This window comes from Odocoileus virginianus, chromosome 15 (genome assembly GCF_023699985.2).
Source record: "Odocoileus virginianus isolate 20LAN1187 ecotype Illinois chromosome 15, Ovbor_1.2, whole genome shotgun sequence".
Lineage (NCBI taxonomy): Eukaryota > Metazoa > Chordata > Mammalia > Artiodactyla > Cervidae > Odocoileus > Odocoileus virginianus.
Window position 1 is genome coordinate 18627779 of NC_069688.1, and position 144179 is coordinate 18771957.

The following is a 144179-nucleotide window of genomic DNA, read 5'->3' on the forward strand; positions in this document are numbered from 1 at the left end:
AATGATTGTGCCAGGTCTAAATGTATAGGGAAAGTCAGCTAATTGGATGGGCACACATGTTTCTGAATATCCTATAACAGCTACAAAAGGCAAAACTTCTAAAATCTCCTGCCAGCATCAATGCTAGAGGGTTCATTTATAGTGTATTTTAAAATCTTTGTTCTGTGATTTTTTGATGATGGATTAATATGACAGAAGTGTGCTGGTTAATGGAGCAGGTGCTTATTTTAGCCATTATACACAATTACCCAGACAGCCAGGGTCCAGAACTCAACAGCTCCTGACCTCTCAGCCCTAAGCTTCAGCCACAATTCTCCAAACAGAACCTAGAGCCACAGACACCTCCCCTGTGGCACCAAGGCCACTTCTCGTTATTCACGACTGCCCGGTGCTCTGGCCGTTGGGGCTGGCAGGCAGGACAGCCAACCTATAGTCTGCAGTAAAGCTGATGCCAGACAGGGATAATGACCCTCTTTATGCACTGTTCCCAGCTCCAGTCAATGACCCAGTAAACTGCACAGTCCTCCGTGTGTTCCAGGAACTCCTATGCTGGCTGAAAGCCACGTGGCCAGTTCACGTCGAGTTAACCCCAGACGCTAACTTTCTCCTGAGAGAATTTGTCACATTTCTTTCTCTGAATAATCTCTTTAATGTTCAAAAATCATTACTATTCTTCCTTGAATTCCCAATTCTACCACCATACCAACATTTCTAATTAAAGAATGACAATTCTGTTCCCAAATTTTATTAAACACACGTACCAACGCATGCAGAAGTATATGTATGCACATGTATATGTCTATATATGCATGTTTGCAGACATGTGTGTACGTGCATATATGTACACATATGTTCATGTTCTTATGCACATAATGTAACTTGTGGTCTGCACATGTGATGTGTGTATATGTGTGGGATCTTGTACACATTGTATTCTCAGTCTCATCTGAAACACATGATGCAGGAAACAGTTTGATTATTTTCATAATTCTCCCAAGGATGGGGCCTAGGAGAGAAACTGATTCATTCCATACAAAGAATGCTTTTCAGTCTTACTCCTAATCCTCCTTCCATACTGCAGTTGAGAAAGGAAAAGATACTACCTATCATAATTCATATTTCTTCAGTATATAAATGCACTTGACGTCTGTTTCTGAATATTCTTATACAGTTATCTAGATTTTGGTAAAAATAAAGTGTGAAATTTCTAAAAATTGCACTGAAGTTGTTTTTATTTCTTTAGCATTATAATTCAATATGAATATGAATACTCTAAATACTCTAAAGTATGAGATAAAATATTATGAAACAGAAAACAGACTCAGACATAGAGAACAGACTCTTGGTTGCCAAGGGGTGGGGTAGAGGAGGGATGGAATGGGAATTTGGGATTAGCAGACGTAAAATATTATATACAGAACAGATAAACAGATGAAAGATCCTACTGTATAGCACAGGAAATTATATTCAATATCCTGGGATAAACCATAATGGAAAAGAACATGAAAGAGAGCATACATATATGTATAACTGGATCACTTTGCTATATAGCAATCAACACAACATTGTAAGTCAATTATTCTTCAATTAAAAATCATAATAATAATAAAGTATGAGATTAAACATTTAATTCACAAGTTTTCCTGGAAATATTTTTATTGCCAACAAGAAACAAATCCATTAAAATGATTCACAGTTGAACGTGTTTTCCAATCACAAGTACAGATCTCTTGTCAAGGTTTATTCAAACATTATGCTTTCCATCAAAATACCTTTGTTATAATTTTAATGAATGGAATGTTTTCTGAGCAGTGTTCTGGTTAAGTGATTATGGATACTGTCATTTACATTAGTTTTGCTTTATTTTTCATAAAGGAGACATATTCAAAATTTCAGAGAGATTCTACTGAAATTCAGGACACAAAACAATACCTAACACCCTTTCACCAGACATTAGCGCAAACTTGAGGAGATGTGTATTTGTCTTTTATATTCTAGTGCTCAGTTGTGTCCAGCTCTTTATGACCCCATGGACTGTAGCCCGCCCGGCTCCTCTGTCCATGGGATTCCTCAAGGAAAAATACTGAAGTGGGTTGCCATTTCCTCCTCCAGGGGATCTTCCCAACCCAGGGATCAAACCCACATTTCCTGTGTCTCCTGCATTACAGGCAGATTCTTTACCTGCTGAGCCATCAGCTAAGCCCTCTATATCTTCATATTGCCTGTAGAGCCTGAATCCTACCAGCCCAGGAGCATCAGCTGAGCCAGAAGTGACTCTGAAGACACCTGACCCAGACACCTGCAGGCCCCTCGGGACGGCTCAGGGCCTCCAGCCCCTGTGACTGTGTTGGGGGCTGACCTCAGCAAGTGAGTCCTGGGCTCCCAGCCCAGAAGCAGGTACACATCTCTCTCAGAGGAGGAGAAAAGGCCTCGTGTGGTCAGGTGTCTTCCCCCAACTTGGCCACAATAGAAGTATTTATTTACCAAGTTTATTTCGGTAATACTGGCTTTGAATTCTGCATTTTCACATTACTACTACTAAGAGTATTGTTTTCAGTCTACTGAATAGAAATAACATTTTTCAAAACCATCAGGCACTAAAAAATAAAAAGATGATTGCCAGCATTGAAAATTTAAAAAAAAAATAGAAGAGGGTGATTAGAAGCCTATTTTATGTCACCATGTCATTCTAATACACTATGGCCTTTTCTCAAAGCAGATCCAGTATTGTTAAAATAAAATCCAACACAGGAATGTGACATAGCCAAGGGGGTCCTCAGCCTGAAAGTCCTTTTGAACATGAATCTGAATGAGTCAAGACAAAACAATTATTTATCCTGTAAGATGACCAGTGCCCATCATTACTGTGTGTCTGTTTCATTAACACAACTTTTTTTTTCAGTCACATCATGCAACTTGTGGGATCTTAAGTTTCCCAACCTGGGATGGAACCAGGCCCTCAGCAGTGACAGCGCACAGTCCTAACCACTAGACCACCAGGAATTCCCTAATATATCTTTTCATACATTTCAATGTATGACAAAAACCACTGCAATGCTGTAATTAGCCTCCAACTAATAATAATAAATGGAAAAAATAAATAAATAAAATAACCAACATTTTAAATGTTAAATAGTAAATAATTACCATGAGCTCCAATTAATTTAAAACCTAAAAATAATTCTTACAAAAGTTATTCCCTACATTCAAGATATATTCTGAAGTCCTAGAAGATACAAAATAATAAAGTATAGAGAAATCTGAACAATAACTGGCATACCCAAGAAGGTCTGACACAGTAGAAAGGATATTTAGTTTTGAATCAGAGTGACAAGCTCCTGCATATAACCCTCACCCTCACTGAGTTGTTCAGTATTTTTGTTTCCAGTGAGGCCAGCTGCTTCATCAGGAAACTTTGTTAGAATCCTTAAGATACTAAGGTCTCCCCTGGTGGCTCAGGCAGCAAAGAATCTGCCTGTAGTGCAGGAGATCCAGTTCAATCCCTGGGTTGGGAAGATCCCCTGAAGAAGCGAATAGCTATCCACTCCAGTATTCTTGCCTGGAGAATTCCATGGACAGAGGAGACTGGTGGGCTACCATTCATGGGGTTGCAAAGAATCAGATGCAACTGAGCGACTAATACTACTGTTACTTAAGTAGAAGACTCATCTACAGGGGGAGAAAAGTGACATCTGATTTTAAAATATTACTCCTATAAATTATGAAACACTATTGTGACTTCTAAATACCATCACCATCAAATATTTACGAAGACAAATACTAGTAAACAGATGAATCTTCAAGCTAATCCCAAGTAGGTCAAATCATGCTGACTCATCTGTCATTCCACAACCATCTATGTAGACTCCTGAAGATTCATCTCAACTGGAAACAAGTATAAAATATTAAATATATAATGATTTCTTTCTGATGGAGAAATATCAATTTTTCTTGCAAAACATTAGGGCACAGGTTATACACTATGGCCTGGAGGGAGAGCAGGAAGATGAGGGAAAATTTTTGACAAGACTATATAGCAGCACATGATCAGGGTTACTTACAGGTAAAACCAAACTGAGAAGTCAGAGAGAAGAAAGTATCAAGTTACAGTCACAATGGTAAAAGAGAAGGAAAAAAGAAAACCCACCATAGAAATGGTTTTGTGGCTCAAGTCCAATAATTGGCTGTCTTTAAAATATTTATTTAGATTGATTTTTTTTGTACACTTGGGGAAGCACTATCGTTTGGAATTCTATCACCCACTTATTAAAAAACTAGACATACCAAAGAGACTATCCAAGATTTAAAGGTTTTTTTTTTTTAATACGCCAATCTTTGACCCTTCCCCACATAATGAGAAAATTAGGATTTCACTGTTTCATGCCCAAATTCAGGTCTTCTACAGCCAAATTCTGTCATAAAGCAACACCTCTGGAGACCCAACAAAATATGCATTACTAAAACTCAGATTTTATCTTTTATGTTAAAAATGGGGTAGTTGTGCTCACTGCAGCGGCACATATACTAAAACTGGAATGATACAGAGCAGATTAGCATGGCCCCTGTACAAGGATGACACACAAATTCGTGAAGTGTTCTGTATTTTCAGCCAACAGGAATTTGCTGTATGGCTCAGGAAACTCAAACAGGGACTCTGTATCAACCCAGAGGGGTGGGATGGGGAGGGAGATGGGAGGGAGGGGATATATGTACACCTATGGCTGATTCATGTTGAAAAAAAAGTGGGGTACTTACCACCATCAAATGACCTGAATTAATGAGACAATAAGATGGATTTTGTCAAAGATAATAACCAAAACTAATGTACATATTACTTACTGAGCACCAGCCACTGTTCAGTTAGCCACCTACCTACCTATCTACATACCCACCTATATCTATCATCTACCACTCTTTCTGAACCAACATACGAACTTCTTATCCTCTCTGATATTCGGCTATAAAGCCACATTTCTGCTGTAATAAACACACCATTCCCCACCCGATCCATTTTCCTGAAACCTCATGTAGTAACAAGGGTTCTCCAGTGTGGCAACTGAGATTCTCAGGCTGGCAGACCTGCAGGCCTTCCTATATGTGTTCACGTGCATCCTCCATACACGTACTGCTTTGTGGAGAGAACTTTCTCGGGTAGACATGATGCTCTGTTCAGAACCTCCAAACACACTTTCAAACTTGCTCTTCTTGGTTTTTGCTTAAAAGCAAGTGTCAAAGGTGGATCCTGTTATACTGACAAACGTTCAGAATAGCAGATCCTGTAAAATGTAAATATAACTGCTTTCAAAAGTCTATCAAGTCGTCATTGTGAAACAAACAGTCAATTTGTATTTTAACAAATAGCCAATTTTAACAGTCACATCAGTGAACCTAGTAAAATGTAAATATACAAGGCAATCAATCTGCCATCATGAACCAAAAGGATTACTTTTGTTATCAAAGTTTTAAAGGGCAAACAACCCTGGAAAGACTTCAAGCTGTCATCATCTAGGTTATGTCCACACAGAGAGTCTTACACTTTCTGTTCACACTGTTCTGCCATCATGCAGTTGTTCTGCCACACTTATACTGAACATATATATTCCTACAGTAGAGATTAATAGAGGTTTCAGTTCAGTTCAGTTCAGTCGCTCAGTCCTGTCCAACTCTTTGCGACCCCATGAATCGCAGCACACCAGGCCTCCCTGTCCATCACAAACTCCCGGAGTTGACTCAAACTCATGCCCATCGAGTCGGTGATGCCACCCAGCCATCTCATCCTCTGTCGTCCCCTTCCCCTCCTGCCCCCAGTCCCTCCCAGCGTCAGGGTCTTTTCCAATGAGTCAACTCTTCGCATGAGGTGGGCAAAGTATTGGAGTTTCAGCTTCAGCATCAGTCCTTCCAATGAACACCCAGGACTGATCTCCTTCAGGATGGACTGGTTGGATCTCCCTGCAGTCCAACGGACTCTCAAGAGTCTTCTCCAACACCACAGTTTAAAAGCATCAATTTTTCGGCGCTCAGCTTTCTTCAAAGTCCAACTCTCACATCCATACATGACCACTGGAAAAACCATAGCCTTGACTAGATGGACCTTTGTTGGCAAAGTAATGTCTCTGCTTTTTAATATGCTATCTAGGTTGGTCATAACTTTCCTTCCAAGGAGTAAGCATCTTTTAATTTCATGGCTGCACTCACCATCTGCAGTGATTTTGGAGCCAAAAAAAATAAAGTCTGACACTATTTCCACTGTCTCCCCATCTATTTCCCATGAGGTGATGGGACCAGATGCCATGATCTTAGTTTTCTGAATGTTAAGCTTTAAGCCAACTTTTTCACTCTCCTCTTTCACTTTCATCAAGAGGCTATTTAGTTCCTCTTCACTTTCTGCCATAAGAGTAGTTTACAGGAGCACATTTAATTATAGCATTAACATCAAGAAAACACATATATATATATATATATACACACACACATACACATATATATACATATATATATATACATATATATAATTTCCAATTACATAAAGGATCTCAGAATGCCATCTGAATTGTTTATACTTAGATTTTATGTGTCTTTGCATGTGTGCTTGTGTGTATGTTGTTTAACTGCCCACTAACTTTTGAACTCCTTGAGGACAGAAAAGGATTATTCTCTGTACTTCCTCAACTTCATAAATTCCTCAGTTCCATCAAAACTTATCACTTGTTAATATTATCAACACCCAAACCACCCCTGCCTGTGTGTGTCATCCATATCCTATCAATGCAACACAGTTTAAATGAGATGAACCAGATTTGTAATTTTTCTCTGTATATTCATTTGGCTCTCTAGTTTCTCCTCTGTAACTGGTCTACACCTGGAATAAGCCAAACCATGTTTAAGGCCAATTCAGTTCAGTTCAGTCACTCAGTATTATGTATAAATGTGTGCAGTATTTTTATGACTATAATAAACCTATCAGTTCAGTTCAGTCTCTCAGTCGTGTCCAACTCTTTGCCACCCCATGAAGTGCAGCACGCCAGGCTTCCCTGTCCATCACCAACTCCCAGAGCTTGCTCAAACTCATGTCCATCGAGCCAGTGATGCCATTCAACCATCTCATCTTCTGTCAACCCCTTCTCCTCCTGCCTTCAATCTTTGCCAGCATCAGGGTCTTTTCAAATGAGTCAGTTCTTCACATCAGGTGGCCAAAGTATTGCAGCTTCAGCTTCAGCATCAGTATTTCCAATGAATATTCAGGAATGATTTCCTTCAGGATGGACTGGTTTGATCTCCTTGCTGTCCAAGGGACTCTCAAAAGCCTTCTCCAACACCATAGTTCAAAAGCATCAATTCTTTGGCCCTCAGCTTTCTTTATAGTCCAAGTCTTCACATCCATACATGACTACTGGAAAAAACCATAGCTTTGACTAGACGGACCTTTGTTGGCAAAGTAATGTCTCTTCTTTTTAATATTCTATCTAGGATGTCATAGTTTTTCTTCCATGAAGCAAGCATCTTTTAATTTCATGGCTGCAGTCACCATCTGCAGTGATTTTGGAGCCCAAGAAAATAAAGTCTGTCACTGTTTCCATTGTTTCCTCTCTATTTGCCATGAAATGATGGGACTGGATGCCATGATCTTAGTTTTTTGAATGTTGAGTTTTAAGCCAACTTTTTCACTGTTCTCTTCCACTTTCATCAAAAGACTCTTCAGTTCCTCTTTGCTTTCTGAGGCCAACTATTCACAGGCTAATTGTCAGCTCACACTGCAGTCCTTTGCTGGGGAAAACCTCTGACCCTGAAGAGTAGATTCTTCATAAATTTGTAATAATTAAGCTCAAGGGCATCCTTAATCTCATCTGCTAACCTTACTAGAATTTCCCAGTTTATTATTTTTCTGAGAAGCTTTGTCATGAGCTTTATTATCTGCTGTATCTAGAGCTTCTAACTGGCCCTGTTGCCCTTAGAGTTTTTCTAGCAGTCCTTACCTATATTTTCCTCTGAGTGGACTTAATAATCAACTTATCTCATTCCAGAAAAAAAAATCTGATGGTATTTTTATTGTGCTATAATAAATGCATCTAACTTTAAAAAAAGACCTTTATGATGTTGAATCCAGCCTACAGCCACACTAGCCTGAACACGCCTGATTTTGTCTTTATGATGTTAAGTCTTCCTCTTCAAGAATACATATTTATTTAAACAGATATATTTGATTTAACAATCACAACCAGTACATTTCCATTAAAAAAAGTAACCATGAATCATATCTATAATTGTAAGCTAAATATACATGCAGGGATTTTTACATTCTAAATTTCTTCATGGATTTGCTTATAAAGATTCTGGATAAATTTAAATATTAGCACGTAACCAAATGGATAACAAGTTAAATGGATACATTTCAGAATAGAGCCTCCAAAATGAAATTAAGATACTTGAAAAAATTGATAGATGAGTTTTAATAAGAAATCAACTGTTCCTAATTATTTGTAAATGATCATCCAATTTAGTGATAATTTTTAAAAATCTCCAGTTATCTCCATCACTAATTATATTCATGGTCAAGGAAAACACACTGAATTCTTTACCAGGGAAGCCCTATAAATAAATAAAGCATCGCTATGTTTGACTAAGTATTTCTAGAACATTATACCAAATTTTTTTTTTTTTTACTATTACTTCTCTTTGTTAATGGAGTAGGAAATGGCAACCCAATCCAATATTCTTGCCTGGAAAATTCCATGGACAGAGGAGCCTGGTGGGCTACAGTCCATGAGATTGTAAGAGTCAGACACAACTGAGTGACTTCGACTTCACTCTCTTTGTTAAATACCAATTTTTTGCGATTCCTTCAGAATTTTTCAATTCTAGCCATTGTATTATGCGTGTTTTTCTCTGTAATAGTGATTTTTTAAATATTCTGCTCATAAGGAACTCAAATGCTTCCATCACGAATAACTGACAGAAGACTAGAAAACACAGAAAAATAGTTACAAGCTATACACTATCTGTGAATGTAAAGGCTCGCTTCTATTTCTTCTATACCCTGATGAAAAGGTTCTTCATCATGAACCCAGATTGCTTTGTTTCCTGGAATCAGAGCCACTCTCCAGGATCAGCTCTCAGAAGACAGTGGGGTTCCTAGTCCCGACTTCCCCCTCCGACCTGCCCATTCTGGGAAGCCATTTTCTTCATCATCTTATGCTGGACAAGAATTGCATCTGTGCTTCTGGGTTAGAAATTTGATGTAAATGCTTTTGGCATTTGTTCTCACTGTTTTGATCAGTAATTCAAGCTTCATTTGGTAAAGACTGTAGTTTTATCAGTTCGATCAGACCTGATAAAATTGTGGATTTGATGAGAATAATTTCCTTGCTCATTTTCATTATTTTGATCAGTAGTAAAGAAGTCTAAACAATTTGCTATGTCCAGTTGTCTTGTTTTTATTGTTGTGATCAGTAATTAAACCTGAAAAATGTGTCATGAACTCTGCAGATTTTATATAGGTCATGAATGGCAGAAACCTGCTCTTTCATTATTATCAGCTTTTAAAAATTTAAGCAGACTGCTTCTAAAACACTACCTTTCTGCTGCCATTTTCCCTTTTTCTGAGTTCTATTTTTGTGTCTCCTTTTCCAACCCTATCTTGTCATGTACTGTTTCTCAATGGTGTAAAGAATTTTTAAAACATGATTGTATCCAAAGACTATTTGAATATATACACATAAGAATCCAAGTTAAATATACAAAACTGAACACATTATTTTTCATACATATTTTGATAATTTTTTTAAAAAAAATAATCTAAACTGAGCAAAATGACACAGTAGGAGATATCAGCCTTCATGCCCTGCAACGAAAAACAATTAGACAGCTATTCACAAATGAAAATAGCTTTAGGAGGGCTGAAGAGTCCAATTAAGAACCTACATTGTATATCCTTGCCTCCTTTGTCGAAGATAAGGTGACCATGGGTTCGTGGATTTATCTCTGGGCTTTCTATTCTGTTCCATTGATCTATATTTCTGTCTTTGTGCCAGTACCATACTGTCTTGATGAAGGCGAGGGTGGGATGTTTCAAGAGAACAGCATCGAAACATGTATATTATCTATGATGAAACAGATCACCAGCCCAGGTTGGGTGCATGAGACAAGTGCTCGGGCCTGGTGCACTGGGAAGACCCAGAGGGATCGGGTGGAGAGGGAGGTGGGAGGGGGGACCAGGATGGGGAATACATGTAAATCCATGGCTAATTCATTTCAATGTATGACAAAAACCACTGCAATGATGTAAAGTAATTAGCCTCCAATTAATAAAAATAAATGGAAAAAAAAAAACCTACAGTAACACGGTGGAACAACGAAGGAGAAAAACTGCGCAGAAAGGACCGATGGGTAGACCAGCTCAGCAAACACACTGGAGGCAGCGAGGATCAAAGAAGGCGGTCCAGCAACACCAGCCACGCGGCAGGCACCACTGTGGGCCTGTGGCCCGGCTGATGGGGCCCGGGCAGCCTTTGCCACTGGGGACCCCAACAGTACCTCTGTCACACTGCCCACAACCACAGCTGCCAGCACTCCACTCCAGGGTACACCCAGCCCCAGAGGCTGCTTGGCTTGCTCCGTGCTCCCCAGCAGACAACAGCTCTGCTCCCTCATCTCAGGCTCCCGACCCAGCACTGCTTCAGGCTGGCCAGCACCCCGGGCACAGGAGCTGTGGCTGACCCACAAGGGCCCGCGCTCCAGACCCCAGGTCCATGGCCACTGCACGGGCACCCACACACCCACACCTGTGACATCACCACTGCGAAGGTGACCACAAGCTGGACCAGTTACCAAAAAAACCCCGCAGTTACGACATCGCCCATGGAAGGAAAAGCAGTAGGTGGTCCCAGCAGACTCTGCCTTGGTGGTTCAAGCAGTAAAGAATCTGCCTGCAATGCAGGAGACTCAGATTCGATCCCTGGGTTGGGAAGATCCCCAGAGAAGGGCATGGCAACCCACTCCAGTACTCTTGCCTGGAGAATTCCATGGACAGAGGAGCCTGGCGAGCTACAGTCCATGGGGTCACAAAGAGTCGGACATGACTGAGTGACTAACACTTTCACTTTCTTTCTTCCACAGTAGACTGCATCGGTGCAGACGCAGCACTGGTCCTTAGGAGCCCTGCAGCCTTCATCAACATCGTCCCCACCCGACGGCACTGCAAACACACGGAGCAGCCCCCAGTCAGAACCACCATCCCCACCCAGCCAGGGCCTCTCACCCACACACAGTCACGGTCTTCCTACACCAAAATCAGTCTGTCCAGAATGAGAGGTGACTGCTCCCCCAAGCACACAGACATCAGAGCAAGGCTACAAAAAACACAAACCCTGAGCAAACCTTGCTCAATCCAGCCCCTCCCAACACCTACTGGGTGCCGCCCCTGGGGATTCCTTTAGTCCAGAGCTCCAACTTCTCTCTTAGCTCTGGACTAATTCCCTGGAGAAAAAGGAAAAAGCTCAAATTTCTTTACAATTAGTTTGGAATTCAAGATACCCCTGCTGCTCTACATATCTGACAAGCAAGTATGTAAGCTAATATGTTATTAAAATTTAAAAGTCCATCAAAAGTGACTCCTTGTCAGGACTAATTAGGAAATCTCTCATCCTTAACAAGTATAAGGGAAGTTAATTTTTAAATTAGATTCCTTAACTCCACATTCCAGCTGCCGGTTTGGTTTAATAAGATTATGGACCTGTGGGAGGGAACAAGACAGTTAATGAAGTTACTATAGCTCATAAAGTTAGAATGGCTTACTGAGCTGTTAAAAAAGAAAACACTATTTATGGTGGAAGTGCAATAAACAGCATTTTGTACTAAATATACATGTTGTTTAACAGACCCTTCAGAGTACAGAAATAACATGAATCCTCATTTAAAAATCTGTCACAGGGTGTGAGACAAACACATACACTGACATAGACTCAAATGTCTATTGCAAGGAGATCAGACCAGTCAACCCTAAAGGAAATAAGTCCTGAATATTCAATGGAAGGACTAATGCTGAAGCAGAAACTTCAATACTTTGGCCACCTGATGCAAAGAACTAACTCATTCGAAAAGACCCTGATGTTGGGAAAGACTGAAAGTGGGAGGAGATGGGACAACAGAGGACAAGATGGTTGGTTGGCATCACCAACTCAATGGGCATGAGTTTGAGGAAGCTCCAGGAGTTGGTGATGGACACAGAAGCCTGGCATGTTGCAGTCCATGGGGTCGCAAATAGTCGGACACGACTGAGCAACTGAACTGAACTGAGACTCAAATGAGATTCGCCTTACAGGATGTGTGTGTGTGTGCTTAGCCGTGTCCGACTCTTTGTGACCTCATGACTGTAACCTGCTAGGCTCCTCTGTCCATAGGATTCTCTAGGCAAGAATCCTGGAGTGGGTTGCCATTCCCTACTCGAAAAGATTGTCCCACTATCTGAGCCACCACAAAAGCCCTAGAAGAGGCTAAAATCAACCCTAACTTTCTCATTTCTCAAATGAGAAAATGAAAGCCAAGGGGAAAACTGTATAACAGCCATACTGAGATAGAATTTGCACACCAAAAAACTCACCCACTTAAAGTGCACAATTCAGTGCTTTTAGTGTGTTGGCAGAGCTGTGCAGCAATCACCAGTATCTACTTTTAGAATATTTTCATCACCCCAAAAGACCCAAAACACAGCATCATGTCCTGCGTTCATCTATCTTATCACACATCCTCACGAGCAGAAATCCTCCCATGGACTCGCCCACTCCACCGCCCCTACATCACTGTCTCTACAAGGTATCTATTCCGAGAGCTTGTTGGAGGTTCTAGCAGGGTTCTGCTTGCATGCCCTTGACCAAGGACTGGTCCTACTCTACTGGGGATGGGTGTCCTCTTCAACCGAGTGTGCAGCTTTGGAAGGGATACACAGAGGGAGGTGAGAGAGGAAAGGGGACACCCACCTCACCAGCCAGATCAGCCAAATCAACCCTGGTGATCAATGAGGTGGCAGATGTCGAAACCGGATCACCCTCACAATACGTCTATTCTAGATGCTTATACAAATAAAACCATACAATATATGCTGGTTTGTGACTGGCTCCTTTCACTAAGCAAAGCATTTTCGAGTATTGTCCACACAGTAGCATGAATAGTACTGCCCTTTTACTGCTGAAAGATGTTTCGGGGAAATGGACAAACCACATTGTCTCTATCCACTTATCTGTAGATGGGCATTGGGATCACGTCCTGATGAATACTACCACTAGGAGCCGACTCATTGGGAAAGAGTCTGATGCTGGGAAAGATTGAGGGCAGGAGAAAAAGGGGGTGACAGAGGATGAGATGGTTACATAGCATCACTAACTCAGTGGACATGAATCTGAGCAAACTCCAGGAGACAGTGGAGGACAGAGGAGCCTGGCGTGCTACAGTCCATGAGGTTCCAGAGTCAGACACGACTCAGTGACTGAACGACACACTACTATAAACATCCCTGTACAGCCTTTTGTGTGGAAACATGTCTTTGTTTATCTTGGTTATCTACCTAGGATTAGGGTTACTGGATCACAGGGTAATTCTACATTTAAGGCTTTGAGGAATTGCCAAGAAGTTCTCCAAAGTGGTTCATTTCACAATTCCATCAGCAAGGTTTCTCCACGTCCTTGCTGACACTTGTTTTTATATTTTTATTTTCACCATTCTCAAGGGTTAAAGTTGCAGCTCATTCTGCCTTTGATTTGCATCTCCTTAGTGACTAATGTTGTTGAGCATCTTCTGATGGGCTTTAGTGGATATTTGTGTGTTTTCTTTCAACAAACAACTCTTCAAATACTTTCCTCAATTTTGACTGCGTTACCTATTTTGTTGTTGTTGTCGAGATGGATGGGCTCTTTGTTTTATTTACAAAAGACTCCTATCAGATATATGATCTGAAAATTTTCTCCAATTCTTTGTCTTATTTTTTAATGGCATCCTAGTTGCTAATTTTGGTGAAGAACTATTTATCTACTTTTTCTTTTGTCACTGTGCTTTTGGTATTGTATCCCAATTGCTGAACCCAAGACTGAGAAGGGATGTGGTGGAGGCTAGGACCCTAAGGGTAGACAGACGACCCTGGGGCAGATCCAGCCGGCCCCCCTTTCCAGCCTACATTCTGCATTGGGGTTCATCTTGGAGGTCCAGTATAGCACATCACTTTGCTATAATTTGGTTGGTCCAACTCTTTGCAACCCCCATGGATTGCAGTCCACAAGGCTCCTCTCTCCATGGGAATCTCCAGGTAAGAATACTGGAGTGGGTTGCCATTCCCTTGTCCAGAGGATCCTCCCAGCCCAGGGATCAAACCCGGGTCTCCTGCATTGCAGGCAGACATTTTACCATCTGAGCTAGCAGGGAAGCTTCCCTGGTAGCTCAGTTGGTAACGAATCTGCCTGAGATTCTTTAGGTGTTTGGGTCTGGCCTGGAGAATTCCATGGACTGCACAGTCCATGGGGTCACAGAGTCAGACATGATTGAGCCACTTTCAATTTCACTTGCTATAGTTTGACCAAATTGGTTACTTTGTTTGTTTGTTATTTGTTGTTTAGTCTGTAAGTCTGTCTGACTCTTGTGACCCCATGGATGCCCACCACGTTTCTGTGTCCATGGGATTCTCCAGGCAAGAATACTGGAGTGGATTGTCATTTCCTCCTCCAGGGGATCTTCCCAATCCAGGGGTCGAACCCTCATCTCCTGCACTGGCAGGCAGGTTCTTTACCACTGAGCCAACAGGGGAGCCCGTGCCTTTATTTACCATGTTATCAAATTCAACATTCTGCTAAGAAACAGGGTATCTTGAGTCTTTCACATTGAAAAGTCCTTTCACTTAGCATATACAATTTACACCATTTCCAGCAGTGGTCCATTTTTTATTACCAGTTACTCAAGGTTGCTCCACTGAACTGAATCTTTACGTGCAACATGAAAAGTGGCTTGCAATCCTCTGCAGCAGCCCTTGACTTTTCTAGGAAACACTCTCCCCAAAAGAATCCTGCTCCCAGGAGTCATGGTTAAGAAAATCTTAGGGAACATGTAAATTGATATAAGAAGGGATGGCTACTATGTAGAATATGATTTTAAAGGAGCATCAAATACTGACTGCAGTGTAATTTCAATGCAGCGCCTTGACATGAGTGTCCTATTTAATCCATTAATGTATAATCTATAGGAAAGCTGTTTAATATCTCTGCAATTTTAATGGTTTAATGGTGACTGAAACAACAGGATTCTTTCACTTCATAATATTCAGAACTTTAAGCGAATTTTCAAAGTGAAGCCTATGTTTTACATTTGGTCCCATCAATTCATGGCAAACAGATGGGGAAAAAATGGAAGTGGTGACAGATTTTATTTTCTTGGGCTCCAAAAATCACTGCAGATGATGACTGCAGCATGAAATTAAGATACTTACCTCTTGGAAGGAATGCTATGACCAACCTAGTGAAAGGGAAAGTTGCTCAGTCATGTCCAGCTCTTTACGACCTCATGGACTGTAGTCCATGGAATTCTCCAGGTCAGAATACTGGAGTGGGTAGTCTTTCCCTTCTCCAGGGGATCTTCTCAACCCAGGGATCGACCCCAGGTCTCCTGCACTGCAGGCAGATTCTTTACCAGCTGAGCCACAAGGGAAGCCCAAGAATACTGGAGTGGGTAGCTTATCCCTTCTCCAGAGGATCTTCCTGACCCAGGAATCAAACCAGGGTCTCCTGCATTGCAGGCAGATTCTTTACTAACTGGGCTATCAGGGAAGCCCTATGACCCTAGACAGCATATTAAAAAGCAGAGATGTCACTTTGCCAACAAAGGTTTGTATAGTCAAAGCTATGGTTTATCCAGTAGTCATGTGCGGATGTGAGAGTTGGACAATAAAGAATGCTGAGTGCAGAAGAACTGATGCTTTTGAGTTGTGGTGCTGGAGAAGATTTTTGAGAGTCCCATGAACAACAAAGAGATCAAATCAGTGAATCCTAAAGGAAATCAACCCTGAATATTCATTGGAAGGACTGATGCTGAAGCTGAAGCTCCAACACTTTGGCCACCTGATACAAAGAGCCAACTCATTGGAAAAGATCCTGATGTTGGGAAAGATTGAAGGTAAGAGAAGAGGGCAGCAGAAGATGAGATGGTTAGACATCAACAGACATGAGTTTGAGCAAACTCCAGGAGATAGTGAAGGGCCAGGAAGCCTAACACGCTGCAGTCCATGGGTTCACAAAGGATCAGACGAAGCTGAACAACAATTTGTTTTGGAAGAATATCAGAATTTTCCTCCCCACTCAACAATAGTGTCAAACTTCAAAAGATTAAAATCAATGTACTTCCAATGGCAGTAACTAGCTAGTTAATAAAAATGCTTTATTAACCATCATTTTTAAAGGCTATTCCTTACTGCTATCCAGAGAAATGCCATCAATGTTACTGTTTCTAAATTATCTATGGTGGGAAGATTTAAGTATTAACAACTTTAGATTGCTGTTAATATTTAAATGGTTAAAAGAGTCATATATCTTCTGAATATGTAAGTTCACAAAAGAGATTTTAAAGAATGAGTTAAAAGTACGTCAATAGAGTAGATACAAAAGAACAGACATTGGTTATTTCTAAAAAGAAACTATAATTTGAAAATGTATATACCTCATTCCTCCATATTATTTTATGAAATTCATATAAAAGATCAAAAAAATGTATCTATTATCATGACATTTTCACACTTTAGAGTAAGATACACAAGCTATTTTCAGTCATTGTGAAATTATATTCTGCATACAATTTACCTAAGGAAGGGCTTCTGAAATTTAAGGTTTCACAGTGATTCATTTTATTTCAAAATTAAATACATACATAAGAATAATATAGCTTTTATAGGGCTTGTTCTCCCATAAAATATGTTGAACATGTATTTATACAGTAGTTATTTACATAGATGGCTGGCTTACTAATTAGTACTCTCCATCCACAAAGCGCGTTGGTGCAAATTTACAGGCTGATATGATTGCAAAACTCGGCAGAACAAAGGGAGAGAAATTTTGTATCCTCAACAGAGAAAAAGCTACATGGACAGAAGGTAGAAAATCAGTGGTTCTAATATTTATTCCCTTTATCATGAAATTAATCCATCAAGAAAAATACCAACAGCAACTTAATACACTGCTCCACCCATGATTGTTGAAAGGAGGGGGGGGGCAGCCCCTCTTCTATCTGCCAGGTGGGTGTGGAGTGACCCCCTCCACCCCGAAGTGTGATCCTCCCATTCTACCTCCAGCAAGAGACCCCCCGCCACCACCATGTCTCCTCTTAGTCATCTCATACCTGCCAGTCATCTCGCACCTGCCACCCCGAATCCCCTCCTGGGCTGTAAGCCCCCCTGTTGTTCAGAGTAGACCCCAGTCTGCATCCCCCATCACAGTCGCCTTCAGACAGAGGCAGGCACAGTCAGCCCACCACAGCAGGCTGTCCTCGCCTCTGTCAGTGGCTACATTAACATTTTCACATTCAAGGCAAAGTGAGGTAAATAAGATGTGTGAACTTCCCTTTTCCTCCGAGCAGTCTCACAGCCACCTGCCCATGTGTACACAGGACACAACAGCCTAGAACCTCTGTCATCACCGCTCCCTCCGGCGGCAGGAAGACGCGATTCCCCCCTTTTACCCATGAGGGGGACAGAGTACCCCTGTAACCACCCCCTCCACATCCCTGTGGTAGGAACCTCATCGTCATCAAGCACAGAGGATGGTGTGAGCACCAGGACTCTGACACCCCGCAAGAGCTACAGAAGCAATGATCCGCAGCAAACGTCGGCAGCCAGAGTCACAGGGCTCCCACAGCACCTGGGGCCAGCTGAGAGCTCACCCACCCTCAGCAGAACAGGGGGTCAAGGTACCTCCCGGACCTTCAGTTCTCAGATTGCTAATTAAGTGCCCCTTTTACCCGCAATTTAGTCAGTGCCAAGCAGATAGGCTGCATAAAGTGAACGGGAGTCGGGGGTGGGGGGTAGTGAGAGTGTCCTCCGGGGTGTGACAGGAAGCGAGGAAGGAACAGAGATGCGGGGCCGGAAACAAGAGTCCAGATCTGAGCAACACTCATAGACCCGGGACCTGAATCGCTTCTCTGCAGTAGCCGTGAGCCACACCATCGGAGGCGAGGCCCCGGGATGACTTCACTCAGGTGACCACCTCGGGCTGGGGTGGGAGAGGGGCGGGTGTCCACCATCGTGGCAGGCTCTGCACCTCGCCGTGACCCCCTCCTCCCGGAGAGGCTCAGACACATCACCCTCGTGTCTTCCTCTACACACATCTGTAAGCACCACAGGATTTACCCACAGCGTGGCTCCCGGGGACCAGGCACCCTCGAGGCACTTCCTCATCCTTGTTTGTTCCAGACCCACAACTCTCCAAGTCGGATGTTGCTGCTGCTGCTGCGGAGGAAGGAACAGACTCTCTGGGACTGAGCATCTGGCCCTGGATCCCAGGGCAGGCCAGGCAGAGCCCGCTTCACACCCAGGTCGCTGAATTCAGCTCCTCCTGTGTGCAGCCCTCATGCCTTCACTTGCAAACGACAGACCAGGACGGTTCTTAAAATAGCCCTTACGTCTTCTTCTTGGCGTCCCAATTCCTGCCAGAAGTTATATTTTATTTATGATTCAGTTTCTGCAAGTATTCTTTTCCAAAAGTATGCTCTTTTACTTTCTAAAAAACACGCAGAGATATGCTATTTACGGTCCTGAGACTTGACAAGCCAGGAAGAGCATCCACCTTGCGGGAAGCGGCCCTGGGCTTAAGAATCTGTCTTGAGTTTTTCTATTAAGACAATTCCATATTTAGGAGCATACAAAATTAACAAAACACTTAATAAAAATTACGATGAAGACATATGGGCCGAATATATATGTTCTATGTGTAACAGCCAACCCCCAGTGTCAACTTTCATCACCGAGCTAAAAACCCTCATTTCATGATTCTCCACATCCCACGCGGAAGTAGGATGTGGTGTGCTCTCCCAGGCCACGAGAGCCCCTGGGTGTTGAACTGGGTGCCCAGAGGCCCTCACCCCTGCACTCCTGGCCTGGTGGTGGGGGATGCGGGGGTGAGAGTAGTTTGGGGGAACTCGGAGCATCGCCCACCGGAGGGTGCGGGGCGCGGCCCAGCCGGAGCGGTAGGCGGCGTGGACGCGAGTCCCGCGCAAGGTTACGTGAGTAATTTTCCAAATGCAACAGACCCCTTTAAGTTCAGAGTAGGAAAGATGGGAGTGGGGTGGAGTGGGAGTGGGTATGATAAAGGGACTAAATTGGGAATCTGTGCAGGAAAGTTACCAAAAGAATGAAGATGACAATTCTCCGTGGAAATTTCTGGAAGATGTTTGAAAGGAGACGGACCCAGGAGCGAACCAGTTCATTTCAGCGCTTCACTGCTCGCGCTTTCCTTCCAGTCTAAGCGCGGAGGCCTGGGGTCGCAGGAAAGGTAGACGCCGGCTCGACCACCATCTGGGCCGGGATCCGGTGGGTGCGGGGGAGGGCCCGGCGGGCTCGTCTGGGGCGCGGGGCGAGGACCCATCCGCGCCAAAGCCGCCGGGAAGGCGCGCGTCCTCCCCCGCGGTCGCGGCACCGTTTCCGGAACCCAGCGTCTCAGCCGCCGGGCGGGATTGGGAGCTCACGGTGACTAGTTATTTCGTCCACGCAGGACGGCTTTTCTTCTTTTTATCCGATAACATTTCAAACCCTAAGGGGCAGGTGTGGTGATAATTGGCTTATCTAGCTATAAGGTGCACAAACCCCGTACTCCTGTCTGCTCTCAAAAGATGATTGATTTCCTTTCTTGCTGTGTATTGCGCTCCTCAGACACTGGGCCAGTGATTTCTGATTTCTCCTTGACTGCTGAATATGTTAACAGGACCGGTGTGCGCCCTGCGCTCCCGCCCCTCCCCCGCGCCCCCGGCGCAAACTCGCCCGCAGGCGCGCGTGTGCGCGGAGCGCCGCGGGGGCCCCGCGCCTGCAGACCGGGCGCTTGCCCGCTTCGCGCACGGGCACCCGTGGAAGGAGCAGCTTCTGCAGTGAACGCGTCTCTCGGTTCAGCGTGCACTTTCCAGTCGCTCGGTAAGCAGGTATGTATAAGTTCTTGGTTCTATCTTTAGAGACTGAAATCTTCAAACAACTCTCATCCAAAGTAGAACTTAAAAAAAATATAAAACAGAAAAACAAAGTAAAACTTGGGCAATTTAGGCGACAATTCCAGATGACCAGCGTGGGAGACAAAGATGGTTGAGTGGAGAACGTTTTGTCAAATTTTGTCTACCTTATGAGTATGAGGGAAAACAAATTCATTCGTCTTCTCTCGGTAATTGTTTGCTGCTGCTAAGTCGCTTCATTCATGTCCGGATCTGCGCGACCCCATGGACGGCAGCCCACCAGGCTCTACCGTCCCTGGGATTCTCCAGGCAGGAACACTGGAGTGGGTTGCCATTATTGTTTAGTCACTTTCTATTCTACTGTAGGTGAATACTGCCCTCTTTTGGCAGAATGTTCGAACTTTTAAATAGCTGGGTGTTTTTTTTTTTTTTTTTTTTTTTAATATAAAAAAAGAAGAAACTCATCTCCATGAACAAGAACGATTTATTTTAAAATAACCTTGAACTATGCTTGACATTGTTCATGTGTCTTTTATTGTCTGTTATCAATAAGCCACAAAGCCGGCTTCTTCCTTTCAGGCCGATTGCTACCATTCCAACACTCTTGATGATGTTTGCAATTTATTAGATAACTTGGACAAGAGGAGCAGGTTAATGTTACCATTTTCAGCTCAAAATATCATAAATATTACATTGTATTCGTAGGGCATTTTTTTCTGGAAGGAAAGACTAAAAACTTTCTAGTTTAAAAGCTTAAGCTGATGTTTAATGAGAAAACAGGAAAAAAAAAAAACCTACTGTTGCATTCCATGAATGTAAGGCTAACAACTGCAGGACCCAGGGAGCTTATGAATGAATGACACAGCTGCGTCGTGGAAAATGCAGTCAGCAAGGTGGAGGTGTCTTGTTTAGCTGGAGAATTTACTTAACTAAGTGAAAATTCGGGTTTGATCCCTGGGTCAGGAAGATCCCCTGGAGGAGGAAATGGCAACCTACTCTGGTATTCTTGCCTGGAGAATTGCATGGACAGAGCAGCCTGGTGGGCTACAGTCCATAGGGTCACAAGAGTTGGACACAACTGAGCAACTAAGCAAGTCATATTAACTACAGATTTAGGGCAGTAGGGCCACGGGAAGAGGAGAAAAGCCCTTTCCTAAATTAAATGGGGAGTCTTGGCTAGAATCTCCATCCCTATCAAGTTCAGTAATGGCGAACTAAAAATAATCCACCTACCCACCCCCAGCTCCCAGAGAAGGCAAAGAACACTGCCTATTTCAAAGTTTGCTATTCGAAAGGAGGGAGTTAAGTCTCCCTAAAGATGCAACATGCCCCAGATTCGCTTTGCCATGGATGCATGAAAACCTTAAATCCAGGACTTAAAAGAGGTCAGTGAACCAGCAGCGCTCACGAAGTACAAGCGAAACAGGGCTCATGAAAGCTAGCTGACAGTAGTTTTGCTTTCATGAGAAAAAGCCCACTGTAGAGTTCAGATACTGGAATTAGACACAGAATCAACGCTGAATATTTACTGGAGGGACTGATGCTGAAGCTCCAGTCCTGATACTTTGGCCACCTGATGCAAAAAGCCAACTCATTGGAAAAGATCCTGATGCTGGAAAAGATTGAGGGCAGAGCCTGTGAAGTCAGTGAGAAACACATGTAAAGACATAAGGATACAGCGAAGGTTGAAAATAAAAAATCTTTAAAAAGAAACTATCAGTAAAAAAAATTTACAAAAGACCTGAACAGGAATTTTCAGTTAAGTTCTGTCACTCGGTCATGTCCAACTCTTTGTGACCCCATGGACTGCAGCACACCAGGCTTCCCTATCTATCACCAACTCCCGGAGCTTACTCAAACTCATGTCCATCAAGTCAGTGATGCCATCCAACCATCTCACCCTCTGTCATCCCCTTTTCCTCCTGCCTTCCATCTTTTCTAATCAGTTAGTTCTTCACATCAGGTGGCCCAAGTATGGGAACTTCAGCTTCAGCATCAGTCCTTCCAATGAATATTCAGGACTGATTTCCTTTAGGATGGACTGGTTGGATCTCCTTGCAGTCCAAGGGACTCTCCAGAGTCTTCTCCAATACCACAGCTCAAAAGCATCAATTCTTTGGTGCTCAGGTTTCTTTATGGTCCAACTCTCACATCTATACATGACTCCTGGAAAAACCATAGCTTTGACTAGATGGACATTTGTTGGCAAAGTAATGTCTCTAAATACACTGTCTAGCTTTTGTCATAAGCTTTGTCATGGCTTTTCTTCCAAGGAGCAAGCATCTTTTAATTTCATTTTTTTATGGGAATTTTACCAAAAGGATTTTGGTGAATTCAGATTCTACCAAATTTTAATGGGAATTTTACCAAAAGGAAACCTGAAACCAAGAAGCACTTGAAAAGATGCAAAACCTCTCTAATAAGTGACAAAGCCCAACAGCACTTCAGTGTCAGATGTAGGTGAGGATACGGAATAGCTAGAAGATTTAAACACTGCTGGAAGAGACACAAGTTTGCACGATTCTGCACCATCCGAGAAAGGTGGACATCGTCACGGCCTCTGGGCAGTGGTTCCTGATCCTGGCTGGGTGCTTGAGGACTCTGGCACATACAAGCACAGGCATGTTGAGTGGTCTGGGGGACCACCTGTCCATCAGCAGTAGGATGAACAGGTAACCAAGCTATGACCTAGCATCGCTACAGACAACAGGGACCAGGCTCAGAAAATGTGCAGTGAAAAGTGAGTGCACAGGAATGCATAAGGTGCACTCACATCGCTTAGAGATACAAGTGTGTGTAAAACCATAGCAGAAAGCCAGATGCCTGCCCTTACATGTACATTCAATCAGTCCTTCGACTTCACATGCACCTTATAAATATCCCTCATATCTACTCAAATAGTTTATAAAAATTAACTTCTAAGAACCCCACAGCCTTCAGACATGGCAGCAGTCAAAAGGCAATGAGATGTCCAGACACAGACACCTCTGTGCTGTAATTCAGCATAGATCCACAGGTACTGAGCTTCTCTAAACTTGAAAAGGGAAAAAGAAAACGCAGGCCACTGACAGTGATGCTTAATTATATGCAAGTGTTTATTTAAAATAATTTTCCAAGTTTTCCTGTAATTTAACAGCTTTTGCTTCACTTTTATCCTCTCAAACAGCTAGAAACTGATGCTTACATTTTCTGTATTTTATCTATGAATGCTATTTTAATGACATCTTTATTAATACTAGAACCAAGATATATCAACCAACAAGCAGCACAGATTTAAATGACCTTCCTGGTAGTTACAGTGTGGCTGGCAGTTTTTGGACTTTATCAGATGCTGGACAGTATTTCACGCCATCTCCAACCAGCTTAGGCAAGTCTCACTTAGGGAAGTGTTGCTCCCCCCTTCAGGCCTACTTCCTCTCTGCAAAATAAATAAAGCTTATCCTGCTGTAAAACCCCATGAATGTACTGCTCATCACCTTCCAATTACTTCATCTTTAATTGCAACCTCTCCACCTATAAAGCATAATTATTCACACTCAAATATAACATGATTCATTAAAAAATAAACACCCAAAATATCCTCAATCATTCTTATATATTCCTATTAATAGATAAAGGGCTTTCACTTAAAATTTCATTTTTTATTTCTACTTCTTCAATAGTAAAGTCACAACTGTAAAACAAATGCATTTAAAAACACAAAAGATACATTTCAATGACCAAAAATAGGCAATGATTATGAAAATCTATTGTACATTTTGCCAAGGCCAACAGAATGAAAGCTGATACGAAAAAGTCAACCTTCAAACATATCCTTAACAAAAACTTCCCTCATGAATAGTAAAATCATTTAAGAAAAGGTTATCTTTACATATGTGGACACTTGCTTCAAAAACAACAAAGCTAGGGTGGGGTTACAAGTAATCTCCTAAAACACATTTGTTTCAAAATAAAATGACCATTTCTAACATGATAACTGTATGAAACAATTGTTTTTCCTTGATAGAAATGAGATGGGCACATAACAGTAACTACAGCTTAGTAGTCATCTAAGAAACCCTGTGGAGACACTATACCCCCAACCCCCAGCTCAGTCGCTGGTATAAAACCAACAGCTTCCGTGAAATCATCTTTGACGTTACTAAAGGGATCCTGGGATAATTCATGCTCAGAATATTTCCAACACTTGTTTTTACATATGTAGAGTTTTCAGAACTGAGGTGTTTTTGGAACCGTCCATGTGTGAACCTCTGCAGAACATCATAGTCCTTCAACTGCACTGTGACTGCATTTCCTCAAGGATGTCTGATCAACAGTTCTAACAGTGATGCTGGTGGCAGTGACACTCTCAAAATTCTTCCTTCTATAAATACATATAATCCATCAGAACACTAAATAGTAAATAGGCTACACTGTTTACTTTCATAAGCAAGGAATGACTCTTCAGGCCCTAGTAAGCTAAGAATGGCATTTACTACCTGTTTTACCACTGACATTCAAATAATGAATAAAGTATGTGATATTAAGCGAAAAACAAAAATCACTGTTATTTCACCACAAGAAACAACCACAAAATAAAAACACGGGAAGAAGTTAAATGAGCCCAATGCAGGTCCCAAGATTGAACTATGATTCTGGATTTTCAAAGCAAAAGGCATCTACACGTCATTTCTGTGAACGCTCCCGACACCACAGAGGTGAGTTTCAGACCAGGGCAGGCTGTTCTGCCCTACCTTCCCAGGGCAAACCTGCAACCAACCAGAAGCTCCCTCTGCTAAAGTGCACCTGTGGCCAGCCCGCTCCAGCCTGACTCACCCACGAGCCATCGACAGTCACACAGAACTATGCCTCTCCTGAACCAAATACTCTATACAGTGGACGACAGGGAAAACAGTCCTAAATATACCACTACCTTCTAAAACTTCGGAATAACACAGCCTCATCATGTTTAAATACTGAAAATGTCAAGGGTCCATACAAACTAAGAGCTGCATTAAGCATGTATGTTTTACTCTGACATTCATTTGATGTGCTCTTAAAATCTTGATGAGAGAAGCAAATGTTTTCCCCATGTCTTTTGGCAACAGATTCAAAAGCAAGAGTAGCAGTGCTGTTGAATTCCATGAAACGTGGGTTTTTAAAGCTAAATTATTCAATATCTGCATTGTTATTGCACTCATACATTGCCCAGAGTAGGTCTACAGCAACTTGGCAGTGGGGACTGCAACGCAAGTCGGGGGTCTGCAAAGCGTCTGCCTTCCTTGCTAGACAGAGTTCCCATGCAGGAGCTGCACACGACTGCAGTTCAAATCTGATCACATGCGCTTCATGATTGTGTCTCCCTGAGGGAAGTCAAGTCAAGCCCTCACCACTACTAACTAGTTCTGTCAGGAACCAAAGGGGGATCTGCAGACCCAGTCCTGACTACGGCTGAGTTCCACTCCTGAAGCTGCTCTGAGTTAAAACAGCAATTTTTCCAAGATTTAAAGAAAAATATATTTTATAAAAGGGATTCTTTTTAATCACTGAATACATCATTTTTATTACTAAGACAGAAACAAGTTATACTTTTTTCCACTATAAATTCACTCTGATAAAAGAGAATTCTTTCTTTCAACTCCTAACAAATGCTACATTTTCAAGACGCAAGGAATTATCAGTAGGCATCCTTTCTTCTTGCTCTAAGCTACTTCTCCCTGAAGTATGTCAAGTAGGCTTTTAGAGACTCTGGCAGGGGCAGCTTCATGATCTTCTCCCGAAGCAGGTTTTGGGGTGGCTCCTCCGGCTTCAAGGCTTCGCCTGGCTCCTTCTCCTCCTCCTCTTTGTCTTCCTCCATCTTCTCGTCCTCCTCACTATCGAGAGGCTGGGGGATGAGTTGGTTGCCCACAAAGACGTAAGTGTTAATCCTCTGCTTGACCCGCTTCCTCTTTCTTTTGGGTGGAGCCCTCTGAGGAATCCCCTTGGCCTGCATCTCATCATTTATGAAATTCCTAAGTGTGCGTCGGATGTAAATGCGAGCCAAGTCCTGCAGGTTCCTGACAGCACAGGGGGCTAAAAACACACAGAAAACATAAAAAGTGAAACACTACATACTGTTCACTTTTCAGTGAGCATCAGAAGACAGAGACACATAAAAACTTTGACTTTCACCAAGCACAGACTCGGCGAAGAGCACTGACTTCATGCAGATCACTCCAGCACCAAGGCCAGCAGACGGGGTGGCAAAGGGGTCGTGGGCACAGACAGCCCAAGGCATGTGCATAAACCCTCTTGGGAAGGACCGGTAACTCACAGCAGGTGGAGCACAGGAGAACTGAGTAGTCAGGGGACTGAAGGGCAGGGGCAGGGCTGGTGACAGAATGGGGGTGACATCACCCCACCATGACCTGCTAAGACCAGGGGGGCAGACAGGGGAGGCAAACATAGAGGGGTCGCTGCAGTAGGTGGGCTGGACAATCACCCAGGAAAGAGCTTCAGAAGTTACAAAGATGCCAAGAAACACCTCCGTCTTCTGGATGGCTCGCTCCAGACTCCCCTGCACTCCGGGTGCTCTTCCGACACCTGCACTGTCTGCCTCTCCTGCCAACACTGCCTGCTGTTGCAGAAGAACCCAACAGTCCCATAGTGGAAAAGGACTCAGACCTGCTTCAGCCACTTCTAACACTCCCAAGTCCTAAAAGAGCTTCCACACAAGCTTCATTTAAATGTTCTTCTGATAATACAGAAACTTTCAGACAATTCTCAGCCCTAATTATTCAAAAATAGTGTTTTCTGTACTTTCATCTTCCTGGTTCCTAGTCATAAGAAGATCCAGTGGACCAGACAATACTAGTCCTGACTGCTATAGAGTTGTACTGTGAACTGAAGCTCTGAGGCCACAACTACAAGGAAGGTTTTCTCTAACACACATACACGTCAGCTCTGTTTATCTCCCACAAGGTTACTTACGGAGGCCCACAGAGTCTGGCTTGCCGTTGTCATTCTTACTTGGCTGCACAAGTGGAGCAAATGACACAGCAAGAATGTTTTTACTTTCCCAAGTGTTCTGTCCAGTTCGCATAATTTGTGTTAACTATTTAGAGGGCAAAAAAAAAAAAAACAGAATGGCTCAATCAGGGAAGTGTGACCACCTTACACTCACAAGTTTGTTTTAACAGAAAATAGCAGAGATTGCTCTATAATCACCTGTATTTGAATGCACCCAATTACCTTCATTTAAATATTTACCATAAACTAATACAGGAAGAATCCCAAGTACTGGTTTCACAACATATTCCATGCACACAAATGGCTCTGCAGGTTATATTAATATGGGGGTCTGATGTCATCAAGGGGTGTTATTCTAACATGCCTGCCACTGGCTCCCTGTCGTGTAGTTAAAGTGTTATATTAGTAAAAACACATTTTGATTACTGAACCAATGAGTCACCTTCACAATCTTCCACGGTGGTAATAAAATACAGATTCTAATCCCAACTTCATACTTCATGAATAAATGTAATTAGTCACAAAGGGATTAGAGCTTTCCCACTCAGCAAACACCCATCAGCAGTACATGGCTTGATCAGGACAAATCAGTATCATTAATTTATATTATAAAAGTCAACCCATTATTATATTTTACATTAGCATAATGTATATAAGAGATATTCAATAAAATACCAATGGGAAACCATATTTTAGATCTTTAAAAATATATCTTTAAAGGAAAACAGAAAAAAGATGATTAATCTGGGAGTCTCAACTCTGGAAGCATTCAAGTTAATGTTTTTCCAAGAACGTATGTTAATGAATGCTTTATATTCTCTTTTTAATAACTGACACACACAGTGTGATGAAGTCCTCCAACCTGCAGTTCACATGCTGTGAAAGTGGAGGACTCTCAGAGACGCCAAAACCACCACTCTAGGTGCCAGTCATCTGGGACAGTCCAGCTCCCACTTACAGACCACAGAGTGGTGTAAACATCTCAGACTTAGGTTAGTATGAACATAAAAGATATTTTTTGAAATGTATATTCATAAATTTTCAAAGTAAAAGATCCACCCATTTTCTGAATAGATTATTTCACACGTTTATTATACCTAATAATTCCAAATCAAAGGCAGGCAAAGTGAAAAATAGTTTCAAATGAGTCATTGTGGTACTAAAAGAAGATCTAAAAATTTACTGGCTTCTGAAATGGAGTTAAGTAGTTCCAACCACACCCCTTCAGCTAGAAGAGGCCACCACATTCAACAGCAAGGACACTGGTGGGTTAGGGGGGTGTGTGTGGAGGGCAACGCGGCCAACACCACACACGGTAAAGCTCAGCTTGGCTCTTCTTTCCCTAGGTAAGGGGCCTTTTCCACACCTGCTCTGGTTAAGAGCTATGCGTCCATTTCAGTGCTTTTCTATACAGATACCTGTGTGGAGAGCACTTCTTCCTTAACAGTCACAGTGCACCTTTCACTGACGTAACAGCCCCCATCCTACACTGAGTGTGTCTCCCGCACCATCAAGCAGGACAGTGGCCGCTACCTGGTCCTCTATGGGCATGACCAGAATGCCCCCGACTTTCAGCAGAATCTTCATGTAGTTCTCATGGTCCTTCTGGACCCCAGCTCCACAGTAGATTCGATCATACTGATGACTGTCTGATGCTATTTGCAGGCAATTACCAACCACAAATGCAGGCTCACAGAACTCAAACCTGTATGGAGAAATAAAAAGTATTTTAATTCATTTAAACAAAAGATGAGACCTAAAAAATTAACATAATCCAACTCTTTGAAAGTGAAGTTACCAAAATTAATTATAAGGATAAAATATCATAAAATTTGAATTATGTATATTTATGAAATCTAACAGTGATCAAATATATTGTTTTATTATCAATGACACAGTATACATTTTTCCAAAACATCAACCTATTTTTCCCCCACACTGAAACCTTTACTTAAGGCTCAGAGGTGAGTATAGTGAAAAGCCATCACAGCACTCTTGTGACTGACAACCTGAAACAGTCTCTAACATACATAGTTAAAACCCCAAAGCACTATTAAAACATGTATGGTAATTTTAAGAAATTAATTCATGAAAATACCCTCTCAATTTTAAGTTGACTGAAATTAATATGACCACACAGCAAAGTCATGTTATCATCTGAGAATGAAATAATTTGCTTTAAAAGGCTCAGCATGCAGTGAAAAATGTCTCTGAAATAATTTTTATTTTGTAAAATGTATCCTGCCCTTTGGTAATTAACAGACTTATTACCAGGGATTCCCTGGTAGCTCAGATGGTAAAGAATCCGCCTGCAATGCAGGAGACCTGGCTTCCATCCCTGGGTTGGGAAGATCCCCTGGAGGAGGGCATGGCAACCCACTCCAATATCCCTGCCTGGAGAATCCCATGGACAGAGGAGCCTGGCGGGCTGCAGTCCATCGGGTCGCAAACAGTTGGACATGACTGAGCAACCAAGCACAGCACAGACTTTTTACACAATGTGTTTCCATTAAATTCACTAAATATACAGACACCCGTGGTCACTGATATTTAAAGAAGAGTTTCCCAGAATGATGCCCAGTCCTCAGCCTCCTGTTCCGGGGTGGGGAGTGGGGTGGGAAACAGTGCAGGCCCTGCCCTCTCCTCTCGACACCCACAGGGGCGGGTGGTCCTAACCCCAGCTCCTTCTACTATGCCCAGTGTCCACACTTTCTGGGTGTCCACCACCCCCACCACCACCCTGTGCCCAGCTGCTCAGGACAGGTTCCCACCTCTGAGAGGCCACATGGGGCCCTTCCTGGCTCTGCCCCATCCCAGAGACACTGCTGTAGCCATGGGTGGAATTACAGGCCTCCAGTCATTTAGAGGAAATACTACAAGGTGACCCTGCATCTGTGTCATTTCTGTGACTGCACGGCCCCTCCCTCTCTTCTAAAACGCCCAGCATCCCTTCAAGACACAGTTCAAATACAAGCCACACTACACAAAGCACTCTTACCCAACTCTTCAGGAACATCTCAGTCTTTCTACCTACATAACACTCACGAAAGTATAAACTTATATATGTAATGGGCAGCGTTTAATTTCTCTCTTATACTCAAGACTACTGGACAACCTAGGACTGTCTAAAATACAGCCAAAACAATCTCCTGGCCTTTAAATAACTAGATATTGTGGATCACATGGTTTAATCATCTCAAAGTCACAGTACGCATTCTTTGAAAAAAGCCTAGTATTTCCAATCTAAAAACCCTCATTATTATAAAAATTTATTTTAAATAACTTAATTTTACAATTTAAGCCACTCTTAAAATTTTCTAGATGAACATGAGCAAGGAATTTAAGTAAAATTATTTTGAATTATTAAACCTCATTTATCATTCAGTCTGTTAAATCAACTTAAAATATGCTTATAGTTTAAAAGCTTCCTACTAGTTAAAAATATGATAGCTTACAGAATTATTATCTACAAAAACACCATTACAAGTAAACAATTTAGACTTAAAACTGCTTCTTCAAATTAGTGATATTTTTTATACACTCTCATCCCAGCAAAATGGACTAAAAAGAACTGAGTGCCTGATTCTAAAATCAAATGTGCCTCTGGTCAAGTAGCCTGACACTAGCAATTAGCACAATTCACTCCAAACACTATTTGTGGAGCCCCAGTTGCGTGTAAAGACTGGATATACAGTGGGAGGCACTCATGCCTAATGCAGTGAAAGAGACAACAGTCTCAACAATTAAAGATGAACTTACAAGGATGGTAAATGCTCTAAAGAAACACCACTCCATAAGTATGGCTGAGGATGCAAGGGAACTGACAGGGCTGGAGAGCCTGAGGAAGGCTCCCCAGGAAACGGGCAGCTGGGATCTGAAAGGTGAGACAGGACAATCAGCCCCGCTAGCCACCAGCCTTGTGCATACAGAAGCCCTGAAATGTGGCTGGTGGCAAATGAGATGCACAAAAAGGATAAAAATCACATGAGATCTCAATATCTCAAATATTTAGCATGTAAAGTATCCCAGGATCTCGTTTAAATACGTGTGTGTGTGTATATCTCAACAACCACATAAACTGAAAGCACTAAGCAGCCGCCCTTCTACTTTATCAACTGTGAATAGGAGCTTCAAATACTTCCCTGAGCACAACCTCTCCTCTGGGACATTCTCCTGCTTTTCCCTGATAATCTCTTAGAACACTTCTTCTCAACTTTAATTATATCTCCATCACATTTTACAGTCCTCAAGAAACATTTATTAAGTGAAAAACCTAAGAAATGTAATTGTTTTGTCATCTTTTCCACCTACCAACTTTGAACATGAACTCAAACTTGACAAATATGCTAATCACAAGAATCTCAGGACTAGAAATTTGCCCACAAACAGTTACAGAAAAAAATACGTGCCTGTGGCACCCTCTAAATCAACATGATGGTTCTTGCTTTACTAAATTGGAAACTATAAATAGCTGTAGTTTCATGTTACAAAACACATGATTTTTTCCCCCAAAGTGCCAAAAAAAAGCAAAACAGTAAAAAAGCCAAAACAAAACCTTGCCTTTAATAAACCAACTGGCCCCAACTTAAAGGTGCTTTTTAGTCGCCTTTCTGAAGATCTTAAATAAGCCACCCTTATTTATTGTAGGAAACAAAGGCCTTTCCCCTACAAGGCAGATCTGAGCCAAGTATACTATCTTCTTCCATTTAGGAAGTGTTACAAAGAATCATTACAGAGAAAAGTTAGACCTTTACATTTACAAATGATTTCTACTAATGCAAATGGAACATACACTTCTAACATGTATATGGGGTCTTTGAAAGTGTGAAGACCCTTTCATTCAATATACCAAATTCATTTCCTTTACCAGCACACTCAAATTTGAAAGTTTAACTGAACTGAGGCAACATTCCAAAAGGAGTAGTAGGACTAGACTATTTCTAGATACAAAATAGTAAAGTTTCAAGGACATAATCAGGGAGAAAGGTGTGGCATTTTAAAATGTAAACACTAAAACACAATGACTTAATAGTTACAAGAAACAGCCTAGCAGAGACAATGTTTCATCTGGGGACTGTTTATTACATCCACAGCTGTGGCTTCACCTTCTCTACCAATACTAAGCGAATCCTTCATTATAGTAAAGGAAACAAAACCACTCTCAAACTGGCTATACGTACAACATTATTTTTTAGTACATACACGGGTTAAAGATGATCCTTCCTATAAGGACTTGGAGATTAGTGTTAGCATTTCTGACTAGGTAGAGATGAGGATCTTACTTAGACACTTTATATTCTGATATTGAAATTATGGCTTGTTTTTATAACAGCATTTCATGTAAATAAATTCATACAAATTCTACTGCTAACAATATTTTTCCAAAAGTCTATGATTAAAATTCTTCAGGCAAATGTTTACGGATGTGCTCATATATGTATAAAGAATAACTGACTGATGTGAGGCAAGAATGACAGCTACCAGGTGGTCAGGGTAAATTACAACTGCTATTAATTTTTCCAGCATAAGGAGGAAAATAAAAGTTTCCTCCTTTTAGCTTTAACTAGATTCTGAAAGCTGCACCTTCTTTAAGTCTCCACAAACCTCTGTAGGCAAAGGACATATTTTATACCATAAACACAATTCTGTATAATCCAGAAGTCTGCATTAATGAACTAACCAGAGGTTTTCACTATTTGTAGATTTGCACATAAAATCTAGGTTTGAAAACAGTGAAAGAGAAAATCTAAATTCCACTTTTCACATCAACTACACATAAATGGAACCCAAGAAAGGAAAATAAAACAAAATTTTTTTAAAATGGCAAGAGGCCTACCAAAAGGATATTTGCTATGGTTCTAATTTTAATCCTAAAAGTATTGATCCTGTGTTCTCTCCTAGTTTTCATACTTTATTTAGGGCACCTCATTAAAATTTTTTGCCTGTTAGTAACATAAAAAGTAGCAATCATTTTTATTCTTTGAAGAAATTTTCCAAAACAAAATTTCCCAGGTATAGATGTCTTACACTCCTGAATTCCACCACGTTATACTTCCTAGCCATGTAAATTATCTGTATAAAAAAAAAGTACTTCTGAACTGTAATAACTACAAATTCAATCACTTTAGACTTATAATCATTTATTGATTTAAACCTGAAAACCTAATGGCTTTTTAGACTTACGTAGAAAGGGGAGAGTATTTGACATACGCTTACTAAAACAAAACATACAAACAATATTTGTGGGAAAACGGAGAGCACAGATATCTTGGTTTACGACATGAGCGCTTGGCCAAAAGGGCACCGACTCCATCACTTACCTCGGCAGGGGTCTCCTTTACAGGTGCACGCTGGGTTATCTTCATCTCCAGATGCACAGACGCTCCATTCACAGCAGGGACCTTGCCAACGTGCCCACATAATTCTCTGATAAGCTGCTAGGAGATCAGGGTGACCTAGCCTTGCCCTGCAGCTTCCCTCTTAGACGGGTATTCTAGGTCTAGGAGCTGACTGAGAGTAGAAAAAACAACATTCCCCTTCAATACACTGTTGAAATCGGGGCTGAAAATTTGCACACCTAGATTATCATGTGCCACAGGATGCTGTCATCAACATTTTAGTCTATCGTTCCAGCGCAATAAAGGATTTCAGGGACACAGGAAAGACTCCTACAGTGTTCTCATACCTCACCCAAAACAACCTGCCAAATGAATCACATATACTTCTTTTTCTTAAAACACTTTGTCAAAATGTTCACTTTGAACTGTGACAGCCATGACAACTTCTTTGAAACAAGACAAACTTCACAACCTTCCACTGGGAAGAAAACTCAGGGAAATAATCATCTCTTCTTTGCCAAATACAGTTAAATCATTCAAAAACTCTTGTAACCAAGAATTAAGCTACTGAATTTTACAAAATTTAAAAAAACAAAGACTTTACCTTTATAAGAAGTTTCCCTTCCAACTGCACCAAACTCACCTCAGAATAATTTAAATATTATTTAAAGCAAAGTGTTAAGAGTAAATACACCGATTTTTCACTGAACAGAGCTTTAGGAAACTCCATAGGACCAAAAACAATCTCTAAACATTTTAAAAGAAGTGTGACTGGTACCTGATATGAAAGCGAGCCCTCATATTTCAACAGTAATTTCTTATAAAATAACTTGGGCTACAAACTTTTATTTGTCAGTGTTTTATTCTTGGAATAATTTCTTCTTTGCCCAATAATGTGTCAGAAGCTATCAAACCTCCCCCCATACCATTTCTAACTGATGTTAAAATACATAACTGAGAGCTTAGAGGACTATTTTTAAGCATTTCTCTGTCCCACCAATTGAATGTCTGTCATGATTAAAAACTATGTTTAGAACCTATATCTCTCATAAAACTACCATCTGAACATGACTGATATACCAAAATGTTCAACTGTCTTAGAAAGAGCTCAAAATAATGTTGACTATATATCTACAGATAACAAAACTTCTTCAAGTATGCCACAATTCTCTTCAAGATGAAGTGGGACTGCTCCAGTAATAAAGGTGACAGAACACAGTATCATTTCATTTTCTCCAATCCAACATGAATTATGTGAAAAAGGAGCCTATAATCAAAAATAAAATTAGGACACTACACCCAGCCACACAGCCATTAAATCTTCTAAAATGCAAATGACTACACTAATCCTGAATTTAACTTAGAATTTATACCTTGACTACACCTGAAGAAGGCACGGCCTCTCCAGCTCATCTCTGACCCCGTCATCCACCCTAGAGGCAAGTCTCAATGAACAGGGAAGGTGTGCTCTGTGATAAAAAGGATATCATGCATTTAACCAAGCTAAGAGCACTTCCTAAATTCTAACCTAGAAAAAAATAAATGATGAAATAAATAAATAAATAAATAAATGATGGAAATAAAGTTGCCGCTTCAACCTCTGTTATCTGGGGCTAAGCTGTAATTCATTGGCAATCTTACTGCTGGGAAGAACATTAGAATAAATCAGTTTTTACATCATTATAGCTAAATCAGAACTAAACAACAAGACAGGCCTAGCTGAAGTTTCGGCCTGTCTGATCCTGTCCTCCCATCTGGGAAACATGGACACCAACACTGCCTCTAGGACTGTGGGTACAGCTCAGAATGGTGCAGACAACACACATTAGCTGCTATCATTTTCATCATCATTTCATTACTGTCTTCAGTACTCACATTGTGACTCATTTATACAACAAACTACAGGAAACAATGGTCCTCCATGCAAACGGAATGAAAATCTTCAATAAAGCAGACAACACTGCACTCACGTGGCTTCTGGCAGGAAAGCATTTCCAAAACAAGGTACAGTGTCCTTGGAGGGGAGAGGACACAGGACCTACTGTCTCACAGGAAACAGCTCACCCCAAAGCATGCCCTCCAAGGAGTCAGGTCAGCTGCATGCACATGTACACATATTACACAAACACATACATGTAGTTGTGAATAAATGCTATGCCAATTATCAACTCACAAAGCACTTACAGGGCATAATCCAGGCTCCTTTTATCTGACCTCCTCTTCCAAGTAAACACAGCTGGAGAGATTGTTTTGCTTATGGTACATGCACAAAACTGATTCAGATGATCTGGCCTTCCCCCATGAAAGCCAGATACCCAAGGGCCTTTAAACCTGGGGCTGGAAGACTTGTTTATAACAGAATGGGCTAAAGTAAAGACGTCCTGGAGAACGTGTGTGAAGAGCAGAACAGGTTAGCACACTGCGAACAACAGGCCATATACAACCTGCTTGCTCTGGTAATGAAGTGACTAGAACCGCCCACCTACCCCTGCTCGGAGTGTCTTGAGGAAGGCTGTGCACTGCCACAAAGACCACTTAGCCGACGAAGCCAGAAATATTTACTATCTGCTCCTTCACTGAAAATGCTTGCCAGTGTTTTAGAGAACCTGTGAAATCAAGTGTCAGTTCATAAGGGAAGGTCAGTGAGTCTGGGAATACCGGAGGCAGAGCATAGGCAGAAACCACACAGGAGAACCTGCCTTCTCTCCTGCCTCCAAGCACAGTAAACTCAGAGTAGCCTCACCAAATCTTCCCATTTGCTGATACAGAACTAAGATACAGAAACAAAGTTTACAAGTATTAACATTGTATTAAGGATATTTTTTTCTGAAAGAAGAAGTAGTACTTTCAAGACTCAGGAGCCAAGGCTCCTTTATAAAGCATATACAAAAACATACACCTGCATTTTTTTCATCTGTATCTCACATGATACAGTCTAATGTTGAGTAGTTTACTGACTCTATCCTCACCTACTATATTTGGGAGTTTATTATGATCTCCAATAGATACATACAAGAAAACTTCAAAGATACAGTTTAAATCATAAGTGATATGATAATACTTTTGAAAAAGGAACTGGTAAGATCCAAACCAAGAGGATAAATAAGACTGGGTAAATATTAGGTTTTAGCTTTCTACTGTCTTCCTGTTACACACAATCAAGGTAGCCTGGTCCTAAGTATTAAGGGATACATAAATAGCAATTTTGCTTCCTGAGTTACTTTATATTTTATTAATTAAAACAAGTATTTTGATGACCTGTATACAACTAAATATAGTAAAATTACTTAGGAATAGAATTTTAAAAATCACTTTGCATGGCAAGTTTTTCAAATTTAAAAACTGAAAGTAAATAGAAATATTCTCCACAAACACCAAGAAAAAGTGCAAAGAAATCATCAAAACATAAAGACAGGAAGAAAACTGCTACATCTGTATCATTTCTATCACCAAAATTAAATGATAAATGACCCCAAAAGGAGTCCATTAAATGACCTTAAGTAGCTTTGACTACTTAACTTCCAACCAAGTCAAGACTTTATGCAAAACGAAGCATTTGCCAGTACCTGCTACCTTGGTAAGCAAGATACCTTTATAATCTGAAGTACACAACTACTATTTCAGAAGCTACCTGAAAACCAAAATAGGTAACATTTCCAGAACCGTTTTTTTAAGAATAGTCTGTTAACAGAAGAATCTGTTTTAAAAATAAGTTGCAACATTTCAGAAACAACCATATTATAAAGTCTGATTATTTTAACTAAGACCATTAAAAGTTATGAAGAAACATTTAGATCAGTCATATCACCGTATTTGAGATGATTCACCATTTTAAGAATAACAAACCTATATAACACAGTCTAACAACACTCAAGAAATACAAGCCAAGGACATTTGATATCTCACAATCACATGAAAACAATTTTAGAAAAATTTTTTTAACTTGAGACACTTAAATACAATAGCCCTCAAACTTAACTGTGTTCTAGATTATTCAACATTTAAATTACATCGACACAGAGCCAGTGCTCTGGCACAACCAAGAGGGACAGGTGGGGAGGAAAGTGAGAGGGGGGTTTCAGGGCTGGGGGGAACACATGTATACCTGTGGCCAATTCATGATGATGTACGGCAAAAAAATCAGGATCTTATAAAGCAATTATTCTCCAATTGAAATAAATTAATTTAAAACAAAAGCAAGACTTTAAAGAATGACATATTTTACTGTTTGCCAGGACCATGCCCTTGTCAGCAAGACTTGTCTCCATAGATACTGTAGAGGTGCTTCCATGATTCAAAGTTCTTCCTTGAGCTTGTTCTGCCTGATTAATGACTCAAAAGTGAATTATCTGTGCCTTTATGTGTTAATACCTGAAATCTATTATTATCTAATATATTAAGATAAACCTTAAACATTTGCTTTTACTAATATTACTTTCATGTTTTCTAAGTTTAATTGTATTCAAATGGTCTTATGTGTAATTAAGTTTCAACATCAAAACAAATACTTAGAATAGAAATTCAATAAATTCCACAAAATTCCACAGTTCTAATCAACAATATGAAAATATCCATGCCCACATTTTAAGCACTTACCATATCACTAATTATAAGATAGAAATGATGAAGACACAAAGGGTACCACAATTGAATCTCAATTTCTTACAAAATAACTTGGACTAAAATCTATTTTATTTCTGCCAAACAGTATGTTATTCTTGGAAATGGAAACAGAACATGGTAAGCACTTGAAAAGTGATTCAAAAATGTGAATTAAAGGTTAACTATTTATTAAGACAGAATAAGATAAAAGGACAGTGTTCAGAAAACTGGTGCCGAAAATTCCAGTGATCTGCTCAAACTCATCGGACTGATTACAGAACAAACCCAAACCCCAGCATGTGCACTCTCCCGGCTTGCTGGTCTCAGGTCTGGACACCCCTCCCGCACACTCCAGCCCTCCCTCTGTACTGAGCACAGGCTTCTGTTCCTCAGCCCACCAAGTGCCACTGCCAGGATGTGGGAGGCAGAAGAGGGAGGAGATTAGGGGAGACATGCCAGGAGATGCCTGCACTCAGAAAACAACCTCCAGCTCAGATCCGGGCACACTCGTAGATCTCTCCCCTCTATGGCCATGGCCATGGCCAGATCAGAGCCGAGTGAGGAAGGGCCCAATAAGCTGGGTTGGAACTCTGGACCAAAGCTCTTGTCATGTCAAGGGACTAAGTTCTAAGCTCAATTCTCATCCTTTGTTAGCCTTTCTCTCTTTGAAAATATGACTAGCTGAGAGAGAAATGCCATCTAAATTTGTCAGTTTCACAGTACTATCCACATTACTATCACTGCGGGCTGAATGTCAGGGACATGACACACCAAACAGACTTCCCTACAAGGACCAATGCCTGTGCAGTATCTTTCCTAAGGGAAAGTAGTTCACAACAATGGTTATATAAACAGATTTCTCAAAACACAGCCCTCACAGGATATAGTGATATATTTCTATGATAATTTCATTTAGCTATATTATTAAGTAATTTTATGTTTTTAAGAAAAAGTCCTCCATATGCTATGAGGTATCACTCTTATTAAATTACTATCCCCAAAGGTATAAACACAGTTGCCAAAGATTCTATGGCCAGGAACATCTTTACCTTCTATCTTGAGAAAAGGTACCTGTGTAACGTTTAATGAATGGAACAATACCCTACTAATAAAGTGACAACAGCATATAATTAAAACATAAAAGTTATTTACTTGTAATCTACTATATGTTTACAGAGAATAAGAATTAGAACAGTTTTCTAACTTACTTTCCTCTTGCATTTTATACCATGCTGATTTTTACTGCGCTCAGTCAAGCCAGGATCAATAAACTAACAGTAGTGAGGAACACAGATGTCACTCATATCTACTTATCAAGTGCTTTCAGAGCAAAACCATAGATACGAATACTTACTTATCAAAGCTATCACTATTTTTGATGAAGCTCTCCAGCTTTTCCTTGGCATATTCCACCACATCTGAATGAAGTTCAATCCCATGATTTATTCCAAAAGGACCTGCAATTGTAGCAGCAGCATTTATAAACAATATTAAGAAAGCCTTTACAGAGCTCTTTTAATTTCTGTTCATTTATCTATCACAGGAGCATTTAAAGAGAACTCAAAATGTATCTACTAGCCACAGATTTATAAAGCTATATGGAAATCTATTTACATTGCTTTAAAAAAAAAAGTAAGTCATAAAGAGTTCTCTCAGCAGTGTAGTTCATCTGTCAGGACAATACTGCCAAAGAAATAATCACATTTCCATATGAAGTTTAAGTCATTTGCCATTATGTTTTCCATTTCACCATAGTAATTTACCATTATCTATCACTTGCTAAAAAACTTGGTTAACTCTCAAATGTCTGAATCCATGGGCTGACACAGGTGTGCACCCCATTGCCCAGTGAGTACCAAATTCTTCCAGGGCTGAGATCACACCCTCTGTCCCTGGAGCTCCCAGTGTCCAGGGGAGTGCGGTCACTGGGCAAAGCTGGTTGATGCTCCTGTTCCAGTGCACTTCTCACTTGGTATTTCTTCCTGCACAGCCAAGGATGGGTGACCATCCAGGAATGAGGAGCAGGAGACAGTCCCAGGATGGCTCCTTCCCCAACCCTGGTCCTGGCTGAGAACATGACCACCTGGACTCCTGTTTCCTAAGGCGACTGTGCCTCCTGCCTGCCCTGCAACCCCCTGACAGTGACATACTATCTCACCTAGTCACTAGCTCCTCCTAGACTTCTGACACTGAGCCAACCAGGTTTTCCACTCTACATTTTTTCCCCCAAATTTTAGTTATATTTTTATCTTACTTCGCAATTGGTCTCCCAGTGTGGCGAGGGGCGGGGGGGGTTGCACATGGGTGTGTTATTTTTTGGTTATCTGGTTCATATCTTTGGAACTACCTGAATGTGCCCCTACTGAATGCCATTAAAAACACAACATATATGGGAGTGCTATAGACCTCAAAGGACTTTAAAATAACCAAAAAATCACATTTACATTTAAATAAACATTTTTGAATGTACAAAGGGGGTATGAAAATATCAGCTTGTAATCTAGGAATTACCTAATTACAAAAATTAAACCAAACTTTAATGGCTTAATTTAATTAAGATGGTTCGGATACCATCTTCAAGTTGAAAGCAGATAAACCTACTATATTTCTATTGATTTGCTTAAAAAAAAAAACTGATGCTACTTGAAAAATGTATTTAGGTAAAAAGATTAAATAAAAAGGTACTTGATCCATCATACCACAAAAGAGAGCATTAAATTCCTTTGCAATGCTTTTATACCTTTTTAAAGTTATTCTGATCAATGTAATCTTAAATGTTTCACTTCTCGGTTTTTGTTTCATCAAACCATAAGCCTTTATCTGCAAATTAGAGCATCCATTCAATATTATTTAAGATCTCTTATAATTCCTTATTATTAACAAATAGACAAAAATTAGACTTTTTTTAAAAAGAAATGAAAATGGCAAAAAAAATTAAACAGAGAAGTACATACAGTGACATCACTTTAATTTAGTATTGAATCTTCAATAGTGTGAAAACTTGGACTTCCTTAAGGAAACAAAAAAGGCTAAGAAACCCTGAATAATTTTGATTTGTTGTTCGGTTGCTCAGTCATGTCCAACTCTTTGCGACCCATGGACTATATAAAACACCAGGCTTCCCTGTCCTTCACCATCTCCCAGAGTTTGCTCAAATTCATGTCCATTGAGTCAATGATGAATAATGATTATGAATAGTTTTCCTCATTTAAAAACCTCAAATTACACTACAATTATTTAACATTATATATATATATATATACAGTAAGGAAAATATTGCTCTAGGAAATCTTAATTTTTCTTTTACCCTTTTAAAGTAATCCACTGAATGTAAAACATTAAGAGACACTTATATTTTCATTAACTATTAAGAATCTAGTTGTATGGATGAGAGATCACTAAAAGGTCAGTATTTCTGGGGTTGAAGTTTCCAATAGAACTGAATGAATAAGCACTATAAGAAAGGTGTCAAGAATGTAGAAATCTAGGCTGCTATTCAGTATTTCAAACTGCTTTACTAGCAGAGGGAGTCAACTTGAGTGCTCTGGATCAAAAGGGACTACATATGCTGTCACTTAAGACAGCTCTGGTCTCATTTTCCTTTTCTTGTTTTCTGCTCATATAATATCTAAAAGCAAAGTGGCAAGTTTTAGAAATAAGGCTTAAAGTTTGCTAAGAAAATTTAAGACTTTTTCACATCAGCTTGACACAAAATAAAGACAACTTCATTAACATACAATGGATTTGACAGATAAATGTACATACTATCATTAATTCTGATACAAACACCACTGATGATTTAATGGATGGACTCGTTTAATTTTAAAATAACATGGAGGTATATCTTTATTATCACTAATGAATTAAACAGTAATTGATATACTGAAAAGAATGCACTAATAGAAGGCAGAACTTATATGGCAATGTCACCAACATCTCATTTATTTAGAATGTGATATACAAGTAGAACACATCAAGGATATGATAGAAGTGTATGTGATGCTTTTTATTACAGTTCATTTGACACCTGTATTGAACAGAACAGAAAAATAGAACACAGGAAACTGAAAAATATGCAGCTGCTTCCAAGGAAGGGGACAAAGAGGTCTTGGTGGGAAGAGATATTTCCATCATTACACCCTGTTGTCTAAAGTGTGTCAACACAGGCATGCACAACTTTTTCAACCAAAAAATGATGTGCTAGTCAGAGATTTTTTTTTTTAAGTACATGATTTTCAAAGAAATGGATAAATAATACAAAATAATTCTAACACAAAGGTATAAGCTGTCACTTTAGAAAATGAAAAAGGCATGCAAAAGCAAAGCCTAAGACTTCCTAACATCATCTAACAGACACAGCATGAATCTGACTGCACTGAACAGATTCCAATGTTATTCTGTGCCAATGGGAAGAGATCTTTCTAGAAATAATAAAAGTTTAATTTCTGTCATACAATTTTTTTTAACTTTAAAAACCTTGTCATACAATTTTTAAAAAAAAAAATCAAAGTACTAACAGTTGACCACTATCTTTAATAGCTAAATACTGAAAGAGAAACTTACACATAAGTCAATGTTTATTAAGACAAATACAGTTATTAGAAGAACCTAGATACCCTGTATTAAAAATTATTTTTAAGGCTGGCAAAAGATCAGTAACAAATACAATAAAATGTCAATGTAATAATAATCTCGAGAGAATGTTTTTCTTTTGTGGTACTTGAATTAGCTTATTTATCACCTTCCAGTCAGTCAATAATCAGAACTTATACATAACGGTCGCCGATTATTATGTCTAGGTATCAGATGTCTCAGGTGTCTATCAACATCTCCATTTCTCATCTGTATACCCCTTACTCCACTCCTCTCTGAAGTACCAGAAAAGGTGACCGAGTGTGGTGTGCAGGTGGAAGGCGGTCCATGGTAGGTGCGGGAACCTGAAAGCTGCATGAGCCGAGGACGCCCGTGCCCTCCGTCCTGTGTGGAGAGCTAATCTGTGGGACAGCCATAGCAAGACCACTTCACAGCACATGGTACGTGACTAGAGGAGCCCTAAAGATGCTCTTAGTCACTGGGCGGGGGCCGGGGGGGCAGTGGGTGCAGGGGGAGACACAGAGGGTCCAAGGCCAGTGCCTGTTTCCAACTCTGGCCCCTACAGCTGCACAGTCAGACCAGTCACGTTCCCCATGAGGTCCTGCCTACCATGTGAAATGAGTCTGTGGGAAATCACCTAAATGATGTCAGAGTCTTTCATACCATAAAATACAAAACAGCTACAAATCACCAGAAATTCAAGTGTGCTCTCTCTGCAAATACACAACTGGTTAATCATAGCACCAAAACCACAGCCTGTTTATAAGTGGTTCTCTACCCTGACTGCACGTTAGAATAACCTGGAGATTTTTAAATTAAATTTAAAAGTAGATTAAATTTATTCTGATTTAAACTGTGAACAGGAAGAGGGAGTCCCTCAAGGAGAGGCCCAGGCACCGCAGGTGACCCTAACGGGCAGCTTTACTGACCACACTATCCACACTCCCCTCATTGCTGCAGTGCCCAACCTAAATGTGTGTTTAAATCTCTTTGGACTATCAGATCTGTGCTCTCTTGGGTAAAATGACATAGAGAGATAACCACCACCAAAAAAAAAAAAAAGAGAGAGAGATAACAACCACAAATAAAAGCATCAGGATAAAACCAAGTATTTACCACAAGAGGGAGTAGCTGAACCAGTTATTTGGTTTCTAGGAAACTAGTGTAAAGTTTCTCAGCAAGAATTAAAACATACAGTCATCCTTCGGTATATGGGGGTTGGGGGAGAATGGGGGGGCTGACTCTAGGACCAGACCCTGCAAATACCAAAATCTATGGACTGTGGACACACAAGTCCCTTGTATAAATGAGAGAAGTATTTGCATATATGATCTGCACATCTGTATATCCTCCCCTAACTGTCTCAACTACTCAATACCCAATACAATGTAAATACAGTTGTAAATACAATGTAAATGCTATGTATACAGTTGCCAGCATGTAATAAATTCAAGTTTTGCTTGGCAGATGAATCCTCAAACCCTGGATACAGAAGGGCAACTATATACAGGAAAACACCCTTAAATAAAGTGCAATGATACTTCGTTACTAATTCCAGGCATCTTTGGGAAGATTCAGGAGTAACTTCATAAGGATTCAGACACAGCAGTAACAGGCGGAGAGCAGACATGAGCAGGTCTCTTTCTGAGAACACCCTGCCAGTGTGGTGCAAAGAGACAAAGCAATGCAAAGGGGGATAAAGGAAAGCGGAGGAAGATGAATCAGCCAAAGATTAAGGAACCAATAACCAAATTAAGAGAAACTTACTAAGATACACCTATTTTCCTATGGTTTCTCCATTTGATTATATGATGCTAAAAAAGCACATAACAAGGGCACTGTCAAACATTTCCTCAATCTCGCCACATTAAAGCTTCATATTCTTTGGCTAGCAGGGCACACCTAAGACTAGAAACCTGCCCTCTAGGTTTGGGGAAGGCCTTGTGAGGCAAGTATTGCAAGTACCGAGGAAGTCCCAGTCCCGTGGGCTTCCCTCAGCTCATGGAGGGCAGTGCTGCTTTCCCAGGTGGCTCCGCAGTGAAGAATCGCCTGCCACTGCAGGGTCAGGATCCTGGGTCAATCCCTGGGTCAGGAAGACCCCCTGGGGAGAAAATGGCAACCCACTCCAATATTCTTTCCTGGGGAATACCATGGACAGAGGAGCCTGGTGGGCCACAGTCCATGGAATCACAAAAGAGCTGGACATGACTTAGTGACTAAACAACACTCAAATCTTAGAAATATGTTTAACGAAATCTGAAAAGGTTGGTTTAAACAGTATGGACCATGGGCCCAAGACCCAAAGTAAAATGCATTCCCAAAATGTCAAACTATCAAGAACAGACGTCACAACCAGCTGCTTTAGATACCTCCACCCAGTGGGCTGATAATACCCAAGTCTAATGTGGCTGAGTAATTTACAACTGCAACTCACATGTCTACACTGGAACATTACACCAAAGCAAAGTCAGTAAACTGAGAAGGTATGCTCAACTATAACACAACAGAACATGGTTTAAAAGGTAATGTAAACAGCATTCGATATCAGTCCATTTTCCCTGGAAGCCATTTTATCAGCTCTTTCACTGCACTGTGTATTCACCTGTGAAAGATACTCCAGGGCCAATGCGTGTGATCAAGTCACAAGTAACCAAGACACATCGATACTCAACAACTATTTCCTGACCTAAATGAAGAACAGCCAACAAAACTGACCCAATGCTCCTGCTGCTGGTTCAGAAATAACACACACGATATGCAGGATGCCTTCTGCACAGCTGTATGTTCAGCAGCTCACACAAAGGCACACATAACAAATACTTTTTGAAGATAAAAGTACATAAAGGGAGCTATGCTCCCAAATTTAGAAAGGTTTACAAGTAAGACTGAGGTCAGTGATATATACAAAGCATAAAAATGTGTATTTTTCATGTCTTTATAAGTATATTGGCAAAAAACCACGTCACATCTACTTCATCACAGAATGAGGCATTGTACAGAAGTACATCTTACACAGTATATTCCATTCAAAATAAATTTCTTATTAATTTTAGCGGTTTGCTAGAAATCTTCTAAGATGTAATACATATTTTCCTTCATGTACCTAGGAAAATTCTTCTGATTTCAAGTCAACTATCATCCCTATAAACATTAAACTGAGTCTGTGCAGGAGTGGTGTTCCCAGGGCTCCATACGTTGTTCTTCAAGTGGGAAGGGCAACCAGACAAAGTGGAGGAGAGGCAGGTAAGGAAAGTCTTTAAAAGTATGCCTTCTGATTCTTTTGGATTATTTAACTCTGTGAATGTATTGCCTATTCCACCAAATATAATTAAAGAGAAAAAAGAGTGGTGTTCAGGTTTCTGCCTTGAGTCACCAAAATGGATACACAGGTGGCAAAAGCCAACCTCAACTGCTCTGGTGTGGCTAGTGTGAGGAAGGGTCACTCGCGGTGGAGACAGGTTGAACTTTCAGAATCTCGTGCACACTGAAGAAGAGATATGCAGTAAGCACAGCAAAATGAAGTATCCAGTTTGTTGGTCAGCTTGGAAGATGCAGTGTCCAGAGCTCCGCAAACAGACCTGGTGCTGGAAACCTGTGAATCCTCTGCACGTGGAAGTAACCTGAAGACAGAAGAGGAGCCACCCTTCACCACAGGCTGAAGGCAAAGAAGCTTCCACAACAGGCTAAAGTAAGTGTCTATAAAGGAAACGCAAAGAGGAGTGAAATCCATCGAATGAATCTTTGCAGGCAGAAGGCATGGGACGGTGGACAGGCTGATGCTGCAGGAGCTGCCCACACAGGGTGTGAAGGCCAGTGAAGGCGCTGCCCTGCGACACAGGTGAGCCGCTCACATGGGCGCTAGTCCAGCACATCTCAGCCCAGGAAAGACTGAGGAGAGAGCCAAGGCCACGGATGCCCGCTCCAGAGTAGTGACTCATTAGAAGCTGGAGATTCACAAATTATTTCACACAGACACACAAACTCAGAAAGGTTTAGTCATTTTCTGAAGCATCCAGTCAGTACTCATTATTTGTGGTACCTTATGCTCTATAAAGTCCAAAAAAACAATAAGCAAATGCCGCACCACCCAGTGACTTCAGGGGAATAGTGTGCATATACTACACATATATACCTACCTCAGACAGACAGCAATGTTCAGTCCTAAGAACTCACCCTAGAAGAGTCTGTTTTCTTTTATGAAAGAAATGAGCTCCAAAAGAAACTGGCCCAGCACCAGAGCTGTGTGCACCAGTCTGTGACTGCATCCTCTGGCCACTGCCCTGAGGCACGAACAGGACTGCCCCCCTGACCTGGCCCAGGGGGACCATGTCCACAGAACTACTCACTCTGTCCCCCCTCCCCAAACACATGCACCAATGACGAGTACTGATGTGAGGGTTACAGACACATTTCAGCAAGGAAGCAAATTCCAGCTCAACTGTTCTCAGTTGACAGATAATGCAAATTGGGGAGTTAAGCCTGAAGGTAAAAACTCAAGATGCCTCACGATGACACGAGATCCACCTGACACTCTTCAGAGCACTGAAGGAACTGCCTTTCAACCTTTAAGGAAATACACTCAAATTACTGTAAAAATTTGCAAAATTTCTAAAACTTGTATTGTGCATGTGTGTGCATGCTCAGTCATGCCCATCTCTCTGCAATCTCATGGAGTATAGCACACCAGGCTCCTCCGTCCATGGGATTTCCCACAGTCAGAGTACTAGAATGGGCTGCTATTTCCTCCTCCAGGGTATGGTCCCAAACCAGGGATCAAACCCGAGTCTCCTGCAGCTCCTGCACTGGCAGATGCATTCTTTATCACTGAGCCACCTGGGAAGTCCCTGATACAGGGTATATGGACAGAAAAAAGATGCACAGAAGCCTAACTAGGACTAAGAAGAAATGGTTTAAATAGTAAGGAGCTTTACTGATTTCAGAAAATCTTAGTAGCCTAAAGGAAAGGGTTCTTTTCAAAACAGATTTACTCAGAGCCCAAAATAAAGCACATACCAAGAATAGTCTTTGTAATTCCTTTAACAAAAAGTAGGGTTAAAAAGATAGAGGGAAAACTGAAGTTTGGCTTAATGCAAAGAAGAGAATCTGCCTTAGAAAGAACCATGGAAACCTGCAGAACTGTGTTCTGTCCAGAAAAAAAGGGATAGGGGAAAGGAGGCCCCTCTGGATCTCCCTCACTCTCAGGCCTCAAGGGAGACATGAGTTTTCTAAAGGGGTGCTTAAAAGGAAATGAAGAGAGACTTGAAAATCATACTTCTGAAAAAGGGCTTGTACTTAAAAGAACACTTACAACTCATTAATAATAAGGATGCCAACAATGTAATTTAAAAATGGAGAAAAGAGCTGAATAGACATTTCACCAAAGAAGGTGGAGGAATGACCAAAAGTCACAGGAACATATGCTCTACATCATTAGTCATCAGAGAGGTACAAGTTAAAACCACAAGAGACCATGTTATGCCCACTAAGATGCTATTTAAAATAAAACAAAACACCACCAGTGAAGATATGGAGAAACTGGAACCTCATACATTGTTGGTGGGAACAGAAAATGGTGCAGCCACTCCAGAAAAGTTTGGCAAGTTCTTAAAAAGTTAAACACAAACTTACCATCAACAGTCCAGCAATCTCACTCCTAGGAATCCACCTGAGAGAAATGAAAATGGACATCTCCACCAAGACTTACACATGAATGTTCACATCAGCATCATTCAAAACAGGCATCAAATGGTCAAAGGACAAACAAATGCAGTCTACCCACACAATGGAATGTTACTCAGCCGCCAAGAGGAATGGAGCAATGATACATGTTACAGCACAGGTGAGTCCTGAAAATCTAACGCTCAGGTAAAGAAATCATACAGAAAGATCACATGCCACATGATTCCACTGACATGAAATGCACAGAAAAGGAAACCGAGAGACAGAAAAGAGGCAAGCGGCTGCCAGGGGCTGGGGGAGGGAATCCACGGGGTGATGGAAGGGCTCTCAAAATGGATTACCTTCATCAATGAAGGACTAGATTCTCTGTGACAGTTCTTCACGGGAAGACTCTTAGAATATGAATGTTATCTTCAACTGGAAACTAAACAAGTTATCTGAAATGAGGTATAATTTAGAACCTGGAATCATCCATCTTCTCTGTATGGGGCAAAAATAAATTCCATTTATGAATAACTGCTTCAAGTGTACTTTAATCATGAGAAATCTCCTGAAGTGAGAATAAACCTAACTCCTCTCACCAAGTAAGAGCTCTCCAGACTGCAAGGTGGAGATTCCTCAAGAGGCCTCCTCCGCAGACCCCCACTCTCCCCGCTTCAGCCCGGACCCCCAGATTACACCAGCACAACCCTGGATGACAGCCTCTGTTGCCAGGGAGCACCTGTCACTCTCGTCTTGTGACTGAAGTGCAGGGCTGAGCGCCAGGGTGCTAGCAGAACTTAGTAAGACAAGGTCATGGGAAGCACTGCGGCCCAGCCTAAGGCACCACACTCAAATAATTACAGGGCGCATGTAAGCACCCTCCTCTGGAGTGAGTGCTAAGTGATTTCTGTGGATGTGTCCCCTCCTTGATTTAATTAAATGCTCATGAAACACAAACCAAACAAGGGGAGCAGGGTAAAAATGATTAGCTTCTCAGAAGCTGGCGAAATCCAAGATTTATTAACTGTAATCACAATTTTACAGGCTCTGTTCTTTCTTTCCTTTTTAAAAGTCTTTATCTTTCTCATCAAACACTTTCCCCATCAAAAGGAGAGAAATTATATCTTGATCTTGACTGCAGGAACACACACAGAGGAATCCCTGGACAATATAAAGTAAGGGGAGTCATGCCTGTGACTGAACGCATGTGACTCCCTGGAGCCTGGGAGCAGATGTCCTCCCTGTGGACTGCCACACAAGGGCCTGTGCTTCCACACTTTCTTCAGGTTGGAGGAGGAAACGTTCCAGACACAACAAATTTAACACACATATATGGAATCTAGAAAAATGGTACTGATGAACCTATTTGCAGGACAGGAATGACATGCAAACATAGAGAATGGACTTGTGGACATAGCAGGGGAAGGAGAAGGTGGGACAAATTAAGAAGAGTAGCACTGACATACACACACTACCATGTGTAAAACAGTCAGCTAGTGGGAAGCTGCTGAGTAACACTGAGCCCAGCCTGGCGCTCTGTGACAACCTAGAGGGGTGGGATGAGGTGTGGAAAGCTCAAGAGGAGGGGGGGATATATGTACAATTATGGCTGATTCATGCTGTTGTACTGCAAAAACCAAAAGAACGTTGTAAAGCAATTTCCCTCCAATTAAAAAAAAGACACAATAAAGCTGGCGGCTGGCCCACAAAGGCAGTTAGCCCCAGGAAGCCCATTTCTTAGGGACCAGGACTAGGGAATGGATTGAGTGAGCAAGACTGCCGATTCCTTCTCTCCCCTCCAGGCCTTTGGCTAAAACTCCGGCCTGCAGCAGGAGCCAGCTAACCAGCTGGAGGAGCAGAACGCTCATCTGAGGCTGGACTCCAGCCCTAGTGGCCAGAGCTGGTAAAGAAGCACACTGGCTCAAGGACAGCAAGCCCACTTTGGGAAGAAGCTCTCTCTACCACTCCCCTCTGCTCCTTGGATTTGGAGACCCTCTCAAACTCTGGATCCCTTTTCTAGAGGCTCTCATGATACAACAGTTGGATTTCTGGGATTCCCAACCTGATGAAAATGCTATCTCAAAATCAGAGAGATCATCAAACGTAAATGCAAGTTGCTTAACTTCTCTCTGGGCAAAAATGAATAATGTCACCTTTCTGACCAGTTACTACGTATCAGGAACTGACTCATTAGTGGGATAAACAGGCTTCAAGTAAAACAACTGCAGGCTCCACGACTGGGAGAAAAAGTATGGAGACAGCCAGCACAGAGCAATGGGATTTCAGGCTTGAAAATGACTGAAGCCATACGATGTGAGCACATAATTTACTGTCCAAACTGGGACACTTTGGTAAAGAAAAGGACATTACTAATACTGACGCTAGGATAATCGAAAAAAATCAAGACTGCTTAGTCACAGGGGGATCACAGTCATTTCTCTGAAGTCCTCCAATGATTCCCCAGCACTCCAGAGTGAACTGTAAGCCACAGCCTCGTCCTTGTAACCTGGGAAGACACCCCAGCCACAGGACACATCACATGGGATAAGAACCGCTCACTTCCTGTCTCTCCACCTCCGCCAGTCTAGTCTGCAAACCCCAGGGCAAGTCTGTGTCACAGGGGCCTTGGTGTTGCACCTTGATGCCTGTCACGCGGTGGTGCCCAGCAAACACCAAGGGGCGCAGTGACAGCCATGGTCCATCCTCCGCCTGACGTCAGCGTGTCTTTCAGCAGTCTCTCCCCTGGCATGCTTTGTCCACCCGCAGGCTCAACCTCACAGCTCTCATCTCCTAGCTATGGGACCACAGGCAAGTCACTGAACGTGACTCAGTTTAAACACACAGGAACCATGACAATACACACTTCTCAGGGTTACTGGGAACACTAAACAAGTTACCAGACCGTGTCAAGTGCTTTCAGCAATGCCAAGCCCTCATCGTGAGCACGAGGAAGCTTCGTGAAGGCAGCGCTATCTGTCCCTTTTGATTACTGCTGTACCCTTGCTTTAGAAATAACGCTTGGCAGACACATAATGACCCACACTCTTCCCCGCCCTGCACTTTGCCCCAGCAATGCCCCATCTCCCGCCCCCCACAGGCTTCTGGATCCCTAACAAGCACAGCACCACCCCCTTCAGCAAAGGACACCAGGGCCCACCAAACTCTCCCAGCCACTGTCAGGATGCTTGACCCCAAGCAGGCTACGAGATGCTCCTGAGCCTCCCACCTGCCAACTGCTCAGTTGCACAGTAGAGATGGTGGTTGGGGGATCAAAAACAGTTCCAAGAACTTTTCACGTCTAGCACTGAAGGCAAAGTTAACTATGGGGGTCAGGGCTGAAAATAACAAAAGATGACTACTCTGACCTTAAGGAAGGAAGGTTAACTACTTTGAGAATATACATTCAAACATATGCTGTATACAAAGTTATAAACCCTGTAAATCATAAACAGCAGTACAAACCCAGCTTACTTTTTAAAAAAGAATTTTACAAAAATAAAATTACCTAAAATTAAGCCCACCATTGTACTTAAATATCCGGTTCCACTTCCCAGGTTAAGAAAAGACAATCCTGGTTGAAGTTTCAATGCTTCCATAACTTCAGAATAAATGCAAGGTGCTGACAAGTGTATGTTGCCATGCTTCCAGGCTAAGTCTTTGTACGCATTGTCTCGGTAGCCTTCCAAATAGTAATCTCCGCGATCAATCGCTCTGAAGGCTTGCTCCACTCTTTCAGTGCGGATATACTGGGCTTCTTTTAAGTTATCAATTAAGTCATCATTATCTTCCCCAGCACTCACAGCTCCTCCCATGATAGTATTCAAATCAAACCATAAATTTTAAACCGTAATAAAATTAGCAGAAATGGCTTCCAATAATGTAGTGTGGTTTTGTTTTCCTTTTAATATTGCACTTGATTTCCAAAAATAAATTAATCCTGAAAGGGAAGAATAAAAATAAACAGGTTTAAATGAGTGCTCAAAAGTAAAGTAATTCTAGTTTATTAAATATATAATAGTCATTATAACTAACGACCACTTCTCAAGGACATATTCTCTTCCAGGCACAGAGTTAAGCTCCTTAAATATAGTATTTATTCTTAAAACCACCACAAAGGGCAGCTTAAGTGTGATCTCATCTCTCCAGAGAGGAAACCTGGGACACAGAAGAGTTAAGTCACCTGATCTTGTGAAGCCCAGTATAGCAGCCATGGGTCACACAGGGCTGCCTAGACATAGGCTGATTTAAATTCAATACACCTAAAAATCCAGCCAGCCACACCAGCCACACTCCAAGTGCTGAACAGAACCATGTGACCAGTGGCCGCCACAGTGGACAATGCTGCTCTGGAAGGTGATGCTGCTGGGGTGAGGTCCCTGGTGGTCTAGACTTCAGAGACCATGCTCGTCATCACTGAGTCACGTGGACGTCTACAGTGTGGAAAGCCTAGATAAATATGCATGTGTTACTTCATTTAAAATTCCTAAATAATCCACTAACAATTCCTAAATACACCACATAAATTCAAAATGTTAACATAAAGAATAATATATTACCTAATCACTGAATACAAAATGGAACTTAAAAACAGACTCACATATTTAAAATGTGTGTGTATATAAATCAATATATATACATACATATATTTACACGTATTTTGTTTGGTAAATTCTGTCATGATGAGACCACAAATTTTGTTAACAACTTTTAATAGTTAAGCACTAGAACATAAGTTATACACACACACATACAACAAACTTCTTTAACAAACTCAGCATATTTGAAAGGAAACATAAGTACAAGTTGTTAAAATAAGAATTTCGATACTGAATACACAATTTAAGCTTTATTCAATAAGTTAGTAAGCAAACTCATGTGTCAATTAAATTCTGAATCAATAAATCAGCCAAGGGGGAAAGTGAGAAATGAAATAGCCACAGCCAAAAACAGGCGTTCTGACGCCCACTCAGGCCAGGAACCGGAGGAGAAGCAGCGGGAGGAGCAGGGCCCCTCACCGCCAGGCTGCCCCACTGCCTGAGCCCCTCTTGTCTTCTCCTGCTTCCCCCGCTCTGAGACTGATCGCAAACTCCCCTCTCTCTACTGAAAAATGAACAAACGGGAAGTTCTGCATACAATTTCAGAAGGCTCCTGAGTTACCACAGGCCCCTGAGTCCACTGCAGCTTAGGAACACCTACTACAGGTGACAGTAAGTAAGTTAAGTCACTCAGTCGTGTCCAACTCGTTGCAACCCCGTGGATAGTAGCCTACCAGGCTCCTCTGTCCATGAGATGTCCCAGGCAAGAGTACTGGAGTGGGTTGCCATTTCCTTCTCTAGGGCATCTTACCAAGCCAGGGATCGAACCCGGGTCTCCAGCATTGCAGGCAGATGCTTTACCGTCTGTGCCACCAGAAAAGCCCGTACAGGTGACAGTTAGTCAAGTATTAACACGGGAAATTACATCTCCATTTAGAAAGTGCAGGGCATCTATGTTTCAAATGCACTGCTACAGGCCTGAGACGCAGGCCTCAGAAGGCTGGCGAAAACACCACTCTGTCAGCCAGGCGCACCACACACTGTGGAAGCCGACTTCCCTGACTCCTTTTCGTCTAGTCTGGTAGGAAAGACAAACAGATCTGAACAGAAGCTCAAAGGGTAATGCAGGAGGAAGTCGGGAAAGGCTTCCCGGAATATAAGGTACAGCCTGCTATGATGCATGTTTCTTTAACACAAATCAAAGTTACTTAGTTGCTCAGTCATGTCTGACTCTTTGCAACTCTGTGGACTGTCACCGTGGACTGCAGCCCGCCAGGCTCCTCCGTTCGTGGAATTCTCCGGGCAAGAATACTGAAGTAGGTTGCCATTTCCTTCTCCCGGGGATCTTCCTGACCCAGGGATTGAACCCAGGTCTCCTGCATTGCGGGAAGATTCTTTACTGTTTGAGCCAGCAGAGAATCCCAACACAAAATGAGCTCACATTCAACATACAGAGTAATGACGTGGAGATAAAGATGAAGGTGTGGTGGTCACAATATATGTGCGTGTTCTGAAGTGACAGGGAGGGACAAGCTTCCACACTTTAGAGGCACACCTCAGCAGCTTATGAAAACTTTAAACAAAAAGCTGAGAACAGAGTACCTTCCTGTAAGACAATGAGACAGTGTCTTCAAGTGATCTGGGGGACTGTGCACACAGATGAAAAAACGATAAGACATTTTCCATGAATTAAAACAGACTAATGAAGGCTATAACCAGGTTCAGATTTTTTTTAATAAATAAAAATGACATCTGTCTCCAAGTAAAATGATATCCAGAGCCTGAATGTCAAAGCAGGTCAAATGTCAAAATGTCAAAGCATGGGGTCATGACTGTGGAGGACTGATTGACTAAAGCCCCAGCAGAGACAGCTGCACTAGAAATTTTATTGAGATTGTTGTTTCTGCTGGTACAGCTGGTTGCACAGGCTTTGAATGTTACACCCAAAGCTATGCTTCCCACAAGCCCAGCTGCTTTGCAGAACAGTAGGTGTTTTCAGAGGTTACAGTAGAAAACCCAGGACAGACTTCTCAGGCCCTTGAAAGCTCTCAGAAGACCTCGAAGACCCCAGACCACATGTGGAAAACAACTGGAATAAACAATTCCAAAATCAGATGAGCACAGAAGTTACACAAGGGTGTTACAGGGCACCCAGCCCAAACACAGGTGGGATGGAAGAATCAGAAGAGTTGCCTGGAGAAGCACAGAAGCAGAAGGAAAGAAAGGTGTCTGGGGATGTAGAAGAGATGGGGGCCACATGCCCACTCAAGGCACAGCACCGCAGAGCTAAGACTGGGTAAAAAAGCAGTGCTGCTGAGGCCAGAAGAACCCAGGGTCTAGGCAAGCCAGCAGGCCCCAGGACACAGAGCCTGGGCCTCAGACCGCCAGGGAAGGCTCAGAGACACACAGGGCACACTAAGGGACTAAAACAGGATGTTAAGGGAAAACCAACACCCACCAGAAAACAAAGGGACTTTCAGAATGCGAACTCATTATTTGGTCTGTGGAAGACAATATTTAGTATTTACATAGTAGTACCAGTGCAAACATAATTGCTGATATTCATCTGAATAGTCGTTTAGCCACCCTGGGCGAATAAGAGGAAAGACTTGGAGGGGCATGGGAGCTAACCCTCCATCTGTAACGGAGAGTAGAAGCTGTCTACGCTGCACAAGTGTCTCTGTGCACCGTGGAGGCAGTGTTTCCTGCGGCAGCTCCATGCCGTCCCCTTCCCTCTGGCGTCAGTCTCCGGGCTGAGGACAGGTGGAGCCGGGAGCTGCTGTGCTGTCATCAAGGCCTGTAGTGTCACTTAACCTTCTCAACTGTGTCCATGCGTTATGTGAACAAAACTGACAAGGTCAAGATAGAGAGAGCGGTATTGATTTATTTAGACCAGATAAAGTACAACAGAGACACATGGACAATAATTTCCTAAGGAATAAAAATACACTAAATAAAAGTATACAGCAGAAAAATCAAGGAACAGGAAAAGGTCATAATATAAATAATTTACACCACAGAGCTTCAAAGATGCCATTTTATCATATACATTTTTCTGAAAAAAAAGTGAAATATGAATCCATTACATATAAATAATATGCATAATTACTATAAATTCCATTTTATAATATTCACTGATTTGACTATAATAGTAGTATACGAATTCACAGAAAACTTGAAAACCAAGTAAAATAAAGATTACTGATAATCCTAACCTTCAAAGAGCCACTATTATTTACTTTGTAAGCATCAATATTCTTGTTTCTTTAACACAATGTTGATATTATACTGTATATATATTTCAGACTTTCACTTGATATGTCTTCATTATTTATTCATGCCATCAAAAATACTTGCAAAATCCAAGGCCATGATATCCCACCAGACAGATGCATCAAGTAACCAACCCCCTGACTACGGAAGCAAGAGATTGTAAATTGATTATTATCAATGTACGTATGAGGAGTTTGCAAGTTAAATCTGTAGTGAATATTTTGATAATTCAACCATAATCCCCTAACTTGAAATACAGTTCATTTTTATGAGTAAAGCAAACAGTAGTTTAAAAACCAATTACAGCACTAAGTCATGGGATGTGTTTGCCATTTGTCTGAAGTAATTCCATCTCAATCATGCAAAGTGCCAAACACAAGTCAAGAGACCAAGGTCCAGCCTTGACCCCAGTGATAACTTTGCTGTATGGCTCTGGGCATCCCTCCAGGACATCGTTTCCTCACCTGTGAAGTGAAGAGGCTAAATTCTCTGATTCCTAAGGTTCCCCAGGGCTCTGACTTCTCTGCTAGTTGGGCATCGATTAAACCTGCATTTGAACACAACTGAGTTTTAGTTATCTACGAATGAGTATGCTTGTCTCAGCATTTCTATTACTTCAGTCACAATTTTTTCTGCTCCCCTCCTGCCATTTTCTGTAACACACAAAAAAAGTTTTAAGGGTGTTCAAGTCCTACATTAAACATAAAAGCAAAATAAGGACTCTGAGAACAAGAAGAAAGGAGGAAGGCAAAGAAGGACAAAATGTAGACTAAAGGACTGAACAGGTTAACGAAGCGGCAGCCTTTACTCCTCGAGCACAATCTCACCCCGCAGCCTTTTCTCTCCAGGACGTGTGAACAGTGGGCATGTTCACAGCAACTCACCTGATGTGACTGCTAAGTGCTCCAAAAGTTGCTTGCTATTCTTTCAAAATCAGATCTGTGACTGGAATGCATTTGGTTGAGGGGAAGAACCACTGGTGGCACAGTTTAATATTATGGTGTCTTTCAGGCAGCTCAGGGATGTTTTACAGAAGGTTAAAGACAAGTCAAAGGAGGTGGGAAGCAAGCAGATGGCAGACAGATGTCATGAAGAGGGAAGAGAATAGACTGAACACCGACTCCTCCCTCCCCTCCTGGCCCAGTGGCAAGCAGCCAATGGCAGCCCCTGTGTGCGCCTCTCTCTGCAGAGGTGGGGACAGAGTGCACCCAGCTTTGGAGGAAGAAGATGAGTGACCACACAAAGCAGAACACGCTATCTGAGGGCATGAACAAAGGACCTTTCTTTTTTGGGCCCTCAAGGATCTTGTCATGGGAGCCATGGACCAAGGCTGCTTCGAGTACAGAGCCAACCGCACAGGGGAAAACCTTCCTCAATGATGACAAATACGTATCAGGGAATATAAAAAAAAGAATTATGAAAGAAAGAAAAAGAATAGGATAAGCTAAGGTTCAGTACTCCATGCCAAACACTGCTGAGAATATCCACTTAACTCTACATCAATGGTAATACAAACCTTACCCTTGTTTCAGCAGTGGTAACATACACATGGGCAATTTCCTATGCACCTACTGAGCACTGGAGTCTGTATCTTCAGCATACCTATGAAGAGGCACCAACTTTATTTTACTGAGGAGGACAGAGCTCAGAGACTACAAGACAAGCTCACAGCTGGCAGGGGCTGAGCCACAACTCAAATCTGATCTGTCAAGCCATGAACCTTTCTGAAAACACAACAGCTGGCCCACAGGCTCTCGACCTCTCACTCAGAAGAACTTCCCATTCTCTCAGCTGAAAAGATGTTCAATTCAGCTCTCCTTCCCTCTCCTCAACCTCTCATTTCCTCCTCTTCCTGCCTTTTGGAATCTTGGTTCCAAAGAAAGATTGTATCAGAGGGAAACAAAGCATCTGATGTCATTTACTGACCATGCATCTCAGGCCAGTTGTTTAACCTATGGTCTTCAGTTTCCCTGTCTATAAAATGGGAAAAATAACCACATCATCAAGTTATGAAGAGTAAATAGTGAGCTACATAAAAAGTTCTTAACATACACACCATGAGGGTATATCTTATGAGCTGGATGGAACTGGAGGAATCAATGTGAACACACGATATGAGTTTACATTATTTATGTGTACACACACACACACACACACCTCTCGTTTATGAAGGCCTAGAACATTAACAATGACTGCTTTTCACTCCATCGACCTCCCCATCGGCACTGAGGACCCTGAGGGTCCAGGCCCCGTCATCAGCAAGGACTCTGGCATCTGAGCTGCAGGTCCTCAGCCACCAGACCTAACCATCATCCTGGGCACCCTCACAACTGTTCAAACTCCTAAGCCCCAACAACTGCACTGTCGGAGTCTCTGAGGAGCTGCTCCCACTGCCCCTCCAGGTCCTCATCTCATTTTCCAAGCACGTCTTGTATCGAATCACTGACCCTTCCACCACTGCACTTAACCTTCAGGCCTTGAGCTCCTATAAAAGGTCAGACCGCATGTATTTTAAGATTTGCAGGCCACGGTTTCCATCACAGCTTCTGAACTGTGCTTCCAGAGCAAAGCAGCCACAACCAGCTTGTAAGTCAAACACAGTGGCTGTGTTCCAGAAGGTTTATTTATGGACACTTGAAACCTGATTACATACAATTTTCTCATCATAAAACATTACTCTTTTTCTAGTTTTTTCCCAACCATTTGAAAATGTAAATGCCATTCTTAGTTTGCAGGCTACACGTAACTGCTGGCCCAGTTTAACCCATGGGTCAGTTTGCTGACACATATCAGGACCACTCTCTTCCCAAACCAAACGGGCCCCACGAATAATGCTTCCTTCTAATGCTCTCCTGTTCCTCTCAGCTCCTCACCCTAATTTTCTGCCTAACACCTCTTGTGGACTCCCGACCTTGGATAGTCCAGTCATCTCCTGGCAGGCTCCCACAGCTCAGCGGGGGTCCCTGCACCCAGTTCCCTCAGCAGCCCCCATGGGCATCTGGTGGAAAGCAGCCTCTGGTGAAACACCTCTCTGTGAACATCTCTGCCTGGTACCCGAGAGAGCAGATTTCTGGCAACTTCCATCAGGGAGGCACCACAGCAACTTCTCTGCTATCTGCCTGCTTTCTTTGGGCTTATGGTCCTTTCCTCTGTCTTCCAAGCAGCCCTGTCAGGCTGAGTGCTCACTGTGCCTCCTCCTTCCACTTTTAAGGAACCCTATGATTACACTGGGCCCATCAGAATAATACAAGATACTCTCCCCATCTTAAAGTCAGCTAATCAGCAACCTTAATTCCCCTTGGCCATACAGGATGACATTGTGACAGGGCCCAGGAACTAACACACGAACATCTTGGGGAACGAGGCATTACCTGTCTGCCATACCACCCAAACTCTATAGTAGAACGCTGCTCCATGGGGAATTAAATCTGTACACTTGGGGACTGAATCCATTCCCACCTCTCCTATTACTCACCCAAGATACAGGAAAAGAAACAAGAGATCACAGTATAATCAGTGGCAAGAGATCTGCTCATGTTCCTTGACAGAACTTGGAATTCACTTAAGTATAAGGCATGGTCATGTGAAGACAATCTAAAGGCCCCGTTTTTGAAACAATAAAAACTATACCACACACTAACTGCACGAGGACTTTAAAGGTGACCCTGAAATTCAACTTGATGTACTAACTGTAAACACTACAACAAATAAAACCATTAACACTTTGCTTTGGTTATTCTTAAGCCATGTATCATTTTTTTCTTATAAAAGACAATGTATGCCCAGCCCTAAACCTTGAGCAGTATCACAAAAAAATTTTAGCATTCCTAATATAGTATACCATTGGGAGAAACTGCGCTCAAGCTTAAAACCACTTAGGGCACCAATCTGCTTCATTCCTGACCTTGCTATTACGACAGTGGGAAGGGAAGCCACTACACAGATTCTGAGTGCTGACAGAAAGTGAGGGCAGCATGAGTAAGACCCCATATGTGAGAGGTGGCACCTTTTTCCAGTTGCTGGTACTTTTCAGGATATTTGCAGCAGATTCAAAACTGTCCAAACTTGAATGCAGTATGACCCAGGTTAGCCTCAAGAGGGAGCACACTTTTAAAAACACACTAAAAACACACTGCCCTGCAGGTGGTGCTTTGTGTGTTGTCACTAAAAATGAATGGGAAGATGCGTGAGCAAAAGGGATATTAAGACAATTAGGAGCAGGATTTGATTTTAATAACATTCTGCACAACAGAGTGATTAATGGATATAAAAGGAAGCAAGCAGACACTGGACTTTATAAATAAGCTTTGGACTAAGTGAGAAAAAGGCCCAGAATCAAACATACTTATGAAGGTCTAAACTCCTGGCCTTTATCTGAACACTGACTATGAACCTTACTATCAACTATACTCTGTTTTAAGAATCAAATAAAATGTACATATTCAAATTTAGTAAAATTCATTTTCTCTAACACCATAGACAGCCAAAAAGAACTAATGCTACAGATAACTGAAAGATAGTTCTTTAAAGAGTGAAATAAATTGATGAAAGTCTTCCTACAGTGTGACAGTTCCACAATTTTAGAAAATATCCAGTATAAGTCAACATTTCTTGATGGTCCCAAATCATTAGCAAAAACATCAGTGACAACAGTATGTTAGGAACACCTAAGGGACTATAACGCATGCAGGACACACGCTCCACAGTTTAGAATTCTGTCTTTCCCTTTCACTGTAGGAATTTCTCATTTTTTGTTGACCAGATGACTCAAATTTGCTACTTTTACACATGACCATGTGGACCTGATGTGGCTCCAGAACAACCGCTCTCCTGGCTCCCTGGCTCCTCCAAGGCTCTCTCTCCTTTCACTTCTGATTTCACCCACACAATACTGATTTGAGACTGCTCCCACGCCTGGCCTTTCATTTAAATAGACACTACTGCTATGTGAGGTCCCATAATCTCTGAATAGCGTGTGACTCCTGTTACTGTTTAGCTGCTAAGTCATGTCTGACTCTTTGGGACCCCATGGACTGTAGCCCACCAGACTCCTCTGTCCATGGAATTTCCCAGGCAAGAATACCAGACTGGGTTGCCATTTCCTACTCCAGGGGATCTTCCCAGCCCAGGGATTGAACCCACGTCTCTTGCATTGGCAGGCGGATTCTTTACCACTGAGCCACCGCGTGAGGTCCCATAATCTTCGAAATGTAGTATGTCACTCCTAAAACATTACTATCTTTATCATTAGTGCAACTGTCATTAGCTAAGCACTTACTGTATATTAAGTTTTGGCATTTTTATGCACATTAACTCAAAACTCTGTGTAACAGTATTACTTCCAAGGAAAAGGGTTACCTAACTTGCTTAGGAGACAGAAAAGGCTTTGAGTTCAAGGTCTATTCTTATATCAAGTCCTTTGTCCTTGAAGACTGAAGATCATTTCACAGGAAAGAAAACAAGACTCAGGACAAGGAAGTAACTCTGAGTCTCAATTACTGCATCTATAAAAATGAGACTAGTGATACTCACCAGACAAGATCCTCTTTGACAAGGCTGTTGGAAAGATTAAATAAATAGTTACATGAAAGTGTGAAAATGTTAAAGCATCAAAACATTAGCATCTCCTATCGCACAGCTCCCAGACAGGGTTTCCAGGTGGCTCAGTGGTAAAGAAACTGCCAGCAATGCAGGAGACCAAGTTCAATCCCTGGATCAGGAATATCCCCTGAAGAAGGAAACGGCAGCCCACTCCAGTATTTTTGCCTGGAGAATCCCATGGACACAGGAGCCTGATGGGCTACAGTCCAAGGGATTGCAAAGAGTCAGACACGACAGAGTGCGCACGCACAGCTCGAGGGAGCGTCAGCCACACAGCTGTGAGACTTCCTGAGGCAGCACAGGGAATGGTGTCTGTGAAAACAGGGCATTCAGGCATGCGTCCGTGTCAAGTGTGGACCACACACATATAAAATGTACCATGGAGGCACGATAAAACCAGGTGTTATTAAAATAAAGTGACAACTGAACAATTCCTTAACAAGAAGAAAGCCTGCAGCAAGCTTTTTTGCCATCAACAGTGAGGTAACTGAGATAGTTTAGGGCCATGTTGACTTCCCTCCCTTTCCTTCAGAACCAAACCAATTTCAGGAACAGTTACAATATAGATATTTATATAAATTACTGTGGAAAAGCCTAAATCTTTCTTTTTCCATTTCTAATTTCTGCGGTTCAAAAAAGAATAAAGGTTCAAAATCACTCTATTTGCAGGAAAAGTCAAGTCCCTTAAACCATTAAAATGGTTTAGAAGTATTTAAAGTAATTCTTTCACAATGTATTATTTTACAATATATGTTAAATCACTACAGACCACTGCCAGGCTTTTTCTTAAAAGTAAAATTGTAGTAACTACCTTCACGTATTCCAAAACTTGCTCTTATATTTGAGTACTGAGATGACTGACTCTGAATTTAAAAATCTACTCTAGTCATCAAGAGACTACAATGCAAACAGGAGACTAATGAGGGTGATAAAATACACCCTCCTTCTAAACACTGTCTGACAAAGAAAGGTTCACTTGTGTGGGATTTTTTGGGGGGTTTTTTTTTTTGAGCTATGGCATTTCTAAATATTCCTAAGGCACTTAAGATCCAGTATTTTAAAGACGGATTACAAAAATACAATGATTTGTTATCAGAGTAAGAGCTCTGAACTATTAACCCAGGAGCAGTAACAGAGGAGGGTAGTGACACCCACTGACACATGGGGCTCCCTCACAACAGCTACACCACTCAGCACTTGACCACATATGTGTACAAACAACCTGACGGCTGAGTCAAGGCCCTACCACAGTCCTGGTTACCTGGCAGAGCATGCAGGTCAGAGAAAATTCAAGTGATCACAATTTCCAAACTTCTATCCCCAAATAAATATATGTCTTATTTGACAGCAGGATTTATAAAGCTGGGCTTTTCTAGCTGGTGTTCTCATTAGTATAGAAATCTCTGAGAATTAACTAAAGGAGACACCATCCCAATGACTGCATTCCCAACGATCTATTTGCTTTTTATCCTTATCTTCTAGTCTTTCTACAGTGAATTCTTATAGCTATTATATGTGGCAGGGGTCCGTGGATGAACAAAAATAAATGACCTTTTATTATCATGTTCAATAACCCTGCTCAGTAAGCCATGCTTACTACACCACCATGGATGACGCACAGCACTTCCTGGCCCAGTTAGAGGAGTAACCTGGTAGAACAGCTGCAACACGTCAGCAGCTGACACGCACTGTACACCACCACTCTGCACTCAGAGCACCCCTGGTCTGAAGGAATCAAGGGGCACTCACTGTTTAGCTGTTACCCACCATCGCTCACTTGTTAATCCATACAATTCTGACCTTCATTAGTCTTACCATTACTTGCTATTCAGTAGGATTCTGACTGACATGTCTAAGATGCATGAATGTTACTTTTGTTTATACATAAACTCTGAAAGGACTCACACCACACTGTTAAAAAGCCATCATTATTACCCAAGCAACCCATGAAGAACAGATGTGGATGGCAAGAGGTTTGCTGAAGGAGGAATTTGTTTAACTTCATTTATTTCAGCACTTTAAATCTTATCTCTGAACACACAATATTACAGTAAAAACATTAATGACCTCATAAAATATATTGTGTTGTTGGCCATGACACTTCCTTCCAGACAACACCCAGATATCTTATTCCATTCCCTGAGAAGGTTTCCTAAGTTAGATATACTACTATAAGCCACAGTCCTAGAGATGACTTTCCAGATACCAAGAATCATTTCTGAGCACAGAACTTGTAAACGCAGGCAGAGCTGGCCTTGCCCAGAGCAGACAATAGGTCCCAGGAGCTGCTGCCATTCACCACTGCCATCCCCCCTCTTCCCATCAGGCTGTCAACAGCTCCCAGCATCCTCACATGGGCCCCTCCTTCTCTCCATTCACTCGCCCATCAGCAGCCTCAAAAGGTATCCATCTGATTCTCTACCAAGAAACAGCCATTTTAGCTCTCAAATTTTATTTTTCTCTAGAAAGATCTTCCAGTTTTTATTTCTCTTCCTTCAAACAGTTGCCTCAATGGATGTGTGTAACAGTAAAGAATGGGAAACAATCTAAATGTCCACCAGTAGGGAATATGGTTAAATAAATGACTATATAATCTATATATGTAGCGATATACAGCTGATCCTTTGAGGCTGCAAAAAAATTTTAAAGAATGAAGAAATTCTTTATCTACTGTTATGGAATATCAGAGATACACTGAGTGAAAAATGCAAGTGAAACTATTTGCAATATATTATACCTCACCATAACTTGAAAGAAAAATATTTACTCAAATATACTTGTAAACAAACAAACTGCTGCTTCTATATCATTCCAGAGGTAAGTGACTATCTCTCAGTGGGGAAAATGGGAGGTGGAGGAGGAGTCACTTTCAGTCTATAAACTTTTTATAACACTTATACATTGATCCATGTGACTATATGTTTTTAAAATCAATTAACTATTATAAACTTGCTTAAAACTTTTATCTTCAGAGAAGTATTTATGATTATTTTAATCCTTTATAAAGTTGAGAGCTGGAAGACTGACAAACCGATTAGTCTGAGAATCGATAATACTTTCATTAAACACTTTTTTTTTTTTACAAACTTTTATTAAACTCCAATGCCATCACCGAGATAGCCTACATTCTCAACTTCTACCAGAAAGGATTATATTTTTATATAACAAAGCAAAAACATATTACTTAATACTTACATTAATATAGCACTTACAGTAATGTAATACTTAAACTGTAATACAAGATGCAAAGTCAATATGTTGTTGTTTAGTCGCTCAGTCGTGTAACGACTGTGGCTCCATGGACTGTAGCCCACCAGGCTCCTCTGTCCATGGACTTCTCCAGGCAAGAATACCAGTGGGTTGCCATTTCCTTCTCCAAAAGGCAATATAGAGAAATATAAAATTTTAACCTCTGCATGGTAACCATTAACCATGAGAAAATCAAGGTTAGACACGTGCATGTAAAAAAAAACCTTATAAGTAGTTTTACAAATAAATTACTTATCATAATTACCTAGAAATGAGTCTGAAAATTTAACTCATTTGATAGCCTACAACAAGGAAATCCGGTTTTGTTACATACACAAAATTAAAAATTCCATTAAACTACTGTGTCATCCACCAACTAAAATAAAAAACTACTTAAATTACCATTAATGGGGCAGGTGACCAGAGATCATTTTCATCCACACACATCTCCTAAGCGTCTACAACACATTTTCTGCTTTCTAACATTTTATAATCCAATTACAACTGTTAGAGTACTCAAAATTCAGAGTAGAAGGTTCTCATCATGAGCTTAACAATTATATGAATGAGAAAAGACCTCACTAGCAGACAGGGAAAAGGAGCCCAAGGGAAATACAGCCCATCAGCTAGCCTTTCTGCACAGGGACCTCCTTGAAAAGCAGACATGGGAAAGGGAATAAATCCTGAACGAAAATGTGTAAGAAACCAAAAGCCTGAATAAAACAAGAAACAAATGTGAGAAGGCGTGCTGGGGCCAGGTAAGGCACTTTTGAAAGGCAAAGGTGAAGCACAGGGACTGTATCCCAGAGCTGAACAAGAGCCACTCCGTGGAGGTGCAGAACTCTGCAAGAACACATAACTGGAAGACAGGCTTCAGATTCAAACTCCGAATCTTCCACCTATTAGCAACTCCTTCAGGTTCATGAAGTCTCAAATTCTCTCCCTGTAAAGTGGCACAATAGTACCTAAGACATAAAGCTATCATGAGGACCAAACGAGACAAAGCATGCCAGCACAGTGACTGCTCTGCTTTGTTCCCATGCAGGGAAAAAAATGATCAGGGCTGCATTTAGGACAGTTAATTTGACAGCAGTATGCATGATGGATGGCACAAATTTAAGAGATTATGGTTGTCCCCGGGTAAGGACAGCTGAAGCAAAGGGATTAGAACTGTTTCACCGCTGCAAATATGCAAGACAGGAGAATCAGGAACAATATGCAATAAAATGACAAATCATTTCTAAAAAAAGGAAAGCTAGGAATCAAAGATGTCCTTTGAGTCCAGATGACTAAGAAAATGTGATGATTAATATAAACAAGTAAATGGAGAAAAAAAGAATTAAATTTGCAAACAAAACACTTCAGTTCTGAATGTATTTGATTCAAGATAACAAAATGACAGCCACTTAAAAGTTTTTCAAGAAAACCAAGTTAAAGGCAAGTCTGAAGCTTTGGAAAGAAAATGAAGCTATGCAGAACTCGGGCCTCGCAAATAAGGAAAGAACAGCGGGAACAAGGGGCTTGTGGTGGCCAAAAGGGAGAAAACAGCTCCCAAAGGGAGATGAGGAGGCCCTTTCAGGTGACCTGTACCTCAGTGAGGTGAGAAAACAAAGGTCACAGGGCCCAGGAGTCCGAGATGCTGGCCAGGAGAAGAGGGAAGACAAGGGCCTCAGGGTACTTCACGGCCCACAGTTCTCAGATGCTCACTGCACTTGAGAGTACACACTCAACTGACTCATGATAATGTGGTCATTACGGGTTTACAAGAGCCTGCAGGTTACTACATAGTGTTAATTATTTCAACTCAACCCCCAGACATACTTTTTTTCAGTATCTCTAAGCTCAGAGAACTGTAACTTTCACATTCTTATTTTCCTTGACCTCCATCCACATAGCTGACTCTCCTCTGTCTATGCTGAGGGCCAACTCTCAGATTTTCTCCCCTCTAATTCCGGCTTCAAGATCTTGCATCTGAACTAGCTTCTCCTTAGAAACAAAGTTGTCAGGGAACAGGTCCTTTCAGCAAGTCCAGAGTTGTTTTATACTTAGCTTTTAAATCCCATCTAGATTTTAAACTCTGGGTGATGCTGATGCGACTGTTACCATTCATAGGATGTAAAAGTTTATTGATTTCTTGCTACTCATGAATGCATTCCCCTCACCGAAACGATTTTTTAGGCTAAACTGGAAAACTTTTTATTCCTACCCAACAGTCATAAGAACTCTCTTACTAATTTCTGAGAATATGCACACACAGTATTGGACTCCCCATCCTGAAATGGCTGGGAGTACCAGTGTACCCTAAAGACATCTTGCTGGTGCTGCATTATTGTTTATATCCCACAACTATAAACCCACTTACATCCAGCATGAGTCGTCCAAGAGACAAGCGATGGCAGATTAGCCACTTAAATGTGCATCTAATTACATCCTTTAACAACTGCCAGGAATAAAAGCTCAAATATTTTCCTATACGTGGGTTTCTTCTCAAATACATATATATTAAAACTGATCACACTTTATAACTTCAGTATTTGCCATATTTCTTTAAACCACAGTTTTCACATGTGCTGGAAAACCAAAACAGATGAATAACCATAACATTATGACATAGATGCTATTAAATTGCCGGTCACGATGCAGTTTTAGAAGACCAAAATAAATATGGAAATCAATCTTTTTAGGGCCCTCTTTGTATTCTTTCCATCATATTAGTTTACAAAGAGTGTAACTGGGTTCATAAAAAATGCTGAAAGAAATGAGACTAGTCTTTAAGGAACAGAATAAAAGTATCTGTAAGAGCTACAATTTACTATGATGCCCAAATGAGCATGGTGTCTAGTGGAGTAACCAAAGACTAAAGTAACACAATCCCCATCTTCCCGGTTAATGGCATCACTCCAAGGTATTCAATATTTTAATAACACACCATCAGAAATCCCACCTAAAAAGATATCACTAGAGATTCACACTAATTATCCTTTAGATTATTTTTCAATGCACACAATTATATTCATGTCTCTACTCTTAAGGAACATTTCCAAGCCAAAAAGGAGGAGGAAACTCAGAGATCAGTGATTTTGTAAGGTAATTTTCACTAATGGGGGGCAGCACGGCAGAGCAAACCACAGGCTCTTGGCAGCATGTGTGGAGCAAGAAGCATGCCCAAGTCTAATTTAGCCACTACCAGTAAAAAGGTAACAGGGTTTTGAGCAGTTGGCTTTGAGAGCCTCTGTTTAAAAATCCATAGAATGAACAGCATGCCACCTAGGTTGTGAGAAATACATGAAAGAGTGCTTCTATTATCAGCCACGATAATTAAAAATGCCATGGATGTTTCTGATTCCTTCTGAACATAGTTCCCCAAATAATAAAATGCTACACAGCTGGGCCTAAGATCGCAAGCTACATATGCTGAGAATCAAGTGGTTCCACGTGATTCCCAAAGCTGTCCTCCCTGGAAGGCAAGATGAACATGCTACACATTTCCAATAAGCACAGGGCAGTGATTAAATCACCAAAGCCTCCAGCGTCTGCACACAGAACTATAAAACTTAACAGCAACTTCCTAGCTTTCTCTCTTACTGAATGGTAAGCAACTAGGGTCACCCTTCCACTTAAGAGCTTACCTCTTAAAGGGGCCTGAAACACGAACCTGTGGGCCGCCAGCCTTCTATCCTATCTCCTCCTTTTATACACAGTCCAGTTTTCTTTTGAGGGACAGAATTTGCTTTCAACTGGCCCTATGGAATTTAAGTTTACTCTGAAAAGTACACTTAAAAAAACCAAAAAATAAACTATTTCAGTAACCTGCTTTGTGAAGTCATCCAAGCCTCCTGCAAGCTGCCATTAAGTTCTATGTAAACATATTACTCAATTTTCTAATATGTAAGTATCCTCAACTGGCCTCAGACACTCTAGAAGTTTTATTATGTTTCAAAGTATCACTTTGTAGACTTTATTAAAAGCTAAGTAAAAGCTAAGATTATAGAAATAATAATGTTCAGCAATTAAATTTACATATACAGCTCTGTAATTTATTGAAAGAATGAGGTATGTAGAAAAAAAGGAGAAATAATTGTGATATTGTTGACCAATAAAAACTATGTGCTATGTATGATCCCATTTTGGTTTTTGTTTTTGTTGGCTTGAAGTACAGTCGATTTACAATAAGTTTAATATGCAAAGAAAAATCCTTAAAAGCTAAACACCACACTTTAAGACTGGTTACACCCTGGGTATTAAGGGAGGGAGGAGAAATGGGTGGCAGTGAGGGGGGTGAGGGGAGGGAGGAAACTTCTGTACCTGTACGGTTAGGCTGCTAAATATTTTTCTTCAAAGAGCATGTAATACTTTAGTAATAAAGGTAAATTAAAAACTTGGAGGGAAAAAACTATTGACACAAACTGTACCTCCTCCATACCCAAATGATTCTAATAAGTAACATAAAAAACACAGTTAGGCTCTCTAAATGTTAAAGAAGACAGATGAAAGCACAGTATTGGGGTGGGGAAACCGTGGACTCGTACAATCCTCCCCCCCTTGCTGCTCCATTCCTGGGCCATTTCGACGCCGGCGCTGGAAACCCCCTAGGGACCAGCCCGCACTTCACAGGAGTAACCGCCCAACCCCAAAACCGAAAGTGGGAACAGGCGGCGCCGCTTCAGCCCCAACACCCCCTCCCCTCCGCCCAGCGGGCAGGTCCGCCTCCTCCAAGACAATAACAAAGTCAGGGGGGCGGGGAAGTGCCCAGCGGCGGGCGCGACCCCGGCCCCCGCGACCCTACCCACTCCTTAGACCCCGGGCCCCCTCGACGCCCCCCGGCAGCCCGGCCCCGACGACTGGCCCCCGCGACCCTTCCGACTCCTTAGACCCCGGGGCCCCAGTCTCCCTCCCCCCCCGCCCCGGTCCCCTCGACTTCTTCAGCCACAGGGCCCCGACCCCGGCCTCCGACCCCGGCCCCCGCGACCCTCCCGATTGCTTAGACTCCCGGCCCTCTTGACGCCCCTCGGCAGCCCGGGCCCGAGCCCCGGCCCCCGCGACCCTTCCGACTCCTCAGATCCCCGGGCTCCAGTCTCCCTCCACCCGCCGGCTCCCTCGACCACCTCAGTGGCTCGGACCGGACCGCCGGCCCCCGACCCCGGCCCTCCCGACCCTTCCAATTCCTTGGACCCCCGGCCCTCAGGCCCCCTCGACCTCAGCGGCCTGGCCCAGAACCCCGACCCAGACCCCCGACCCCCCTTCTAGACTCCCCAGCCCTGACCCACCCAACCCACAACCTCCCTCACGCCCCTCAGCCTCCGGGCCCGCGACCACCCTCCGGGACTCACCCCTGCAGCCTCCATCTCCCCTTCCGGCCCCTCGGACTCGACCCTTGGGCCCCGCCCCCGCCCTCAGCCCTCGATGGAGGCCTTACCTGTGGCGACGCGGTCGATGGGCCCGCCGCAGCCGGTGCTGGTGAGGCGCTGGGTCTCGGTTGGCTCCTCAGCAGCCAGCGCCGCCGCCAAAACAACACGTCCGCCGCAGCAGCCGCCGCCGCCGCCGCCGCCGCCGCCGCCGCCGCCGCCGGGGGGAGGGGCGGGGCCGGGACGCAGGTGGGGGAAGCCCGAGCGCCGCGGCCTCGGAGCCGGCGGCAACCAGGCATGCGCGGACGGCGACGGGCGCGAGGACGCCGATGTCAACAAGGCCCGGGGACGCTCCATCCGGCTCCGCCCCTCGGGTCGCCCCGCCCCCAGACCCAAACCACGCGAGGTCTCGAGGGTCCCGGGACGCGGCGTCAGAGAGAGGGAGCCCGCGACGGCGGCTTCTGTGTTGCTACTGCTACATAGCGCTCCTTGGCGGGTCCCAGAGCCGAGACCCGAGCGCTAGAGGAAGCTGCTCCGCGGTGCCCGCCGCTGCGTGGGTGCCTGTACGTCAGTCAGGGCGGGCGGTGCCGGGAGCGGAGGCTGGACCGAGGGCTGCCCGGCGGAAGGGCTCTGTCCCAGCTGCGGGCCTTGCGAACGTGCGGACAGAGTCCGCGGGCCTCCTCCGCTATGCGCCTTCCCTGCTCTAGGTCTCCGGGTGAGCAGCTAGTTGGGGCTCCCGGGATGCCGCCCTGACTGTGTACGGAAGCGTTTAAGTCAGATACTGTTGGCGGAGAACCTGCGAGAACGAGGAGCGAGAGCGCAAGCGAGCAGAGCAGTTGCGGTCCCGTTTGCTGTATTTGCAGCGGACGGAGCATGAATGCAGGCCCAGCGGCCACCCTCCTGGGTATCTTGCAGGATCGCTCCATCTGCGGCGCCCGGCCCCAGGTCCCAGCTGTGACGGGCCCACGTAGCAGTCTCGCAGGGTTCCCTTTCTGCCATACCAAGCAGGAATTTCAGCACCCGAACATCTCCTCCCATGAGCTAGATAACTAAAAATGGTCAAGTTAGGAAAACTGCTGAAATCATGAAACACCTGCCACAGTATTTTCTCTGATTTTTCTATTTCTTTCTGTGTTTACTTTCTGCAGTCTACTATAGGAATTTCTCAGAGTAATTGACCTCTTTTTTTTTCTCTTCTTTCGCAACTGCTTGAAAGCTGACCACAGGTCGTTTGTAACAAGACTGCTAGTAAGTGCGGATTAACAAACAGGACCCAGTGCTGTTCTTGTGGGTGAGGTGTTCGACAGCAGACAGCAGATCGGGGGAGAGCGCAAGGTCTTCCCAGGGTTCTCCATCTTCAGACCATGTCTGAGTATGCCTCCAGTTAGCACTTTACGTGATTTCCCTCTGGTGAGTGTGCGTTCCTACTGCTGTGTGATCCCCAAAGTCTGGGCCCAGGCCCACTTCGTTCTTTGCTGCTCTTCAGCGCCCCGTGCAGGGTCTCCTGGTGCTCTGCGTTTGTTGAATGGCTAATAGAATTTTAAACTATCCCATCACCTGAAATTATTTAGAAATTTATTTGGACTTTTCTAATCTAGATTCCCACAAGACAGTTTATTCCTAGAGTTCTTGGCTTGTAATTGCAGCAGGTCTGGCCCTGGAAACAAGAAAGTAACACTTGCTCCCTTGCCTTCATAAATTAGTTCTTCACACCAGGTTGCTTCAGTTTTAACTTTAAGCACAAAATAACCAGAGTGAATACACTGCGAATACAGAACCCTGGGTAGGCAGGAGCCTTGTGATATCAAAGAATTTCTATTTGCACACATGAGGCCATTGACTGGGGGGAGCACCACATGAGCATTGTGAGTTAAGTTTTATTCGAGGAAATGAGAGCTATATCCCAGGAGACAGCATTTCAGTTGGCAGAAAGGGAACCCTGCGAGACTGCTACGTGGGCCCGTCACAGCTGGGACCTGGGGCCCGGCGCCGCAGATGGAGCGATCCTGCAAGATACCCAGGAGGGTATCTTTCATCTCTGAAGAACTACTCCAAAGTGGTAGGGGTGGAGGTCCGTTTGCATATAATTTTAGTGAAGGTGGGGTACATAGGCATTTTGGCAGACTTGCTGCTAATCACAAGGAGCAGATGTCATCACTGATGCTTTTAGTACTTTTCTAGCTATGGGGAGATATAGGAATTGGGCTTATAAAATCTTCTGAAAATATCTGTCTGAAGACCAGTTGTACGGGTTCTTCCCAGAGCCCAAGTTTCCTCATTCTTGATCTCCACCCTGAACTCCTTTCAGGGGATGTTGAAGGTCAGCAGCTGCAAGGGCTCATGATTTAACCTTTGTAGAAGTAGATAGATGGTAAGTGCCAATTTGTACTTGGCAAAGCATTCAACAAATGCTTATTAAACGAAATCAAATTCAGAATACAAACTAACCATCCTAGAAGTTCACATTTCCCAAAGTCATGACAAGAGTTGTTGCCTATTTTCTTCAGCCTGGGGATTGGAGGTCTTTGTGGGTTGCCTAGATTAACCTTAAGTCACCTAGTCATTTGCAAACACCTCTGTTGCATAACGGGCCTTGGTTATGATTTATATTGAGTGCCAAGTCTGGTCTGAGGCCTGGAAGAATTTCCTTCTATCTTTCATTTGACCTGCAATATCTGGGGGAAATCCAGAAGTAAATCCTACTAAATATGGAACTGTTTTGTTCTGCAATTTTATTTCCTTGTACTATTTTCAGTACAGTTACAAGTCCATTGCCTTCTCCCCACCCCCCACAAAAAAAACAATAAAAATAAATACTTCCTCTCTAATAAAAGAGAATTAGTTTCACTGTACTTATTTTTCTCTGAAAAACAAGGGCAACACAGTGGCATTTCCATACTGATTTAGTTCGTTGGGAAGATGGCAATATTTTCTAGAGCAGAACTAAATTTAAATGTGAAGAAAGCATCTAACCCTACATTCCTGAGAAATGATATCTATATAATTTACAAATTGAGGAACTACAACACATCTTCAGAGCTGACAGAGGTGAAAGGGGAACTTTGAACTTGGTGACAGTCTTTACAGCCATCAGCACTTACTACAAGGCATCTCCTTGGTGTTATGTCCCACTATACTCACTAAAGACTACTTAACTCCACATCCTAAGAAACATCATAGTCAAAATTAGGGATTTCTCTATGACAATGTAGGTGGCTATCCTCTAATAGAAAAGTGAAATAGACTTTGTATAAATTAGTGGTTCTCAAACTGTGGTCTGGGCCCAGAGACATCAAATCTTAAGGGCACTTCCCAGAAGTGCAAATTCAGAGGACCCCACCCCAAGCTAAGAAGTCATCTGGGCGATTTTGGTCAATGCTGAAAGCTTGAAAATACACTTTTTCAGTACTTTTTCCCCCCTAAGTTACGTATAATTTGTAGATATAAAACTGGATGGAAATAGACTTGCTTTGGTGAAAACTCTCCATTCCTGGTATTCCTAATGTTTGTAAATCACATGGCTAAGGAAATTGTACCTACTGTTCATGGACCTTCCCAAGGGTTCCTTCCTTCATGAGACTTTCTCCCTTCATGAGGCTTTCTCAGTCATTTGAGCCATGATCTGATGTTTTGTTGCTCTTGTTCACATTCAAAGATGCTATTCGTGACTGAGGGTGTGAAAGGAAAGACTTCTCCCACAATCCTTTCCAGACAGGAAAGTCACCCGGAATTGTGCACCACTGCTGCTTCTGGGGACCTCAACCTTTAGTGACTGTTTTTTATCTTTTATTTTTCCCTCCGAACTACCCACGCAGAATGCCAAGCTGATCTTCAGACTCCATTAGTTTCCCAGCATTTCAAAGCTAGTCTGTATTTTCTGAAACTTCTTACTGTTTTGTTTCTTTAAAAAAAAAAAAAAAACTATGACATAGTTTATGTAAAGTTACTTTATGATTGTGTTAAAAAACCAACCTGGAACAGTAAGGAATTTAATTCTTTTGAGACCAAACAACAAATGTAAAAACATATACCTTGCCCTGTCCACCCACCTGCCTCCACCGGAAGTATTTATAGCAAAATACTTAAAAAGCAGAAAAGTTGTTTTAGCTTCTCAAATTCAGTAACCATTGAAATCAAAGTAATAAAGGAATTGTATGTGCAATTGAAAAGAAAATACCTTCCCAAAGTCACTTCCAAAATTTCTGCTCTATTTAATATTAAGAATGAAACCTGTTGGTGCAGACTATCCAAATAGAAATGAATTTTAATTAGAAATTTAATCTGTTATATTAAGCCATAACATATTTGTGCTACATTGCTTTTATATGTAGATGCCTTTCATTCTATCTGACAATACATAAAAATACCAAAGACATTTAAATGATTGTTTTAGGCCTCCTTGCTCACATTTTCAGGAATTTACTTGAAAATAACTTATCTGATAATGGACTACTGATTCCTACACCAACGCTTTTTCTCTTTGCCGTTGGTTTGGAAGTCTTTATACTCAAAGAAAGCTATGCAACTAGCCCCTTGACCACCTAAACTGAGAAGTCTTAGGATTACTTATCTTGTTGCATATGCCTACCTCTCTAATTGTATACTATGTAATATTAAATTGGCCAGATGGTTTTTAAAGTGATGTATCCATTTTATTAATAAGTAAATTGATAGATTCAGTGAAAATAAGAATAAGAAAAAAAGGACAATTGAGAGCCAAGTTAAGGAGCAAATTTCACTTCTAAAATCACTTAAGATATTGCTGTATTTATGCTCATATGTTTTTATGTCATGGATCTAAGATGTTGATGAATAAAATAGTTTATTACCGTAAACACTTCAATAGATGAAATAACTATTTTGAAGTGATGACATAAATTGCTTTATCTTAAACAATGGATAATTATTTAATGACTGTATAGTTATCTTTGCCTCCTTTTTCACTTTTCTTGGAACCTGTCTTCCTCCAGATATCAGATTTTGGCCCCTCTCTAATAGATTAAAGTACAGAAGTTAGAATCATTTCCTTATGACAAATACTTACATTTTATCTTAGTTTCAAAATTTGCAAAACAGGCTGCTTTCTGGATCTCATGTATCATTATGTGATTAATAAGTTTAGGGAAGAAATTGCCATAATAAGCTAACTTTATATCGTAGGTTTATATATTTTAAGTTACTAACATAATATAGTGAAGATATTTTTGTTGACAAAAACAACACTTTAGATACTCTATTTCCATGAAAACTTTCAGCTCTTTCCTCTCCTTCTTTCTCCAAGGAGACAAGTTTTCACCATCTTTTCTACTGTGGGCAGTCAGGCACTAATAAATATAAACAGGAAGTTATTCCATTTTTAGAGCTCATTAAACATTAAGAGAAGAGAAATCTAACCCTCATCCTCTTTTTGTTAAACTTTTTATTTTGCACTGAAGTATAGCCAATTATGGCTTCCCTGGTGCCTCAGACAGTAAAGAATCTCCCTGGCTCACACTTCATGCTTCCAATGCAGGGGGCACTAATTCAATCCCTGGTCAGGTAACTAAGATCCCAGAAGCTGTACAGCCAAGAAAAGTTAAAAACAACATCAGTCAAGAGCCCCATAATAACATTTAAAAAAAAAGGTCCAAAATTGAGAGAATTTTGCACTGCAAAGATAATGAGAATGGTTATTTTAGGACAAAGGGTAACATAGAGTAACACTGAAATATTAACAGGTTGTTCATGGTGTGCTTCTGAAGAACAGAGATTGTCTCATCTGAATGTAGGGTACAAAGGGGTAAGGGGACTAAATCTGGCTGCAGCTGGATTTGGTGTCATTAGATTCTCGCAGCCACAAAGAGCCAAATTCATTTTCTTTATGTGCCATTGACCCCAGAGCCTTCTATCCGAGCTAAAAAGTCTACTGTGTGTCACTGTTGCTTTGAGAGTTTATTATCATCCGAGAGTTTTCCTCAGTGAGTCACAGTATAAAACAAAGTGTGTGTGTGTGTGTGTGTGTGTGTGTGTGTGTGTGTGTGTTTAAGCCTTGGCATCTGAATTCTGAGAAGAAAGGGTTAAATTCCCTGGTCAATAAGCCTATCTTTACTGACCAAAATGGAACCATAGCAATGAGTAGTCTAGGCACTGAAGTGGTAACTAGTATTTATAGATTCTTCCTGCTCTAAATAGGTTGATAATCTTGAACACAGTAATTAGGAGGAGTTGACTAGAACCAACTGGCCTTTGAACAGAGTGTTTTTAAAAATCTCATTAAATGAAATAGTTTGCTAAAAATAATACTGAAAATATGGGTTATGTCAACAAATCCATTATTAGGGCAGAACAGAGAATTTAAGTGAAAAATCCTAAAACAAAGCCTGGGCCTAAATAATCATCAGCACCTATTCCATTTAGCAAAAATGCTAGGTAAATCAGAACATTATTTAAATTCTATGCTTTTTCAAGGAGATACTTACAGAGTCTGGTCCACCCCAAACACTCTGGACGAGTATTAAGTGTAGCCCAATCTGGAGGTCACGGTTAGGTGACGGAGGCAGTCCAAAAGCACAGGTGCTTGGATCACATGGCCCCCACTGCCCCCTGCCAGGATGAGACATAAACCAGCACATAACACAAGCAGCACCTCAGCTCTTCTCCTCCACCTGGCCCCTCACACTGTCCGAGACTGGGAGAACCCAGAATGGACGTCTCCCTGGTCTTGTCCACACCTTCCACCACCGTGTGATCTTTTAACCTGATGTTCCCTCTGCTTTTCCATGATATGTCCTGTTGGCCCCAGAACTAGCACTGTGTTTGAAAAAACTTACTCTAAAGGGATTCACATCGAGATGCTTCACATACAAAAATCAACTTGGTTTTCTTCCAGGAGTATTTTTACCAAGACAACTGTTGAAAAAAGCTAGAATCCTTACAAAGGAATTAACTAACAGAGTTCTAATCACAGAGAACTTCAATCTCAGTAGTAAGCCCCTACAGAAGGTTACAGGAGGAGGGCTTTCTGTTTTCTGAGCTTCCTTCAATGTCCACTTAAATGGCTGAAAGGTGAAATACATCTCTGATACTGGTTTGTATTTTTATTCTGCATCTTTTCCTTTTCCCTTGATCTGTTTAAGCAGGTAGCTAAGTCACGTGGCTCCTCACTTTGTTGCAGAGATGAAGTTGTTGGCAGGACAGAAAGATGATTTTGTTTGCATAATAGTTACACCCCAAGGCTTCCCCAGATGGGAATGAAACAGATGACCCGGGTCCAGTGAGCAGCAAAACAAAACAAAAGCTTTTTTACCAAGCAGGGGACAAGGCCTCGGAGGAAATGGATGCACAGTATAGCTAGAGAGGCTGGTCTTTTACGCTTGACATTTCCAGCTTCACTACGTTTTCTCATGCCTGTAGGGTAGAATGGACTCAGTAGAGCCTCAAGGAGTGAAGGGTCCACACCAGCAGGGACAATGGGCATCTTGGCAGAAAGCACTGTGAGATGACGGCCCCCGACCAGGAGAGCCACCTCGAGGATTTGACCTCACCAAGAACCCAGAATGTTTCATCTATATGGACATGCGCATGCATGCTAAGTTGCTTCAGTTGTGTCCAACTCTTCGCGACCCCATGGACTGTAGCCTGCTAGGTCCTCTGTCCATGGGATTCTCCAGGCAAGAATACTGGAATGGGTTGCCATGCCCTCCTCCAGGGCATCTTCCCTAACCAGGGATCAAACCCTCATTTCCTGTGGCTCCTGCATTGCAGGCAGATTCTTTACCGATGAGCCACCGAGGAAGCCCCTTTATGGACACAGGAGATCTGAAAGTGTAGTTCAAATTGAAATTTCTCAGTAGTTCCAGAGATTATCAGCTCACACTCAAAATTCAGTTGACTAGGAAAGAATATTTGTTTTAACTTAGGCTCTAAAATTGCACAATCTGCTGCGGTTTGAACTGCATTCCAGCATAGCACTGGAGAATGTTACTAGGCAGCTGTCTGGTGGTCAGACATTCTCAGGCCACAGGCTGAAGATGACCGTACATCCTGGTCTGTTTGTGGCCATCCCAGGTGATGACTGTCCTCCCATCGTGGTTATTAGTAGAGAACCCTTTCATGGTCAAGTGTGCAGATTTGGAGGAGACACATTGTGGCTCCCTGATACAAAACCCTCTCTACTACTCTTAAGCTGCACAGGGGAGATGGCCGCTCTCACAACACAACACCGCACTGGCTCCCAGAACACAAGTCTATCAGGTGAGCTCCAGGCCACTGTCCTCAGTGGGCTGGCTCAGCACTCCAGACCCCACCATATCATGTGCTCTGCACGACCCTTACCATGGCGAGAGAGAGCTCTTCAGCTGTCTCATGCCAGCAGATGAATAATCCAACTTGCTGGCCAGAATTACTCTCACGGCTCAAGGTACTGGCAAAGGTTGTGGGTGGAGAGCAGTAATTTTCCAAGAAGAAAAGAGCAGAATATGAGTGTGAAAAGTCTCTCTGCTATATATTCAAGCCAGAAGCCCAGGAATCCTGTTTACTGCTGTGTTATGAAGCTGAGAAATGTGCTCTCAAATGGGAAGGTGAGTTCTTAGCCACTTCCTTCATGCTAAACCACAATTCTACTAAGAGCTGCTCTTCTGAGGACCCCAGGCCCAGTTCTCAGAGACAAGATAAGAGGGTTTAAAGTTTTGTTTGCCACTGAACAGGTTAAAGAAGCAGCAGCAGACAAGAAAAAATAATTGAAAATATGACTCAAGATCCTTTCAGTCTGAGAACAGAACAATAAAAGTCATGAAACAGAAATGCATCCGGCGTAAATGTATATGTATTGCCCCTAACTTAGCTAAAGAAGAAGTGAAAGTGTTAGATAGTCACATTCAACTCTTTGTGACCCCATGAACTGTAGCCTGCCAGGCTCCTCTATCCATGGAATTTCCCAGGCAAGAATACTGGAGTGGGTTCCTATTTCCTTCTCCAAGGGATCTTCCCGACCCAGGGATTGAACCCTAGTCTCCTGCATTGCAGGTAGATTCTTCACCATCTGAGCCACCAGGGAAGCCCAGAGCTCCCTCAGCCTCCTGCCTGCCATGTGAGGACACAAAGAAGCCAGCAGTCTGAACCCAGAACTGCGCTTCATTCGTTGTGAGCATCGGAGCGTGGCAGCTGCCCTGAAGTTCATCATCAGATCCTCCTCACCCAGGGGTTCATCTATAACGGTCCCTGGAAAGGCTTTTATAATTTGCATTTTTCAATTGTATCAAAGTCACGTGTGTCATGGTGAATAAAAGCCAAATCTTGCTATAGAACTGAAAACATCAACAGTTCCTTCACCCATCCTTCCTTACCCCTGACCCACTGTCCTCACCACTCCTTTAAAAATGCTTAGGGCGCTCATTTCTTTTTCTAAAACCACACATAAACCGCTGTTCATTGATGATCACATGCAGACGCTGTTATCCTCTTCCGACAGCAGACATGGAAATGGTTCACTTACCTCACTGCTGCTGCTCCCCTGAGTTTATTCTTTTGCATTTATGTCTCCTACCACCATTTCCGTCTTTAGGACCATCTGTGTCAGCCCTCGTCTCCTGTTGCAGCCTCATACTCCCTTCCACTGACCCTTCACCTCTTCCCTTCCCAGTTTACAACCTCTGCGACCTCTCAAGTTTATCATGTTTTTTATATTTGTAACACAATTATAATGATAGTGAAATTAGAAGCGTTCTTCCACCTGGGACTTTATAAACATAGATTCAAAAAAGGACTTAATGAGAAGAATGACTAGAGAATGAGGATTGTGTAGTTTACAGTTCAAGCATGCATAATTTCTTGCCACAAATTTTGCATACCATAGATTAATGGGCTTGAATTGGCTCTTCTAAATGAGCTTTGAATGTCTCTTTATTTAGAATTGTGGAGAGCTTTAGCCAGCTGGGTCAGTCTGTTGCAGGATTTCCTGGTCTCGTTCTGTGGGTGCAGTGGACCTGCTTCCTGGTTCTATTCCACACTTGCTGATCCTCCAGGGGTGACTTAAGCTGTTCTCAGGCATTTGTACCTCCAGTCACTCGAGGTTTCATTTTCTATGAATAAATTCCTTTAACCTCTAAGAATGTCTTGCAAGGCAGGCAAAATACCTGATTCAGGTTTTACATAATCCAGAAAGTCTTCTTTTACTAATTATGGGTATCCGCTCCCCTGAATCTTAATAGTCATAATTATTGTGGACACACAGAACATAACATATTTGTGCAGCTTACAGTTTACTGTCTCATTTGCCATCTCTTATTTCTCACCCAAATGTCCACTTCTCAGGGCCAGGTTCCCTCTAGGCCTGTGCTAGTCACTCTCTAACCTATGACCCTGTTTTATTTTCACTGTAGCTCTCATCCCCATGGGAAATCGAGCCGTTTATACATTTATGAAACTCACCCTTCTAGAAGGTACGTGCATGCGTGCTAAGTCACTTAGTCATGGCCGACTCTTTTCAACCCTTTGACCGTAGTTCACCGCGCTCCTCTGTCAATGGGATTTTCCAGGCATTAATACTGGGATAGGGATGTCTTGCCAGGAGATTTTGGCAGGGGGGATTTTACCACTAGCACCTCCTGGGAAACCACTATAGAAGGTGAGCTCTGTGCACACAGGCACTTTTTTGGCCTTCTATCTTTCTGTGTCCGGAATCTGGGCAGTGCCTGCAGCAGGCAGGCTCAGTGGGGGTGGCTGGTGTTCACCACCATCCACTCTCCTGCCTCCTGGTGCAGAACAAGTTATGTTTTCCAGCAGCACAAGCTGAAGCTTGGCAGGCTCCATCCCGGGGGATTCTGATTTAGAAGATCTCAATGGGCCTCGTGGGTTTGCATTTCTAACAAGCTCACAGCATCATTCAGTGGAAACAGTGTTCCAAGGCCGACCATATGCCCTTCTTTGTGCCAGTACATCTGTGGCTGCAAGAACTGAGAGATCCTGTTGTTTTGTTTTACTATTTAGCTACTTAACACTTTTCTGTAATTTCCTCCAAAGGAATGTAGCCCACAGCATCTCTTCTCCAGAAACACAGGAAACAAATGTACCAGGACTCGGTCAGAGGCTGTTTGAGCGATCAGCTCACCTCAAACATCTCAAATCCACCTTCCCCTTTGTCCCTGGATGGAGCCCCTGCCTTTCACCTTCCTCTTGTCTGAGAACGAGGACTGGCCCACCTGGGGCCCCGGCAAGCTACTTGAGAGGGCCTTTGCCTGTCGTCTTGAGATGGCACTTGTACTGTCTTGGGGTCTTAATCCCAGTTCTAAGCAAGCCTGGTTTAAACGGAGCGTGGGGAGCTGGCTCACTACCCAGCCTGTGCCAGGACTGATTCACTGTAGCCCTGTGCCCTCTGCTTCAGCCAGAGGGGCTTAAGGCAATGGTGTGAGAAAAACAGGCCACTAGAAAGTAAGATGAGTGTCTCAGAAAGAATGGTGATGAACCCAGAGTTCTGCATCTTCCCATCAGAGAAAAGAACTAAAATAATTAACTTAAGATACCTTTGTGACTGCCAGTAACCTTTTACTGTGATGTAGACTTGCCTGCATGTTTTCCCCAGCTGAAAGAATGAATAAACTCACCTCCCATTCCCACTCTTTGGACCAGAGAGCTTCCTTCTCAGAGATCCTGAGAGGTTGCCTCCCAGGCTACTGTTCTCAATGTGTGTGTGTGTGTGTGTGTGTTAGTTGCTCTATTGGGTCTGACTCTTTGTGACCTCATCGGCTGTAGGCCACCAGGCTCCTCTGTCCATGGGATTCTCCAAGCAAGAACACTGGAATGGGTTGTCATTCCCTTCTCCAGGGGATCTTCCCAACCCAGGGGTCAAACCCAGGTCTCCTGCACTGCTGGCAGATTCTTTACCATCTGAGCCACCAAGGAAGCCCACAGTTCTCAATAAGACCTTGAATAAAACATCTCACAGCTCTTATGTTGAGCATTTTTCTTTGAGCTGATGCGTGTGAGTTACTTCTGCGATCAAGGCTCATCAAAAGCTCTTTAGGATCTCATTCTGTAGGGATCCCTGGGTGCCTCCTCTGGTCTGAGAAAACACCTCTATAAATAGGAATTTTCTCTGGGACTCTAATTAAGTTGGGAAGAAATGAGTACGCAGAGAAGTATTTCACATTTTGCAGACAGAATTAAATGAATAATATGAAATAATGTCTTTTTCACAGAACTTTCAATTTAACACTGAACCACTGTTCTTGTAAGCCTTGCTAAGACCCCATGATATTAATCGATACAACTTTCACTATTATCTGGGCTTTGCAGAGAACTCAAAATAGTAAACTATAAAACACACATCAAGGACTGTCAGATCCCAAACGCGCTGCTAGAACATTTCCCCAAGGACTGACCAGATGCTGTGAAGTGAGTTCTCCCAACACTAACAAGTCACACACCCCAGGCAGCATGAAGGATGCTAAGGAATTCTGGGTGGGGTTCAAGAGGCAAGAGGGAGAATTTGGGGGAAGAGCTGGTGTTTGCTGGGACCACTTCCCCAAAGGAGGGGCTCTGAGCTGCATAGGGAACTGTGTTCCTCTGGGACTCTGGGGGCTCATGGGACTGCTAGATTAGTCAGTTCAGCAAACGTGCACAGGCGTCACAGTGGCTGATGTGAGTGTTGGCTCTGCTTCCTGCAGCAGCTTGAGCTTGGGTGTGATCCTCAGTGTCTCTGCGCCTTTGCTTCCTCATCTGTAGAGTGGGGTCACAGAGGACCCATGTCCCAAAATGGTCATGAGGATTTAATGATGCTTGTGAAGAAACAGCGCCTGACATGTGATGGTGCTGTATGTGTTAGGAATTCACTAATTCATCCTTGAGGGCCAGGATTGTCTGTCGTTAGGGAAGCAGCAGATAACCGAAGGACACAGCTCTTTGTGATTCTGATAGTCGTCAACTGTGATCTGAGCATCTCTGATGTCAAGATGCTTCATTTTTAAACACCTTTCCGACTCTGACATTCTATTAAAAATGGAAATATTTATATATTAACAAAGCATGTATCAATTCAATGTTATTTTCCCACTGTATGATGGTTAATCATAAATGTCAAGTGCCTGGATCATTGTTCCTACATATTTGGCCACATACCAGTCTAGATGTTGCTGTGAAGGTATTTTTAAGATGGGATGAACATTTAAGTCAGTAGGCTTTGAGGAAAGCAGAGTACCCTCCACAAGGTAGGTTGGCCTTATCCAATCAGCTGAAGGCCTTAAGAGAAAAATACAACTCAGATAACTCTGATGCAGGTGGTTTGAGGATCAGAGTTTTGAGAAATAGGATCTAGTCCCTTATTAAATTTCAAACTCAGAACTTTTAAAATATATCACAGTTTAATTGAATAAAGTACCTAAAGTTTTTCATTCTTTGCCATTTTAGATGAGAAAAAAAAGACTTAGTAACAGTGATGCTAGATTTTTATAAAATGCAGCACATTTTTACAAAAATGTGCAAAATGTTCTTTGAATAGGAGCAGATTCCTTTATTTAGCATTTCTCACCTACTCCTTAATTTCACATTAGAGTCCTGAATTCTTCATCTGTTTTGTGATTGACTGAGAAGCTTCAAATAACTGAGGTGCATGCATTCCAGTTGTCATTCTTTTGGATCTATGCAATGAGTACAATTTTGTACATTGGGATTTTGTTCATTGCTTTGCAATCAGCACGAAAGACAGTCCAACAATGTTTTAAATTGTTATATCAAAAATAAGACAAAAATTCATGATGGATCATGCTTTTAAGATAAATGTTTTTAGTCATAAGTTATATAATAGTACATGAAAGAGTGTTTTGTGCTTTTTTTTAATCGATAAATGTGGGTGTGTTTGTGGGTAAATTTACCTGAGGTTCAACCTCTAACTTTGTCCTTATGTAATTATTAGAAAATAACTCATATGAAACACTTTTAAAAAGTACCACAAATAAATGTCACATCTCACAGAAATCATGACTTTCCCAAAGATGAAAATGACAGGAAACAGGACTATTGAATTCTAGGAAGTCATTGTCTATACCAAGGACAATGGTCTTTTAAATTTCGACATTCCTTCTAAGTCGTGCCTTTTCAGATAAGCCCATGGGCCAGTAGATGGTTACACACAGGGACTTTGGGTTCTGGTAATGGATTGTGAAAGCTCTGGCCTTTTCGAAATGCTCAGAGTCACCATGTGTTATAGCCCAGCACCCTCCTTGTGTCTTTGTTGAAAACAAGAAGGAATGTACTAATGAAAAAGTCAGTATTTCTTTCCTTGAAATATTTTTTCCTAAAGTAAAGAAATGCCTTTTAGTAAAAAAGAAAAGAAAATCATCTTTCTGTCTTCCACTAAATCATAACAGGCCTTTATAGATTCTTCTGTTCTAGTAAGCTGAGACCATCCTTCCCTTGTTAGAAGGATTAATTCAGGAAAATAACAGATGGTAAGGAGTGTGTGTGAAAGGCAGGGGCTCACAGCAACCACAGCGTCACATTGTGTGGTAGAGAGAAATTGTGACCCCCTCTTGTTTAACACAGTCTGAGACACTTCCCTGGCATCTGAGTGGTTAAGACTCTGAGCTTCCAATGCAAGGCGAGCTGGTTGGATCCCTGGCCAGGGAACTAAGATCCCACATGTGGAGTGGCAATAAAGAAAAAAAGAAAGATCATCATAGATCATTCATATTAAAATGTATATGAATTAGATAAAAAATAAAATAATCTGAGGAGAGAGAGAAGATGCACAGAGGCAGCGGCAAGTGGGGGTGACAGAGGTGCTTTTAAAGGAAACAGCATGAAGGCCCAGACTCTGTGAGCGCCTCCAGGCTGTGGGTGATTTTATTCAGGAGTTCTGGCCACTAAGTTCGGTGGTCACACATGTTGCCTAATTAGTTCTGCCTTCTTAAGTCACTTTTTATTAAGTTTTAAAAAGACGGGAAAAAGAATGATTTACACTAAGAGAAATGAATGCTGATAACCCACGAATTAGAACAGCCTCCTTGCTGAGAATATATCTGTGAAACATTTTATATTCTCATTCATGGATCAAAATATGAAGTTACCTGTAAAATGTACTGATTGCATTCTGCTTTTTCTTTTTGTAAATTTTAGCAGCATGTCATTACTTTGGGGAGTGAGGAAATAGATAAGAACAGAAAAAGCTTGACCTCCAGTTCTGTACTGAATGTTTATTCCAGTTTCTGGATTATGCAAATATTTAACCAGAGAGAAACTATCCTAGAAATACAGATTTATTGGTGTAGTTTATTTTATTTGCAATGATATTAATAGCTTCTATTGGATATACTTTGTGATTGAGAATTCCAAAAGGAAAACTTATAAAAATACATATTTTTACATTTCAAACCTCTAGTGTGTGTGTGTGTGTGTGTGTGTGTGTGTGTGAGAGAGAGAGACATGGTAGAAGGAGTTAGGTGAAGGAACCATGAAATCCATTTTTTCCCCATTATCTAACATTCTTTATTTTTTAATTTATTTTATTCAGGTATAGTTGACTTACAATGCTGTTAATTTCTTCTATATAGCCAAGGGAGTCAATTACATACATATATATATATATTTTTTCATACTCTTTTTCCTTATGGTTTGTCATAAGATATTGACTATGGCTCCCTGTGCTATAGAGTAGGACCTTGTTTTTTATCCACTCTGTATATAAAAACTTCTGTCTGCTCATCCTGAATGCCCAGAGCTTCCCTCCCCCACACCCCCTCCCCCTTGGCAACCACAGGTCTTTTCTCTATGTCTATGAATCTGTTTCTGTTTCATAGATAGGTTCATTTGTGTCATATTTTAGGTTCTACATATAAGTGATATCATCATGATATTTGTGCTTCCCTGTCTGACTTCATTTAGTATGATGTTTCTAGATACATCCATGTTGCTACAAATGGCATTATTTTATTTTATTTTTTGTGACCAAAAACTCTCCTCTTCTTTATCTTTTATTCATTAATTAAATAGTACATCACCCTATATGCGAGACAGTGAAAGAGACACAGATGTGAAGAACAGTCTTTTGGACTCTGTGGGAGAAGGCGAGGGTGGGATGATTTGAGAGAAAAGCGTTGAAACATGTATATTATCATATGTGATCGCCAGTCCAGCTTCGATGCATGAGACAGGGCGCTCAGGGCTGGTGCACTGGGACGACCCTGAGGGATGGGATGGGGAGGGAGGTGGGAGGGGGGTTCAGGATGGGAACACATGTACACCCCTGGCTGATTCATGTGAATAAATGGCAAAAATCACCACAATATTGTAAAGTAATTAGCCTCCAATTAAAATTAATAAAAAATTTTAAAAAGTAGTACATCCAAAAGAAAAATAGTACATCAAGAAAGCAAGTTATCTGATTACAGAATGGATTGGTCACAGAAAGCTAAACCTATTACTTAATTAAATATAACCAGTAAACACAGCTCTTTAACCAGGATGGAGTGCTGGCTGGGAGCAGATGGTCCTTGTTGTTTTACTAACATCACATGGACTGACCCAAACCACTGTGGCCGCCATGGACTGGAGCTCCGAAAGGAGGCTTCAGTTTCAGGGATTCAGTTTGGCCCTCCCCGTCACTGTTTCGCCTGTGAAGGAATTGAAAGTTTTTGAAAACCTAAGATGGAGATTGCTTTCCGAAAGATGGCTTAATTGCCACATTGTTTATAAATATGGAAATGGAATCCTCTCTAATAAATTAAATACAACAAATCCACTGGAGATTGAAAAAAGAAGAAATGAGACTAAATTGCAATGGGAGACATTTGGTTTAAATAGAAGAAAGACTTTTTTAACAGAAAGAGTGTCTGGACATAGCAAACAGGTCCCTGAATAGGGCCTAAGAAATCTTTCTCCCACAGCATCTGTAATAATGTGGCAGAAAGCCATGTTCTGAAATGGCTACAGTATTTTAAAAGTTAAAGAAAGGAATTGTTTTCCAGGAAATGAACAGTCTTCTATTCAAATAATTGTGAGTGTCAAAACTTTTTAGAATTTATTGTTATCTTCCATATTGCGTGTATGTGTGTGTGTTCAGTTGCTTCAGTCATGTAGGACTTTTTGTGACCCCATAGGCTGTAGCCCACCAGGCTCCTCTGTCCTTAGGATACTCTAGGCAAGAATACTGAAGTGGGTAGCCATGCCCTCCTTCAAGGTGTCCTGGAGACCCAGGGATCAAACTGTGTCTCCTGCATTGCAGGCAGATTCTTTACCCACTGAGTCACCTGGGAAGCCCCTTTCATATTGCATAAGACCTCCTTTTCATTCTTTCCTGATCACTATTTATTATTATAATATTCAAAAGAGAATTGTTAAGTCTTTTCTTTTTACTTTGTATGATTTTTTTTAATTGTGGTAAAATACATAGAATATAAAATTTACCATTTTAATCATGTTTAAATGTACAGTTCAGTAGCACTAAGTATATTTTACACTGTTGAGCAACTATTCCCACCATTATTTCCAGAACGTTCTCATCTTCCCAAACTGAACCTCTGTCCCCGTGAAATGGTAACTCCACCTCCCCAGTCCCTGGTCATTTACTTTCTGTCTCTATGAATTTGACTACTCTTTGTATCTCACACAAGTGAGACACAATATTTGTCTTTTTGTGACAGACACTTCACTCAGTGTAACACTCTCAAGGTTCAGCTATGTTTTTGCCTGTCTCAGAACCTCCTTCCTTTCTAAGGCTGATGTTCCACTGTAAGTACATATTGCCTTTCGTGTGCCCATTTATCCCTAATGATCGTTAGGTTGCCTTCCATCTCTTGGCCACTGTGATTAATGCTATTGTGAACTTGGGTGTACTAACTAATGTCTGAGTTCCTGCTTTCAATTCTTTTAGAGTACTTTCTCAGAGGTGGAATTGCTGGATCACATAGTAATTCTATGTTTAATTTTGTCTAATGGGGGCTTCCCTGGTGGTACAGCGGATGGGAATCTGCCTGCCAATGCAGGGGACACGGGTTCGACCCCTGGTCAGGAGAGATCCCGCGTGCCATGGGGCCACTAATGCCTGTGCACCACAGCTATTGAAGCCTAAAAGCCCTAGAGCCTGTGCTCCACACCAAGAAAAGCCCATGCACCACAATGAGAGAGTAGCCCTCCTCTCACCGCAACCAGAGAAAGCCCTCTTGCAGCAACAAATACTCAGCGCAACCAAAATAAATTAATTAATAAAAATTTTTTTCTGAGGAATTGGCATACAGGTTTCTACTTTTCTTCATCTTTTTGTAGTCCCACCACTGATGCACAACGGTTCCAGTCTCTCCACATCTTGGCCCACACTTGCAGCTTTCTGTTTTTATTTTTTCATGAGAGCCATCCTAATGAAAAGTGATTTCTCCTTGTGGCTTTGATTTTCATTTACTTAATAGATAGTGTTGTTGAGCATCTTTTCTTGTGCTTATTGGCCACCTGTGTGTCTTCTTGGGAGAAATATCTATTCAGGAATTTTGCCCTTTAAAAATTAAGTTGATGGGTTTTTGTTGTTGCTGTTGTTGTTGAGTTTTTGTTCTTTATATCTTCTAGATATTAATCCCTCATCAGAAATATGATTTGCAAATATTGGGTGTGGGCCATGGTTGAAGTAAAAGTTTTAAAAATTCCAGTGAAAATATTCTAATGGGAGTCAGATCACAAATACTCAGCTGGTGTCCCAGACATCGGCCGCTGCTTCATCCTGTGTCACTTGTTTGCTTTGGCGCCTCACTGGGACTGGGTTCCCCAGTTGTGTCTCCAAGTGGAACGATTTAATTCATCACAGCCAGGCTGGCACCACCGAAGGTTCCCAGCACCTGTCTGAGACTTGTTTTCAAGACCTTTGCATGAACCTGAACCAGTCATTCACACTCTCGGGGCCTTATTTTTCCATCTCCAAACTCTCCCTTCGTTCTCACCTCCTCAGTGAAGTTATGCAACCAGCACGCCTGGTTCTTGTTCTTGATACTGAGGATGCTATTTCTAGAACTCACGAGGGCAGAAAATCCAGTTCATCATAGAGAATATCCTCACGACATGCAGCGGCTTGTAGACTGAGTCACATTCAGAATCATTAACCGTATACTTTCTCCTTCTCTCTCCAACCTCATGTTTTACTTTTTACGATCTTAAAATATTATGTAGCACCATTAATATATTTTGAAACCAAAATTTTTACATTCTATTCATGTACGGTCACTCAGGATACTAATTTTATTAGCAAATTAATTGCATTCAATGTTAATATTGTACAAGTTATTAACATTTTATTGCCAGTAATTTCCAAAGACCATTTAAATTAATAAGCACTTGGTATCCAGCATTACAACACCCATATTTGGATGTGATTTCTCCTTGCATAAATCACGTTTCAGTGCCCACCAGGCCTGTCTGAAAACACTAGAAGCTTCACGTTATGGTGCAGCTTCAGACACAGCGTGTTCAGATGGGAGTCCATGGAGGTCACTTCACTAGGAGTGTGTTGACCAGTCTTAGCGATGATTATGGTGAGTGCATCACCACTGATATTCCTGCCGTGCTGCCTGGTGGCAACACTGGGGTCATACGTCCTTAGCACACACAGCTCCGGGCTTCCCTGTTGCTACCTCTCTTCCACTAAGTTCTCTGACAAGCTTTCCATCAATTTTTCTTGCTATTTAGAGCTAAAGGGCTTCCTAGGAGGCTCAGTGGTAAAGAATCCATCTGTCAGTGCAGGAGACCTGGGTTCGATCTCTGAGTGGGGAAGATCCTCTAGGAAAGGAAGTGGCAACCCACTCCAGTATTCTTGCCTGGAGAATCCCATGGACAGAGATGCCTGGTGGGCTACAGTCCATGGGATCACCAGAGTCAGACACAACTGACCGACTGAGCACCCATTTAGAGCAAAGTGGATGTTGAAACACTCTGATGGTTCGTAAAGGGCTTCTTTAGAAGGTAAGAGAGGCTTTTGCCCGGGAGATTTGTTTGGTTAAAGGGCTAAAATGTTCCAAAGGTCCCGCAGCTGTTAGCACCTGCCTACACATCACCATGGATCTTTGGTCCCTCCTCCCGATGAATGTTATACTGGAGGGAAAAACCAAACTCCATATGGTTCCTGGCTCCGCAATGCTGCTGAAACAACCCAAGTAGCAGCCTAACATTTCGTTTCATGTTCTAGTTGAGTGGGCTGGCTAAGGACTTCAAAGCTTTCCTGCAGACTCTGTGTCCAAGGTTACTTGTTTATGTACTAGTTTATTAGTTTCTTTCCTTAGTGTGCATTGACTGTAGGATGTATCAGTCAGAGATGAGACTTTAAAGTATTTCCACAGGGGGACAACATTTTTGTATACTATATGGATAATGTAAATTATATTCTTCCTGTTTTCACTTTCCCATTTCAATTAGCTCATTGAAAAAGCCAAATCCCCTTTAAAGAACTCTAAAGCTATATGTTTACACTGTCAGCGCATTGGGACACTGATGGCCTTGGGTCTGCCCGCCTCCAGAGGGAGGTTCCGGCTGAGACAGAAGAGATAGCTACCAGGTTTTGCCTCTTGGTGGGTCAGAGGACACCCCCCCCCCCCCCAACTTCTCCTTTCCATGCAGACCTCAAGTAAAGCATTGACTTCCTGAGACACCAGCATCGTGGATCAGACGACACACCCAGCCCTACCTAGATATGAGTTTTGGCCAAGGCTCACATATGTTGATAAAGATCTTCCTTTATGTCAGCTGTCAGGTACATAAAGCCTGCTTTTTAACCAGGGTGGGGTAAACACAGACTAGGTAAGAGAAGGTGACTGTTTAATGAAACAGGAAATTGACAGAGATAAGGTTAAACGGGGTAAATGGGACTTCAAGCAGGTCTGGGTTTCAGACCCCCTGTTTTCATTGTGATGTGTGCTCTGAGATCCAGTTCTGGTTACCTTCCATCTTCTCCATGCCTCTTCTCCCTCCTGCCCACTCCTCCTCCCCCAATATAACACCAGGGTCTCAGAATCAAGGATTCTACCTTTCACAGGGCAGGAGGATCAGTCACTAAAACCCTGCAGAATGTGTTTGTTGAGACATTAACTTTGGTCCTCATTTTGTGGGCTGCTTGCCTATTTGTTGCCCTGGTGGCTTAGATGGTAAAGAAGCTGCCTGGGTTCAATACCTGGATTGGGAAGATCCCCTGGAGGAGGGAGTATTCTTGCCTGGAGAGTCCCCTGGACAAAGGAGCCTGGCGGGCTACAGTCCACAGGGTCACAGTCAGACACAACTACCCCTTTTGCCCTAAATGAGACTGGGAATGTCATTCTTACCAATAAACCCATCTTTGAGTGGGACACTGAGTGGCAGGCGCAGGGGGAGGAGGGGACCTGAGCTGTGCTGAGACACCCTGCTCTTGGGCAAAGGTCCAACCTGGGAGCCAGAGCCCTTCAGACACTGTGCGCTGGAGCCTCGGCCAGGAGACACCAGAAGTTCATTCCTGCCCGGATAGGCCAGCAGCCTGGACAGGGTACCCCCTGCCTCCCACCCTTGGGGTCTGAGTGCACAGTCCAGCCCCAGGGAGCATGCTGTGTACTCAGCAGGGACTTTCTGAGTCTGCCATCCCTAAGAGCATTGTGACAGTGCATGCCTCCATATGGGCAGGTCTCCTTCGACAAATCCCCAACACCTTCTGCCCAGAAACTGAGCTCATGCTGCTCTTGTCAACAGAGGCTTCCCCAGGCTTCCACCTTGAGTGACTTAATACCTGCACCTGTCAGAGACTTCATCAGTAAACACTGTGACATGCAGAATGCACAACTTTTCAAATAAAAACTGCAGAACAAAAATAGTATCCTAATATTAATTTTCTCTTTCCATGGTTTGGCAGTTAGTTTTCACACAGTTCAGTTCAGCCGCTCAGTCGTGTCTGACTCTTTGTGATCCCATGCACTGCAGCACGCCTGGCCTCCCAGTCCATCACCAATTCCCGGAGTTTACTCAAACTCATGTCCATTGAGTCAGTGATGCCATCCAACCATCTCATCCTCTGTCGTCCCCTTCTCTCCCTGCCTTCAATCTTTCCCAGCATCAGGGTCTTTTCAAATGAGTCAGTTTTTTGCATCAGTTTTCACACAGTCCTTGAGAAATTAGAGTTTTCTGGAAACAGAATAGAAACATTGTAAATGAATTCAATAGGGTAATACTTGATAACTCTGCTAGAAAACAAAAAACACTTCTAAATGCTGAAAAGTAAGCTGTGAAGTGCAGCTGTGAATTCCCTTTATCAGGTTCCATACCAGATGCCGGGGGGATGATTTTAGGGGTGGAGTTTGTGTATGCGTGTGTGTGTGTGTATAAGTGTGTATGTATATATGTGTGTGTGTTTGTATTTGTATATATGTGTGTGTTTGTGTGTTATGGGGGTGCATGTGTTTATGTATATATATGTGTTTGTGTGTTATGTGGGTGTCTGTGTTTATGTAATATATATGTGTGTGTGTTTGTGTGTTATGTGGGTGCATGTGTTTGTGTGTGTCTGTGTGTATGTGTATGTTACTTGGAGAAAGACCACATTAAGCTTGAAACCAAGAGGACTTTGTTCATCCCTTGCTTGCACTGCAGGGTGGAAATGGCGGGATGGAAATGGCGGGATATGAGCCGAGGTGACCTCAGGGAACCTTGTGTGACCCAGGAGGCTTCCCAGGACAGTTGTGGAAACAGGGCCTTTGTGTCTCCACTTGGGGATTAAGGGCCAGTGGGCAGGACAGGTGACTGTGCAGCGCCCGGCTCAGCCCGAGCTCAGGTTCACGTCCAGCTCACCTCACGACGGCCATGGACGCTCAGCCCTGCTGGCAGATGTCTGTAAGCATCCTGCTCCTTCTCTGTGCCCTGGGGACTGCCCTCTGACCCCACAGGGCTGTGGGGGGGACACGTGAGCAGTGCCTGGACTCGAAAAGAACAGCACGGGCGGCAGCAAGGCCACCTTGGCCGTCAGGAGTCAGGTTTCAGCTCAAGGCAAGACGTCTGATGAAAGGAGAAGCTAATTCTGGAAGTGCTAAACTTTGGCCTGGATGAGTGCCTTGTGAGGAGGCAGTATAGAAGGTCCAGGATGTTCTATTCAGGCACCCTGACTGCCCCTTCCTCCCGGTCAGCTGGGGTCCCTCCCAGGCTGAGTCCCTCCACTCGCAGACTCGGATAGAGCTCTAGGTGACATGGGAGCCATTCCATGTGGCTAGATGTCTGGGTGGGGCCAGTCCCAGGGGGTTCACTCCCTAGGGCCTGGGAGTGAGCCTTGAACAGGGAGGAATGGGACTGGGTGGGGGGAGCTGGGCAAATACCACCCCTCATCCTGTCCACCCCCATCTACTTGTGACTGCTCCAGAGTCCTGCATGGACTGGTGGGTGTGAAACGCTGTCACCCACACACAGCCTGTCCTCTCCCCTGAGTCTTACCTCACCCTTCTGGGCCTGCACCTCTTTAAACAAGCTTAGTAACTTAATCCTTGCTTCTGGCTCCAGTTCTGGATGATCTGAGTAAGACAGGTGTTTCTTTTAAGTCTGAGATTTGCTGTTATTGCAAAGCTAGGCTTTGCCTTTCACTTCATGAGAGAGGGCATCATACAAAGAACAATATCCATGGATTTGTCCAGAATTTGTCTACCTATTCCCAACGAAGCATCACATTGTCATGACATTAGGTATTCACATAATTATTTGGGGGCCCAGACACCGAAGTTGTCTTGTGTTTCATACAAATTGTGATGTCGCAGAGGTGGTGGTGGTGGGCAGCTAATCTCTTACAGTCCAGGGCACCAATTATTCTTGAAGAAGGAGTTCTCAGAGGCTTTTTCAGAGAAGGGGAAAGGATTAATCCTGAAGATGCCAACAGAGGGGATTAAGGAGGATCCACAGAGGTGGGAGGGAAACCGGAAGAGGGTGGGGTCCTGGGAGCTCCGGAAAGAGTTACTGGGAGAGGAGAGCCTGGCTGTGCTCATGTTACCGAGAGAATGTGCAAGACAAGGCTCTAGTTCCCACCACAAAGAGTAACGGAGACACCAAGACAGGCGTTGGGTGTGGCCAAACCTAGAGCAAGGGTAGATTTGATGCAGCAAAGACGAATGAAGAGGTGGTGTGTGTAGACTCGAAATCTGGGCAGGCGGCTGCACACAGGATCCGGGCTGGTGTCTACATGCATGGAGAATAATCAGAAGCGGGGAAGAGATGAGAGTGATTCAAGAGGCAGGAGATGCCAGAGAGAAAAGACAAGGGACGACCGGTAGCAGGTGGGGGCCGGGGGCAGCAGATCCCAGCTGGAGAGATGGCCAGAGATTGAATCTGCACCCCCTGTATTGGAAGCATAAAATCTTGACCCCTGAACCGCCAGGGAAGTCCCAAAGGAGGAGATTTTTAATAAGAAATTTCAAGAAATGTTTATGTCAGGAAAAACATTTGCTTCCTGATTTGAAAAGCTTACTAAACATCCAGTGAAAGAAATGAAATGTAGATATTTTCCTCCCAGAACTTTGTCTTCCCTCAAATGCATTTAAAGAAGCACTTGGCACATCCAGAGAGTGAAAGTGAAAGTCACTCAGTCGTGTCCAATTCTTTGTAACACCATGGAATTCTCCAGGCCAAAATACTGAAGTGGGTAGCTATTTCCTTCTCCAGGAGATCTTCCCAACCCAGGGATCGAGCCCAGTCTCCCACATGGCAGGCGGATTCTTTACCAGCTGAGGCAACAGGGAAGCCCAGGGATACTGAAGTGGGTGATTGTGCTATGTGCTCAGTCGTATCAGTTGTGTCTGATTCTTTGCAACCCCATGGACTGTAGCCCACCAGGCTCCTCTGTCCATGGGATTCTCCAGGCAAGAATATTGGAGTAGGTAGCTATTCCCTTCTCCAGGGGATCTTCCCAACCCAGGGATTGAACCCGGTCTCCCACATTGCAGGTGAATTCTTTACCAGCTGAGCTACCGGAGAAGGCACATCCAGAGGATATCCCTATTTTTAAAACAGGCCCTGGAGGGCTGTCTAGCAGAGTCTACCTAGACCTGCAGGTGGGTGGAGGGGTTGCCTAGCAGGGGGGCTGGAGGAACCTGATTTGAGGGGTTCCCAGACGGGACCCTGAGACAGTGGAGGTCCCTAGGGGAACAAGTGCATGGTGTTCCTGGAGGTTGGCTTTACTAAACATCTCATCATCAAATTAGTTCAGAATTATTGGAGCTCCCAGACTTCCAGACTCAGACAGTGAACATGTCAGCAGCATTTAGTGTTCTGGAAGATGTAGGAAGCCAAGGACTCCACTAACCCCGAGGAGAGGAGAACTCAAAAAAAAAAAAAAAAAAATTAAATTTGGCTTGGAGAGATGAAAAACCTGTGACTTTCTTTTTAAAAATATTTATTTACTTTTTATTTTTTATTTGGCTGTGGCATGTGGGATCTAGTTCCCTGATCAGGGACGGAACCCGAGTCCCTTGCACTGGGGGCAGGAAGTCCTATAGCCAATGGACCACCAGGGAAGTCCCAAAAAATCTGTGACTTTCTTCTTCCTTACCTGGGGAGGAAAACGCCCTAATGGAAAACTTAATCCATTTCATGTAACAGAAATGAGAAATAATCGCAGCTTCACCAGAATTTTTGACCCCGAATTTGAAATATGAAACAGCAAGAGTCTACAGAGACTGACTGGTCTAGACGCTGTTGGGGCTGTAATCAAATACAGGTGTTGTCTCCGTGGGGATAAAATCTACACACCTGAAAAAACATCCAGAAACTCAATGCCTTCAGCAACACTTGTTCCTCACTCTTCCGGAGACTGGCAAGTACAAGCGGATCAAGACTCGGGCAGATCTGGTGTCTAATGAGACCTCTCCCTTCATTCATGGTGTAAGGGGGCTCCCTGGGGTTTCTCCTCAAACACATTCACTTCATTCCTGTGGACTCTGCTCTCATGACTGCCTGGGAACCTGGGCAGTTTGTCCTCAAATGTGTACAATGGCATATTGGTTATTTGAGAATTAAAATTAGTCAAGAAACAGCCAGCACAAGAGGGACACTCTGATACTCCCTTCTGCTTCCCTGAAGCAGAGAATAAATCTCCCCTGTGAAACGGGCCCCTGTGCAAGCGGAAGTGGAAGGAAACTTTTATCACTAGGGATGGGGAATCCAGCCAAGAAGCCTGGGAGAACAAGCCTTGTGACTTCTTTAATCAACTACCCCAAGCCCAAAGTCTGTTTACATTCTTCACCCCTTGGGCACCAAACCCAAATTTCTTTGTCCTGTCAATTCCTCACCAGGGTTTTGTTTCTTTTCCAGAAAGTATAAAAGCTGCCTGCTGTGGCCACTTGTGAGGTCTCATTTCTATGGAACCTGCGTGCACACGGTTTCTTTTTCTCCTGCTCAACTGTCATGAGTCAACTTTATTATTCATCCAGGCTCCAGAACTCAAGGGCCTGGAGGGGGAATATTCCCCCCCAACCCTGCCCCCAACATGACTTGATCACCTCCCAAAGGCCCCACCTCCAAACCCCATCACATTGGGTGTTAGGTTTTGACGCGATCTGGGGGAGCTCGCGGGGGACAAAAAGAGTCAGCCTATAGGAGTCATGTTCTCACCTGCTGGGCTCAGGGCTGCAATATATGAATTGTGGAGGTGGACAAATTCAAGCGATAACAAGGAAACACACTTTTTCTCCTGTCACTTCTATGACAGGAAGGACGGGAAGGACGAAGAGACCCCAGCAGGTGTATGGACTCAGTAGCACAAATAAGGGGGAGGTTGCCTAGTTTTCGGCGTCTGGAGTCTCAGGGAAACAAGTATGTATACATTAGAAAAGAGGAAACTGTCTGAAGCAGTTGCCTGGGGGAGCATTAACCTGTGGAAGATCCAGAGCAGGAGTCCTAGGCTGCACTGAGGCTGGGTTCAGGTCTGTGGTCGTGAATCTAAAGTGAAACCAGGTGGCTGGGTTTGTAATTTCCTCTAGCAGCTGCTCCGGAAGGCAGAAGAAAGCAGATGGGCCTTTACCAGCAAGTGTCACTTGCTACCAGTAATGAAAATTACAGCAAGCAGGAGAGGGGGTTAAAACAACATGAACATTTAAACAGAATCCATCATGCTTCTCATCAAATGTTAGCTGCTACCACTCACACCTCTTTCTCTTTCTCGGGCTGTCTGAGTTTGGGTAAATGAACTTGCATCCAATATTGGCTTAGAACCAAGACTTTCCACCGACCACATTATACCTCTGGGCTTCAGAATAGTGAACCGGGCCAGTGAGATCCCCTAGAGGAGAATCAGGGGTGTCTGCCTGGAGACAGAAGACAAGCCAAACCCCAGGTCTGGAGAAGGCTTAGAATCCACCGACTTTCCTGTTCACCTGTAACTGGGAAGCCTGGAGAGGTTACAACATGCATGCAGAGCTGACAGTGAACGTGTGTTTATCAGCTCACGTCCCGAGACGTATCTGACACCTCCTGAGAGCTCTCTATGTGCAGGCTCTGTTCTCAGGCTGCAGGAGGCAAACACATCTCTGAAGTTGTAGAGAGAAGGGAAAGGATGTGTGTGTAAGCAAAATGTTCATGCGATCTGACATGGGGATAACACCATGGAAAAAATAAAGCCTGCTAAGGAGTGGGGGTCAGTGCAGGGAGGGTCTAGACGAGGATCCAGTGAACTCAGAGGATCGCATTTGGGGAGCAGGTGAAGGAAGGGAAGGGTAGGCACCCCACAACCCCCAGAACTCTTCATGCTCAGAGTTTACTGAACTACAGATGGAAGATGGCAAAGCTGTCTCCTCTGGATTGGACTTCTTGACACACAGAGATTTGGTTACAAAGTTGATTAAACATTGCTTTATTGGAAACACTGCACCAAGGTATAAAAATAAAAAAAGTCCATTATCAAATTATTAGTGAATACACAGCTATTATTTCCACTGCATCAGTTGCTTCCTTTATTATTTGAAATTTTAGGGGTTTTTCAGTACTCATAAACAAAGTTAACAGAGACGTTGAAGGCACACAGATTGTCAATTTCAGTGGATGGAGAGATATTAAAATAGTACCCCCACCCCCCAATACAGTTGCTAAATGGGCTTTCGGACCAACAGACTCTTCAGATGACATAGAGGCTATTTCCATATCACAGGATTGTCACATGAGCTTTTTCCAAATATAAATTCACCTCTCTGCCAAGGCACCGTGACATGATAGCTGAACACGTCTGGTATTAAAAGCAGTGGAGACCTTTAGAGAGGGAGGTAAGATCACAGTTTAGAAGGAAGCTTCCCATCCATACAGAGTCTACGTCGACATGTGTGTCCACCCCTCAAAGTGCAACCTTTCTGTCTATTTCAGGGAATCTAGAAATCCACAAACGATTAGTTTACACAAAGGTAAGCCAATTCCAAGTAGGCTAATTCATTTTTGTTGTTCATTCACTAAGTCCTGTCCAACTCTGCAGCTCTATGGACTGCCACACGCCAGGTTCCTCTGTCTCCTGGAGTTTGCTCAGATTCACGTCCATTGAGTCAGTGATGTTAACTAGCCATCTCATCTTCTGTCGCCCCCTTCTCCTTTTGCCTTCAATCTTTCCCAGCATCAGGGTCTTTTCCAATGAGTCAGCTCTTCACATCAATGGCCAAAATATTGAAGCTTCAGCTTCAGCATCAGTCCTTCCAATGAATATCCAGGGTTGATTTCTTTAGGACTGACTGATTTGATCTCCTTGCTGTCCAAAGGACTCTCAAGAGTCTTCTCCAGGACTATAATTTGAAAGCATCAGTTCTTTGGCACTCAGCCTTCTTTATGGCCCAACTCTCACATGCGTACATGACTACTAGAAAAATCATAGTTTTGACTATATGGACTTTTGTTGGCTAAGGGATGACTCTGTTTTTTAATATGCTGTCTAGGTTTGTCATAACTTTCCTTCCAAGGAACAAACGTCTTTTAATTTCACGGCTGCAGTCACAGTCCACAATGATTTTGGAGCCCAAGAAAATAAAATCTGTCACTGCTTCTGCTTTTTTCCTTCTTTGCTATGAAATGATGGGAATGGATGTCATGATCTTGGGTTTTCTGAATGTAGAGTTTCAAGTCAGCTTTTTCATTCTCCTCTTTCATCCTCATCAAGAGGCTCTTTAGTTCTCTGCTTTCTGCCATTAGACTGGTATCATCTGCATATCTGAATCAGGATTGCCAGGAGAAATGTCAACAACCTCCAGATATACAGATGATACCACGCTAACCGCAGAAAGTGAAGACGGACTGCCACAGACTGGGTGCCGGAAACAACAGAAATGCATTTGCTCAAGTCTGGTGGGAGAAGTCCAGGCTAAAGTTCTGGCCAGTCTGGTTTCTGGGGAGGGCTCCCTTCCTGTTGTGCAGAAGGTTCCTTCTTGCTGTGTTCTCACACGGCCTTACCTCGTGCAGGCATATGAGGTGGTGGTGGGGAATGTGTGTGTGTTGGGTAGAAAGCTCTCATGTCTCTTCTTACAAAGACACTAATCTTTCAAGTCAACACCCCCACCCCTCATTTAACCTTAATTACTCCCTTTGAGGCTCAGTCTACAAAAATAGCCACACTGGACATTAGGGCTTCAATATTTGAATTGGGAGCAGGGGAAGCACAATTTTATAACAGGCACCTATTGAACCCTGAAAAGAGATTTAAAAAGTAAGGTGTCTAGTGAAAGAGGAGTTAGCATGGACTTTCTTCCTGTAGGTTCCATGAAAGACATCTGGGAGTGTGTAACCTTCTTGAAATTATATGCAAGATTGTCTTGGCATTGGTTCTTGGGGTAGAAATAATGCAGAACTTCCATCAGATGTTCAAGGCATATGTGACTTTGGGAAAGTTAGGAACCACTCAGAGAAAATTCAAGAATAAGAGCACAGCAGATGCAACTGTAAATGTAAGAAGACAGAGTAATATTTCAATGGAGGAAACATGACTCTGAGCATTTCTCATACAGAGCAGAGACAACTTTGCAGGGACGTCAACGGCATGGTTTTGGACCTAGTGGGTCTAGGTTCAAGTCTGTTCATCACTGAACTGAAGCATGACTTAAGTGAAGTTTATCAGCTTCCTGGGGTCTATCACAGCATCTGCAAGGCTGGCATGTTGGTTGAAGTTGGTTGAGTGCTGCCACCACCGTCTAAGCAGTTCACAATTTGCATGTACACGTCGTCCATGCGATGACCCCTGGGGGCAGGACACAGGAGCTGCGCCCTGCCCAGCGGGTAATGCGGAAGCTCCCAGGTAGCACGTAGTACATGGTCTGCAGTGAGGAGACAGCCTGGGGTGGCTGGCCTCCATCCCACTGAAATGGGACAATTATGTCATCATGACCACACGGTCCTTCCTGTTCTGCTCCTGCTGCTCCCCTCTCTGATGTCTTGGACATCAACAGACACGTGAGAGGCTTTTTTGTTGTTGTTGTCTATAATCCTGGGCGCTCTCTCTGTTTTTTTTTTTGAAATTTTTTATTTTGTATTGGAATATAGCCAGTCAACAATGTTGTGATAGTTTTAGGGGCTCAGTCATACACATACATGTATCCATTCTCCCCCCAATCCCACTTCCATCCAGGCTGCCACATAAGATTGAGCAGAATTCAACTGTACTGTACAGTAGGTCCTTGTTGGCTATCCATTTTAAACATAGCATTGTGTATACCTTATACGTGGAATCTAAAGATGAACTTACAAAACAGAAGCAGACTCACGGACTTAGAGAAGGAATTAATGGCTGCTGAAGGAAATGATGGGGGAGAAGGGATAGTTAGGGAGTCTGGGATGGACACAAGTGAGTGTTTTACTGTAGCCCAGTGACCTTCTGGAGGGGGTGACTGAACCAGACCTGGCGGGGCTCGGGGGTGCGGGCCTGGCTGAAGGAGCACAGGTGGGGCTGGTCCTTGCAGGGTTTTGACTATAAGACAGAAAGCCCATGCAGAGAATGTAACGATCTGGTGTTGAGAACGATGAAGTGATGATTGCTGAGAAGAGACCAGAGGATACCCACTTTGGGAAACCTGCTCTCTCTCTGACTGTTCTCAGGGGCTGGCCACGGCTGCCAACAGATGAACACTGATCCTCATGGGCAGGTGCCCCTGTGATGCCATCCTGTGCCTTCACATATACTGTGTTTAGCTGCTTTCACAGACTTAGACACTGGAGAGACACACAGAATTTGTACGTAATTTTCCGTTGAAGTTTGGATCTCTAGAAAGGATGGAATTAAATCACTCAAAGAGGGAGACACTGCCCCCCTGTGGCAAGACTGTGAATTTCAGGGATGGTACTTGGCAGAGTAAGGCAGCTTGAGTGTTAATTTATAAACCAGGATAGATGCCATATTATTAAATTCCGGTGAGTCAAAAGACTGTCAATTTTGTGGGGGAGGGGATGAATGACACTAAAAAATTAAGTGAAGAAGAACTCGTACCTATCATAAAATTCCAGTGTGTCCTAAGTCACTTCAGTCGTGTCTGACTCTGTGACTCTATCGACTGTAGCTCGCCAGGCTCCACTGTCCATGGGATTTTCCAGGCAAGAATACTGGGGTGGGTTGCTGTGCCCTTCTCCAGGGAATCTTCCCGACCCAGGGATCAAACCTGCGTCTTTTCGGTTTCTTGCATTGGCAAGCAGGTTCTTTACCACTAGTGCCACCTGGGAAGCCCAAAAAATTCCAGTACACAATATTTTTGGAGTGGGTTTCAAAGTGCCCAAGGAGCAGTCCTAAAACAAGTCAACAAACTGAAGCAAACTTATATCACGTGACATGGCTCCCTAACCTGCAAAATCCCAGAGGCTTTCGCTGTGAGAGTCCCCCTCCCCTGTGAGAAGCCCCTCCCATGTCCAAGCAGAAGAGGTGCTCCCTGGACATCAAGTATTCTGAATAGCAACTATTGGTGAAGTGAAATTCGAGGCAAAAACAACTGATTTAAAATTGTTTCCGGTCATTTGTCATCTTCCAAACCAGCATGGGAAGGCATAGGATGAAGAGCTGGAGGCCAGAAGTGAAAACAAGTTTATTCCTGGAGAGACCAAGGGCATGGGAGAAATTTCAGGAAGGTCTTGTTTTCACTTAGAGTGTTTGTGAACCTCCTGAAGTCCAGGGAGCCCAGCCCTGTGACCCTATCCAGCCAGTGCCCCTGGCCTGCCCCCTACTCCAGCTCTGCACTGGGGGCCCACAGGACTCACCTCCAGGATCCTGGGGGAGATGCTCCCTTACAACACACCCATTACTGGCTTCACTCCCTCCATGAGTGCTGGCCACATTTCCTGGGATCAACTCTCTTGTTTCAGGTCCTGGGCAAACCTAAGCTGATTTTGAGCTCACTCTGGACTATGTCCTGGCTTTCATCACTCGCTTCAGAACGGGCCGTGGAGTCTTCCACGTGACTGTGAGGCCTTGTCTCACTTATCCAACAGATCTTTGTGAAGCAGTAAACGTACCATTGAATGAAATCTTCCCCACCCAGGAGCCACACGGTAAAGTGGGAGATTCCTAAAACGCTGGGAGTAAGGGTCCCCATGGTTTTTCTACTTAAGCAAACACACCCGCTCTCCATGAACTGAGCCATATTAGGTAGTGAGTGAAGCTCAAAATATCTGAATCACATTCATACTCTCCAAATGAGTCATTTTTTCCAAACCTATGTAGCGTTTTATTGGCTTTAAAGATGTTTTCACTAGTTAAAACGACAATAATACTGTTTCCAGTGGAAGAACTTTTTATTAAAGAGTTTAATGATCCCAGACACTCATTACTTTTCTTTCTTGAAACACAGAACCAAAACATTTCCATCTCGTCTTAAATCATTTTTATGAAGCTAGCTCTCTTTGAATGCCATCATTGACTCAGTGAACATGAATCTGAGCAAACTCCGGGAAATAATGAAGGACAGGAAAGCCTGGTGTGCTACAGTCGATGGGGTCACAAAGAGACGGACACGACTGATCGACTGAACAGCAACATCAGCTTTCTCCACCACTGAATTTAGACAGAAACCTTGTGATTCAGAATCAGATATTACCCACTTTGTGTTGACTTAAATATGTAAGGATATATTTAGAGGAGCTTATTTGCTGTACCACAGAGCTATACAGTATTCAAGTTGACATTTTAAAGAATCAAAATACAGAAGCTAGAAGTTAAGAGGGTTAATTATTATTAGTTGGTCAGGAATCAAGTTTAAGATGCACACAAAAATATATTCAGCCAGAGATGGCTGATACTCTTCACACCTCATGCACCGTTGGAAAGCATTCTGATTTGACAGCATCCGAAGCAAACTTGTGTATGCACTTTCCTTGTCACTGGGTGTCGATGAGGAGTTGGGGGTATACTATTTCATCTTAGTTTTTAACTAGTGTGCACGTGCTGCCGGCGTTCTGCTGTGGACTGAAAGCCTGTGTTCCCCAAGTCCATATGTTAACGCTCCAACCCCCAGTGTGACCTGGGGCCTTCAGAGGGAATTAGCTCAGGAGGGTGGGGCCCTTGTGAGTGGGATTTGTGCCCTTAAAAGAAGAGATGCCGGGAAAGTGACCTCAGTCTCCTTCTGCCACGTGAGCACACAGCGGAGAGGCAGAGGTCTGCAAGTCTCGGGGACAGCGCCTTGACCTTCGGTTCCCAGCCTTCTTAAACATCTCTTCTGTGGGCCTCCCAGGCTGTGGCGTTCTTGTTACAGCAGCTCGAGCCGAAGGAGACGACAGAGAAGATCTAGGAGAGCCTGAGAGGAGCCTGGGAGGGGAGTGTAGAGGACGGCTGTCCCTGGCTGCCCAGCACAGGGTGGCTGTTACCGTCTTGTCACTCGATGAGCCGGAAAGCCTGCCACTGCCCCAGGGGAGGTGCAGGGTGGCCGGGCCCTCCCTGAAGTGCTGGAGGGTAACAGCCCTGCAGGTGCTCTGTGGTCAGCACAGGCTCGTTCGGGTGGAGGGGCCTGTTTATTCCCGTCGTTCTGCCCTTCCCACCTCATGGAGGGAGATGAAGCAGGAGGAAGAGGACAGGGATACACATGTATCACACAGACAGGATCTGGAGCCACGGACACACTTCCCATTAATCTGCCCCTCGCCCCCAGCAGCCCACGAGTTCTTGGTTTCTCATTTCTCTGATAAAAGGTGGGGTGCTTTCTACAGTCCTTTCAGGCACTGTGAGGAAGGATATCTATAACATTTATGGATAATTTTCAATGGGAAGGTATTATGTATACCACTGTTACTCTGGAAAAAAAATCTGTCCTCAAAATAATGTTTATTCAGAAGGAGAAACCCGCTCAGGAATGCGGCTGTGTGGCCACCAGGCTTGTCTTGTCTCCTTCCAGGAGGAGCTGGGCCATCAGGCCCACACATGGGGTCTGGGAGGTGACAAAGTTTCCCTCTGTGACCAGACTCAGGTCAGGTCCTCTGAGCCCCCACTGGCCCCCACGGAGAAACCTGGGCAAACCCAGTCCGAGGCCAATACCCAGGTGACACCTCCGGCTCTAAGTGAGTGCTTGCTGGGAAGCCAGAGCAGGCCAGAGCCCCTCCTGTCTGTTCCAGAGCCCCGGGTCTGGGCTCTGCGGGAGGAGCCAGACTTTGATAAGAAAGACACCCGTTAGCAAAGCCACACAGCCTGGCCTCAGGGCCGGACTGCCTCCCTCCTCTGTGAGGCTCTCCTCCCCTGCCCCCTCGCCCCTCCCTGCCTCCCTTCCCTTCAGGCACCTGGTCACCTCTGAGCAAATCCACGTGGAGTTCAGGTCACGCTGGACTCTCTCTTCTGTCTGTTTCTATGAATTTTGGCTAAAGGTAGCCATCAACACAGTTAAATTGTGTAACAAATGCAGCATTTTAAATCGCCTATGCCCCAATAAGAGGCCCACGTGGCTCCGATGGTAAAGAGTCTGCCTGCAATGCAGGATACCAGGGATTCAGTTCCTGGGTGGGGAAGATCCCCTGGAGAAGGGAATGGCAACCCACTCCAGTATTCTTGCCTGGAGAATCCCATGGACAGAGGTATAGTACATGGGGTCGCAAAAAGTTGGACACGACTAAGCAAGTAACACTTTCATACTCCAAAAAAAAAAAAAAGAAAGAAACCACAGCAGGACAAAAAAAGAAAATCCTGACTTCTTCACTTATAAGCTGTGTGACTTGGACAAACTTTGGTTTTATGGATGAAACCTTTCATTTTATTTACTTAGTGAGAAAAAAAATTGCTTGTATAAGCCCGCCAGGATCCTCTGTCCATGGAATTTTCCAGGCAAGAATACTGGAGTGGGTTGCCATGCCCTCCTCCAGGGGATCTTCCCAACCCAGGGATCAAACCCATAGTTCTTGCATCTCCTGCAGGTGGCTTCTTTACCACTAGAACCACCTGGAGGGGCCCAGAAAAGATTACATTTTATCTTTTTTTCTTTTCCTTTGGTATTAACTTGGTAGGTTGTTATTTTAAAGGAGAGGTCACAGAAATGAGACAGTGCAATTCCTGTAACATACAGGTTAGTTTGAAGATGCCTCCCTGCTCTTTAGGGCTGAAGACTGATGATGCTCATATTCAGACCGGCTGGAAATGAAGTCTTGAATGCCACAATTGCCACTGGGACCCACCCTCGTCTAAGAAAACAATTCTGAGATCTCTTCTGCTGAAAACAAAGAGCTCTTTGTGTTTCAACCATTCAAGACAGCCCAACCCGTCCATATTACGACACCATAGCTACAGTCACAGCTTCCAGGAGAAGTTTCCAGGGAAGAACAAAGCTGGAAGCTGAGATTAGAGAACTCCAAAGAGTCTGGAGAAGATGGTTCATATTAAATGTGCCTGACAGTGTTAACTTAAATAAAAATAATGACGTAGCTGGTGAAAACATTTTAAGTTTCTTTTCAGGGGCATGTGCTGGAAGAAGATGAGAGAGATATTTAAAGTGTTTCTTTCTTTCTCTTCTGATTCAGGATCAGAAAACCAGCAAGGTATTTTCCAACAGTGGTCAAAACAAAGATAGCTAGAGATGTGGTTAACATGTATGCTTTTTAAAGATGTATGTTTTGATGGCTACATTTTGGAGATTTTTTAATAATTTTAACATCTAATAATCACCTGCATTAAAATATTTTAGAAGTGTAATCATATCCAAGCTGGAGCACCTTTATATACTGCAATCTTTTAAAAATTAACTTGCGAACTAATTTATCAGTCATGAAAACAGTGTTAAGCTGATCATTCATTAGCATGCATCTTCATCTTTGTGTCATAAACAAGTGAGAAAGATGCTTAAACATATATTTTTTCCTTTTAGCAGGTCAAATTCTGTACAATAATACTGCTAAACCCTGATTTGTACACCTTTAGGTGACTCAGTGGTAAAGAATCTGCCTGCTAAGCAGGAGACATGGGTTTGATCCCTGGATCAGGAAGATCCTATGGAGAAGAAAGTGGCAACCCACTCCAGTGTTCTTGCCTGGGAAACCCCATGGACAGAGGAGCCTGGTGGGCCACAGTCCATGGAGTCACGAAGAGTCAGACATGACTAAGCACACATGCACAAAAATTTTATTTGGAAAGATAAACTATGTTCCTTAAAAACGTCTCTCTGATATTTCTTTCAATTAACAGATTTAAAGGAAGAAAAAAGAAATGTGACAGCTGAGAAATATAAAACAGTCTATTTATTAACAACTAGTTTACAGATCGAGTTGAAATAATGAGCTGAAGAAACTCCTGGCAGACGCATAGGACTTGTTTACGTTCTGATTGCAGTTTAATAATTTGCTGATTGCATTATAATCACAGCAATATTGCATTTTAATCACATGCATACATTTAGTTAACAAAATTAATGCCTTTAAATCACAATTTGATTTTTGCTAATACATAACCAGTTTTTTCTCTGTCCCTGCTCCAATAAGGGTCATAATCAGTAAGCATGGTTTGGAATCAATTCTTTTTGGTGAACTCCCCAGCCATCGCCTGATTCTAGCCTACTAAGGGCATTATCTTTCACACAAATGTGGAAAAATAAATAATGCTTCATAGAATAATGTATAATAAATTGGGAGCATGCCTCATCTAGCACAAACCTGCAATGTTCCTTCTGTGACTAAAAGCCACAATTACTCTGGCCAGGCCCTGTCGTCTCTTCAGACACTGGACACCGTCTACCCAGTGCTGAAGTTGTGCGGCTTCCGAGGACCAGCAGCTGGACGAGCTGTTGCAGGAGGGGACCCAGGCCACTTCACCAGCCCCACTCAGGTCTGCAAGCACCACCACATTCCCCTCCCCAGGAGGCAAGCATTGACTCACCTTTGTTTCCTTTTTCTTTTGTCAGTGCTATTTGGCTTGTGGGATCTTAGTTGCCGGACCAGGGATCGAACCCATGCCCTCTGCAGTAGAAGCAAGAAGTTTTAACCACTGGGCCTCCAGGAAAGTCCTGAGCTTTTATTTACTTTTGGTGGAAAAGATAAGAAAGCAAAAATGACTCATCATCCACTGCCCAGAAAATCTCTGTGCCACTTTATTTATTTTTGCAAACTTTAAACTTTTTATTTAGTATTGGAATATAGCCAATTAACAATGTTGTGGTAGTTTCAGGTGGACGTCAAAGGAACTCAACCATATATATACATGTATCCATTTTCCCCAAAACTCCACTCCCATTCAGACTGCCACCTAACACTGATCAGAGTTCCATATGAGATATAGTAGGTCCTTGTAAGTTATGCATTTTAAATACAGCAGTGTGTACATGTCCATCCCAAACTCCCTAACTATCCCTTCCCCTGCCACCAGCTGGCAACCATAAGTTCATTTTCTTAGGTCTGTGAGTCTATTTCTGTTTAGTAAATAAGTTCATTTGTATCATTTCTTCCTAGATTCTGCATGTAAGGGATGTCATATGATGTTTCTTCTCTGTCTGACTTATTTCACTCAGTATGACAAAATAAAATGAAAGTGATACACCTGTGGTAGAAAACTCAAACAATGCAGAGGGGGTTGTGGTGAAAAATCATTACTTTCTATTCATTTCCACCTCATTCTCTTCCTAGAAAGACCCTTCCAGGGGAGTTTTCTAAAATAGAAAAATGTTATGTTACTTGTTTAGACCTGAGATGTGTTTTTTATGATAGGCCTGTTCTACTTGAACTCTGTCACTTAACCATAACAGCTTTAGGCAGTATCATCTCATTTTAACAGATGAAGAAACTGAGATTGGATGGCTGAACTTACCCAGAGTTATATGGCTGGGAAGTGGTGACCCGGCTTTGTGCCCAAACCCCGCAAGTCCAGTTATTTTGCACTGGATGGGTCAGGGAGCCATCAGAAACAGGAAACCACACCAGTTATTTTAATGGAGAGAATTTATGTAAGAACATTCACTAGTATTTAAAACCAGAAAACTCAGAAAGGTAGACACTTCTTCCTGTCTCCTGGACTAGGAAAGTGATGGTTGGCGCCCTGGGCACTATATTGGACCTTGAGGTAATCTTAAAGATAGAACCATGGGACTCAGAACTTGAGGGTGAAAAAGCAGAAAATCTCAAATGACTGTGGAGTTTATGTGTGATAAAAACAGATGTTTATCTTGTTTAAGTCACTGTCATTTGGAGTTTCCTTTACATGTAACTCAGCATAATCTTAACTATTTATGGATACAGGATTCCATGAATATTTAATACATTGCCTCAGATCATTCAGTTTGTTACAAGCACAGCTAGGATTCAAATCTAAGATTCAATCTTCTTCCATAACTCATAAAATATGAATAATAACACATAATATATCAATTCATGTCAGTTCATTAACTCAGCTCTCTTTCAACAACTCCGTTGGCATAATTTATGGTACTTAAATGAAGTAGCAAAAAAAGACTAAATATTAGGATCAAAGCAGGATAAAACAGTTTTTTTCCTTTAAAGTTTAAACCACCTATTATCTAGATCACTGATTTCTTTTTTTAATTTTTAAACTAGGATGTGTTTTCATCTCAGTAGTCAGCTTCATCCGTAACAAGCTTCCAGTGCCTGAGTTTATGAAAGAACACAGCCAGGTGGCACTAGTGGTAAAGAACTTGCCTGTCAATGCAAGAGACATAAGAGAATTAAGTTCAATCCCTGGATCAGGAAGATCCCCTGGAGAAGAAAATGGCAGCCTACTCTAGTATTCCTGCCTGGAGAAACATAGGAGCGTGGCAGGCTACAGTCCAAAAAGAGTCGGACACGACCGAGTAACATGGGAAGGTGCAGTGATTCCGAGCATGGCAGCTACTGTTGCAAGTCGTGTCTGGAGCCGCTGGGGGCGCCCTGTGACCTCTGGCGCTGCTCCCTTGCAGGACAGGCTACTGCAGGTGTGATGGGGCTTCGGGGCTCAGAGAAGAAAACCCGCTGTGAGGCAGAAAGCTCGCTCAATCCTTTCCTCGGAATTCACCTGATTTCCATGTTCTTTAAAGTCCTAGGCAGGGAAGATTTTTGCTGATCAGCCTTCATTTTATATTTTAAGTAAAAGAGTCTCAATCAATCATTTGAAAAGACCACATGTTAGAAAATATAAACCTAGGCCAAAATGACAAAAAAAAAAAATTTGATTTCAACTTTCCTAGGTACATTCTTATCTTTTTCATTTATATGCTCACTTTTAAGCCATCATAGGTATTTGATAATGTCAATAAATTGATATAGTAAATGAGTATAATTAACATAATTATAACATAATATAAATTAAACTGTATTTTGTTTGACATTTAAACATATAGTGGTGATTTAGGCAATGATTAAAAATTATACCACTAGGGCTTTGATTTAATTAGTGCTCTTGGACTCGAAAGGTACAGTTGCTAGGTAATAAAAATGTTGAACTGAAATCATTTAGTCACTTCAAAGACAAGGACCCTTTCTTTAGTCCCATATGATATTTTAAAGTCTCTAAAAGGAGAGCTGTTCAGAAAGGGCAAATGGGGTGGGACATTTTACTTTCTTTATGGCCATGCCACGATGCACGTGAGGTCTTAGTTCCCACACTAGGGACTGAACCCTTGACCCCTGTATTGGAAACTCAGAGTCTTAACCACTGGACTGCAGGGAAGTCCCTGGGTGGGAAATTTTAAATGCTAATGGTTCAGTTCTTAGTTTCAGGCTACTTTAACCTGGTGAGAAGGTGCAGAAACACTGGAGCTGGCTGTGGAGTTGTCCAAAGATGAATGACGCAAATGGAGATGAGCATCATGGGAAGCCACGGGAGGATGGATGTGGCTGGAAGGATGTGTGAGTACCAGTCCAACAGCCCTGGGACTTACGTCAGCATCAAAGACCCAAACAGCCCAGGAGAGGGGTAGTAGCTTCCTTTGGGCTTGGTGACCAAAAAGGAAGACCATCCAGCCTGGGGCACTTCCAAGAATAAGGGGAGTCTCTAAGTTGAAAAAAATTGAACACCTAATGGCTATATTATGGTGGCAGACTTGTAAAATAATTACGTTAAAAATTATGTTCAAATGTACATTTTCTAAAAAATAAAAATAGCACATATTTGCATGTATTAAAGAAAAAACTTAAGCTACTTTATACTGGTTATCTGATCATTAAAATGACAAGAGCAGGATCATTATTCCTGGTATATATTCAAACATTTCAATTTTTTAGATGTCTCTTTTTTTCCTAAATACCATGGCACTGGTATTTCTCTGAAACATGTTTTACAATTTTCTTATTTAGTTGTTTTTAAAATGAAAATTGCCTGCAGATGCAGGCAGCTGGGGAAAGGATTCTGAATCACTTGTACCCGGAAGGAAGGGAGGGGATGGCAGGAGGGCCAGGGGGCATTGCTCAGGGCCCAGGTCAAAGGGTGGACTGAGTTTCATTTTCCTCTCCTTCATAAATAGCTTAACTTGGCCTCATTTAGAAACTCATGGGCTTCCCAGGTGGCACAGCGGTAAAGAACTTGCCTACCAATGCAAGAGATGTAAGAGATATGAGTTCGATCCCTGGTCCGGAAGATCCCCTGGAGGAGGGCATGGCAACCCTTTCCAGTACCCTTGCCTGTAGAATCCCATGGACAGAGGAGCCTGGCAGGCTACAGTCCATAGCATAGCAAAGAGTCGGACATGGCTGAAGCAACTTAGCAAGCACAGAAACTCATTATTTCTGCTAACAGTTCCAGGAATGACCTGAGATCACTTTGATTCTACCTTTGTGTCCACATCTGCCCTCTCTGAGGATCAACCTTGCACTTGGGCAGCCCCAGGCCCGACCCGCCTGCTTCATGGGAAGTAAGTGGATTTCCTGATCCCTCTGTGGGGTGTGGTCCCCTCTTTAGACTGTCCCCAGCCTGGCTGCCAGGCTTGGTCAGGATGCAGCTATCCCTGGTTGTCCCCATGGATACGATCCTCATAGGGTCCAAGGGTCTGGTCACTTTTGGGGCCCAGGTGAGGTCTTCTAGAGGACGAGGGCAGTGCCCACAAGCCCCAGGGTCTCTCCGTTGCTTTCAGCATCCCCAAGTGTGACTGTGGGGCCGGGCCTTGTTCAGTGCAGATTTTGGTGTCTGGTATTAACTAACCCAACACCACAAGATGCACAAGAGACAGAAAAGACCCCTGCAAAGACATCATGGCGCGAAGACAATGGCACCAAAATAAACATGAGCTGGAAGTAAGAAAAGGGCAGCGCTGTCCCTCTGATCCTAAAACAGGCAAAAAAAAAAAAAAGTCAGATCTGTCCATAAACCACACAAAATTGAGATTACCAATAAGAAAACTTTGAAAAATATATTTATAAATGTGACAATAAGCCTCAGCCCAATATCTTGTGAGGCCCCAACAATAATGTAGAATCATCCCAGAGAGTGGAACATGTACCAGTCAGATACCCAGAACATGAAGACACATGTCTACATCTTTGTAGACAGTGTCTCTTGTTGGTTGTTAGAAAAAGGAAGTTCACATGGAAAACAAAAAAGAAAAGAGCAAGTACAAATTCTGGCAAAATAAATGATAATCTTCAATGTTAGGTTTTCTAGACAAACACTGAGATTCTTTCTGAACAGAAGTTTGCCCATCATAATGACCAGGCCACCCCCTCCTCCCTCGGAGGTTTGGGGGCCCTTTGCTCTCGAAGTTCTGGGAACTGGTCTGGTCTTTTGAGAACCCCCACACTGTGGGCTTATGAAAAATGCAGTGTTCAGATTACCTAACTTTTTGCTGGGGAATAATCCCCTTCTTCTTGCTAAGCAGCTCTGGACAGATGACCGTCGATTTTATATGTGATGCCTGCCGTGGCCTTCATCTTCAAAAATACTTAATTCAAACCGAAAAGAAAGTATTGAGTTAGATGAACAAGTGATTAGAAGCTGTTTTGAGAGTTTTTGTTTTTAATAACAAAAGGCAAAAGTCTCATGATGTTTGGGAACCACTGAAACCTCTCAGAACACAACAGGGACACACAGGCTGAGGAGGCCGGGTGACTGCTGCTGGCAGCCAGGATGGGAGTGTGCCTTGGGGAACAGTGGACGTCTCAGTAGGGGTGCTGGAAGAAAGCATTGTGGGACTTGCCTTGTGTTAAATAATTTGGGAGGAAGGTTCAAACAGGGGTTTCTGCTAAGGCATGAGGCTGTCGGAAAACAGGGGCGACTCTGCATATCCTAGGAAATGAGGTCTTGCTTCTAGGGCAAAGCTAGGGCCGGGGCCCTGTGCAGAAGCCGCATTACCTATCCTGGCCAGCAGAGGGAGATGTTTGGTCATTTGTGCTTGAACGGCAGATGTTCTAAGTGGACAGTGATTGTCCTTTTGCCTCCTTTGGGTCATAGCCTCAGAATGGCTTGTCCGATATTGGTGAATGTCCTGTGAATGGTGGGAGTTCCACAGGAGGACACCAGCCTCTCTGTGAGTGCCACGCATTGGTTATCACTGTTGTGATAGTAATTGTGTTCTTACTATGAAGGATTTTACACTTTAAAAAAGTTATTTGTTTATTTATTTATGACTGTGCTGGGTTTTCATTGCTACAAGGTCTTTTCTATAGCTGCGGTGCACACGCTTCTCATTGCGGTGACTTCTCTTGATGCAGAGCACAGGCTCGAGAGAACAGGCTTAGTAGTTGTGGCAAATAGGCTTTGTTGCTTTGTGGCACGTAGGATCTTCCTGGATCAAACTGGTGTCTCCTGCATTGGCAGGCGGATTCTTTACTACTGAGCCACCAGGGAAGCCCCAGGATGTTGTACTTGTCAATGGATAATTTTTACTGTCAGTATGGAAAATGTATTCTTTATTAAAAGAGTCGACTGTAACATACATGTTTTTACTATGTAGATATACAGTTATATGTAGATGCGCAGACCTCGGGGCTTATGTATCTATATGTTGCACTTTGGCAACATGGAAACACCAGTCTGGTTCCTGCCAGATGGCTACACCCAGTCCCTGGTCCTCAGCACTTTGAGATGATGCGTGTTGACACAGCAGATTAGAACTAACACACTTGTTTTCCTGGTCCCATGTCCCCGATGGTCCAGGAATGGATGGCTTTACCACCACCTGTTTCCTCAGGCTCCCGAGACAGACAGACTTCTCAGCGTCCCTCTGTCCATGTTGGGTCCTGGCCTTGCAGTGTCTCCTCACTCTGTCCCTGTTCTCACTCACCTCTCCCCTTCCACATGGGCAGGAATATCGTTGTCATAAAGCACAGCTCTGATCATGATGCTGCTTGGAAAGCAAGGAAGCACGCGGGGGACACGATGTTGATTCTGATGCCCTCGTGACCTTGAAGACAGTCCCTGGCTGGTCGACATCATCTCACATCTGGGCTAACTTTTTAGCCCAATGTAAAATGTCTTTTCTTCCTTTCTCTGCTTGGTGCAATGTGACATTTCCTCCCAGCGGTCAGTGCTTGCCTGTTGGGAGCCGCTGGGATGCATCCAGTCCGTGACAAGGTCATGGGACGAGAGAGGAACCTGCAAGGCAGCTCTTCCTCACATGGGGCTGCCCCAGGGGCCCAATATGTCCCCTTCGGAGCCGCCGGGATGAGAAAGGAACCTGCAAGGCAGCTCTTCCCCTCGAGGTTGTCCCAGGGGCCCGGTATGTCCCTTTCTTCCTTCTGTCTTACTCTTGTTGGGCTTTCTATTAATTTTTGGATATCATAATACATAGTAATAAGGCCTCGCTGGAAAAGTCCAAGCCTTTTTGGAAATGCTCAAGATTGCTCTGGCTCAGGACACAACCATAAGCATCAAGTCATAAAAAAGGCCACAGGTATAGTTTGGCTGCTTGTTTAAAAGATTATAACCTTCTAGAATAGAAAAGAGTAGAGCTATTTAGATTTAAAAGTAGATGTACTGCTTTAGTTTACTTGCTCCTCAGCTGAAAGGGTTTTCACTATTGCTATTTCCTTGCTGCTATTTGCTCATTGTTTCCCTTTCTTTAAACAACATAGGATATTATCGGTATTTTTGTAAAATTAGAAAATGGGGTATATAGGATTTTAATAGAAGATTTATATTAACCAGCTTTATTGCCATTATCTTACTATTAATAGAGGTGTTTTGCTGCTTTAGAGGTGTTTTTGCTGTTTAATAGTAAATCGTTGTAAATTGAGATCTTGTGGTTTCAGGTAAAGAAAAATATCAGGTTTTTCTCATGGTACTACTTTCAGAAATGTCAAACATGTTATTGTGACCCTTCCCATGTATTGTTTTATTGTCCAAAGAATTTACATTATACCTGAGACTTGTGAAATATTGTTTTTGTTAGAGTGAGAATGTTAGGCCATTGGGGCAAGAAGACTATGTACGGGACATTTGAGTATAAACCCTGTAATTGGAAACTTTCTAGATGAATGCTTAGGGGAAAAACATGGGGAAAAAAATATTGATGGAAGCACAAACCAATATCTGATGTAATATGTGGTGACTTAAGGGGGGAGGTAACATTCATTCTATAAAAACTGAGCTATACTAAACATTAAAAAAAAAGCTAACTCTTCTACGCAACCGTCTGTGTGTGTGTGTGTGTGTCTGTCTTCTTCCTCGCCGACGCCACTCATCCCTTGGGTGTTCCTGGTCCTGCTGGGGCTGGACCTGGGCACTTGCCGCCTCTCCAAGGGGAAGTGAGTCGCTGGCTTTTCTCGGACCCTCGTCATGTGTGTGTGAAGCCTGTGCCCTGCTTGGGTGCCTGGCCCCTCTCAAGATCCTTGTGTGACCAACGAAGGACAGGCTGTGGGCAGAGGGTTGATACCAGCACCGCAGCTGGCAGACTCCTCACACCCCTCCTTCCACGCCTCTGATCGCATCTCCCCAGGGGCTGCATAGTTCTAAGAGGCCATCAGCAGGTGCATCACTCCCCACCCTCACGGCCAGACCACAACCTCTTTAAGAATGCTTATCCCAGCAGGCCCAGCACAGGCACTGGCGTATCATAAACTCTCAAATATTTATAGAATGTATGAAACAATATGTAAGCAGAGATTAAATAGAGGCATCGACAGAGATTACAGTGAAAATATTTATGATACATTCTATTAGTACCAAGTCTTAAACTCTAGCAGGCTGTGAAGTACTGCTAAAGCGGCGGCCAAGCGTCATCTTGCCATTTTCGTAACAACATATTCTGGATTTGACTTCTGATTAGGGAGGCAAACTGAAAAAGCAAATTCTGTTTCCTTGATTAACTTATACAGGATAATTTCCAGGGTGCAACAACTGGCTTCCATCCTTGAAATTCAGAATTTATAACTCGGAGGTCCTCAGTCGTTGGAGATTTGGTTAAATACAAAATCAAACCTAATTCAGACCATTAATTACGGAGCTCCTGATGTTCTATTCATCTCTGATAGCTGTATTCTCCTGAAGAAAACCGCAACAATTATAAAAGAGTTATTCACATTGGCTTGGAAATTCCAAGTTCTTTGGGATTTCACCCAACTCCACGGTTATTAAACCCTGTTTTTTCCCCATGTGTTAAGAACAAGGTGCGTTGGGTATTTGCATGGGTTCGCTTGGATTACCTTGCATCCAGCATCGTCACAGATGGGCAGATCCGTGAACCAGGAGGAGAGAACACGCATTGCTCTTCCTGCCCAGGGTCTGTTTCTTCTCAGGTCATGACCCCCACCCTAATCCCCACTCTGCCTTGGTCTCGCTAGGACCGTACATCAGCGTTTCCCCATCCTGTGCCATCAGTGGTGACTTGCTGGGTCAACGGGATGCTCTCTCTGCATCCGAGACTCTGCTCCCAGCTGTCCAGGTATCTAAGCATCCCTGGCCGAGGTCTTCAGAGTTGTCTGAAGCCCAGATCTGCAGCTTCTCTTCCATCCTTGAGAACAAACTGAGGGCTTGGTAGGAAGTCCCTTTTTTCCTTGTTATGCAGAGTGGGTCCCTGTTGCTCATAATCAGAGAATCCTAGCTAACACATTTAAGGAAATTTGCATTAAAGAGAAAATACTTTAATCTCAGAATCATTTTAATTGATGTCAAGTGACCATCCTCCACCCACCATCTCATGATGGATCTCTAACTACAGATGGGTCCTCTGTCACTGGGGGTGATCTGCCACCTCCCTCTCAACATCACCCAGCCTTGACTTTTGCATCTGTAAAGTGATGATGGTTAAACATCTAATAAAATTAAAACTATTTCCTTTTTCTAACCCAACAATGTCACTCTTGGGAATCTAGACTTCAGAAAGAAAATCACCATGAATTAAGGAGATATATTAAAGGTATTTCCTGTAAGACTGTTTGCAGGAAACAACTGGAAACAGAATGAATGCCCTATTACAAGGGCATGACTGGACTGAGTATGAAATACTCACACTGAAGGAAAACATGCAGCCATGAAAAAAAATGAATGAAAGTACTGTCAAGTGACTTGGAGGTTTCTGCAAGATGAAGAAAGTGTTTAACCTAATCTTTTTTGTTAGAACAAATAAAAATAAACAAAAAACTCAAAAAAATAAAATTGATGAAGTATTTTCTTGAGCAAAACAACAAAAACAAGCAGCGAGATAGCTATTTTTCATAGACTTGCTGTAACAGCAAGGTTTTTTTTTTTTTTTAATACAAACGAAACTGTTTTTCAAACCACAAAGGAGTAAGACTTTTATTTTTTTTAATTTTTTAAAAGACTTCTATTTATCTTTTTCTTTTAACAAACATTTCTTAAAAAACAAACTGTTCCTACAGAAAAATCTGCCTTGGGGATATTTCAGTGTTCACAGTGCACGTTTCAAAGAAATAACCAACTATTTCCTAAAGTGTGCCTCTGTGTATCTGAGCACTGACTTTGGGCTAAGCTCGTAGACTTTGGTCTTTTTGATCTTCTGGTATGGACGAAGTTGGATTGCAAATCTACATGGTCATGGCTGCCTGGCACTCATGTCACAAATGAGCTGTGTCCTTATTTCTGGGTGAAGAGAAGGAACTTATGCATCTGGTCTTCAGTTCAAGTGAAATATTACAGTCTAACCTGATTCACAAGGAGATGTTTGTTACATAGTCTCTTTTAAATCATTGTCAGGACTCGGGTAATTAATTATTTTTCCTTTTTTTGTTTTACAGAGTATTTTGCATTGTTCTGTTCTTCAAGAGGAAAAACACCCTGCTGGACATGAGCCACGTTGCCACACTCACTGAGCTTGGCAAAGGGTGAAGAAATCAGGAGAATGGAGAGAAATTCCACAGGTGGACGGCAGTGTGCCACTTCATCTCCTCCTGGTGCCTGGCATCCCCTCCAGCTGGGACATGGGGACCTTTCTCTAGAGAAACCCAACAGCTTTGGGAAAATGTCAAGACCAGGCAGGGACCAGAGGCCCCAGCTCCCGGCTGATTCTACTTTAAGTCCTGTCCATTGACAAGGGGTTCCAAGAGATCTGTTAATGTCTCTTGGTTTGTTTTTCTTTTTAGTTGCTTTAATATGGGCATCACCTACTTTATTTTTTATTTTTGGCCACATTGAAGGGTATGTAAGGTCTTAGTTCCCTAACCAGGGGTTGAACCCACGCCCCCTACAGTGTAAGCTCACAGTCCTAACCACTGGACAACCAGAGAAGTCTGAGTGTTCCATTCTTAATTATGAATTAACAACCAACAATCACCAGTAGGGTTTCCCGGGTGGCTCAGCAGGTGAAGAATATGCTGCAATGCAGGAGACACAGGAGATGTGGGTTCAGTCCCTGAGTTGGGAGGATCCCCTGGAGAAGGAAACGGCAACCCATTCCAATATTCTTGCTTGGAAAATCCCAAGGACAGAGGAGGCTGGTGGGCTACAGTCCATGGGGTCACAGAGTTGGACTAAACAGCAAATCACCAGAAGTAAAGTCATACACTGAATGATTAAAAAAGTGAAAAGGAACAAAATAAGAAAATAATAAAGAAACTTAGTATGAAAATGATAATAAAGACATTAGCCTAAAACAGTAAAACTATACTTAATACCTTTGGAGAAATAAGAGATGATATTTTATTCAAGAAAAAAATACCACAAGGCACAAAGAGGGAACAAAAGCTTTGTACAACAGAATATGTGAGAAATGAAACTAAAAAACTCAGTTGGAGATTTGTAAGACAGAGTAGAGAAAACCTACCAGAAGAAATGAAAATATAGCAGTAAAAACCAAAAAATGGGGGAGAAAAAATAAGAAAGGAAAATAGTGCTTGAGTTGCAATGTCTTCTAAAGAATTTCATTAAAAGAGAAAGAGTGGGAGTGAGAAAAAGACTCTTTCAAAATGCAGCGTTTTTTGTGTTTTTCAAAGTTGAAGAACATTAGCTTCTGGTTTAAATGCCTCTCCTCCCACTAACCTGATTCCTCAAGACAATGAGCAATAAAGCGAAGAGTCTATAAATATCCTGCGAGATTAAAACAGGCACTGGCTGCGAGCACACAAGATCAGAATGCTCTGATACTGGAATTGAAAGACAGTGGTGACAGACCTCCTAAACGTCAAAGGAGATTACTTTCTCCGCCCCAGTGAGGACAGAGAAAATGAACCGCAGAAATGGGTCTCGGGACTCCAAGGAGCTCCAGTTCTCTGCGTTTCAGTGCTGGAAGAATCCAGCGAGAGGCAAAGTGAGAGAAAAGAAGTGACTTGTTAGAGTAAGACCCTTGTGAGGCCTACAGTGTGCAGATGGGTGGAGAGGGTGCTGCCCCGAGAACTTGGTGGGCTACTGTCATAATCAAAGAAAGTGGGGAGGGAGGAAGACCGCCTTCTTCCTCCTTCCTAAGTAGATGTCATGCTTCCCTCAAGAGCTCCTCCTCCACCCTGGGTGGGGATGTTTCCTTGGCCCAATGTGGTCACGCCAGGACTGTCACGGCATGGTGGAAATGAACAAAAAGGCTGTCACATGTGCTAAAAGTGGTAAATCACTCAGAAAGGGAAAAAACTCAAATCTTTTTTTGGGGGGTTGTGCTGCATGGCATGTGGGATCTTAATTCTCCAACAAGGGATCGAAACTGTGACCCCTCCGATTGAAGCAGAGTCTTAATGCTGGACCACCAGGGAAGCCCCTAAAGCTCAAATCTTGGCGGTCCACTAGCGTGTTTAGGGGGTTCACCTGACAGCGGGTGCAGGTGTTATTTTCTGACTCAGAAATGCCAACCGTCCAGTTGCAGATGTCTCCGGCACCCGCCGGTTTGTGTGTTTCCCACACAGACCCAGCTTGGGAACCTGCTCCAGTTGTTGGAGACAGGCGTTGCCAGAATCACACCTGGGGTCGTCATATCCAAGCTCCCCGACTTATGGGACGACAGGCTGGCGTCTGTTTGGGGTCCATGGATCTCTTTGATCTTGTGAGCAATAGGTATCCCTGGTGCGGTGACGAATCCTCTGTGATCAGGCTGGTGGATCATGTTCTTGCAGGATACACAAGAGATGCAGGTTCAGTCCTGGGAAGATCCCCTAAAGTGAGAAATGGCAATCCACTCCAGTATTCTTGCCTGGAGAATCCCCTGGACAGAGGAGACTGGCGGGCTACAGTCCGTAGGGTTGCAAAGAGTTGGACACGACTGAGCACCTATGCACACATATTTGGCCTCACCCATAATGATAGCTCAGGTGGTAAAGAATCTGCCTGCAATGCAGGAGACCCTGGTTCATTTCCTGGGTCAGGAAGATCTGCTGGAGGAAGCATAGGCTACCCACTCTAGTATTCTGGCCTGGAGAATTCCATGGACTGTATAGCTGATAGGGTCGGACATGACTGAGTGACTTTGAGTTTCACTTCACTTTCATAATTATCAAGTAGGATTCAACACAAAGAGATGGTGAGATGCGTAGAAATCATTCATGGCTCCTTCAATCATCCCAGGCTTTTCTTGTCTTTGAGTTCTCACACTTAAATTAGTGTTGGAAACTTTTCATCAAATCATTCTGCAAATATTTGAGGATTAACTGTATGCCAGTTCCTACAAGGCAGGGGAGAGGTGTTCCTGTCCCCCCAGGGCTTGCTGTGACAGATACAAGAATAGCTGCGGAATTTTGCATAATGACCACTGTGGAGCAAAGAGGGCGCAGTGTTTCACCCACCCTTGGGTCACTGATTAATTACCTGAAAAGTTTTCTCACCTCCGACTCAGAGAGTCTGGGCTTTTCCCTTGTTTATTTTGGCTCCTTTAAAGCTCCGGTGGGATGGTTACACAGTAATCCACATTAAATTTGTGAGGAAGAGCTAAGAAAATTTTCCCTTAAAAGAGTTTAGCACAAATGCTGGTAAGAAGATGATGACTCAATTCCTGCGCTGGGAAGTCAACATGTCTCACTTCCTGGATTTTTCAGAATGAGCTGCAGAGTCTCTTAAAATCAAATAGTTGCTTTTCATTAGATATTCTGTTTATATTATTTATGTACTGAAATGTGTCCCTTTTATTTTAAGCAGTAGAATAGATATCTCCACAGTCTTTAAGAAATATGTTGTCAGGGCCCGTGGGTTCTGGAAACACTGTGTTTTTCAGATTGTAACAGCTGTGGATGGCAAATTGTCCTTGCCTCTAAGGTGAGCAAACAGTATTCAACTACTTAATCCTATTATCAAAGTGAGTTAACAGGATTCAGTTTAAATAGCACCAGTTCATCATTGTTGGTGCAGACCTGAATAATGAACGCGCAGGTCTTCTTGTGTCTCTGGCTGTAAGACAAATAATACCGGTTTCATACTGTCTAGTGTGAGTCTGGGAAACTGATGACCCACATCCCTCTGTTTGTACACGTGTGTGTGCTTATGTGTGCATGTTGTGAGTGTGTGGGAGCATTGTACATGTGTATGTAAGCACGTGTGTGCATGTTGTGAGTGTGTGAGCTTGTGTATGCATGCATATATGCATGTGTGGAGGAGCATTTGTGCATGTGTATGTGTGCATGTGTGTTAGCATGTATATACATGCGTGTGCGTGTATGTTGTATGTGGGGGGGAGCATGTGTGCATGTGTATGCATGCACGTGTGTGATGTGTGTGTTTGTTCAGCATTAAATATATCCCTGACATTTGATTGGCTTTCCTTTTTTCATCTCTGTTGAAAGAATGCAAGTCCTATTCCAATAGCCAGCTCTTCTTAGCTGACTAGTATTTAAATTTATCGTAATTTTTAGGAAGCAAACTGAAACACAGCTATCCACCAGTCGGTATTGACTTGTGCCAGTATCTTTTTAGCGAACACTTACTTTATTGTTATTGAAAAATAGTATCATATATAAAGACAAGTTAGACATACAATGTTTGACTATATAGAAAAAATGACAGAGAATGAAAATTAAGTCAAAACAAAGTGGGATAATAATAGTTAAAATATAAAAAGTGGATGATCAGTACATTTTATAGGAATTCAGAAGCCACAATCAGAAGTGCAAATTACAGAGAAGCAAACACATGGCCTAGTAACAAATCTGAACTATATTTTTATGTTATCCTGAAATAGTCATAATTAACTTTGTTCCAAAATTATAAATGAGTCAACATGACTAAAAGGTGTTTTGACACTGAGAGTTCTTTTCTAGAGGAAATGAATTTGCCTAATTTTCAACATACTTAAAATAAAATCAGATTTTAAATGAAGTCAGCAATGACTTGGCACCAGGTTTTGGAAAAGTTTGATCACGTTGTTGAACTAGCAGCAATAAATGAAATATTTTTAATTTTTAAATTAAAAATTAGAGAGTGTATATGAATAAAATGGGAGACCTGGGTTCAACCCCTGGGTCAGGAAGGAGGGTCCATCCTTTCCTGATCCCTTCCTTGAGGGTCCATCCCCATAATGGAGAGGGGAATGACAACCCACTCTAGTATTCTTGCCTAGAGAAATCCACAGACAGAGGAGCCTGGCAGGCTACAGTCCATGCATTCACTGTTCGTCCTTCAGGCAAGTGGTACCATCCGAGTCTCCCTTGTCTTTGGAGGCTCACAGCCTGTGTTGAGGTGGGAACCCTAGGCCCCCGCACACTGCTGTCCCCGCTGTGGCTCATCCCACTTGTCATCCTAGCGTACCACCCTTCTCTTCCTGCTGCCACCACCCTGCCTGACTCACCGTCTCCCACCTGGTGAATCTCCCCAGCCTCCAGGCTGGTTTCCATGCTCAGATCCACCCACCCCAGGGCATTTGCTGCAATGCTAGCGGCTGAACGGGCTTCTAAAACTCATCCCGAACAAGTTACCCTTCTGCCTAAAATTCTTCAGTGGCTCTCAACTGGGAAAACTCTAAAATCCTGCACAGAAACCCTTGAGAACCGATTTTCTGCCCTGTCTTGACCCTGCACTAGAGCTAGCGGTCTCCGGGGACCTTTCTGCTGACCTCGTGGGGGTCTCTCTGCTTGGGGACCTCAGCCTGTCACTGCGGGGAAGCTTGCATGACACCCCTGCTCTGTCCCTCTACAGAACCTCACAGCAGACTTTTCTTTTTCATCCAGTCCTGGAGCAGATTATTGTTTCAATCAGTCAGTCTGAATTTCCTGTTAGAGACTAGACACGGAGCCCTGTGGGAATGGACCATCTCTCACTACATTGCTTTTGTTTTTGCATATTAATACACAGCAAATTTTCAAAATTTTTAGTAGACTAGTATTTGTGAAAATCTGAGGTAAAATATTCCCAATATCCTTTCTTTGAGTCATCTGATTATCAATCATCATTTGAGTCACTGCGTTATTTACATGTCATATCTTTAAAAAAAAAATATGGAGCTTTCTAACAAGAAATCTACATCGTGTCGTTACAGTGAAGCTTAAAGAGTGGGAATTACACCACCCAGGATGTGCTGGTGACTGTGATGCCATCTCGACCGTTAGGGAAAAGCATGGACAAAAAGGCAAAAAATAAAAATGCACAAAGAATTACCTACGGCGGAGTGTTACAGCTTAGCTTTAAAACCTTAAATATCAAAGAGTTCTTTCGTAGCTACCGTGCTTTTTCTACCGACCATATCTCCTCATCTCTCATCAGATGAGGATGGTGTGAAGATCCTGCTGAGGAGTGTCTCGGCCCCCAGAGTCCACTGGGGTCATATTTAGAACTTGGCCACAGCAGAGACTTGGCGCTTACACCCCCCAGGCCAGCATTCTGCTTGGCGGAGCCTGCCAGGTGCCTGATTGCGCGAGCTGGGATGGGATCGCTCAGTGTGACAGTCGGGGGAGATTTCACAGATCACAAGTGTTTGGAGAGCCTAGTCGCAATCCAGCCATGGACACGAGCCCTGCCATGTCCCCACTAAACGGCGGTGGGCTGCCAAGCAGGAGGCCAAGGTCACACGGCGGCACCGCTCCTTTGGATGGTCGCCTTGGAGGAAGAGATGCCTCAAGGCGAACTGCGGGTGGGTACCGTTTTTGGAAAAGAAATTTCCAAACTCTGTTCTTTACCTGATCAGCCGGCAAGCAGAGGGAAATTGGAGTTCAACATCACTCGGTGGATAATAAGCCTTTAAGTAATGACATTTTTACAGGCCGTCCTCAAAGGAGTCCAATGCCAACTTTGTTGTGAGGCAGATGGTGGGGAAAAAGGTGGATGTGAATCTGATCATTTAGCAGGCAAATTAATTTATGTGACAATAACCAGCCTCCAAATTGGGTTTATTGACTCATTACATTTTCTCCCTATGAAATTTAGTAAAATGCCAAACTCTACATTTTAAAGGAGCTGAAGGTTATTTTCTCATTTTAAAGGGGGCACATTCAACATTTGTTAGGATCTATATTAACAGTATTCCCAGAGCTTCAAGTAAGCTGGTGATTTTTCTGTAGTTTCCTGATAGTATGTGTGTAATAAAATTATGGTCCCCTCAGCAATCCTTAATTAACCTTAGAAATAATCAATTATTTAATTGCTGGATCACTTTATTTAGGAGCACAAATTATTTTTTAAAATTAATTCTCCTTTTTAAAAACTTTATTTTACATTGGAGTATAGCCAATTAACAAAGTTGTGATCATTTCAGGTAGACTGCAAAGGGACTCAGCCAAACATATAGATATATCCATTCTCCCCCAAACTCCCCTCCCATCCAGGCTGACACCTGACATTGAGCCAAGTTCTCTGTGCTATCCAGTAGAACCTTGTTGATTATTCCTTCAAAATAAGAGGAGCCTAAGTTAATAAAAAAATTAGACCAGTAAAACCTCAAATTATGTTGATAAGTAAAAAAAAAAAAAGAAGAAATTAAAGGAAACAAGACTGAGATGAAATGTTAATATCATTTTGGCTGCTCCTCGAGTTTGCAAGGTCTGCTTATAATAGAGAGGTTGTCTTATGTGATCTACTAAAGCCTAAGTTTGAGCAAATTTTCTGGTAGACGGTGAAGGATAGGGAAGCCTGGCATACTGCAAAATCCATGGGGCCGCAAAGAGTTGGACGTGACTTAGCGACTGAACAACAAAAGTCTAAGTGATGAAAAGGAAGGATTTTCTTACTCTAGAAAATCTAGAAGAGAAGCAGTCTATGGTGTTGATGAAACCATAGACTGGGCACTGAGTTCTCCTATCCCAGACCTTTACTCGTAGGGCTGGCCCTGGAGGACCTTATCAGATACACCTCTCTGAGGCATCTCTGAAGATGGTGTCTGGGGCCGGTGGCTTTGTTCTGGTTGTAGCTGGGGGCTCCCTGGGCAAGTGCTTTAGCACCCCCACCCCAGCCCAGCTGCAGACTCTTGGACTTGTTCTTCTTGAGCTTTAAAAAGCCACATCTTTCCCAGACTTTCTCACCCTACCTTTTGCTCATCTCCTCAAGGAATTTTGCTAGAGGTGTCTGTTTTGTTTGCAAGACAAAAGTAATTGGTATGGGAACCATGCTTTTAAATCTATCTTTTAAAAAAAATCACATAAATACACTTTCGTTGGCACCAATGTGAGAAATATGGATGGATCTAGGCTACTGAGTGTGTGCTCCCGGCCCTCCAGGGCTGATTCTGGGTGGTGTCTTTGTACTTGCCCAAGGGGGTCTGTGGGGCTGAGGCTGCCCTGTCTGTTCTCTAAATGTGTAGCCAGTTGCTTTGACACTGTCCGCTGCCTCAGATGATTCATGTATGCAGGCTCAGTCATGTTCTACTCTTGGTGTACTCCATGGACTGTAGCCCTCCAGGCTCCTCTGTCCATGGAATTTTCCAGGCAGGAATACTAGAGTGGGTTTCCATTTCCTTCTCCAGGGGATCTTCCTGACCCAGGGGTTAAACCAGCATCTCCTGAGTCTCTTGCCTTGGCAGGTTGTTTCTTTACCACTGAGCCTCCTGGATTTTGAGCTCTTGGAATGATGCTAAATCACACAACCTTTTCACAGCTGCATAATATTCCAGGTGTGACTGCATCTGTTTTGTTCATCCAGGCCTCTTGGTTTCCTCCCCTGAAAGGGAAGAGATAGGACACATCTTCCTCTTCTGGACAGAAACTAGCTGCACCGTTTTTTCTTATGGCCAGAGGCAAGATCTGCCAGCAGACATGGGAAAATAAGCATAATAAAGCATGACTAGGATCAACAATTGCTAATTTGTTTAGAAAGCAGTGTATCCAGCAAACTACTTTTGTAAAATGCTCTGAAGCTGATCCACCCAATATATCCCCTAGAGTACACACCACTGCTCCCTCTCCCCCCAACCCTGGGCCACCTCCTGGGCCAGGGTCTCTCTAGTGGCCCCCTGCTGCTGGTCTTCTGCCACTGCCCAGCCTTGAGCAGGACCCCAGACCCTCCTTCCTGCGACCTGGGTCTCAGCACCCTGTGGGCAGAGATCATTAATGGCTGTGTTGGTGGTAGGGTTAGGGTGGTCTCTGCACCCCTGCAGTGGTACCCACAGCCCCCACAACCCAGCCCCAGCCAGAGCCAGGGGATGGATATTCTGACCTGCCTCAACCACTGGCCAGCCATGGGCTCATCCATTGCATCACTGGCCCTCCCCACGTAGCCCCTCGTGCACAGAAGGAAGTGTCCTGTTGTGTAACCCATGTGGTTCTTCTCGGTTGTGAGACTCAGCCCATCTCTGTATTGATCAAAGAGTAGGGGAGCTCTGTCTCTCAGATGCCAGCTCTCAGATCAGCTATGTATTTCATCCTCACTTCAACAGTTTAAGATCTTTTGAAGGATTTTGCTTCTGCTTTAAGCATGTGAGTAGAGATGGTTATTGAAATCCCCAAGCCGTCGGGACCTGGCTCGCTCACACCCTGGCACCGCTCACCGTGACTGGCAGGAGGTGCTTTGGCCAACAAGGCCTGTTCTAATCAAATGCTTTCATCTGAGATGCAATTCACCATTTCTGAGTGGCAAAGAATCCTTGCCTGCAGGATGGACGTACAAAGGAGCAAAGCTGAGCTCTTTAGACACTTCCACCCGGAGAGAAAGAGCCTTCTTCCAGAAAGCCTGCATCCAGCGCTCTTCAGAGCCACTGTCCTAAGACTCAGGGTGACTGGACGGTGCTCCCACCCCCGTGTGGCTTTGGGTCGAGTTGTGGATAAGCCAGCATCACTGCACTGTGATAGAAGATGGCGAGGTCACTCTAGAAGCATAAAGACTCTGGAGTTCACAAAGGGGGAAGTGCAGTGGCAACCAAGGTGAGGAGACCCTGGATGGAGGTTTCGGAACTCTGATGCTTCCTCCACCAGCCTTGCCCCAGCTTTCACAAGGTGGGTGCCCTGCCATCCAGGTGGGCCCAGGTAGATGCCAGTAGTTCTGGCACAGGTACTCAGGCTCCTTCTTTGCTCCAGGACCATGTGGTTCTGAGTGACAAGCCCCTTCCTGCTGTGCCTGCAGCCCCCGTCCTGCCCAGCTGGGTGGTCGAGTGTAGACCTACAGACATCGTACATAATGCAGGCGAAAGGCCAGCTGAACATGCTCCCAGCAGAGTAAAAATGCTCCACCTGTGATCATTGTAAATCCTGCACGCAAACAGATCTCCAGGGAGAAAGGAGAAACCAAAAATACCCCTGCTGGATTTTTATTCCTCTTGACCTCAGCCAGGAAGTCTCTGCCATGACCCCTGGTAGTGGTGCCTCCAGCCCTCATGCTTTCTTCAGCACCTTAGAAGTCCAATCAATCGATTCAAGACAACACACATCTCTCATTGCTTCTCTTCCTGAAGAATTATCAAGAAAGCCTTAGGCCAGGCAGGTTCCATGGCAATAAATCCCCAGACCATGGAGATTAGGTACCCAGGATACAACAGAATTTTCTGAAATACAGTAAGTATAAAATTCTATTTTCCCCATTCATGGAAATAAAAATGGCAGAATTATATGTTTTATATGGGATCGTTCCACTCTGATTTGAGGTCTTCTGGAGAAAATGGCCTCAAGGTGAAGGCAGGTGCTGCCCCTGATCCCCTCCCCGAAGGGACATGGCCTGTGCCTGGAGGTGGCCGAGGGGGACAGCCCGGATGCAGGGTTCCAGTCCCTGCCTTCCTTCTCAGGGTTGTGGGGATGCTCCAGGGTTGTGGGGATGCTCCAGGGTCATGGGGAGGCTCCCGGCTCACAGAGGCAGGTCCGTCCTTAGCAGAGGCCTTGGCTGCTTTAGAGACACACTGGGTGCATGCCAGGCAGCCTTAGGAAATGAAGGTGAATGTTTTCTTTTCAGCTGAATAGCCAATAATTTGTTACTCTTTCTGTCAATATTTAGCAGATTCTTTGGTTCTGCTGTGCTAGATAACACTGAACCAGAATGGAAAGTGAGGATAAAAATCACCCCCTTGAATTTAAACACAAGGGCTTCCTCCAGAAAGCGACCCTTGAGCCCTGTCTTCCACCCACCCGTGAGCAGCCAGCTTTGCAGACAGGCTGGGCAGCCGTCGGGACCTGGCTCATGTTCCCAGATTATACATGATGAAGCCCTAACTGCAGTCCCTGAGAGCAGGACCGTGGGTGCAGACAGGGTCTTTACAGAGGCAGTAAAGGTAAAGTGAGGTCACTGGGTGGGTTCTCATCAACCTGACTGATGTGCTTGTAAGAAGAGGAGATGAGGACACAGAAACTCAGATAGCAGCTCCCCGAGGGGAGACCGAGGGAGGACATGGGAGAAGAAGCTCCACGGCCGTCTGCCAGCCGCGACAGACTTCCAGAGAAACCAGCCCAGCCTATACCCTCAGCTCAGACCTCCAGCCTCCAAAACTGTGAGAAAAGGATTTGTGTTTTTAAGTCGTCCAGGCTGTGCTGTTTTGTTACTCCCACTCCGGGAAACTGATAGAATGACTCACACATTTCATTTTACACTTTTGTTCTGCGTGAACAACTGGTTGAGAATTGGATTCAACCTTATGATCTCTCTTTTTCTTGGAAACTAAGGAGAAAATGTGCTAGATTTACCTCTGAGTCCTCTTCTCCTACCGAGTATTATATTTTGTGAGAAACCCAGTGGATCAGTCATAATTCTGGGTCCATTCCAAAGTATAAAAGAAAATATTATGATTCAGCCATAATTCTTTAGAAAATAGACATGATGTATATATTCCGCTAAATGAGAGAACGAAACAATTTCTTAGTTCCAAAGACAACTTCCAACATACTGAAGCAAAACACACAGAGAAAGTGTTTTCAGAATCAGTGGAATATTTTCCAAGATAAACCAACCCATGTTCATAAATTGGCATGTAAATTTGCTTTGCTCAAACTTCTGCAATTGTTTCTGATGAAGATGATTTCACAAGAGGTTTTAACAGACACTCGGGTGATTATTTCAGCTTCAGAACAGATACAATCAGAACCTGTGCTGCAAGCTCAAACTTCCAGTCGGAATGTTGGGAGTGCTGGATCCTGAAATAACTCTCTTTCCACAATGACAGTGGCCGGGTCCTGGGTACCTTTTGATTCAGAAAGACTAAAAATGACCAAAATAAAATGACTGCTTTCCACATTCCTCTTCTAATGTTATGTGAATTCATAAAAAGGACCAGATGTTGTAGTCATTCATTGTTGAAATAGCTAATGAATGACAAAAGAAGCCTAGGACATTTTTAAAGGTAATTAACAATACCCTAAAAGCTTCCTTTAATGTACATTTACCTGTGAATGTCAGAGATCAAGGTTTGGGACAGATTGCTTTTAAAGGGACTTGGGAGGGGGGGCAAGTTTTTGATTGCTTGCTTTTGAACAAGTAAAAATAAAAACACAGAGTAGCTGATAACTATTATGACACAAAGACTTCAGCTGGTCTGAGACACAGGCAAGGGAGGAAAGTCATCTGAGCCAAGGGTGTGACCTGAACTTCGGATTCCAATTTTTGCCCAGGCTGTTTTCTCAGACTTATCGTCATGTAATTAAAATAAAGGCCAGGGACCAAATGAAATGAGTGTTCAAAAATCTAGGAGCAGAATGTGTCTGTACTGTCTGATTTCTCAGGCTGAATTCAGGGTACATGAGTGTTTATAAACTATCCTCAAAACTATCGGTTTATCTATCTGAAATATGGCATAACAAAAAATAAAATGAGAAGAAATGTCTTCTCGGCACTTTAAAATTTCCTTGGGTTGTGGATGATGACTGGTGGCTCATCCCTCCGAGTGTGGAGGGTCCCCATGGCTGGGTGAGCAGAAGGCCTGATGGCTGGTCCCCAGGGCCTTAGAAGGGCTGAGAAGTCCTTCATCCCTTGGGACTGGCCAGACCCTGCGGTGCCCATAACTTCTCCTCTGTTTATGCCATCATGTAGAAATGCACTTGGGCACTTCCAAGGTAGGGAATCAAAACATTTTTTTTTTTTTTTTTGGAATAATTGGGACTCTCCAATGCTCCAGGAAGCTCTTGTGAGATTTCAGAGGTTCAAAAGAGGGGATCCTTTGATGCTGGGGTGGGAAAAGCTGTCAGGAAGTGCTCATTGTCGCTGGTTAAGGCAGACCGTTCTATTTAGAATGTTGGAAACAAAAGTGTGTTTACTCACAGATTTAGAGAGCAGACTTGTGTTTGCCACAAAGGAGGGGTGGGGAGGGATGGAGTGGGAGGGTGGGGTTAGCAGATGTAAATGTTTATATGTAGGAAGGATAAACAACAAGGTCGTACTGCAGAGCATAGGGAATTATATTCAATATCCTGTGATAAACCATAATGGAAAAGCATATATTAAAAGAAAACACAGAACAACAAAAAAAGATGCAAAGTTTTACAGAGGTGATTAAACTAAAGTAAGTCATGGAGATGAGTAAGTCAAGAGGTGATTAAACTAAAGTAAGCCCTAATCCAACCTTGTAAGAAGAAGAGACAGTAGGGATGCTCCTGCAAAGACCTTGCGAGAACACAGTGAGCAGCAGGCTGTCTGCAAGCCCAGAGGGACCTCAGGGAAAACAAAGTATGTTAGCCGCTTCAGTCCTATCTCACTCCTTGTGACCCCATGGACTGTAGCCCGCCAGGTTCCTCTGTCCATTGGAGTCTCCAAGCAAGAATGGGTTGCCATGCCCTCCTCCAGGTCATCTTCCCAACCCAGCGATCAAACTCAGATCTCCTGTGTTGCAGTCAGATTATTTACCATCTGCAAGCCAAGGAGAGGGGTCTCAGTGGAACCAAACCTGCTCACATTTGAACTTAGGTTCCAACCCCCAGAACTGTGAGAAAATGCATTTGTGTTGTTCTGGCTGCCCAGAACAGTGGTATTTTGTTATAGCATCTCTAGCTGACTAATACAATAACTGTGATAATTACCTTTTATCATCAGTATCTTTCTCCAAAAAGTCTGAGCCAACACTATCCTACCCCCTTCTATAACCTCTAAAAAAATCCAAAACAAAATAAGAGAAATCCTGGCATTTTTCCCCCAGGTGGAAGTCCTGAGAGGCACATCTTTTACAGATGGCTTTCTCTGTCCTTTGGGTGAACCTCCAAAAGAACCAACACCTTCCAGCTCACTTCTTTGCAAACTGGAGAGTATTCCAGGCTTTTGGAGGGTTTATAAACCACCCTCTCACCTGAGTGCAAACACAGCTCTCGCAAGTTGAGAAGCAGGAGTGTGAGCTACTCAAAAAGCTTCAACCTCCTTCATCTCTTTTTAAAAAAAAATACTAATGTATTAATATTTGATGTATTTGTATTTACTTCAAACTTTTTTATTTTGCATTGGGGTATAGCCGACTGACAGTGTTGTAGTTTCAGGTGAAGAGCAAAGGGACTCAGCCATACATATACATGCACACAATGTTATGTGCCAGCCTGGATGGGAGGGGGCTGTGTGGGAGAATGGATACATGTTTATGTCTTTCTTTTTAAATCATTCTCTTTTCAAAGATTCTGTCTAGTATGAAGTGTGCCCCTTGCCTTGTGGGACGGCTCCTGAATCATTCAAACTGCTGCTAAAGGTTATTTTTTATTCTGTTCAGTTCTAGAAAATAAGGTGTTGCCTTCTGGCTTCATTTTGCCAGATTTCGTCCTTTGATGCTGTCCTTTGGTTTCAGAGGGGCCTCTTGAGTGAAAGAAAGATGGAGCCGGGGTGGGGTTCCTCCAGGACGTTTAAAAAAAAATTATGTATTTATTTATTTTTTTGGCTATGCTGGGTCTTTGTTGCTACACCGGCTTTTCTCTAGTTGTGGCGAGCAGGAGCTATTCTTCACTGAGGTGTGAGGGTTTCTCGTTGTGGTGGCTTCTCCTATTGCTCCTGGAGCACGGGCTCTGGGGCACTCGGGCTCCAGGGGTTGCAGCAAGTGGGCTCAAGTAGAGGTTCCTGGGCTCTAGGGCACAGACTCGGTACTTGTGGCATGCGGGCTTAGTTGTTCCACGGCATGTGGGATCTTCCTGGATCAGGGATGGAACCCATGTCTCCTGCATTGGCAGAAGGATTCTTTACCACTGAGCCACTGGGGAAGACCCAGCCAGGAGGCTTTAAAAAATTATTTTGGCTGTGCTGCGGGGCACATGGGATCTCAGTTCCCCAACTAGGGATGGAACCCATGCCTTCTGCATTGGAAGTGCAGAGTCTTAACCACTGGACCACTGGGGAAGTTCCTTGTTACAAGCCTTCATCCTGTCTGAGGCAGACCTAGACGGTCCTCAAGCTGGGTCTCTGCATCCCTGGCAATGATCTGGTGTGAGTGTTGTGAGCATCACCAGATCCCGCTCCTACTCTTACTGACAGAAGGTCAAGAAATGTGTGAACTGGAAACACGCTTCTGAGTGGCACCATCAACACGATGGGTTCCTCCATGACTTATGTCTCATACCTGAAATTAACAGTCCAAATTTGGTCTCGATGCTGAGAAGCACTATTGTGCCATGTGCTCCAACACCATAGTTTTGGGAATTTCTGTGTGGTGTGCTGAAAGACTGTTTTAAGGGGAATAGTTTATGGTGAAGCCTCCTGAGAGCGCCTCTTCACTAAAACAATTTGATATTTATAAATGCCTGGGAGGCGGATGGGCTCCTGAAATTGCATCCCCACCTTCGGAAACATTTTTAAAGGGCTTGTTGAATATTAATGAGGTGTACAATGACTTTTGAGCTCTTGCCAAGAGTGCCAGAGTAATATAGGATACACATGTCCCAGGGTGCCTGAAAATTTTTTAATTTACAAAACCCGACCCAAGCTGCTGTTGGTAGATTTGAACTTGAGGGCAGATTCTGCAAAAGAGGTAGAACATTTGCAAAAGTCTGTAAAGAGGCATTAGAATGCAGCCCAGGACTGAGAGCATGTTGAAGCACATGAGCGCACAAGTGCAGGGAGAGATAGCATATGATATTCAGAAGCACAGGATGCTTCAGGACCTGCAGTTTTTGCAGGTGAGTCACAGGTGGCTGTAAGAAAAAGGGAGGCAGGGAGCTCAGATCACCCTGCTCAAGGAATCCTCACGTCCTCACCTTTTCTCCTGGTCCTGTGCTACTCGACTTCTCTCTTCTGATTTTTCTATCATTTTATTTTATTTATTTATTTTTAGTTCCCATTGCTTCTTTTTCTACTACTTTATTAAGCTGAACAATCAGCTTTCTTTGTCTCCACCTCCGTGGGGACCTTACCTTTCCCTTAAAACACATTTCCCCCTAAACTGGTGGCTTAGCAGTGAAGAATTCACCCGCCAACTCAGGAGACTTGAGTTCAATCCTTGGGTTGGGAAGATCTCCCAGAGAAGGAAATAGCAACTCACTCCAGTATTCTTGCCTAGAGAATCCCATGGACAGAGGAGCCTGGTGGGCTACAGTCCAAGGAGAGGCAAAGAGTCAGACACCCTTAGTGATTAAACAACAACAAGAGCCACCTAGTGTGAGATAGATTAAGTACTTTTCCTCATGTTTTATGAAATCGCTTTTTTCCTTATCTCTACATCATGTCAGCATCCTCTCGTGTAAAATGGGATGCTTTTGTATTAAGATCAAGTACAAAAAATGCAGATTATTATTAGATTGAAAGAAGATGACATAACATTTAAAATAAAAATGAGCTAAGCTTGAATCGAAAACTCTGACCTGGAGCACAGGCATCTCTGTTAATTATCTATTGGGTTATGCAAACAGTGTTTGCACGGGGACAACAGAATGTCAGTTTTCTCTGAAGTCCTGCCATGTATCGGCTAATTCATGCAATAAGAATTTATTCTGACATTAATTAAAAAGCAACCATCACGAAATGTCTTTCTATTCATGGAACGAAAAATAGTGCATTCTTTGTAGAATTAGGCAAAATTTCAAAAATTGTCCCTACAACAAATAGATGAATATAAATTTTAGTGCCAGTGCTTGTGGTTTAGACCCTAAGTCATGTCAGACTCTTGTGACCCCGTGGATTGCAGCCCGCTAGGCTCCTCTGTCAATGGAATTCTCCAGGCAAGAATACTGGAGTAGGTAGCCATTTCCTTCTCCAGGGGAATCTTCCTGAGTCAGGGATTGATCCTGGATCTCCGATATTACAAGCAGATTCTCTATCGATTGAACCACTAGAAAATCCCCTTAGTGCCAATAATCAAGAACAATTACTTTTAATTAGAAATATTTTGTTCTCATAAAAGTTCTGACAGAACTAAAGAAAACTGAATAAGATTGTAATAAATATCAGAAAGTTGTATCTGACAAACAAAAAATGTTATCTATAATGATACAGGGATTTTTATTATTTTTACAGAAAAGGAAGTAGACTGCAGGGATGTTACCTCCAAAATCACACAGAAAGTCATCAGTGAAACCAGGATTTCTCTCCAGTCTTCTCAATTCCAAAGGTCGTGCTCATGCAGACAGGAAAAACTGTTTACAGGCCCTGCATTCTCAGCCGTAGTCAAAATAGTCACTTTAACATATAGATAGATCTAAGAACCTCTTGATGAGGGTGAAAGAATAGAATGAAAAAGCTGGTTTGAAACTCAACATTCAAAAAACTAAGATCATGGCATCTGGTACCATCACTTCATGGCAAATAAATGGGGAATAAGTGGAAACAGTGACAGATTTTACTTTCTTCGGCTCCAAAATCGCTGTGAATGGTGACTGCAGTCTTGAAATTAAAAGACACAGCATCCCAGGGCAGCGGTGTCAGCAGCACCCTGGGCTCCCACCTGGAGCTGCAGTCTCCTGACGGTGCTCTCAGAAGTAGAGGCTGTGCATTGCCTTCTATATGTCCCTGTCCTGTGTCTAGTAGACACAAGATGTTGTTCAACTGCTAAGTCAAGTCTGGGTCGTTGTGACCCCACGAACTGCAGCACTCCAGGCTTCCCTGTCCTTCACTATCTCTCAGGGTTTGCTCAAATGAATGTCCATTGAGTCAGTGATGCCATCCAACCATCTTATTCTCTGTCACCCCAACTCCTGCCCTCAATCCTTCCCAGCATCAGGTTCTTTTCTAATGAATCACCTCTTCACATCAGGTGGCCAAAGTATTGGAGATTCAGCTTCAGCATCAGTCCTTTCAATGAAAATTCACAGTTGATTTCCTTTAAGACTGACTGGTTTAATCTCCTTGCACAAGATATTATGCAGTTAACCCATTAAAAACAAGCATTAATAACTTAGTTGTTTGTTTTTTTTTTTCCCAGCTGCCATGGGAGAAGCCCAGGAACAGCATGAAAATGCAAAAAGATATGACACTGAAAGATGAACTCCCCAGGTCAGTAGGTGCCCAATCTGCTACTGGAGAAAAGTGGAGAAATAACTCCAGAAAAAAATGAAGAGATGGAGCCAAAGTGAAAACAACGCCCAGATGTGGATGTGACTGGTGATGGGAGTAAAGTCCAATGCTGAACAATATTGCGTAAAAACCTGGTATGTGGGGTCCATGAATTAAGATAAATTGGAAGTGATCAAACAGGAGATGGCAAGAGTGAACATTGACATTTTAGAAATCAGTGAACTGAAATGGAGCAGAATGGATGAATTTAATTCAGATGACCATTATATTTACTACTGTGAGCAAGAATCCCTTAGAAAGAATGGAGCAGCACTCACAGTCAACAAGAGTCAAAAATGCACTACTTGGGTGCAGTTTCAAAAATGACAGAAAGATCTCTGCTTGTTTTCAAGGCAAACCATTCAATATCAAAGTGATCCAAGTCTATGCCCCAACCACTAAGGCTGAAGAAGCTGAAGCTGAAGGTTCTATGATGACCTACAAGACCTTTTAGAACTAACACCAAAAAAAAAAAAAAAAGAGAGATGTCCTTTTCATCATAGGGGACTGGAATGCAAAAGTAGAAAGTCAAGAGATACCTGGAGTAACAGGCAAGTTTGGAATTGAAGTATAAAATGAAGCAGTGCAAAGGCTAACAGAGTTTTACCAAGAGAACGCACTGGTCATAGTAAACACCCTCTTCTAACAACACAAGAGACGACTCTACACATGGACAAAACTAGATGGTCAATTCTGAAATCAGATTGATCATATTCTTTGCAGCCTAAGATGGAGAAGCTCTGCACAGTCAGCAAAAAAAAAAAAAAAAAAAAGAAGAAAGAAAGACTTGGAGCTGACTGTGACTTAGATCACAAACTTCTTATTGCAAAATTTAGACTAAAATTGAAGAAAGTAGGGAAAACCACTAGGCCATTCAGGTAAGACCTAAATAAAATCCCTTGTGATTATACACTGGAAGTGACAAATAGATTCAAGGAATAAGATCTGATAGACAGAGTGCCTGAAGAGCTATGGACGAAGGTTCATGACATTGTAGAGGAGGTGGTGATCAAGACTGTCCCCAAGAAAAAGAAATGCAAAAAGGTAAAATGATTGTCTGAGGAGGCCATGCAAATGCCTGAGAAAAGAAGAGAAGTGAAAGGCAAAGGAGAAAAGGAAAGATATACCCATCTGAATGCAGAGTTCCAAAGAGTAGCAAGGAGAGTTAAGAAAGCCTTCCTCAGTGATCACTGCAAACAAATAGAGGAAAACAATAGAATGGAAAAGACTAGCGATCTCTTCAAGAAAATTAGAGGTACCAAGGGAACATTTCATGCAAAGGTGGGCACAATAAAGAACAGAAATTTTATGGACCTAACAGAAGCAGAAGATATTAAGAAGAGGTGGCAAGAATACACAGAAGAATTATACAAAAAGAGATCTTCATGACCCAGATAACCATGATGGTGTGATCACTCTCCATGAGCCAGACATCCTGGAATGTGGAATCAAGTGGGACTTAGGAAGGCATCACTATGAACAAAGCCAGTGGAGGTGATGGAATTCCAGTCGAGCTATTTCAAGTCCTAAAAGATGATGCTGTGAAAGTGCTGCACTCACTATGCCAGCAAATTTGGAAAACTCAGGAGTGGCTACAGGACTGGAAAAGGTCAGTTTTCATTCCAATCCCAAAGAAAGGCAGTGCCAAAGAACTTTCAAACTATCACACAATTGCACTCATCTCATACGCTAGCAAAGTAATGCCCAAATTTCTTAGAGACAGGCTTCAACAGTACATGAACCGTGAACTTCCAGATGTTCAAGCTGGATTTGGAAAAGGCAGAGGAACCAGAGATAAAATTGCTAACATCTGTTGGATCATAGAAAAAGCAAGAGAGTTCCAGAAAAACATCTGCTTCTGTTTCGTCAAATGCCAAAGCCTTTGACTGTGTGGATCACAACAAACTGTGGAATATTCTTAAAGAGATGGGAATACAGACCACCTTACCTGCCTCCTGAGAAATCTGTATGCAGGGTAAGAAACAACAGTTAGAACTGGACATGGAACAACAGACTGGTTCCAAATTGGGAAAGGAATACGTCAAGGTGGTATACCGTCAACCTGCTTATTTAACTTACATGCAGAGTATATAATGCAAAATGTTGGGTTGGATGAAGTACAAGCTGAAATCAAGATTGGTAGGAGAAGTATCAATAACCTCAGATATTCAGATGACACCACCTTTATGGCAGAAAGCAAAGAGGAACTAAAGAGCCTCTTGATGAAAGTGAAAGAGGAGAGTGAAAAAGCTGCCTTAAAACTCAACATTCAAAAAACAAAGATCATGGCATCTGGACCCATCACTTCATGGCAAATAGATGGGGAAACAGTGGAAACAGTGACAGACTTTCTTTTCTTGGGCTCCACAATCACTGCAGATGGTGACTGCAGCCATGAAATTAAAAGACGCTTGCTCCTTGGAAGAAAAGCTATGACCAACCTAGATAGCATATTAGAAAGCAGAGACATTACTTTGTCAACAAAGTTCCATCTAGTCAAAGCTGTGGTTTTTCCAGTGGTCATGTATGGATGTGAGAGTTGGACCGTAAAGAAATTTGAGTACCGAATAATTGATGCTTTTGAACTGTTTCATTGGAGAAGACTCTTGAGAGTCCCTTGGACTGCAAGGAGATCCAACCAATCTATCCTAAAGGAAATCAGTACTGAATATTCATTGGAAGGACTGATGCTGAAGCTGAAACTCCAACAATTTAGTCTCCTAATGTGAAGAACTGACTCGTTGGAAAAGACCCTGATGCTGAGAAGATTGAACGAAGAGAAAGGGACAACAGAGGATGCAATGGTTGGACGGCATCATCGACTCAACGGACATGAGTTTGAGTAAACTCTGGAAGATGGTCATGGACAGGGAAGCCTGGTGTGCTGCAGTCCATGGGGTCACAAAGAGTCGGACATAACTGAGTGACTGAACTGGACTAACATGGGAAGGTATTGAAGTGTTTCATGTCGGGGTTTGGGAGTAACACGATGTGACTTGTGTTCTATAAAGATCATTTTGGCTCCTGAGAGCTGAATGAAATGAAGAGGTCAAAAATAGAAACTTGTTAGCAATCTAGGCAGGAAAAAAAAGTAGTAAACTGGGGATTTGTCTGGGTTCACGTGGGGAATGAATAATAGGGAGGAGTTCACGGTACCCCTTGGTTTTTAGGTTTAGCAATCAGGTAGAAGGTGCTCACCGCAACTGAGGTTGTAAATTCTGTTTAAGGGCTTATATGTAAGAACTGTGCTTGCGATGTGTTGAGTTTGAAATGTCCGTTAGCTAGTTAACTATAGATATCAGGTATGCGATTGAATTTGATGCTGCAGCTTTGGATTACATCAGAGCTGGAAGCATAAATTTGGGAGTCATCAGCAAAAGGTAGTATTTAATGCCTTTGGATTCTGAATGAAACATAACAGGTGTTTGATAACTATAATTATGTGGTGGGTGAGTGTGATGCCATAACAATATGAGGTGGGGGGGGAGGAGAAGCAGGGCAGTGCTCACAATTATCAACGGTAGAAACAGTCACTTTATGAAATACACACTCTGCACAGCTGAGATGATAGGGCCAGTATAAAAGCACAAAATGGAGAAAACAATGTTAGGGATGTTGTGTTTAACTGAAAGGGTGAACCACAATCTCTTATTTTAAAGTGACTTATTTCACTCTCTTATGGTTTATTGCTAGTGTATAATTTTTTGAATGTTATTCATAAAACAAAATTTCAGAAAACAGGCAAGATGCATTTATCAACACCCAAACCAGGAAAATTCATTTTGATGCCACTTACCTAAGAAGAATGGTTCAAAATGTATTGAAGGAAAAAGCTCTAAAATAAAAGGGAATCAAAGGATACATAAAATGCTATGGAAAATTAGGCAATTTTTTATCATTACAGAAATATTTGCCTTCACTTAGGAGAATGAATAAAAGAAAATTTCCCAAAGTCTTTGCCATATGAAATTGAATTTTTTTAACTGTAAAAAATTAGCAGCTTGATAATAACATAAAGGGATGAAACATTTTTTTCTAATGATGCAAAGTGGACTGAAACCATCACAACCACTGCCAGGAAAATTTCTACAAACAGATTGTTCTCCTCTTATTAGATTGGTGTTAATAATTATCCAGGCACCAAATGGCAGTTTGGAGAATTGCTGGAAGAAGACTTTCAGACCAATTCTTCCAATTGAGACATTCAGGGACTAAAAAATGTGTGGAATTGAATTAAAACACTGGTAAAGCAATTTGTTTTTTCTTCTCTGTTACAAATAAGCTCATGGAGTCTATTAGTGACTCTCATAGCTGGTTGGAGGGACTGGGCAGAGCAGGTGACATTCACCAAGACCAAGGTCACCGGGCCCCAGGGCAGGTAGTGTGGATGTCTCCACTCAGCTTCCATCCTAGAGGGAAAAGCTTTATTTTGAGACTTCTTACCACAAACCCAATGAACAAAAGAGTGTCTGCAAAGAGGTGATTACAGATTGTTGTTCACAGATTTGCAGGTGAGAAAACCCTGACCAAGGGCAAAGGTGTCCTCTTCCAGCCCCTTTATCCTTTAATCCACCCATCACAGCAGCTGGTAAACTGTACATCACGAGTATCACAGAGACGCTTCACAGGCAGGACTCCCTTCCTTTCTCAGGGAAATAGTCCTATGTGGTGGGAAACCACATGAGACTGTTACCTATTGTCCTATAAATTAATAACATCAAGGCTTTTAACATCTTTCCCTGAATTGTTCATTGTGCATATTGCAAAAGTGAAATTTGAATGTTCTGGATATTTCCTTTTTAAATGTTATTATAGAAGAGGGAGGAATTTGTCCATAAAACATCACCCAAGTACGAATGATTAGTGGTACAATGGCTCTTTGTTTCTGCCCCAGAGGAGGGAATATATATAGGTTTCCCAGGTTACTCAGTGGTAAAAAACCCACTTGCCAATGAAGGAGACACAGGTTCTATCTCTGGGTCAGGAAGATCCCCTGGAGGAGGAAAAGGCAACCCACTCCAGTATTCTTGCCTGGGAAATCTCATGGACAGAGGAGCCTGGTGAGAGTCCATAGGGTCACAGTGACTCGGACATGACTGAGGATGCACGCACTATATGGTTACATGTCACACCCTCTGTATTTGCCCTCCAAAGGAGGGTGAGGCTCAGAACCAGTTTCAACTTTTGAGAAAAAAGAAAAGAAGAAATCTCTCTGGCATGTGGCTTAAATGAAACCAGTAGAAAACTATGCTAATGAAAATAATATCTATCAGTAAATGTTGAATCACATTTTGGGTACAAGATACATGTAAAGTCCCGGACTTCTCTCAGCCTCTTGTTATCATAGAATGTCCATCTTCTTGTTTGTTTTCAGAGAATCAATATATTTAGCTTAGCTTAAAGAGTTGCCACACCATCAATTTTGACAAATGCCAAAGGTATCTAGGTATAACATTTAAAAAAAAAACCTTATGGTAGTTGAGTTGAAATATAAATACTACTTTTCTCTGTACAAATAATGTCACAATACCAAGTTTCTTTCTCATGGTATAAATCAGAAGAAATTTACCATTTTAGTTTGTCCATGGGCTTCCCTGATAGCTCAGTTGTTAAAGAATATGCCTGCAATGTGGGAGACCTGGGTTCGACCTCTGGGGTTGGGAAGATCCCTTGGAGAAGGGAAAGGCTACCCACTCCAATATTCTGGCCTAGAGAATTCCATGGACAGTATAGTTTATCCATATTAATTAGAAAATGCCCACCTTCTAGGCATTTCAACGCATATTGCAATCTTTTTTTCTACCTTGAATTTTAAATTCTAAAATAATCTGTCGTTACTAGAATGACTTCCCTCATGCTATCTTACAAAAAAGACTGAAAATCTAGAATGAAGATGTTTTGATCTGTTCTTGCATAAATAGCTCTCATGTGGCTCAGCTCCAGAGAGAAAATGCTATTAATGTGGAATTATTAGATTAAGTGAATTCACTGGTTCCAAAACAATATTCTTGATGGATGCAGAATTTCTTTTGTTTGTTCCAATATGTTATTTAAGGTAAACTCTAACCTTAATTTCACTTTTATCTGCCTTCTTCAATATGAACTGTACCTTGACCAGATGATCTCTATTAAGAGAATTATCTTCTATTACTAGTACTAGTGTTAAAAAGAAAAGTGATTTTTATTTGTGGTGTTGGAGAAGACTCTTGAGAGTCCCTTGGACTGCAAGGAGATCAAACCAGTCAATCCTAAAGGAAATCAGTGCTGAATATTCACTGGAAGGACTGATCTTGAAGCTGAAGCTCCAATACTTTGGTCACCTGATTTGAAGAGCTAACTCATTGGAAAATACCCTGATGCTGGGAAAGACTGAAGACAGGAGGAGAAGGGGACAATGGAGGATGAGATGGTTAGACTGCAGCTCCGACTTGACAGACTTGAGTTTGAGCAAACTCTGGGAGATGGTGAAGGACAGGGAAACCTGGGATGCTGCAGTCCATGAGGTTGTAAACAGTCAGATACGACTGAGCGACTGAACTGAACTGAATTGAGTGAGGGATACAAGAAAAAATAAAGTAGCAGTAAGATAACTGAAGTAGAAACTGTTTCACTGGGAGAATTTTAATAAAATGTCTTTAGAAGAAGGTCCCCAAGAAATCATTGAATCCAACTTCTTATTTTTTTGTTGGAGAAAGACAAAAAGAGATAATATCATTGGATAAGAAGTACCTTGCAGATCAAAGGCTAGAATGTATGTCAAATGAGTTTAATTCAGTGTCTTTTCTACCTTGGCTCATATCAATTTTATTTCTTTACTGTGTCTGTATCTATCATGTATCTCTCCATAGATTTGTCTATTGATTTATCTACTGATCTATTTATCTATTGATCTATCTTCATCTACATCTATGCCTATGTAATCATGACTTTCTATGTACATGTCCTTATATAATCTTGTTCTCTAAAAGTATTCAAATTTGGAAGAAAGTTCAAAACAGCTTTTCCCACACCATGTCACCTAGTGTCTTGAAATAAACTGAGAATTTTAAATAATATGCAAATGATGTCCTAAGGAATTAAATTGAATTATGCTTAATTGAGGATGTAAGTTATATATCACCCACATTAGCTTATTTTATCACTTATATAAGTCATACATAACTTTTTATAAATATTTTGTTGCAAATTAACCCAACCCATTAAAGAAATGAGGTTATAGTGGCAAGGTTGGCCAAATAAGCTCAGTTCAATTCAGTTGCTCAGTTGTGTCCAACTCTTTGTGACCCCATGGACTGCAGCACACCAGGCTTCCCTGTCCATGACCATCTCCTAGAGTTTACTCAAACTCGTGTCTGTTGAGTCGATGATGCCATTCAACCATTGCATCCTCTGTTGTCCCCTTCTCTTCCTTCAATCTTCTCAGCATCAGGGTCTTTTCCAATGAGTCAGTTCTTCACATTAGGAGGCTAAAGTGTTGGAGTTTCAGCTTCAGCATCAGTCCTTCCAATGAATATTCAGTACTGATTTCCTTTAGGATAGATTGGTTGGATCTCCTTGCAGTCCAAGGGACTCTCAAGAGTCTTCTCCAATGAAATAGTTCAAAAGCATCAATTATTCGGTACTCAGCTTTCTTTATGGTCCAACTCTCACATCCATACATGACCACTGGAAAAACCACAGCTTTGACTAGATGGAACTTTGTTGACAAAGTAATGTCTCTGCTTTCTAATATGCTATCTAGGTTGGTCATAGCTTTTCTTCCAAGGAGCAAGCGTCTTTTAATTTCATGGCTGCAGTCACCATCTGCAGTGATTGTGGAGCCCAAGAAAAGAAAGTCTGTCACTGTTTCCACTGTTTCCCCATCTATTTGCCATGAAGTGATGGGTCCAGATGCCATGATCTTTGTTTTTTGAATGTTGAGTTTTAAGGCAGCTTTTTCACTCTCCTCTTTCACTTTCATCAAGAGGCTCTTTAGTTCCTCTTTGCTTTCTGCCATAAGGGTGGTGTCATCTGAATATTTGAGGTTATTGATACTTCTCCTACCAATCTTGATTTCAGCTTGTACTTCATCCAACCCGGCATTTTGCATTATATACTCTGCATGTAAGTTAAATAAGCATGTTGACAGTATAACACCTTAACGTATTCCTTTCCGAATTTGGAACCAGTCTGTTCCATGTCCAGTTCTAACTGTTGTTTCTTACCCTGCATACAGATTTCTCAGGAGGCAGGTAAGGTGGTCTGTATTGCCATCTCTTTAAGAATATTCCACAGTTTGTTGTGATCCACACAATCAAAGGTTTTGGCATAGTCAATAAAACAGAAGCAGTGTTTTTCTGGAACTCTCTTGGTTTCTCTATAATCCAGTGGATGGTGGCAACTTGATCTCTGATTCCTCTGCCTTTTCTAAATCCAGCTTGAACATCTGGAAGTTCACGGT

At 42.7% G+C, this 144179-nt stretch overlaps 1 protein-coding gene, 2 long non-coding RNA genes and 1 other non-coding gene across 8 annotated transcripts; 1 reads left to right on the forward strand and 3 right to left on the reverse strand.

Annotated features, from left to right (window-relative positions):
* Positions 1-4500: 4500 nt before the first annotated feature.
* LOC139038552 (U6 spliceosomal RNA) lies at positions 4501-4607 on the forward strand. The gene has a single exon (XR_011491593.1). It is a non-coding gene; the product is annotated as a U6 spliceosomal RNA (small nuclear RNA).
* Positions 4608-23240: 18633 nt separating this feature from the next.
* On the reverse strand, positions 23241-70915 carry PCMTD1 (protein-L-isoaspartate (D-aspartate) O-methyltransferase domain containing 1). Of its 5 annotated transcripts, XM_020871923.2 has the most exons (6): positions 70425-70511; positions 51856-52287; positions 39451-39553; positions 28690-28861; positions 27118-27241; positions 23241-26220 (listed from the first exon to the last, which is right to left on the reverse strand). In XM_020871923.2, exons 2-6 carry the CDS (start codon positions 52160-52162, stop codon positions 25856-25858), a joined length of 1071 nt encoding a protein of 356 aa, XP_020727582.1. In that variant the 5' UTR covers positions 52163-52287; positions 70425-70511; the 3' UTR covers positions 23241-25855. The 5 variants fall into 5 exon arrangements, with proteins under 5 accessions (XP_020727582.1, XP_070333193.1, XP_070333195.1 ...); XM_070477092.1 differs by lacking the exon at positions 51856-52287 and having other exon boundaries at positions 70425-70656; XM_070477094.1 differs by lacking the exons at positions 51856-52287; positions 70425-70511 and adding an exon at positions 33477-33666 and having other exon boundaries at positions 39451-39539.
* On the reverse strand, positions 42010-51849 carry LOC139038451 (uncharacterized). Its single transcript, XR_011491446.1, has 2 exons — positions 48710-51849; positions 42010-46309 (listed from the first exon to the last, which is right to left on the reverse strand). It is a non-coding gene; the product is annotated as an uncharacterized lncRNA (long non-coding RNA).
* A 4320-nt stretch (positions 70916-75235) lies between the features above and the next one.
* LOC139038452 (uncharacterized) lies at positions 75236-82007 on the reverse strand. Its single transcript, XR_011491447.1, has 2 exons — positions 81933-82007; positions 75236-76935 (listed from the first exon to the last, which is right to left on the reverse strand). It is a non-coding gene; the product is annotated as an uncharacterized lncRNA (long non-coding RNA).
* Positions 82008-144179: the final 62172 nt, after the last annotated feature.

Excerpts from the sequence above, each read along its gene's own strand:
- PCMTD1 (XM_020871923.2), bottom strand. The coding sequence starts at position 52,162 with ATGGGAGGAGCTGTGAGTGCTGGGGAAGATAATGATGACTTAATTGAT. Across the intron at positions 39,554-51,855 it reads AATGGTGGGCTTAATTTTAG|GTCCTTTTGGAATAAATCAT; the intron begins GTAATTTTATTT and ends CTACAATTGCAG. Across the intron at positions 26,221-27,117 it reads GCCAGACTCTGTGGGCCTCC|CCCCCTGTGCTGTCAGGAAC; the intron begins GTAAGTAACCTT and ends GTGTGTTTTTAG.